Source organism: Cavia porcellus, unplaced genomic scaffold (genome assembly GCF_034190915.1).
Source record: "Cavia porcellus strain 051 isolate PalLab524CR breed Dunkin Hartley unplaced genomic scaffold, mCavPor4.1 scaffold_5, whole genome shotgun sequence".
Classification (NCBI taxonomy): Eukaryota; Metazoa; Chordata; class Mammalia; order Rodentia; family Caviidae; genus Cavia; species Cavia porcellus.
In genome coordinates, this window is record NW_026947488.1 from 59557483 (window position 1) to 59664189 (window position 106707).

The 106707-nt window shown below is 46.4% G+C and overlaps 1 protein-coding gene and 2 long non-coding RNA genes across 4 annotated transcripts; 1 reads left to right on the top strand and 2 right to left on the bottom strand.

The window, feature by feature from the left end:
- Positions 1-11024: 11024 nt before the first annotated feature.
- LOC106029092 (uncharacterized) lies at positions 11025-61926 on the top strand. The gene is made up of 5 exons (XR_002788190.2): positions 11025-11228; positions 38545-38677; positions 38792-39015; positions 60711-60753; positions 61767-61926. It is a non-coding gene; the product is annotated as an uncharacterized LOC106029092 (long non-coding RNA).
- Positions 61927-67178: 5252 nt separating this feature from the next.
- Amotl2 (angiomotin like 2) lies at positions 67179-83800 on the bottom strand. Of its 2 annotated transcripts, none has more exons than XM_003476732.5 (10): positions 83664-83800; positions 80290-81082; positions 77430-77721; positions 76255-76399; positions 75796-75888; positions 72074-72369; positions 71097-71404; positions 70380-70597; positions 69800-69976; positions 67179-68999 (listed from the first exon to the last, which is right to left on the bottom strand). In XM_003476732.5, the coding sequence occupies exons 2-10, from the start codon at positions 81018-81020 to the stop codon at positions 68941-68943; spliced, it is 2319 nt and encodes a 772-aa protein (XP_003476780.2). In that variant the 5' UTR covers positions 81021-81082; positions 83664-83800; the 3' UTR covers positions 67179-68940. The 2 variants fall into 2 exon arrangements, with proteins under 2 accessions (XP_003476780.2, XP_013015342.2); XM_013159888.3 differs by lacking the exon at positions 83664-83800 and adding an exon at positions 82845-83203.
- An 18824-nt stretch (positions 83801-102624) lies between these two features.
- LOC134475890 (uncharacterized) lies at positions 102625-106592 on the bottom strand. Its single transcript, XR_010047218.1, has 3 exons — positions 106521-106592; positions 106331-106416; positions 102625-103021 (listed from the first exon to the last, which is right to left on the bottom strand). It is a non-coding gene; the product is annotated as an uncharacterized LOC134475890 (long non-coding RNA).
- Positions 106593-106707: the final 115 nt, after the last annotated feature.

Consider the following 106707-nt stretch of genomic DNA (forward strand, 5'->3'; position numbering starts at 1 on the left):
CAAGGTCTTGGTATGCAGTTCAGGCTGGCCTTTAACTCACTATGTAGCCCAGGTGGGCCTTGTATTCCCAGCAATCCCTGAGTGCTGGGGTTACAGGGGTGCACCACCACACCCAGCTTAAAATCTGTTGAACTGTGAACAATTGGTATATAGCACCTATTCAAAAATGAAGCTTTAAAACTCCTGTAAGGTAGCTGGGTTTGGTATTACTGCCCCTGTTTTCCATGGGTGGCAAAAGGCCCCAGGAATAAGCGAGAAGCAGGAAGGGCTCCAGGACAGTCCTGTGGCCCCCTCAGCCAATGGGATGCCTGTTGTCACTTAAACTGCTCTTCCAACGGGGTGTGCGCAGGTTGCAGTGAGTACTCAGAGTGGGGACAGTAAAAAAGGGGATCGGGAAGGCTTTTTAGGGGAGGAGAGGCCTGAACTTAGTGTAGGAAGGTGAGAAGTCAGCCAGTCGGGGTTATAGAACTGGGGGATGGCGGCAGGGTAGCAGAAGCCGGAAGAAGGTACTTCAGACAGAAAGTGCTTTGGATCCAAGGGTAACAGGCTTGCAAAAGTGCACACACTATCAAATCTGCAAAACGAGATTGGGAGCTTCCTTAGCAGCCCCACCTGGCCGTGCAGTAGAAAGCCTAGACTTGCCTTGTAACAATAGGCACCTCTCTTCCCTTGAACAACCACCCTGGGTCTCAATATTCAGTGTGTTTAGAGTTGAACTCCCTCATGTGGCTGCTTCCCATAGACTCTTGTAAAAGTCACAGCAGCCTCAAGGCCGAGCTGTGCATTGTGGGTCCACAGGAATTCTGTGCCTCTGGGATGTTGCAGACGCTAAATGCATATATGCAGGTTCATGATGATTGAAGACACAGGTGTCTTACTTTTTCTCAGCCTTGGAGGTTCGCCCTCCAGACTTTTATGTGAGAGAATAAATCTGTTTGTGTCCTGAATTGTGATTAAATTGTAGGCTTTTAGACAACTGTAACTCTATATGACCTAGTACCTTTGTGTCCACTCAGCTGGGTCACGGGAACTTCTGGGTCTTCCTACAAGTCACTTGGAAGCCCAGGGGAGTCAGGAAGATCTCTGGTTCAGTATCTAGCTATCCAGCTGCCTCCAACTGTGATGTGTTTGCCATTCCTAGCACAGCTTTCTGTGGAATTTGACTTAGGTCAGGGTTTTGCCAACTGTGATCTGGGCTTGGTGCTGTCTTCAGCACAGTAACTGGAACACAGTTACTGTCATTTATTCCTTGCTTGTGGCTGCTTTCAAGCTACGACAGCACACTCGAATGATTGACAGATAGTTACTATTTGGCCCTTTAATTAAAAATGTCTTAACATTTTATCAAAGAACTTGATGCCTCCAAGAATGCCTTGAGTTCCCTATAATCCTAGGTACTCCTGTGGGTTTTACCATTTTTTACGACCTTCGCTGTCTCATAATTCTTCAGGCCAAAAGGATTGAATTTCCCAGAGTGAGGCTGGTGCATATTTAACAGCTGGCTGCCTGGAAGGAAGAAGAGCCCCGGTGCAGGCATATGCTCATTTTTGAGGTATCGTACTGCGGTTAATTCCTACTGCGGTTCATTTCAAGAAAACAGGGAAGAGATGAAGACCATGGACTCTAAGGCGGCCTTAGAGACAGCTGCAGTGCTGTCCACAGGACCCCTTCCCCTACGTCTTGGCCCAAGTACTTCCCAAGTGCTGTATCTAACAGAACCCTGAACTCTAACCAACTGGCCTGACTTTTGATATATTATAGTAATTGCAGCTAAAAGAATTTAGAGAATATAGCTGCCTGGCTGTCAGCACTATTTCCCACTTTATTTGTCAAGATTTACAACAGTTTTGTTCTGCTTCATTCAATTTGTTACATGTTTTATCTACAGGCTAATTCAAAGATGTTAACAGCAGTATAACCTTCAAGTATATTATATTGAATAAACATTGTTGATTGCAAAATCAAGGAGTATAACTGAAACTCTTAAACTCTGATCTTAGATTTTATTCAGTATCTAGTGATCAAAGGAGAAGGTCCTAATCATCGCAAGCTAAACTAGATTGGCTCTTTTTTCCCACGTGTAAATTTCCTCTCAACTCAGCTCTCATAAAATCTCACAAATGCAATGATGCATATCTATAATCCCAGGACTCTGGGTGCTGGGGCAAGAGTTGTATCTGTTTGAGATATCCTGCACAACTGTCCCTGGAAATTGATGGAAAAACGAGGTGCTTCCAGGATAAAGAGGAACTGGGGGAATTTGCAACCACCAATTCAACCCTACAGAAAGTATTGCAGGATATTCTAAAAAAAGAAAAATACAAAGAACCCAGAAATAGTGGCGGGGAGGCTACAACGAATGGAGCAGAGAACAAAATGAAGAAGACAAACTGACAGCTACTGACAGAAAAAGAGCTCAACAGAAATGAGACAGAGACGATTGGATGATAGGAACAGCTATTTTGGAGAAAATGACATCTTAATAGGTAATATTGATTTAGTACCATCTTGTTTTGAAGTCTCATCTAGCTTTTGTTCTTCTGTCTCCAATGGTCTAAACAGGTTGTATCTTATTGGATTTTATTATGTATGATAGTATAAGCAAAAACCTTTTAAAGACAAGGAGATTATACAGAAACCATTGTTCATTTTCTGTTAGTCGATTCTAAATACTCTATAATGCTGTCATTCTCTTAAATGGTTTTACATTGTTTTGATATACTTAATGCTACAGTATACGAAGTTGTACTCAAGGACTTCAAGGAAAGAGTCAATATGGTAACTACTTTTGGTTCGGAAATATCTGGTGGTGAAACACTATTCTGCTTAAATGGTTATGTTTTGATCTGCCCTGTTTCGCTGTTATGCCCTCTTTTTTTCTCAATCTCCACTCCATTATTTACTTTTTTATTTTTATCCGTTTAATTAAAGGGAAAAAATAGCAGGATATAACATAGTAACCCACTTTGACTTTCTATTATCTCGATTTGAAGCCCTGTATTACTCTCACCATCTTGTTTTTGACTGAGGTTCCTCTATTCTGTTTTGTTGGATAGCATCAGGTTAGAAAGTTTAGGCATCAGCTGAGAAGATAATGAGATTCATTATAACGCCCATTCTCGTTGACTTTTATCTACTTTTGAAGACCTACAATATCTCCAATGTTTTGGTTTTGTCGGTTTTATTCTTTACTGTTTTGTTCAATTGTATTACAACTAATGATATAGGCAATTCTATTAGAAATAGCGGGAGGCATTATGGTAACCATTGTTGATCATCTTGTATTATGTTTTTATGTTATCTATTATATCCACCCTTTTGACTTGACCGATTCGGTTCTGTTATGTCACATTTGGTTTTACTCTCTTCCAAAAAAGCAATAAGAACTGTGGGAGCAATGAAACCCAAAATGTGTAATAGTCACTGTACAAAAGAGAGGAAAAGAAAGTGCTCTAAACTATATAACTGCATGTATATTTAAATGTATAAGATAGAAAATGGTATCACAGAGTTTTATTGGATCAGTGAACAGAACTGTTTGCAGTATCATTGTTGGAACGTCCACTCTACAAGCTTTAATTTTGTAACTTGAACAATTATTTCTAAGATGGCAATATGTAATCCATTAACTAGTGATTTCCTACTGCACATTTTTTTCTTCTGTAAATCTGTATAACTTGTACCCCTTCACTGCTTTTTTTTTCTTTTCTTTTCTCCTTAAAAAAAAAAAAAAAAAAAAAGAGTTGTATCTGTGAGTCCCCCTGAACAATCTAACAGGACTTTATCTTGAGGCATTAAAAGGGCTGGTGGTGTAACTCAGAGCAAAGACCCCAGGTTCAATCCCTAGTAACACACACACACACACACACACACACACTCTAAACAAAGCAAAGCTCATTTGTTCTTTTAGAAACTACTCTATTTTAGGGATATATCCTTAAATAGAAGGCACAGGGAGTAAATTTTCTGACTCATGTATTTCTCATTTTGGTCTTCACTTTGGATAGTAATTTGGCTAGCTATAGAATTCCAAATATAAGTTTCCTCCAAAATTTGGAAAATGTTGTCTTGTCGTGTCAAGCTGATGTAATAAAATCCGGTGTCAGTCTGAATCTCCTTTCTTTATATTAACCCATTTTTCCCCTTGGAAGCGCTTATGGTTTTCTCCTTTATCTTTTAAGTCCTGAAATTTTACCTAAGTGCATATAAATGTTTTATTTCTTTACTCATCTTCACTGAGCAAAATCTAAACAAAACACTTATTTGAATTAATGCCAAAAATATTCAGAAGAAAACAAAGATGATTCATAAGGTTGCCACTCAGCTAACTCCAGTTAAAAATTTTTAAAAGAATACAAAATAATATGCAAAGAGGGAAATAATTCTGTACAGTATAAAATGAAAAGACCAAAAAACCCCCAAATAAACAACAACAAAAAAAGGAACATCCAATTCTCCTCAGTCCTTATCCATAACAAACCACCTCCCTACAACAAGAGCACCTCATTCACTGGATTATTAGGCATTCAGACAGGAAAAATGTTTATGCTGACACATAATATTCACTTTTTAAAAATACAAGCCCCATACACTTCCTATCTCTTATAGAGCTCTAGAGACCAGCACACAGTCAGCTTTCCCTCGTTCCATGGATGCATCAAAACGGATCATCCCAGTACACTGATGGATGTTTTTTTATTTCAATTGTTTGTTTGTTTAAGACGGGGGTCTCACGATGTAGTTCAGACTGGCCTTAGAGTCACCCACGCTGTCCTGGAACTCACAGCAATCCTCTTGCCTCAGCCTCCCAAGTGATGAGATTATAGGTGTGAGCCAACTGATCATTTCTAGTGTGATGTTCCTACACACTGTGCTGCAGGAAATACACTTTATCATTATGATCTACAAATGCCTTGACATGCTTCGATGAATTTATGCAAAGAATAAGTTACCAGTAGGCACAATGCTAAAATAAAGAGTACTATTATTTGAAATTTAGAATTTTTTGGCCAATTTACCCTGCACTGTTACATTCTCAATGACAAATTATCAGAGACTTATTTATTAATTATTATTTATTTATAATTATTTATTAATACTGGGTATGATAAGCTTTCAAAGTTTTACCAATCTAGATAAGTGAAACTTTGCTTTTCTAAATTTTTGTTTTCTGGTACTGGGGATTAAACTTAGGACTTCATACATGCTAATATGTGCTCTATTACTGAGCCACAGTCACAGCCCCAAAGCTTTAGTTTTTATTTGATAGGAGGATTATTTTGTGGTGCCAGGCATCGGATCCAGATCCTTACACATGGTGGACAAGGGTTCCGCCAGTCAGCCACATCCCGGAGTCTTTGGTGTCTTACTGTGTGTTTCTTTAGCTATATGTGTGGTTTAATCCTGTTTCCTGCATTTACTGACCATCAGTGTTTCTTTTTCCTAACTTCCCTGTTCATCACCTTGCCTTTCTGAATCTGACGCCTGAATTTGCCCTTGAGGTCTTTTATTTCAGTCCCATATTTCCTATCTTTGATCTTTTCACTCTTCCTTAAATGCCACATTTTTTCCATTTAGCTTGTTTTTCTTAAAATTTTGAATTTTTATTTTTGAGAATCAAAGTAGTACGCAGGGGTTGTTCTTATAAGCAAAACTCAGCTCATATGGTTTATAATAAAAATTACACTGGCCACAATTTCTTACTTCTTATTCTCTGCCTTAAACTTGAAAAGTATTTTTTTTCTGATACTTGCTTCAGTATTTCTCAGTCCTCCATGCTATCCTTTAACTTCCTGTCCTGGAAGATGAGAGCTGACACTAACACCACCTCCACATCCACACGACTGTGTTCTTCATCCGGCTACATGAGCTATGTTCCAGCCTTTTGTTACATTATTGATCACTTTATTTTCCTATAAATATGTGAATGTAGTTCATAACTGAATCAAAGAACTCATTATTATGATTAAAATTGCTTTTTATGTTTCCTGGAGTTAACAGTTGTTTAGCTTTTTTCCTTACTTTTCTATTTACCGTCAACTAAAGCCTCCTGAACTTCCAAAAGGAATTCAAAAACACTTACGATGTGAATAGCCCTGGTGCATGGATTTGTTCATTTCTCTGCTTTCTGAGGTGCAAGGACAGAACAAAGAAAGAGGACTGGACCTCAGAGAGATAGCAAAGAGAGACAGAAAAAGGGTGAAATGTTTTTAGGCTTCTAGCTTGGAAAAGGGAAACAGATCCATAACTATCCAGGGTGCTCCAGCTTTAGGGGTCAGTTGTTTGGCTTCAGGTTGTTTCTACAGAAACAATGTTTCCCACAGTGAGTAGTTTCCAACCATCTTCCACTCAAGCCTGCTCCTAAGTTGAACATCAGCACTGGACCTTTCCAAGAAAGTTGTAATACTGTAAGTAGCAATGCTGTTCCCAAGTTAGCAAGAAAGCAAAGGCTTTGAGGCAAAAACAATTTTGCATTTATCTCAAGGGCAGTGCCAGGGACTGAGGGAGTACAGAGGATTTGTTCCTGGTGAAAACAGACACGGGATAGAAACCAGTCCATGAGTGCCTCCTAAGGCTGTGAGGATGGATATCCGTAAGTCATGGATTTGTGATTTAGCCCTCAGTGGGCAGAGCAGCAACAAAAGTACCAGGCATTTTGACCTTTCAGTTTACCTGGGAAAATATGCAAATCCTTCCAGATGGCAGACAGACCTCAGTTTCACAAGGGTCTGACCAGGACTTGGTAGACCCTATGTGCTTCTTTGGGGTACAGACCCTCCACTTTCTCCATCATGAACCATAGGCAAGGTCCCTCTACCAGTCTGCAGGTGGCAGGGGAAAAAGCTGGGAGAACACCCAGAGGTTAGTACCTCGCTAGAGAACTGTATTTCAGTTGCAGTGAAGTTCAGTCGTGGGAAGAGGTGATCACAGAGTCTTTTCTTCATGTCTTGTCACAGATACTGTCATATCACAGATACTCCAGGACGCCGGTGACAAGCCATGTGAGCAGCAGAATCTTTACTCCACCAGGGCCTGGCCTTGTATACTTCCAATTATTCTGTCTTAGTGGCTCATGGGACTCCAACTGTTAGTCCCCAAACTGTCAGTCCACACTAGACACCCAATCCCATTGTGTAAAAATCAGCTCTGTTACTTGGCATTCTCCTCCAGCCCCCTCTGAAAGTGTTCTCTTTTTGAGACAGGGTCTTGCAGTTCAGGCTGGCCTTAACCTGACTTTGTAGCCCAGGCTGGTCTGGAACTTGGAACAATCCTCCTGTCTCAGTCTCCTGAGAGCTGGGATTACAGGCATGCACCACCATGTCTGGCAAAACTGTTGTATGGGTGTTTGTTAAGTTTTGTTAACCCTGCCTGGCACATATTAGGTGAAGAGTAAGTCATTGTGTGAATTAATAAACTCTTCTCCTTTCTCGGAGTTGACATCTATGAAGGGATCAGAGAAGTAAGTGACAGTGGTTTCCAGTAGCCCCCACTTCTCCTTCTTTAATGTGTCCTAAGCCTCCTCGGGAGTGCTCTGAATTTTTACTGTGCGATGCTTCTGTACACGCATACACACCTGCATACACACACCCACACAGGTTCACACTCACCGCACCGGCTCATCTCTGTGTTACCAAGAGTTCCCGCCCACGACCTTTACTCTCCCTCCAGCCTGAGTGCAGAGATGGTTCCCAGGTCCTCTCAGGTGTCTGGGGCGTCAACATCCGTCAGAGCCAGCATCACGGCACACACGTCCTTCCTACAGCTAGCACTGCTTACTGCTCTTCACTCTGTCCTTTACTTCTAGCAACTACTCTAATAGATAGGTCTGTTATCCCATTTTAATACTGAGGACAGGAAGACTCGGATAAGTTAATTTTCCCTGGATCACACAGATGAGCTTAGACACAACCCCAGGTCTAGCCCGGACACAAGACTGTTCAGCAGTCACCGTTCTGGGGCTTCACAGAGAGGGCTCAGCAAACAAAGCTGGAGGGAACTGGGCTGCTGAGGCACCGCGTGTCAGGCCCACCAGGGGTCGCTATTTCTCCACGCTCCGGCCAGCAATTCAGCCCCTCCCGGTCTCCACAGCCCCACCTCAGGAATGCAGCCTGGGGGAGCCGCGCAGACTCAGTGGTGCCCACCCAACCTGAACCCTACAGGATTTTCAGTCCACCTCTCTCTAGCCCACTTCCGGAGCACAGTGAGGCTGGCTGCAGATGCAGGAGTCCAAGCTGGAACATACGATTCTTCTGCTCTGGCAGAATCTGCGTGGAACACGCTCCCTGCTTGGTTTTCTGGGCTTGGCTAACTGCTGGCCCCATTCTTGAGAGAGGGAGATTGGCTTTCAGAGACATGGGCATGGGGTAGAAGGATACTGGTTAGGTTGGTGGTCTCCAAATTGGGGTGATCTTTTTGAGGTACAGAAAGAAGATTCTAGAACACTTATGTATTTCTAGTTTTAGTCTAAATAAGATGTGGTTTCATTAATCTTTAATGTCCAAATTGGTGTGGACTCTCAAAGGGTTGTGTGAGAAGCAGCCCTGTGTCAGCAAAGTGAGGCTGGAGAACTGTGAAAAGTAGTGCCACTATCGGGGAGCAGGACCTCAAACAGCTTCACACTCCTGGTGGACTGCATTTATAGAATGCATTACGTGATTTAACCCAAGTAATTCTTACCAGACAGAAGAAGGGAAGCAATCTTGCCCTTCAGGAACCGGAAGTCTGACGTCTGAAGATGTTATCAGTACCTGAGCACGTGTGTGGACCGTGTAGGACACCTAGCTGTCACTTCCTTCCTGTCTGAACGCTTAGTTACGTTATGACATGAAGCCTGCAGCAGTCTAAACAGAGCTGACAAGGCACCCTCCCAAATTCATACCTGTCAAACTCTGAAATGACAGCTCTTGTGCACAGTGGGGCTCAGTGTCACTGCGCCTTGGTAACAGAAGTAGTTGTCACAGAAGTAACTTCCACAGTACATCCTGGGTGCCAGGAGAAACGTATTTGGGGGCTGATGGTCTGATCAAAAGAGCTCAGAGATCCCCATGTGTGCTGAGGCCAATGGGTCAGCGCTCTGTTCTTAAGAATTCGTGGAGTTTGTGTGGGCTGTGCCCCTGAGCTGATGGGGTTTGTGGGGATCTGGCTTCAGTGCCTGCTGCCGGACAATGACTAGGAAAGCTTTGGTTCTGGTTTGGTTGATGCTCATAAAGCCAGGTAGTTGTTTGTTTTTCTCTCTTTCATGAGTATTTGATTCCTATAACATAAAAAGGAGGAAGAAGAAGACCAGGAAGAGGTGGGTGTTGGCCTTCCATTGTGTGGCTCCCCACAATGCTCACTGGAGTGTGACTGTGGGCTTTGAGAGAATCCCAGGGTCCACCCTAGGTAGACTACACAGTTCCCCATTCTCTGCAATGCAGGGACCTCCCTCTAGACTGCATTCCTCTCATGCTTCCTTGCAGACAGAGGAAAAAAAGATCTCATGGGAAGCAAAGCGTGCTGGCATGTACCTGCAATCCCAGCTACTCAGGAAGCTGAGGCAGGAGAAATGCAAATTCAAACCCAGCCCAGGCAACATACTGAAGCTCTGTTTCAAGATAATAATTTTTTTTTTTAAAGCCAGAGATAGACCTCAGCAGTAGAGCATTTGCCTACGTGTATAAGGCTCTTCTATATACTGGAGGGGGAAAGAAGATAAGATTTGTCCAAATCGGGACAAGGGCAGGGTTCATCCTAACGTAAGGTCACTTGCAGAAATTCTTACAGAATAAGAATTCCTAAGAATGAATTTTAAATATGCAGAGTTCCGGGCCCCACTAAAGACCTCCTGACTCAAAATCTATGGTGGATCTAGGAAAATTCTTTATAGGCCAGCCTTCTCCCATTCCCCTCAAACTTTTGATTCCTAAGCACAGTAACCTTTGAGTAACATTATATGATGACACTTTGGAAAGCTCCAAACTTTCACAGAGATTACTGTCACAACTGGTTTTTTCTAGTATGGAGTAGGTGGAGCCTCGTCTTTTCCTGTTCATTCTAAGTAGAGGGATAGAGTGAGGTGGAGGGAGGGCAGACACCCGCTGAGGTGTTCTCCTGTGACGGTGAGCATCCCTTCCTCTGTTCTGCACGACAGGCACACGCAGGTGTGGTGAGCGAGAGGACCCCATGCGCACCAGTGAGGCTTGACGTAACGCCAAGGAGAACAGGCTGAATTCTCTGTACTTATTCTTACCTGAAACTAGCTCTTTGCCTGGACCCGGTGGGAATTACTTATCCCAGGTATCTTCAGACAGTGACTCTAGAACATAAGGAACAGGAAGTACATGGAGGTTCTTACACTAGAGAGGACTCCAGAGTGCAGGGAAGACAGAAAGCAACCCCTTGCAGAGTCCTGGCCTGCCCTTGCTCTGTCCTGCTCTGGTCTGGCATCTCTCTCAGAATCCCTACCATTTCTGGACTTCCTTTATCTCGGGACTTGTCACATTGCATTAAAATGGCAGAGGACATTGAATCTCTTGGGAGGAGTAGAACCTGGGTTTGATAAATATTTCAAAATGAAATCATGGGGCCTCCCTGGGCTGACTTGGCCACTATCACCTCAAACGCCTCACGCCCTACAGAGACAGCCTTGGCGTGGGATTTGTGAACTGCTGAGCTGCTGTGAAACATGAGAATTTTCCTTTTGGGTTATGGGGAAGAAGCAGACCTTAGCAAAGGCTGCAGCCTCAAAGTAGGCCTGCATGGTTACTTGTCACTCTGGACCTACATCCAGACTTTATAGGCAACGCCTAGGCTAGCTAGGAAGAGGCCATCTTATTTTCCTGCTCCTGGAGGCCAAGAAACCAAGCAAGCTAGGTAAGCCAGCCATGAAGTCTAGCTCTCCTAACTCCTCATCCTTTCTAGAGGCCAGGGTATTGGCCAATGAGAGTTTGGCTTCTGTGTTCCCACCTTTCCTGGCAACAGCCCTTCTGGGTGGTGAGCAATGCAAGTTCCAGGCATGCTTTCTTTATTGCTGGGTTCCGCTGGGTTCCAAGTGTCACTGATCTACAGCCACATCCTCAACAGACCTGTGGCTGATACCCTGCAAATTTCCCTCTGCAAATAGTATCAGGCAGAGAGAGAGATGCATGTCAACAAGCTGGGAAACATGTGTGGCAACCTATGCTTTGCTGGCACTGTCCAACTCTCATGCTGACCAGGAATGTGGGCAAGTTCTCTCCAGCCCAGAACAGGTAAATCAGACACTCCTCAGTCACCCAAATCCCCACAGGATGGCAATGGCATCAGAGGCACTGCCTAGTCCTGGTTTTAGGTAACCATAATCTTCGGTTTGTGTGTGTGTGTGTGTGTGTGTGTGTGTGTGTGTGTGTGTGTGTGGTGGTGGGGGGGGGGTGATGCTTGTGGATTTCTGACCACTGTGGAAAGCCTGAGCCCAGTGGCTCTGGGTTTTCCTAGAACCTCAGCTCTCACTCATTTGTAGCAGTCTTTCCGGGGCAACAGTGCTCTGTCCCGCCAAGGCCCGTGTACCCCTGCGAACCCAGGCCACAGAGGCTGGGAACTCATCTCATCGCATCCCATCGCGCCTCTAAGCCCCCTCAGTGGAGCCCTGGGAAAAGTAGCTCTGCCGGCAACAGGTGCCTGGGCCAGGGTGAGACGTGAGCTCACTCATTTGGGTCTCCGGCTCTGCAGGCGTCGGCAGGAAGTGACACACAAGGGTGGCGATTCAGCCTGGCCCGGGAGAAGGCGGTAGAAAAGGGCAAGGCCGCTCAGAGTACAGGACAGGAAGCCTGGAAAGGAAGCCACCTTGGAATGAGCATTTTGTCATCAGGACCCTGGGGAGCCATTCAGTGTTTTCCCTGATTTGATTGGAAGCAAATCCCCAAAACTAAAATCGACAGAGGACTGGAGTTGAAGAGATGGGAACAACCGTGCCCAGAAGTTGGAGGCTTCCTGGCCCCAGGAGGAGGGAAGTGGACCTAGGATCCAAACAGCAGGCGGGGCTGGCCCTGAGCGCTTGCGCTGGCTGCGGGGCCCGAGGCGCGGTGCCTCGCCGCCCTCGCCGCCAGGGGGCGCCCGCGAGGCTCGCGACCCGCAGCCGGGCTGGGCCGGGGAGGGCCGGGAATGGCCGAGGAATGCGGCCTTTGGCTCGTCCGGGCTGCATTCCGGCCGGCGCAGGAATGTGAACAGGGTGTTCACTGCGCGCCCGGAACGCACAACGTCGCTCTCCTCGCCTGGAGAACGCCGGGCAGCGGCTCGGAGGGCGCCGTGCGTCCCGATGGGGTCGGGGCCCCGAGGGCGTCGGGCCAGGCAGGCTGTGGACTGGGAAAGGAGAAAGCCAGCGCGGCCAGGCTCTGAGGAAGCTGGCCAGTAGCTGGAAGGGGACATGACATTTGCCCTTCTTGGTCGCCAGCCTCAAGGGTGCAAGGGTTCGGTCCCAAGATTTGCATATCTTTGGGGGCATTTCGTGGATTGCAGAGGCTGGGAGAGGAAGAGAGAGAGCGGTTGATCCAATTTGGGATCAGAGCTCTCTGACCAGCCAGCCAGTGACTGACTACACAAGACCATGTATTAAATCCGTTCCGCAAATATTTAGCGCTCCCTGGGTTTAATTCTACCGGCCAGAGGTAAAGTCATCGCTGTCCTCAAGGGACTGACATTCTGATTTTGGCTAAAGTCTCTGAAATGCACTCGTGTATCAGGGAACGCAGAGAATAACTTGAGTGGGGACAGAGATCCAAGAAGGGACCTAGAGGGCCAGAGTGATCTAGAGGAGGAACCCTATGTGTGGTGGCAGGAGAAATGGTCTGGGCAGGCTTGGAGCAGAGGTGGACACCCCAAAGGCCTGCAGAGTTACAGAAAGGCTTGGGCGCCCATGTCAATAGATTCATGTGTTGATTGGTTTATGGAGCCTGTGCTCCGCAGAGCCACAGTGGTGGCTGAAGCTGTGTGGTGAGGACTGGGAGCCCTGTGACACTGAGAGACCATGTCCTGCAGTGCTCGCCTTGTGTACTCCTGGCCAGCTGTTCAGTAAACATTGCCTGGTCTTTCCACACTGTGCGTGGCTTAGGGACTCCTGTTCCCTCTCGAGGGAGCAGTTTCTTCCCTTCCTCCTTGCAGATGAGCCTGGCAGAGGAAGTCTGGCCATAGAATCTTTGGGGTTTTTTGTCCCATCCTACATCTTTGGTTGGGGGTGGTGACATGCAGAGAGACTGTGATTAGAGCCATTGGAAGGGTCGCGGAATACGTCCAGGGCACCGTGAGTGTGGATCTGCACACAGAGTTGACAGGGCCTCTGTGTGTCCCAGGTGTCACTGAGGGATGGAGCAGAAGTGTTTACACCAAGAAATTCCTTGTTGGGCCCCTTCCAGGAATGCATGGGGACCTGAATTCTTGTGTGCAGAGGAAAAGAGCAGGCCTTGGAATGGCCTCCCCAGCATTGTTCCTTTGCAGACACAGGAAGATAGGTTTCCTTCAGCTCTGTGATGCTGACATCTGAATCTGGACCCCTGCCCCAGCATTAGCAGTCAGGTGGGGGAGGGAGGCAGAGCACCCGGTGCTCATGGAAAATAAACACCCACCTCTGCTCGCCTGACTTAGTTCATGTTCTTAGCATTTCCTCTCTTGGAATCTGGGTTTGTTATTTTAACATTCCACGTGTTGGTTGAGGCTGGGAAAATCCCACTGCCATTGCTGTGGGGAGGCAGACACTGGGACGCACTGGGATGCAGAGTCTGGGCACCCAGGAGAAGTGGCCTGGCTAGTAGGCCAGAGCCCAGTCTCCAGAGGGCTCCTGACTCAGCCGTGTGGGGAGGTCTCGGGCTGGCCGTGCATGCCTCTGAGGGAACCTGCACCAGCCCCATGTGGGGACGTGGCAGCGTTTTGGTTCCAGCTGTCTGGGCCAGCTCCAGGCCAGAGTAGTAGTGATTACTCCACTGAGAAATGGCGGAGACATCCCAAGCTGATCTAGGGGGGACTCCTGGAAGTACATCTGGGACTGTACCACATACACCCCAACTCCTCAGGCTGCTACGCACACAGTGTGCTGCTTCCCTTTCCACTGTGGCGTCCCCTTCTCTCCTGACCCTCTCTGCCTCTTCAGAGATTCATACAGACACTTGGCCATAAAACCATCAATGTAGTATTTCCAGGGGCTGGGGATTTAGCTCAGCGGCATAAGCACCTGCCTTGGAAGCAGGCAGTCGTGAGTTCGATCCCTGGTACCGATAAAAAGGAAAAAGACAAAAAAAAAAAAAAATGTAGTATTTCCTTCCCTCACCCATTCATTCATTGATTCTCCCAACCAACAAATATTTAAGGAGTGCCTACCAAGTACCCCGGATGGTGCTGGGTGCTGAAGATACAAACATAAGTAAACTGGAAAGATTGGAAACAATGTAGAGTTCCTAGAGGTTAGTGGCATCCAGCCTGGAATACATGAGTGTTACAGGGCTGGGGAGGGGAAACGGGGGAAGTGGAAGCACCCAAAAGCTCCATCCTCAAGATGGGTTATATTTTAACATGGCACACTTTAAAATGAAAAGTAGTCCATGGCCAGAAAATTTTAATGTAGACAGGACCATCACTACTTGTTATCTGATTTAGTTTATGCTCTTAGCTTGTCCGAAAGTCATATGTGTGTTCATGACGATTTTAACTGGGATAATACAAATATTATTCTTAAAGATGTGTGAAAAAATAAAAAAGAGCATTGTAGCAGAACCTACTGATCTGCTAAATCATGGATGTTCAGACCTGAGCCTGAAGGATGTCCCCAAATCAGTGCCTGCTTGGCATGGAGACAGGGGCAGGGCCAGCCCTGCCTTCCTCACTTAGTCCAGGAGAGGGCTGATGCTGAGGGGGTTGAGGGACCCGTTTGGGATGCAGTAACCCTCAAATGCAGGCCTGTCCTGTCGCCAGGATCCAGTTTCTCCACAAGTCAGCATGCTGGGTCCCTCACTGGCACCTGAAGCAGAGCCCTCTGTCTCTCCCCTCCCACGGCCCTCCAGGAGAGCAGAACTGGAGGGGTGATATGCCTGGCCCCTCTCCGGGCCCTCAGCGAGTGACAGGTAGGCTTGTGAGTGACTGCAAGGGAGACACTGACTCTGGTTGGGAAGCATTTCCAATGTTGTGTTTTTCTGTCTAGCATGGACACGCCCCTTGGACTGGCTGAATCATAAGTAATTCTCTGAAACCCCTATCTGCCTGGAAATGCTGGCTACTCTTTCCCACGGTTCGGAAGCCATCAGCTGTGCCTACCAGCAGGCCCAGCTACCCACACCAGCCACAGGCCTCTTGCCATTCCCTGGGAGGACACTGAGGAGAAAGGAGCTGGAAGCTGCCCTAAGCCTTTGACGGCTTATGCCACAGAGCTGAGGGCCTTTTGAGTGTTCCTCTGTAGCTTCCTATGCCTTCCGTATCCAGCAGTGTGCCTGGTCCCCAGGATCCAGCTGGCCCTTAGCAGTGTATGGTCTCAGCTTCCCTGTTAAATGCCAAGTAGCCAGTTTGTTCTTGGGTGTAAATGTGGACATGAAGATTTCATTTCTCAAAGATGCCTGTGGCAATATTGCAGCTAAGTATTGGCTGTGTAATTAAGTTATGCTAATGACATATGCAAGGGATTATTATGTGGAAACTTTGGGAAAGGTGCCTTCAAAGGAAGATGGAGTACTTTTCCTCCCGCTGACTGCAACGTAGATACGATGGCTAGAGTTCTGGCAGCTTTCTTGGACCATGAAGAAAGCCTTCGCAAATATCAGAAACTCGAAAGTTACAAAGGAAAGGGTAAAATATAGTTGACTAAATTAAAATTTTAACATTCTCATAACAAAAAAATAGCAAAGATGGTAGATAACCAGATATGGAAATTGTATTTATGAATCAGAGGACCAAGGGTATGAAAGGGTTCTTCCCCTCCTTATTTACAAAAGTTTGTTTCCATTTCTTTCTGTTCTTTTTCCTTTTCAGTTCCTCCTTCCCAACCTCTAGTTCTCCTCGTTTGAAAATTTTCTTCCCATTTCACAATATCTACTATTTATATTTTCAGTTTCTCCTCTAGGGAAATCATGTGATATTTGAACGTGTGTGTCTGATTTAATTCACTTAAGAGTATGGCCTCAAGGTGCTTTCATTTACCTGGGAGTGCTTTTTACCTCAAGTTTATCCTTCTGCACGGCAGAAGGAAACTCTCATCTTCTTTATCCATGCATTGGCTGTTAGGCATTTGGACCATTTCCAAGATTTTAGCTATTATAAACTGTGCTGCTATAAACATGGGTGCACATATGTCACTGTGCTATAATGCTTTTAAGTCTTTTTAGGAAGATATAAATAAGGGAAATAATTGGATTGAATGAAACCTCTAGTTTTAGTTTTTTGCATATAGATATCTGATGATTCTAGCTTTTTTTTTTTTTTGTACCGAAAATCAAACTGAGGACCTCACATTTACCAAGCAGACTTTGCCACTGAGCTATATCCCTGATCCTCATTTTAGTTTTTTGAGGACTCTCCACAATGGTTTCCATAGTGGTTGTACTCCCACTCCCTGTGGGGCCCTCCAGGGGCTCCTTTCTCTCCTCAGCCCTGCTAGCATTTGTTGTTGGGTGGGTTGGGCAGGGGTAGGGATAGCTGTGGCTCTTCTTATTTCCCAGCCCTTGCACCAGAAAGGGGCTAGCATTTGCCTCTCCCACAGTGGCCTGCGCATGGTGCCGATTCCCAGGGAGGGCTTTCCTCTCTTCTCCGATAATCTTCGAATGGTGCTGACTCACAGGAAAAGGAAATATTTAGATCTTTGATCTACTTTTACTTTAGTTTAGTACATAACGAGGGAGGTTGGTCTAGTCTTAAGTCTTCAGCATGTGGAGAGTTAGTGTTTCCAGCACCATTTATTAAAGAGGCTGTCTTTTTCCAGTGAATGCACTTGGCGATAAAGCTCCCTAAAATTCCAAATTCCTCAATTCAATTGCCTATCCAGTACCTAAAAAATGTTTCAGTTTTACCATGTTTGAAAAGTGAATTCCTAGCCCAGTGTGATGGGTGTGCCTATAATCTTCATTATTCAGGAAGCTGAGGCAGGATGGTTTTGAATTTAATATCAGCTTGGGCAACATAGCAAGATCATGTGGGAAGACAGGAAGGGAGGGGGGAAAGAGAGAGAGAGAGAGCAGGAGAGAGCGCTTGTTCCCGAGTTTGTCCCCCCACTGCTGAAATCTACATCCTCCCCACTCTGATTGCTGTTTCCCCACGGTTCTCTTTCTGCTGGCCTTTAGATCTTGGCCTCATGTCAGGCATCTGGGCTCTCCCTTCCGCCTGTCTTGCCCGTTTATTGCTCTGGGAACTTGCTGGGCAGTTAGTACCTGTCCTTTGGCTCTGATGAGATCTGATGCCCTCACCCCGATGCAGCCTAGGGACAGCTTTCACCCCTTCTGGGAAAGGTATGCAGAAGGAAGTTGATAGAAGATCTGGCTCCTCAGTGGGCTCATGGGTGCTCCCCCCTGAGTCACCCTCATTATCTCCACTTTTCTGGGGAGGAGGCCTTGCCACCCTGCTGCAGGCAGCACAATGACTCAGACATGAGGTTCCCATTCCGCCTGCCCCCACACTCCAGCCCTGTTTCCCAGGACCACGTTCCCAGGTAGCCTGCTGTGCCCAGGCTAGTGAAGGGGTGCTCAGGCTTTGGAAAGGCCCAGCAGCCAACAAGCACTTAAATGGTATTCGTTTCTTTTTAATAAGTGAAATATCCACCTCGTCTTTAAATACTTGGGTTGAGATACAGTGCCAGTTCTCCTCCTTGACCCCTTTGTTCGAGGCACGCAGCTCTCTTTCACTGGAGACAGCTGGTGCTAATCTTTGCATGTGCTTCAAGAGGTGTCTGGCAAAAAGAAAAACAATTTCATTTGTTTGTTTTCTACAATCTCTTATCTGGTCCCTTAAGGGGCAGGTGTATTTTGGAATTTGGACTTCACGGAGGATAGAAAAGTCATGTGTGTTGTTCATTCCACACTACTTGCAAAGTCTGGAATAAAATGGGCTAATTTGGAGGGGTGCTAGGAATCGAATTTAGGACATTGGTCTTGCCAGGCTGGTGTTTATGCCTCTGAGCTATATCCCCAGACTCCAATATGCTATTATTTCTGCCCTAAGTTGTATAAATAAAGCTATAATAAACCCTGAGGGTTTTAATTTTTGTTTTTTCTGAGACAGGGTCTTACTGTGTAGTTTAGGCTGGCCTTGAGCTCACTATGTAGCCCAGGCTGGCCTCAAACTCATAGGGATCCTGTTTCCCCATCCTCCCAAGGCCTGGGATCACAGGCGTGCATCATGGCTGTTGTCAGCTGAGGTTTTGCTACCAAATTTTTATTGGTTCTTTTTACTTTTTTTGAAGGAAATTTCTGTTTTTCAGAAATTTTTTTTATCATTCTTGTAGATAGGGAATGTAGACCACATTTTTACTACTCTCCTGATATACACGCTTATGCAACATTTTGTGCAAATTGAATCAGTACTACAGATTCTTTGTTATTTCTTTTGCATCCTCAGAGTATATGCTGCATGTGTAGCAATAACTAATTTAGCCTGTGTTTGGCCATTTATTTAGACTGTCTCTAGTCTTCTCAGTTGCAGTGATGCTGCAGTAAATAACACTGTACACTCTTAGCCTATGTGCAAGAATATCTGTAGAAATTCCTACTTGTAGAATTTCTGGGTTAGTTAATAATAATGATAGTTAACATTTGCATGGTATTTACTAAGTGCTGGGAACTGCTGTAAATAGTTAATTAATGTGTTTTAATCCTTATAGTAATCTCTGGGGCCAGGAATGATTATCATCCCATTTTGCAGATGAAAAAAACAAAGGAGGAGAGGTTAAATGACTTGCAGAGTTGCAATTCAAACCAAACGAGTCTGTGCTCTGAGCCATTGCATTCTTTCATCTTTAGAAGGTCCTAGGAATTTGTAGCTTAAAGAAATGTGGTCAAATTGCCCTCTGCACAGCTTTACTGATTCACGTCCTGTCAACAGCCTAAGAGCATGCTTGCTGCCCATCACTGCTGAAGGGAATCAAACTTTTTGATCTTTGCCAATCTGTACCTTGGTGCAGATTTAACTTGACTTTCTTTTTCTACAAGCCAGGTTGAGTATCTTTTTTATTAAGGGTCATTTGTACTTCCTTTTTTACAAACCAAACTGGTATTCTTCAGTCATTCTTCTGCTTGGTTTTGTCTGTGGCTCGTATTGAGCTGTTTGTGTCTTAGGAAGATTAACCCTTGATGATTCATGTGCAGATCTTCGCTTCGTGTACAGCCATTTAGATTTTGGCATGGCTCCTGCTGGGTTTTAGGCAGAGCATGATGGAGAGACAGACAAGGGGAAAAGCTATCAGTGCTGGGAAGGGGAGGGAGAGAGAGGATAGAACAGATGCCTGGGGAGGCACCCTCTGTCTAGTGAAGTGGAAGGAAAGGAAGCTGATGGAAGCTTGAAGTGGGTCCCTTATGGGGACAGTCATAAGGCTCAGCACACCACGTGTGGCCGACAGGGACTGCAGTCCAGGAGGAGGGATGCTACCACAGACCTGAAGACGCATCGCCAGATCCATTGCTCTAACATGCATCCCACAGAAGGATCCCCCTGAGAAAAGATCAGCATTGTGAGGCTGTGGTCAGCTGGGAACCTCCAGCTGTCGGTGCCTCCAAGTTCCACTTGGCTTCTGGACCAAGTTTATTCTCTTCTGGGGGTGGTCCTGGCCAGTGACTAAGCAAGATGGTGGGACAAAGGCTCAGCCATCTCCACATTTTCAGGCAACACAGGAGCCCCCTAATAGATTTCTGAGTTCCCAAAGAACGGCAAAGACCCTCAAGTCAACAGGGTCCAAAGACTCCAATCTTGCTTTCAATTCAAGGTGTTACTCTTCTCTTCCATTCAAGGTGTTTACACTCCCCCTCCCCTGGCATCACGCGTTTCTAACTGCATCTCAGTATCAGCTTCCTGGAGAACCCAAGAAACTGTCTCAAAAGCCTTTGATAAAAAATATTTCATGTTATCTAAGTCTCCCCCCACTGCCACTCTCCTAGTGTATGTGAGGCCCTGAGCTCAATCCCTAGCACACTACCAAAAATTTTTTTTTCTTTTGTATATTCTCTAGTTGGTGATGCCTATAAATATTCTTTTCCTTAGACATAAAGTGAGAACGTTGACCTGTGTGCAGAGGCACCTGAGGGAGGTCCTCTGGATGATGACGATAATTCTGAACTCCGGTCAGAGGTTTAGCATGGAGCTGGAGTAATTGGCCAGGCAGGCCAGGGGCCTCTTAGAAATACGTCTTGGGCAAGGTTGTAAAAGCACCTTCCACAGTGGCCCCCCTGCCCACCAGGCACAGGGCTGTAATGTGTCTCCTTTGGCTGCCAGAAGTGGACTTGATGGCAGCAGCCCTGGTCTCCCAGCCTTGCCTCCCAGCTTCTGCTGTAGCGCCCTCACTGGTCTCCTGCCATTTTCAGTCTCTTTCCAAGTGCGCCCCTCTTTTCCTCCCTACAGTCTACACACAGGACCGTGTATCTGAGAACCAGGGGGCCTTGCGTCCTTCTGTCCCACTCTACCTAGTCTCTTTGCCCAGGAAACCCCGTTCCTCTCAGCCGTCAGAGCCTAGCTGATAGAGCAAGTTTTTTGGAAGAGGGAAGCAAGTAGATATAAATACATGTGTTCAGTGCACTATACTCGAGATTACTCAAGGGATGGCAGCCAAAGTCTGAAGTGCTTTTAATAGGAAACACCCTTCATCCCGCTACCTTGTGGAACCACCATGTCTTTGAAGGTGTTCAAGATACTGGTCCACCTGAGGGTTGAGCTAAGGGCTCACATACATATTTCCAGGAGACAGCCTAAGAAGCATTCCTGCCAGGACACTGCTAAACCCATTCCTGCCATGCATCCACGACCAAGGTCACTGATCACCAATAAAACCACTCCTTTGTAGCAGACCTTATTCTAATTGTTTCATCAGGACTGCTTAAAGTGTTAAAATGTGCTAAGATGAAAGCCAGTCAGAAAGCACTGAGCTTTTAATGTATGGTGGTGGGAGTGAGGCAGGTCAGCAAGTTAAAAGAAAACATAAGGATTCAGGTATAGGAGACACACCTGTAGTTCCAGCACTCTGGGAGTCTGAGGCAGGAAGACAGCAAGTTTAAGGCAGGCTCTCTCTTTCCATCTCTCTCTGTCTTTCTCTCTCCCTCTCTCATACATCTATCCCATCTTCCAGAAAAGAAAGAGGCAGAGAAGAGACAGAAAGAGCAGGTTGGTCAACATGACAGGCAAACACCTGTCAGCTGATGGCTGTGTGTGGAGAGCAGCACAGTTTCTGAGTGACTGGACAGCTTGGAGGAAAGTGTTTGCTGTGGCCAGGCAGCCACCGTGGGCTGCCTCCAGCAGGAGAGGTTGAGGGTTCTGAAGGATGGCAGAGATTTGGAGACACTCTGAAAAAATGAGGGGTGCTCCAGAGAGAAGGAGCCACCTGGAAGAAGCCCTGCTCATTTCATTTGATGAGCCTAGGATGGATCAGATTATTTCTTCAAAGCACTGTTTCTCAAGCCTGGTGGAAAATTGTAATTACTCAAGAAGTTTAAAAACTACAGATCCCTGGGTCCCCCATCCAAAGAACAAATTAGTCCGGCGTACAGCATGGACACCAGGATTCCAAAGTTCTCCCACTGATAGCTGACCTGGGGTGATATCCGCCCAGATCTGAGAACTTCTGCATTACAGGAAACGGGCAGCAAAGGTGCTTTCCCTGAATCAGCCCTTTGGTTCATTCTCTTTTTTCTGGGCCTGGGAGAGGCCTTGAACTCTCCTAATCCCACTCGCCCACCTGCCTCGGCTGCCCAGGATTCCTTCCCAGCCTGATCACGGGCAGGGTCAGCTCCAAGCTGCCTCTCCTCCCCGCTGTCAGTGCCTCTCTTCTGGTGCCTTCCTGGGGTTCTGAAGGCGCAGTGGGCAGGGCCCTGTGGCCTACTGTGGCCATCTCCAGAGGGCCTTGAACGAGCATCCCAGGAGGACAGCTACACACACACACCAGCTGGACAGGAGCCCCAAGCGCTGGCCATAGAGGCGGTGGTGGAAAGGGATTTTTCTCCCCTAGCATTTCCTGGTATTGTGTAAATTCCAATAGGCCCTTTGTGGCTGTCTGTGCAGAGTGGTCTCAGGAATGCAATTCCTCATTTCAGGGAATTCTAATAGGAGTGGCTTTTGGCTATCAGCCAGTGTGACCAAAGGCAACTGTGCACCGTCAAGGTAGAGCCCCCTCTCTGTCTGGCAGGGCATGAATGAAGCTGCGGAGAAGGCTGACGTAAAGATTTTTTGACAGAGCTTGCTGAAGCCAGGTTACTAGGGAGGCAGTCGATAAAATGGTTTGGCTTTGGGCTCTGGGATATGTACTCAGAAGTAACTCCGCTGATTTTGATTTAAAATGACACATACTCTACTGGATGAAAAACAAAGCAGAAGTGACCGAAGTCCCGCTGCTTGAGAAAGCCACTCTCATTGTTCCTTCTGGAGCAGCTGCAGAGGTGTTTCTCCTGGCACTGGGACACCTGCTTCTCTGGGCGCAGCCCTGGGTGACATGACCTTGGGACTCTAAGGCCCGGGCTTGCATAAACAGTGTGGTGACTCTTCCAAAGAGCCCCTCCAGAGATTCTCTGGCTTCTCCGCCCTGCCTGCTTGGAAAGAACATACACCGTGACCCTCCCAGAAGCCGTCCAAAGAGAGAAAATGCCTAGGCCCTGGCTCATCTTCCTCCGTCCTCAGAGGCCTCCGAGCAGTCCACTCTCTGTTGCTCCACAGTCCTCCAACTATGAAGGGAATGTGAACCATTTCCCATGGGGCTGGCAACCGTGAAGCAATTCCCGGCCCAACCTCCCCAAATATCAGCTTTGCAAACACACAGAGCAGAGAAGCATCCTGAAAATGTGATATTCAGCCAGTCACCTTAGGCAGTTAAGCCTGCCTACCAGGAGTGCTTGTGCTTTCACGGTTCAACTTGGGGGTCTGGGGTGGGATGTGAGGAAACAGAACTCTCCGGAAGAGGCTTCTCAAGGGAATGAGGACTGAGCGGTGCCCAGAACCTTTTGTAGGGCTCTGGCTCCCAGCCCAGTGCTGGAATTTCAATGGCCAGCCCTGAGGTCATGGGTGTACCCTTTGTCCTGAGATGTCAGGACCTAGTGCGGCCTTCAGCAGCAGCAAGAATCCCTTCAAACCAGCCTTTGACCACCTCTGCTTTTGTGCTTGACTGGTTAGGGGCAGTGGCAAGGGGAGTCCATGCCAGGTCTGGCAGAGGGCGGGATCCGGAAGGCAGAGGGAAGAACTTTCCGAGCAGCTCTAGCAGCTCTCGAGGGACTCTCAAGTTATATGAAAGCAGGCCCAGTCAGGTCCTAATGACCAACGTTACCTCCCAGACCTGGGGAAGCTGGGAGCCCTGGCAAGGAGCCTGTCTGAGAGAAGATGAGGCATGGGGAGGATTTCTAATCCTGAGACACTGAACCACCTAAATGTTTGGTGATGGGTGAGTGAGTCATGACACGTCCACAAGGTAGAATATCATGTCTGAGGGACTATTATAAAGATTATTTAGCAACATTACAAATGTTTATGATACCACACTGAGTGAAGAAAAAAAAGATACATTTTTTTTTTTTGACATCTGAATGAGACAAGACCAGAAAGTGATTTTTAGAAATAACAGTTGGCCTCGTGTGGTGGTGTGGGCCTATGATCCCAGCACTCCATAAGGTTGAGGCAGGAGGATCACAGATTCAAGCCCAGACTGGCCAATGGAATGATTTAGTGAGATTCTATCTCAAAAAAAAATTTTTTTAAAAGACTGATAAAACTCTGGATTTAATTCCCCGTGCTCACTCCATAAAAAGTTGGGCTGGACAGGTCAAAGGAGATCACCAGAGCTAAGATAGGGACCTGTAGAATAGATCTGCAGATTTGCTGACTGCCATTTTGGCGAAAGAATTTTCAGGACTATCAGTAAGAGGCCCAGGATGGTTTTGCTAGGCATACGTGCTCAAAGAAATAGAATGTAGGTCTGAGAGGGAAAGAGAGAGAGAGAGAGAGAGAGAGAGAGAGAGAGAGAGAGAGAGAGAGAGAGAGAGATGCCTTATTTCCTAGATCTGGGAACATTTATGCTTCTCTTAAAGGGTTGGAATCCCAGGAAAAGGTGACACCCCCCCACACACAAGTGTGCTAACCTATATTATAGGTATGAGCCCAGGTTTTTAAAGATGAATAATTTAAACATTCTTTAGATTCTCTCAACTTGTTCCTTTATCTTATGATCAGGTTTCTGCTCTTTACTTTCTCAACTGAGGCAACGTATAGACTTTCAGTATTCCTGAGGAATTTTGGAAAGAAAGGAACCTAAATTTAACCAAGGGAATGCTGATAGAAATCGCCTTGGATAGCTTTGACTAGATCCCACAATTCTCTTAAAAGGACATTTTAGTCATGATTTCCTTGTCTGCTCTCTATTCGTCTTTTATTTCTTCCATTCTACTTGGCAACCCCGCCTGCATCTGATCTTTTAGTCTTAATCCAAAGGGCTGAGGGTCGGCCTTCTTCTAACACTGCTGGGTGCGGAGGGGCACTGAATTTGCTTAGGCAAGGGTCAAAAGTCTCACTGTGACTGATCCAAAGCAGGCAAAGGAAGATGCCTCAAGTTGTTTGATGAACTATCACATTTTAATAGTCTAGAAAAAAGAACACGAACATTAGCAAATCAATGCTTATGCCTCATTTTACAATGTTCATTTTATAATAAGCAGGAATTAGATATTAAAAATAGAATATTGATGAACAGTGACTCCCAAAACTGGTAGAAATTAGTAAGATTTGGCATAAACTACTATTAAAGTTAATATTAACCTGTATTTATTTTGAGGTATTTACCCAAATATAACAGGTAGAGTTGAAAAGCATGAAAACTCTTTCCTGCTTGTTAACGGAATTGAATTTTTTAATTACAACAATGGTGGAACAAACACACTTAAATAAAGATATCTGTGTTTTTGTGATCAGTGGGTCATTAATTTTTTTTAACATAGGGTTTTGTTTTGTACACACTAAGATTTTTTGCAATGACCGGCTCTAGGTAACACCCTAAAGTCTAAAGTAAAGAACAGAAAGTTACTTTATCCCACAACATAGCCAAGCTTAGTAGCCTATTGCATAGGACACCTATGTAAGAAGGTAACTCTTTACCCGAGAGGCACTTAAAAGTACGTTAAAATAACATCATGGGAATGTAATAAGAGAGAATGTATACATGCATTCTTGGAATAGTTAATGGAACTGAGAATCAAAACTTTTTATGGCTATGAATTATAAATGTAGCTAAAGACTGCCAGGGCTGGCTGGTGCAGTGTGTGGAGTCCTTTTTTTGTATCTAGCCTAGCTTTTGTACTTAATATTATAATTTCTGTATCTGTCTATCTTGGTCTCTCTGTTTCTTTGTCTTTCTGTCTATCTCTGTCTCTGTCTCTATCTGTAACTCTATTCATATTTCTGAGTGTTTAAAAACATGTCAATGTAAGACTTGTATTAATCAAAACTAGTTTATCTCTATATAGAGAGGTCAAGGTCAGTGATTATTTCTGGGGTCATATGTGGAGTTCCTTAGTACCTATGGTTTTCCCCATTAGCAATTTCACCTGCCAGGAGGGTCATAGTGATAGCTGGCCATTTAACCTCCCTAGGAAGCCTGGGGGAAATTTCCCTTTTTGCAAAATGTATACTAGTTTGATTCCTGTCCTCTGGAGTCCAATAATCCCCCTGATCAGGAGGTTGATTAACTCGATTGTCCTGAGTTGCAGGGCCATTTCAGAGGTGGCCCCTCACCCTCTCGATCCTGGCTGAGCTTGGCATGCAAGGGCCAAAATACAGGCTGTCCTTTTATTTTATTTTATTTTATTTTGTCTTTTTCTTTTTTATCGGTGCCAGGGAGCGAATTCACGGCTGCCTGCTTGCAAGGCAGGCGTTTATGCTGCTGAGCTAAATCCCCAGCCTGAGCTGTCCTTTTAGCCCAATTGTTTTCCTTAACATTGGTCTCCAAGCCTTGCATATTGAGCATGTGGAAAATAAATTCCATCAGTATGTTAAGATGCTGGGCCATCACCTACAGTACAGGTAAAGGGTGACGCAGAGTCCTGCTACAAATCCTGACCATGACTAGTGAAGGAGCTAGCTTCTCTCTGGTCATACTTTATATTTCAAAGTGCCCAATATTCGTTTATTTTTTACTTTTTATTTCTTTCCCCAATATTCAGAAAAGACTGTAATAGTTAAGGTTATAAGAGGGAGCAGTAGGTTTTAGTTTTAACTATTATTTTATCTGCGCTGTAGGTGATAGCCTGTCATCTTAACATGCTGCCAAGTTGTCCTTTAGAGGTCCTATTCCTACAGAATGGCAATGGATAACAATGATAGGGTTATATAAGCAAAAATAGAAATAATGAGAGCAGACAGTATTTTATGATAACAGTTGTGATATCATTAATACAATTATGATGTCATTATTATAACAGAACCATTAGGCTCCTTTTATTGTCTCTAAAATACATTTAAACTCCTATTTTAGTTTAGTTAATATCCTTATCCAATTAAATATATTTAATGGTACAAATTCTCATCTAAATTTGCCTTTTTTGAATGCAAGTGCCTGAGCAGAATGTACTTGCTTATAGGTATTCTTTAGACAAAGCTAACATTCAATCTTTAATGTTTAGAATGACATTGTCTGGACTGCTTTTCTCCTTTTTGAGACAGGGTCTTGCTTTGTAGTTCAGTCTTGCCTTGGCCTGGATAGCCCAGGATGGCCTTGAACTCACATTCTCTTGCCTCAGACTCTAAGTCCTGGGATTATGAGCACAAGCCACCTTGCCCAGCTTGCATATTGCTTATGCACATCTAACTATCATAACACAATTATGTAACAGTCACATTAAACATAAGCTTGAAGAAAACCACAAACAATTTTGCCACCGATATGACAAGGTGTCTCCTAAATTTTACATTGTAGAGAGTTTGTACACTGGGAAAATGGAAAAGCATTTAATATACCAAGCAATAACTAGCATCACAGCTATCTAGAAGTCTTTCACGGATACTTAGTTTTTACTCTTAAGGTGAAAGTTAGATTCTTTTTAACAGATATACACGGTGGCACTACACTAAGGAGAATTTAAAACTACTTTTACACATTCTGTTAGTTTAGGAAACAGCATTAATGACCATTGAATAGGCTCCCTATTCACCGTGCTAATGTGTCTGACTTGTGTCATAACAAAATATTCATTTAGTGAAAGCCAGTAGATGCAGATCAAGTTTTAAATCGCAATGTCAAATTTAAAGAGATGTCAGGGGGCTGGGGATTTAGCTCAGCAGCATAGGCACCTGCCTTGCAGGCGGTCGTTAGTTCAATCCCCGGTCATTAGTTCAATCCCCGGTACCAATAAAAATGAAAAAGACAAAAAAAAAAAAAAAAAAAAAAAGAGATGTCGGAAAATTATAGTCACTTTGTAGGGGTAAGGGCCAGACGTAATGCATAATGTATTAAAGAGAACATATATTAATGACTTGATTTGCATTATGCTTACATAGTCTTAACTATAATTTTTTATAATTTTAAAACACCAGCTGAAGCTCAGACTTACAGCATATTCTGTCTTTAGATATATATATACATCTATAATCTCATTTATGTGGCATGTTATAACTTAAATTCAAAGTTGTTCATTTAACCAGTTATAAACTGATTATTGAAGACATTTTGTGAACATTTAAACTTTAATTCTTAAAGGCCATTTTTTAAGTACTCCAAAGCCAAACCCAAAACACAAGAAATTAGCTTGAAGAAACATGAAACCTTTGTTTCTTTACTTTATACAAATGAACCAACAGCATTTTAATGTCTTGTGAAATCTTGTTTCAGACATAGAACACTTTTTAATCTTTTAATTGTGGCCAACTTAATTGCATACCATAGTAATAAATTTTAAATAACTCTGTTGGGGTGTGGCCCAGTAAGACAGGGAGAAGCCGGGGAGGTCACTTCCCAGTGGACAAAGCTGAGTCAAACAGCTCGGCATTGCCCTTTCAGTCACAGGGAGCAGCTTGGTTTGGGAGCTGCCCAGGCCCCCAGTGCGCTCCACTTTTGGGAAAAAGTTTTTTCAAATATTATTTTAATATAGAATTATTGTTAGAAACTCAATTTTTAGTAAACTTAGAAATGTAGTTTTGAATTTTTATATGTATTAATAATTCATAAAAACATTTAATAGGCCAAAATATATTTTTAAAAACTTTAAGAGGGCAATATATGAATTTCTGCTTAGCAACTGATGACCCAGATGTTGTGAACATTTATAAACATTAGTCCTATATATTTATTTATTTTAGTCCTATATATTTATTTATTTTAACAATTACTTTAAATTGCTCATGAGAACCAAAGCATAGTACAGTTAGCATTCTTTTTTTTTTTTTTTTTTTGTCTTTTTTCGTTTTTATCGGTACCAGGGATTGAACTCATGACTGCCTGCTTGCAAGGCAGGCGCTTATGCCGCTGAGCTAAATCCCCAGCCCTATATATTCTATATCTTAGGGATTTAGCTCAGCGGCATAAGCGCCGGCTTTGCAAGCAGGCAGTCGTGAGTTCGATCCCTGGTACTGATAAAAAACGAAAAAGACAAAAAAAAAAAAAAAAAAAAAGATATAGAATATATAATCCTAAAATGTATAGATATAATCTTAAAATATATAAGATATGCAATCCAAATATGCTATATATAATTTTTAATCAAGGAAAACTATTTTAATTTATTGTATATAAAAACAATGGACATTACATTTATAAAACTGATCTTTAAGTTAAATATTACCCTAGTTGGCTAACAACCTGAGTAAAGCTATGTTACCAGCTACAGATATCTTTGCTCTTACCTTACCGCCCAATTTAAATTATTTCACCAGTATGCCATACAAATAAAAAGCATTTGGGCCAATATCACAAGTATCCATTTATCTATAAGCAAATTTACACAGAACTTTTGCAGGATGACTTATATCTTAATGTTAACATAGGTATTAACCTAAATCATGTACCCTTTATATCACCAAAGTTTATGTGGAAATTTTATATGACACTTGAGCCTTACAGTTTTTTGTCTCATTTTGTTTTGTTTTACTTTCTAATATTTATGTGAATTTGATAATCCTTGAGTATGTACTGTATATAACCAGTTTTTGTTTATATGCTTATTTGTTCTACGGAAGGCCCTAAGAGTCAGAAGTCTGAAAGGGCAAAAATAAAAATTGAAATTGATATGAATTCAAAAAGTATTTTTAGGTAATCCCAGCACTTGGGAGGCTGAGGCAGGAGGATTGCTGCGAGTTCGAGGCCAATCTGAAATGTATAGTGAAACTCTCTGCTTCAAAAAGACAAGAAAACAAAACAACAACAACAAAAACATATTTTTAAAATGAAGCATCCTGGTACTGATAAAAACGAAAAAGACAAAAAAAAAATGAAGCATCCACAGGTTTACACAATTATTAAAAACAACTTAACTGGCAGACAGACAAGAAAATGTACATAACACATAAAACAATTATGTTAAATCTGAGTGTGCTTTTAGATATTATCAGCCAGGTTGAATTGTAAAAATTCTTTTCTTAGTTTTAGGTTTGTGTTTTTTTTATACTCTCAGCTACTCTGAGTAACTTTTTACTCTTAGTTAACTCTGTAGACTTATAGTCAATAAGAGTCAGAAAGAGGAAGAGAGAAGGATTGTGAGATTCTTCTTCCCTTCCCCTCCTGATTGCAAACCTGAGTTTGAGCACTTGGCTCTTTGCCCTTTAACTTACCTTAGGAGGAAAATCAAACTTGTAGAATCCTCCATCTTAAAACATGGCCCCAAGTTTGTAAAATACAACCTAAAAGTGACATTTTGGGGACAAACATTGAGTCACCCATAACTATTTAAGATGCAACCCACACATTTAAGATCTTCCTTGTGTACTTTTGGAAAGAGGTACAGAGAAGGGGAAAACAGAGAGAGAGAGAGAGAGAGAGAGAGAGAGAGAGAGAGAGATTGAGAGAGAGAGAGAGAGAGAGAGAGAGAGAGAGAGAGAGAGAGAGAACAGAATTCCAGGGTCAGGGGCTGGGGATTTAGCTCAGCGGCATAAGCGCCTGCCTTGCAAGCAGGCAGTCGTGAGTTCGATCCTCCGTACCGATAAAAAAGAAAAAAAAAAAAAAAAAAAAAAGAAAAAGACAAAAAAAAAAAAAAAAAAAGGGCTCTATAATTCCAGGGTCAGATTTCCTGAACGGAAGCTGAAGCTGCCTGTGAGTGACAGCTCTGTCCTGTCTTCTGTCCTGACCACTCTAGGCATTCCTGCTGGTCACGGAGAAATCAAGAGCTCACGTGCAAGACAAGCATTCTTGTTCCTGGCAGATCAGAAAGGCAGGGGAAAAATAGAAAAGAAAAAATGAAGTTACTCACAACACTTCCGCTTTACTCAAAAATTGTTACCTCTAGAGGCCTGCAACACATGCAAAGAACTCACAGAGGCCTTTAAAAGCTGGAGATTCCACTTAGCAACTGTAAATCACGTATCAATTTAGATAGGGAGAAAAACCTGAGGTGAAAATTACCTTAAGAGCACCAAAACCAAATAAAATAGAGAGAGAGTAGAAGCTAGCATTAGAGAAGTGATCCAAGGAGGTCCCAGAAAAATACCATTAGGCAGAGGTAGATGGGCAGTCCTCAGAACCAGGGAGGTCCTGACCAAAAGCGGCAAAGGGCTCGAGTGGAGTCTGTGCCACCAGTGATGGCGAACCTGGGAGCGCTTTCAGTGATACGGACAGCCTGCTGCAACATGCGTGCCACAGGTTCGCCACACTGCTGTACTCACAGAGTCTGTGTGACAATGACCTGGCCCTCTTTCCTTTCCTTTCCTTTCCTTTCCTTTCCTTTCCTTTCCTTTCCTTTCCTTTCCTTTCCTTTCCTTTCCAACAAATAAAAATTGTTTATGTTTATGAAGTGTACACAATATTTAGAAATATATATATGCACATTGCAACTAAACTGAGTGAATAGGGATTTACTCACAAACTTAGTCATTATTTTGTGGTTAGAACACTTAAAATCTCTCTGAGAGATTTTTATGTAGTGTGATATGTAACACCTAGTGATTAACCCTAGTCACAGGGTTGTACAGCAGGTCCCTTGGACTTATTCCTCCCAGCTGACTTCCATGTCCTTTGGCCAGCATTTTCCCAAGCTCCCCCCACCATCTGGTGCCTTTCTCACTATTAGGATTCTGGGTCCCCAAGCCTGAGTCCACAACACTGGTCAGGGAAAAGTGATTTCCAAGATTAAAAGGACCTGTGTTTTTCCAGAGGATAGCATTTCTGCGTGTATTAGATAAATATGAAGCAAAAGCTTTGCGGGTACAGCAGAAGTGACATGGAGCTTAAAGAATGAACTCGCCTAATGAGAAATGTTAGCTGGGTGGGGCAGTCACATCTGGAATCCCAGCACTCTGGGAGGCTGAAGCTGGGGGTCACAAAAAGCCCAGCTTGGGCATCTCGGTGACTTAGTGAGATCCTGTCACAAAATAAAAAGGGCTAGGGATACAGCTCAGCACCAAGGGCCTGTTCAATCCCGTTGGGGAGGGGAAGACTGGGCACTCCCTGACCGAGGTTGGATCTCTCTCCTTGGCAAAGCCTCAAAGTCCCTCCAGGATGGTTCTGCCAGCTTTCTTTCCTTCTCTTTCCACTTTAGATTCCTACACCTGTTCTTCCAAATACAGCCTATTGATGGGGCTTCTGAGTCTTGGGATGTGCTGTCTTTTATCCCTGTAATGCCCACCCTCCCTCACCTTTCTGAAGGATTCTAACTTACCCTTCAATACCTTTTCAGAAACTTCCTTCTTCTGTGCAACTTTCTCAATTTTGTTTGGCAATGAGCTAGTTACATCTTCCCCTCTATCTTGAAACACACATTTAATTGAATTCCAATTTGGTAACTCATAGCCCAGATCCTCCTATTTCCTTGTCTGTCTCCTTATGTGAAATATATCTTCTCTTTTGGTACCAGGAATCAAACTCATGACCTCACGCTTCCCAGCAGGCACTATGCTGCTGAGCTACATCTCAGGGCCCTGGAATGTACCTTATTTAACTCATGATATCAGAACTTTTTATTGCAATAGTCTCTGTTCAGTACTAATAGAAATACAATAATTATAGTTATTGTTTATGTTCTCATTCAATCCTCACAGCCTCCCTAAGAGAAAGAAACAGCTGACATGCCCATTTTAGACAAGAGGAAACTGAGGCTCACAGAGATTAACTGGTGTATCACACAGTTGGTAAAGGGAGGAGGCAGAATTTGAACCCTGGCTGCTTAACTTTTGCACTAAATCTTTAACTGCCTGTGGCTCGCATTCTTGGAGTATAGAATTGAGCTGTGCTCCTGGTGGGTGGGTAAGGGGACTTGTGCCTAGGATTATGGGCTGTTTTTTCAAGGCCACAAGAATGGAAAAGCAAGAGGAAGGAGAAAATGAGTTCAGTCAAATGCTTTGTGCTTGTGGAATCTCTGGCTTTTTTCAAATTCTGGGGGGAGAGACATGGTAGGGACTGTGTTTATTCCAAGTATGTCAAGACAATTAGGGACTGTACTATTTACATGCAAAAAAACAAAAACAAAAACAAAAAAAACATCCCTGGCAGCCAGCACCTGCAAGCTAGAGGCCAAGAATTTGCGAGATCCAGATGCCGGAGCTGGAGCCCCAGGCTGGGGCCAGCAGTGCTGAGGTGGGGCATACTTCCGCAGGCAGCACTGGACCTGGCCCTGGAATGGGCCTGCCCCTCCTCCCTGGAAAGGGAAGTGTACTGCCTGTCTCCACCCAGACCTCTGCTGAAGCAGCCTTGTGTTTGAGGGTCTTGAGGCTGCACAGAGGAGCTTCTTCCTTGGGGTCCTGTTGGCTCAGAGCTCTGCAGAAACTCGTGGCAGTATGCTCATCCAGGGATCCTAGCTCTCTGGAAAAATGCAGGCAGGGTCTCTTACTCTGGTTAATTCATTTGTTCATCCATTCACCACCCATTCATTCTTTCATCCCCATGAAAGTTTTGAGATCCTGCCAGGCCCTGAGGTAGGCATGGAGCCGGCCTCCTGGGGCTCTGAGCATGGAAGAGGACTGTACCACTCCTTCCCTGGCAGTGCTCCCTACTCATTCTCATGAAACTCTTATCCTCTCAGAGTCTTACCCTGAGTCAGTGACCAGGACCCTCAGCTCATGGCCTCCTCTTCTACTAGCACCCCAGTCCCATCCTGCCAGTCCACAGCCTCTGCTCTAGCTGTTCCCTTAGGGAATGTTCCTTCCAAGGGTCCCAGCTCACTATCCGTGGCTACAACCAGACCCACCCTCCACCCCCAGTTCCACTTTACCCTACTCTTTTTTCTGCCTCGGTTTCCCTGGCATTTACCATCTTCTAAGATTTCCTGTCATTTCCTTACTTATGGTATCTGCTGTTTCCCACTGATCTGTGGGTCCCTTCGTGGAATGCAAGCCTTCGAGAAGGTTCCCAGATGTGCGAGTATGTAGAAGTGTTTGATCAATATTGGTTGAATGAATTAAGCAAATAATAACACAGATAAGGGTAGAATTACCCCATGATAGGTACTGGATTGAGAGAATGAGTAAAATGTATTTGGAGTATGAATAAAATGAAGACTGAGATCCTCCAGCTGAACTCTGTCACTTTGTGTTTGCTTTTCTTTGAAATAGTATTCAGTGTTTATAAGTGTCCTGCCTGGCCAAGATTATTCCTCTCATTTTTGTCATCATCATGTTTTTCCTGTGGCCGTGGCCTCGGAAGAGGAGAGGACTTGGATGGTAGGCCTGTGGCCCAAGGCTCTGTCCCTGGCATTCCCTGGAGGGAAGGCAGTGAGGGATGGTTGGTGTCCAGGCACGTATGTGTCAGGCAACAGGAGCCACTAAACACACCCAGAGGCGGAGATAGTGGGATTTAGAACAATTGTAAAAATACCTGGCATGCCAGCCAGCAGGAAGGCAGACAGTGGATTCATGAGGTTCTCAGGGCTCTGTTCCTTCCTGTGAGCCATGAGAGAGAGAATTCTGGGAAAGGGCACAGTGTGTTGGGTATACAGGAGAAGGGGCTTGTGCAGAAGCAGGACCTGGTAACATAGGAGGGTCTGCTTGTGAATGTCATAAACTGGCCAAACAACTTGATCCCCAGGACCCCACCAGAGATGGAAAAACCCACTTCTCTGAAGCCAGAGGACAATGACATCAGAGGGCTAATGCATCAGAGAAATTACGTGTCAGTCAGAGCCCTGGCAGCAACCAGTACCATCTGGGGTGGGGACGGCGGATCATTTTGTGCTCAGCGGGTCCCCTTTCTTCTGTCCCCCTCCTTGGACATCTTCAGACGAGGATCTAGCATGCCTGCAGTCTTTGGCCTGATTGATGAGCACCTCTTCCAGAGACCAGGGATGGACCTCAGAAGAGCTGCATGGAAGCAGACTGGACCATCTGTGTGCCTTGCAGTACTGGATCACCCGGCAGCATTTTTCTGCTGTCCTAGTAGTGGACCCAGAGCTCAGCTCTTTTTGGTGAGCAGGGAGGTGAAGCGTGCAGATGGAAACGGCCTAGTGCTAGGTCTGTGGCTAGGAAAGTGTGAGGCCATCTGCAGGGGCTGGGCAGGAGCTTTGGTGACCAAGGAATAAGGTGGTAGATGGAGGGACTGGGCAGGTCCTCGGAGCTCACAGGAGAAGGAGTGCCTGGAATCCTGCCAAAAAGGACTCCACTGCCACTGCTACCGGATCTAGTCAAACCAGCCCTATCTCAAGCCAGAAGCTTCGCTAGCCAGTCTTGATGTCTGTGGTTCCAGCAGGAACATTCCCAGGTGAAGGAGCCATTCTGGGCACCAGGGCTTTCGAGGAAGGCCTCCAAGACGTGTTGCCATTTTATCAGGAGGCCCAGGCAGAAGAGCATCGAGCCGGAACTAAGGACAGAGACAGGAGCCACATCTGCAAGAAGACCCAGGAAAAGAGCTGCTATTGGTGGTGACGCCTCAGCGACAACAAGGGATTGGACTCGTTATGATTTAAATCTAAACCGTCCCAGGGGGTTGGGGATTAAAAAAAAAAAAATCTAAACCGTCCCCTGAAGCCACCTCTTCAGAGTGGGGACATTTGGAAGGTGACTGGATCGTGGAAGTTTGGCTCCCTGGTTCTCCTCCGCTCAAACTCTAGCACAGCCTCCCAGTAGAAGACACCCTCACAAATGCAAGGAAAAGCTGGGAAGGGCAACTCTAAAGTGAACACACAAACAGCGTAAAGCCGGGAAGACTGCCTTACAGTCCAGATCAGTAGGTCCTGGAGTGGGTATTTGGAGAGAGCCAACAGTTCCATCAAGGACAAAAGGAGCCAACAGCCAAATGCATTTCTCTGTGCTACACATCTCATGCCCATTGAGCCTACTAAAGGCTCCTGTAGAGAGTGTCTAAGTTCCCCCAACTCAGCACTGCTGAAGTTTACATACGGGGAATCTGTTCCATGTATGGGTGACATATGTGTGACAGCAGCTTACATTGCTCAGAGCTGGGCCACTGGACAGGCTAGGATCTCCTTTCTGCCAGATGGGCCACATGGCTTCAGCCAAATAATTGAGCCACCCTGGATCTCAGACATGACTTGAGAAATAAGTTGCCCCAGCGGTGAGGAAAGCAAAGTGTGCTTTCTGCTGAGAGTCTTTGGACCTGTGTGGCTTCCACATCACCCCTCTGTGGTTCTATATAGTCTAGGGCCATGGGACAGGAGCAGGAGTGAGTCCTTGGGACAGTACTATGCTGGGAAGCACTGCCAAGAGCCCAGCAGGAGCCTTGTCTGCTCTACCCATCCAAAGACCAGCTGACCAAACAGCCTCCTTCCAGGTTGCAGGAATTTTCTGGGGTTCACTTGTCTTGGTGCCCCTCTCTCCAGCCATACTGAATTCCTGCCAGCTCCTACTCTGGCCTCTCACTTTGGTTCAAGTCCTATCCTCAATCCCCTTTCTCCCTGCCCACTCAACCTGTGGTCTCCACTGGATGCTCCTCTGCTGTGCGATTTCAGGGCTCTACCAGATCCCCAGTATCAGCTCTGAGATTCCTACAGAGCCTCTGCCTTCTAGCATGGTCAGCATTTTATGGTCCAGCTGCAGCAGGCTTGGACTCCTCCAGGGCAGAGCTGCAGCACTGTCTGCACCAAGCAAGACTTTAGAGGAGGGGCTGACCATGGTGCCTGGGCATCTGCTTCCTTGTTCTCTTTTGCCCCTCTGGCCCTGCTCCTGATGTTACCCTCTTGCCCTCCTCCTGTGGAGGATTGTAGACTATGTCATCCTTCTGTTGCTGAGAATGGTGACTGTCCTGCTTCAGTCCCCCCATCAGACAACTCTCTCTCTTAGGAACACAGAGAATGCACATAGACTGTGGCTTGGCCCTGGCACAAGGAGCAAGTAAGGAGTGGCAGGGCACTGTACAGGGAGAAGGGCAGGGAGTCCCACTCCTCCTGCCTCATGGGCCTTTTTGGTTTATGCCAGTTAGATGTGTGCAGAGGGTGGTGGTGTAACTCTTGGCTAAGGCAGGCTTGGGAGCCTGCGCATCACTGGCAGATGCTGAGCTAAGTGGTGGCAGGGATAGAGCAGGCCATGGCTCAGAAGCACAGCCAAGACTGCCTGGCAGCAGACGGGCACAGGGGACCTTGGGTTGCTGATGAGAATCCAGGCTCAGGGCGAGCATCCTCCTTAAGCTGGAGGTACGAGTCAGGCTGAAGGATTGAGGCAGATATAGGGAAGAGCAAGGTCCGAAACATGGCCCTGAGGCCTCTAGATTGTCAATACGAGCCCAAGGGGGTGCTAAGCAGGAAGGACCAGGCAGGATGGCAAAGGTACATTGAGAAGCCAATGGGATAGGCCTAAGGTTTGGTGATCATGTGTCTTATATCCTGATATTAAGGATCTGGGTGAGCCTGGATGTGATCCCTCCCATGGTTACTGGCCAGCAGGGAATCTGCTGGAGTGGGTTCCCCGGGAGCAGAGCTGCCCACTACCAAATTTCCGCTTACATCCCTGCTGTTTGGCTAGCTCTCTTGTAGGTCCCCACTGAGAGCCTGAGTTGCTGAAGAAATAGCACAGCACACAGCAGTGTGGGCCTTCAAGTGGGGGTGTAGGTCAGATTGGGTGAGTCTACAACTCTTCCAAAAATGCACCCTGATCTTGCCACTCTCGGCCTGCAACTCTGCCCTAGTGCCCTCCCTGCAGACAGCGGGCAGCGTCAACTCTGGCTTCAACCTACTTGGCCCCCATGACAGTCTCGTTCCCTTTTCAGCCACACTTCTCATTCACTTCCATGTCCCAAGCACTGGAGCATTTGACTGTGGTATTGAAGGTTATCCTAGCGGCCACTAAGTATTGTTCACCCTGCACTTGCTACTCCAAGTACCCTGACCCTCATTCAGCCTGGTATCTCTACCTTGCCCGCAGTTTCACAGCTCCTACCACCTTTTTCCTGCCCACTAGGCTGGCAGAGCCCTGATGTGCCACTGTGACAAGTCACAGGGGTTTGTGGCAACAGTCCCCATCTAGCAATTCCCTGCTCACCTAATCGCAGGGTCCACCTGCTCGGCCAGGTGCCTGCTCACCTGGCTTCCTAAGTGTAGGTGCAGGGTGCTCTGATGGCTTGGTGGGCCTGGATGTGAGGACTTGATCACTGTGGGTTTTGCAGCTGGAGTTGAGACCTTCCATGCTGTTCCCATTAGGCTCTTCTTTGGGGGCCCAGCTTTCTGAGTCCTCATTCACCTGTGGGCTCTTCCTACCCCAGGATCATCACCTCTCGCGTCTCCTTGCTTTGGCCTCCTCTGTTGGATACTCTACTTGGCCTCACCCATCCCTCCCTTCTCCCTGAGCCTGTCTCAGAGCAATATGTCCTGATCTGAGCTTGCTGTGCATCTTGTGGTCCTTTATGTGACTTTGCGTGGGGTAGATCAGGCTACCACACCCACTGCTACCTCTCTCGCAGGTTCTTGTGAAATCTCATGCAAACAGTCATTTGTATACTCACAACTCTTGTTCTCAGGCTCTGCTCCATAGCAGGCCTAGGCTGCAGCTGGGGCTGCAGCATGAACAAGCCAGGCCCTGACCTCAGTACTGTCACATCTGGTGGCAAACAACTTTCAGGGTCTTATATTTATCATTGCCTTTTTTGCAGGAGGCTAAGCAAGGTGCTTTGGGGCTGGTGGGCAAGTGAATTCTTCTGTCCAAGAGGATGAAGCAGAGCCTTTACAGATCCTCTGGCTATTTGACCTCTGCCTTTCACTGCTCACACCCTCCCCGTGGCCTCTGTGGTGTCCATTGACCACTGAACACCTCTTTGGAAGTGTGTCCAGACAGCCCTGTCTAGAGCTAACTTCGGACTCTTTGTCTCATCATGGTTTCTAGATGACTTCCTGGCTGCCCTGGATGGAGGATCCTTCTGTTTGGTGCACTGAGATCCCAAGCTGGTACCTGATGCTCACTGACTGCTTGAGAAAGAAGGGCTCTGACCTCCAGAAGAATACCCCTCTGGTGCCAGGTGACTGGGCTTCCACAGAGGTCCTTCCCATTGAATTCTCTGCCTTTTCCCTGTGTGAACCGAACAGCTAGCTTATAGCCTTTTTCAGTTGTGAGCAGGTATGTTTGTTGCCAGGCAGCCACTCCAGACTCTGGGAGTTGAGACCTGGGAGCAGAGAGCATGGCACCCACAGTGAAGCCAACCTGTCACGTAACTGCCGGCTGGCTGTGACTGCTGCTGAGAGTCGCACTTGGGAAATGTGGGGAACTGATCTTGGCAACAGAGCCCAGGTGTGGATGCTTGAGAAGCTGAGTTGTCTGCATGGCTGAGTTCTCTTTTCACCTGCTGGCCACTTCCAGGTGAGTATCCCAAGGTGTGGAGTGCATGCTATGAGTGAAAACCGGGCTGCCATGCTAGCTTGGTGGAGCAGTTCTGACAGCCCCAGTACCCTTATGTGTCACCTCCTCCAGGAACAGATGGTCCTTACTGCCTCAGCTCCCCAGAAACTGCCTGCTAGTATCATTCTTTCAAGCCTGGACCACAGGCTTTTCTATCTGAATCTTCTTCCTTTTCCCACCTGGGCTCCGGTCCCAGGAAACATCTCTGCTCCCCACCAGGGCAGTGTTCAGACACATCCCATGCCTAACTATCAGCCTTCATACCAATTTGTCTAAAATACTTCTGGTCCTCCGTGATCCCTTCCATACTCCACGCCCCGGGGAGATTTACCTATGGTCCTAAAGCCTGCAGTAGAAGCCTCCACTTTGAGGCCCTGGCTGACCCCTAAACACAGCAGAGCTCTCCTGCTCTGTGCTTCACGGCAGCAACCCCATCACACTGCTTGTGGGTTTCACTCTCATCATGGCTCCTCATAGGAAAGAATGTGGGGCTTCTCTGATATATCTCCGGGGTTCAGCAGATGGAATTCCTCAATAAACTTTCAACAAATCAGCTGTCATTGTCAGGATGCCTTTCATGACAAGGTAAAGATAAAAAGAGTTTCTTTGGGACGAGTCTGATAACTACAGGGAGAGAGGGTTTGGGGTAGACTCAGAGACAGCTGGAACAAAAGCACCTGGACCTCTCACCTCTTCAGCTCTTGTTTCACTTCCTTCTCGAGGTGAAAGACCTGACCAATGACTACAGAACTTTCTACTTACCAATCCAAAGGGAATGGATCCACCTTTCTACATCTGCATTGAAAGACTCAAGAAAGGACTGGCGGTAGAGCCCAGATGCAGAATATTTGCTTAGCATGAATGAGACCCTGGGTTCAATCGTCTGCATGCTGATTGGCCCAGCATGAGCCAGTTGCCCAGCCCCGCACCCACTATGAGGAAGGTAATGAAGAGTATGGCAGTGTCTGTTCGAAAAGCATGCCTAGAGATGGTTGGAGCAGGGTAAAGAAGTATCCTAGGACACAGTGGATTCTCTGGGCAGACAAAAGAATGCTGACCACTTCATGAGTAGTACGTGAATGAATGAGTGAACCAGGGGCTGTGCATGTCCTTACAGACCACGGTCAGCTTCTGGAGTGTCTATGAATTGTTCTCATCGGTTCTTACCAAAGTCCTGTGAGCCCACATTTCACAGATGAGAAACAGACTCAAAGTCATACAGTGAATCAGAGAGCCAGGATTTCACCTTGTGGTCCCTGATGCATGTCTTTGGAGGTTTTCCTCCCACACAGGAGTGGTCAGCCACTGGAGAAAGGGGCAAGTGATTTCCTGGAGAGAAGAAAGGGATACTCTGCTAAGGGATAACTCTCAATGCATTTCTGCACCAATTCTTGGTAAATATTCTCTTGTCTTAGTCAGCACTGCACACAAAAAACCTAGCTGCTGCTTTGGGGATTTGGAATAGTTTTAGTGGTAAACTATGATCCCAGCAATGATTACCTTAGCTTGTGACTGGATCCCTAAGGGACCAGAACATCGGGGTCAGATATATAAGAGACAATCTTGATCGGAAGTTTAACTCAGTTTCTACCTCCCACTCACTGTCATATACACCAAGGAACCCCCTGCTTTTTCCTGAACCTTTACTCTAACTCCTTGCGCCGTTCCCCAGTGCACCCTAATCTGCTGCTATCCTGGTCTGCAATTAATCATTCGTGCTCCAGGACCCAGGGGCTCATGGTGGCTTGAAAAGGTGGCTTCACTGTCTCCTCACTGTCTGCCCCCTTGTACCTGACTGTTACTCCTTCCATGAAGAGGTCAAGTCTGCATCTATAACTCTTGAATTCGGGCTTGCCTGTGACTTGCTCTGACTGGTGGAAGGCAGCAGCCCAGTTTTCAAGAGATCTTGCAGCTTTGCTCTTGTCTCTGCTGAGCCTGCTGAGCTGCAGGTGGCTATGCCTGGGCTAGCCTGCTACAGCAAGGGAGGTCATGTGGGATAGACAAGCGCAGTCCTAGTAGAGGCTCACCAGGCTGACTGATGACAGCCAGCATCAAGAGTCATACACATAAATAAAGAATAAAGCCACCTTGGGCTTTCCAGGCTAAGTCAAGACAGGAGACTGTAGCCACACCTGAGACCAGGAGAAGACCTCCCAGGTGAGCTTCGTGGTGGCCAAGTTGCAGAACTGTGAACAAATAAAACAGTCCCTATTTTAGACAGCTAAGTTTGGAAGTGGTGGGTGCAGGGTAGTCCTTACCTGTAACAAGTTAAAGAAATGTTCAAATTCTGGGCTGGGGGTTTAGCTCAGCAGTGTAAGCACCTGCCTTGGAAGCATGCATTAGTGAGTTTGATCCCCGATATTGATTTTAAAAAAAAGTTCAAATTCTAAGCCTAGCACCAGTCAATGGGACCCTTTTTGGAAATAATAGAATCTTTGCAGATATAATCAATTATGATGAGGTTATATTGGGCTGGGTGTAGTGTTGCACACCAGTAGCGCCAGCACTCTGGAAGACCAAGGAAGGAAGATCACAGTTTAAGACCAGCTTGGGCAATTCAGTGATTTAGTGACTTAGCCCTAGCTACTGGCTTCAGGACTGTGCACACATGGAGCCCAAGTATATTGCTCAGGGTTTTCTTTGAAATGAAGGGGGATGTGTTTATGTGCACATATGTATGTATATGCTTTTTTCTGCACATGAAAGTAGTTTATGAAATTTTAAGCATGCTTTTAAAAAGTATGAATAGTGCTGGGGTTTTAGCTCTGTGGTAGAACACTTTCCTAGCATGCATAACCCTTTGGGTTTAATCCACAGCGGGCGCACACACACACACACACACACACACACACACACAGTATAGCAAAGTGAAAAAAGAAAAGAAAAGTTACCTATATTTTTGTCTTCTAGTCTACTGCCAACATTTTTTTTTCTTTTTTTTTTTCTTTTTTTTATTTTTTAGCACCAGGAAATGAACTCCTGACCTGGTGCTTGCCAGGCAGGTACTTATGCCACTGAGCTAAATCCCAGCCCTAACATTTTGTTTTTAAATCCTTGTATTTAGGGGCTGGGGGTTTAGCTCAGCAGCATAAGTGCTTGCCTTGCAAGCAGGCAGTCGTGAGTTCGATCCCTGGTACCGATAAAAAGGAAAAAGACAAAAAAAAAAAAATCCTTGTATTTAGCTGAGCATGATGTACACTGCGATCTCAAGCATTCCAGAAGGCTGAGGTTGGAGCCTAGTCTGGGCAACTTAATGACTTAACGGGACCTAGTGTAAGCCCGTCTCAAAAATAAATAAAACCCTAAAAATAGAAATTAAAAGGTATAGCTTAGTGTAAAGGCCCTAGATTCAATCCACAGTAACAAAGAGAGAGAGACAGAGTCAGAGAGAGAAGAAAAGAGAGAGAAGAGGAAGGAAGGGAGGGAGAGGAAAGAAAGAATCCTTATTTTTTATGCAAATATTTACATATATTTTTTCAAAGCTACAAATAGGGTCACGCCATGTGTACTGATTGTGCGCTATGCTTTTCACATGGCAAGACATCACGGACACTGTTACACATCTGTAACTATGGATCTGCTCATTTAGTATATACTAGTTGAAAGTTCACTATGTGTCCGCTACTTTACATAATGCCAGGAAGCAGTGAGGAAAAGACAGTGCACTAATAAGTTGTCTTCATGAATCTTGCAGCCTAGCAGAGGAGATAAACATTAAGCCACTAATTACATCACTAGCTTTTTTTTATTTTTTATTTTATTTTATTTTTCTATATTTAGTCACTAGCTTTTTGCTTTGGAAGATTCCGAAACTTTTAGATTTATAGAAGATGTGCAAAATTGAGGCAGAGTTCTCATATAACTTTCACTCAGCTTCCCTGAACATCTCCCTTACTGTAATTTCATCATATTATATTGATGAAACTAAGAAATGCACCCTGGTACTGCACTGTTTAGTCAGCACTCACCCTTCCACTTTTGTATCTGCCCTAGAATGTGATCTCACGTTTCACATTGCATTCGATCGTCATGTTTCTTGAGTCTACTCCCATGTGGGACAATCTTTGCTTTTCTTGTCTCTCATGAACTTAAACTATTTTTTTGTTTGGATGTGCTTGCAATGCATAATTATTATATTCCAAAACTATATTTTCTTTTTGTACCTGGAATCAAACTCAGAACCTTGTGCTTGCTAGGCAGGCGCTGTGCCACTGAGCTATATCCCAGATCAGTTAGTACATTCCTTGTGGAGACTTGGTGTGTGTGTACATATCACATCTTAATCTTTCTTACTGCCCCTTTCTCCCTTCTCTCCTTTCATCTCTTGGTCACCATTTCTTCTGCAAAATATATGTCTCTGTATTATTTCCTGTTATCTATGTTTTGATTTTGATTTGTATTTTTGGTTTCTGATAAAAGAGAAACCACACGATATTCAAGCTTTTGTATCTTATTTATTTCACTTAACATTATGGACTCAAGGTACATCCATTTTCCTACAAATGACCCAAGTTTATCCTATTTAAGGCAGAGTAGCACTCCATTGTATATAAAAACCACATTTTCTATACCTATACATCTGTTAATGGGCATCAGACTGTCTCCAACATGTAACTATTAATAATTATGCTGCTATAAAAATAGGTATGCATGTGTCACTGTAATATGATGCCTTTTACTTTTGGGGGAAGATACCTAAAAAGGAAATAGCTAGGTGGGCTGGAATTTCTAGTTTTAGTTTTTTGAGGACTCTCTATACCAATTTCCATAGTGGTTGTACCAGTTTACATTCCTACTAACAGTGTATATGGCTGCTTTTTACCCTGAAGCCTCACCAGCATTAGTTATTATTTGACTTTTTGGTGATAGCCATCTCAGTGTTCTTTCAATTTGCATTTCTCTAATGGTGAGAGATGTTAAATGTTTTTGCATGAAGACTGGCCAATTGTATTTCTTCTTCTGAGAAGTGTCTATCTCAATTCTCCATTTTTATTGGATCTTTTATTTGGGGAGCTCTATTTTTTTTGAGTTTTTTAAAAATATTGTACATGTTAGTCCTCTGTCTGATGAATAACTGGCAGTTTTTACCATTCTATACATTGTCTCTTCTCTCTGTTGGTTGTTTCCTTTGCTGTACAGCAGCTTTTTAATTTTTACACGATCTCATTTGTTGATTCTTGGTGCTATTTCTTGTGCAATTGGAACCCTGGTTCAGAAAGTCCTTGTCTACACCTGTGTCTTCAAGAATTTTATCTATTTTGGGGCTGGGGATTTAGCTCAGCGGCATAAGCACCTGCCTTGTAAGCAGGCAGTTGTGAGTTCGAACCCTGGTACTGATAAAAACGAAAAAGACCAAAAAAAAATTTTTTTTATCTATTTTGTGTTCTGTAGATTATTTCTGTTTTAACATTTAGATCTTTGACTCATTTTGATTTTAGTTTAGTACATTGTGAGATATGGATCTAGAGTCTGTCTTCTGCACATGGAGAGTCAAATTTCCCAGCACCATTGTTCAAGAGGCTATCTTTCCTAGGGAGTATGTTTTTGACCCTTCAAATCACATAGCTGAATGTGGCTGGAACTGTTTCTGCATCCTCTATTCTGTTACATAAATCCAATTGTCTGTTTTTGTGCCAATGCCACCCTATTTTTATCACTGTAGCTTCGTAGTATAAATGATTCCTGCTTTGTACTTCTTGCTTTTGCTATGCTGTCTATTCTCTTTCCATATATATTTTAGAGTTGTTTTCTCTAGTTCTGTGAGGAACGTTACTGATATTTTCATTGGGATATTTACATGAATTTTGGAGGAATGGTTATTTGGACAATCTTGATTCTGTCTATCCAAGAACAGTGGATGTCTTTCCATTTTACAATTTCCCCTTTGATTGCCTTTCTCAAAGTTCTACAGTTTTCATTGTAGAGAATGTTGACTTCCTTGGTTAACTTAATTCTTAAGTATTTAATTTTGCTTGATGCTATTGTGAATAGTATTGTTTTCTTGATTTCTCGCAGTGACTCCATTATTGTGTACAAGAATGCTATTGATTTTTGTGTGTTGGTTTTTTATCTATTGAATTTGGTTATTAATTCTAGGAGTCTTTTTGGTGGAATTTTTTGGGTCTTGTGTATAATCAACCGTGTCATCTGCAAATAATGATAATTTGACTTCTTCCTTTCCTATACATATCCTTGTTATTTCTTTCTCATGCCTGATTGTTCTAGCTAAGTTTCAAGTACTATATTGAATAGACGGGGTAATTGTGGACATTCTTGTCTTTTCCTGATTTTAGAGTGAAAGCTTTAAGCATTTCCCCCATTTAACACAAAGCTGGCAGTAGATTTGTCATAAATGGTTTTTATCAGATTGAAATAAAGTCCTACATCTCTATTTTCCTCAGGTTTTTGTTTAAATCATGAATGGATGTTTGATCTTTTTCAAAGAATTTTTCTTCATCTATTCATATAATGATGCGATTTTTTCCTTGCTTTTGTTTGAGTGATGTATTATTATATCAGTTGATTTCCATATGTTGAACCATCCCTCCATTCCTGGGATGGAACCTACTTTGTTAGGTGTATGATCTTTATGAGGATTTGTTCCATCCTGTTTGCCAGTATCTTATTGAGGATTTTTATGTCAATGTTCACTAAAGAGTTGGCTTGTAGTTCTTTTTTTTTTGGTTGAGTCTTTCTCTGATTTTGAAATTAGGATAATGTTAGCCTCCAGGAATGAGTTTGAGAGTACTCCTTCCCTTTCAATTTCCTTAGAGTTTGGTAAGTATTGCTGTCAGATCTTTCCTGAAGTTCTCATATAATTCAGTGGTGAATCCATCTGGTCCCGGACTCTTCTTAGTAGCTATTGTTATTATATTTCAGTTTCATTTTCTATTATTGCATTGTTCAAGGTTTTCATAACTTCTTGGTTCAGTTTTGGTAACTGACATGCATCTAGGCATCTATCATTTCTTCTGAAGTCTCCAATTGATGGGAATACAGATTTTCAAAGTAGTTACTAACAATCTTCTAGATTTGGGTGGTGTCTCCATTGTGATTTCTAATTGCATTGATTTGGGTCTTTTCTTTCTTTGTTTTTGTTTTTAGTAAGATTGGTTAAGGATTTTTAAATTTTGCTTAATGTTTTGAAGAACCATCTTTTTTATTTAAGGAGAAAAGAAACAGAAAAAGGGTACAAGTAATACAAAATTTAAAAAATAAACAGTAAGAAATCACTAGTTACTAGATTACATATTCTCATCTTAGACATAGTTGTTCAAGTTACAAAATTGAAGCATATAAAGTGAACTTTCAAACAGTGAGAGTGCAAACAGTTTTGTTCAATGATCCAAAAAACTCAGTAATATGGTTATCTATCTTATACACTTAAACATATATGCAGTTATAATCTGTAGAGCACTTTCTTTTCTTTTCTTTTGTACAATGACAATTATACATTTTGGGTTTATTACTCCCACAGTTCTTATTACTTTTTTTTGAAGAGAGTAAAACCAAATGCAACTTATCAGAACAGAGTCAGTCAAATCAAAAGGATGGACATAATAGATAATGTAAAAACAACATACAAGGAGATCAACAATGGTTACCATACTGCCTCTTGCTATTTTAAGAAGAATTGCCAGTTATAATAAAATTGAACAAAATAGTAAAGAATAAAACCAAAGCATTGGAGACATTACAGGACTTTAAAAGAAGATAATAGTTAACCGGAATAGGCATCATAATGATTCTTATTGTCTTCACAGTTTTGCCTTTACTTTCGAACTTGGTACTATCAAGCAAAGCAGAATAGGGGAAAATCAGTCAAAACAAGATGGTGAGGGCAATACAGGATTTCAAATCAAGTTAATAGGAAATCAAAGTAGGTTACTATAATGTATCCTGCTATTTTTTATTTATTTTTCCCTTAATTAACAAGATAAAAAGAAAAAAGTAAATAATTTTTTAAAAGGTGGGGGGGGATTGAGATAAAAGAGGGCATAACAACAAAACAGCGCAGGTCAAAGCATAACTGTTTAAGCAAAATAGTGTTTCACCACAAGATATCCTGACATAAAAATAGTTACCATAGTGTCTCTTTCTTTGAAATCTTTGAGTATAACTTCGTATACTGTAGCACCAAACATATCAAGACACTATAAAACCATTCAAGAGAATGACATTATTACAGGGTATTTAGAACCAATTAACAGAAAATAAACAATGGTTTTTGTATAATCTCCTTGTCTATAAAAGTTTTTACTTATATTATCATATATAATAAAATCCAATAGGATACAACCTTTTAAGACCGATGGAGACAGAAGAACAAAAGCTTGATGGGACTTCAAAACAAAATGACACTAAATCAGCACTAGCTATTGTGATGTCTTGTTTTCTCCAAAATAGCTGTTCCTACCATCCGATCTTCTCTGCCTCATTTCTGTTGAGCTCTTTTTCTGTCATTTGTTGTCAGTTCGTCTTCTTCATTTCGCTTTCTGCTCCATTCATTGTGGTCTCTCTGCCACTATTTCTGGAATCTTGGTATTTTCCTTTTTTAGAATATCCTGCAGTATTCTCTGTAAAGTTGAATCGGTGGTTGCAAATTCCCCTAGTTCTTCTTTATTCTGGAAGCACCTTGTTTTTCCATCAATTTCTAGGGACAGTTCTGCAGGATATATCAATCTTGGCTGGAGGTTATTATCTTTCAAAGTTTGAATTATTTCCCCCCACGCTCTTCGTGATTTGATGGTTTGTGCCAAGAAGTCTGCTGTAATTCTGATGGGTGTTCCCTTGTAAGTGATCTGTTTCTTGTCTCCCATGGCTTTTAATATGCTGTTCTTATATTGGATTTCTGGAATTTTGATTATTATATGCCTGGGTGTAGCTCTGTTTGGGTTGTAGGTGGCTGGGGTCCTGTATGCCTTGTATATCTGTGTATCTTTACCATTTGCTAAATTAGGGAAATTCTCTTGGATTATTTCTGTGAATAGTTTTTGTATTCCATTTGTTTGTGTCCCTACTTCTTCTTTTATGTTCTTAATTCTTAAGTTATAGATCCTCTTATCATCTTCTAGCCTTTGTATTGTTGCTGTTTGTTTTTTTGTTATTTTTAAGAAGTTTTTCATTTCATGCTCCCATATTACAAATCTGCCCTCCAGTTCAGATAATCTATCTTTAGTTTCTTTCAAGCTGTTATGCCAGTTTTCAATAGAGTTTTTAGTTTCCTGGTAATCTCTTTGAACCTGCTTCACGTATTCTGTTTTCTCTATTTTCTCCATCAAACAATTCTCCCCTTTTTTTCTGTTCTTCCATTCCACCATCTTTTTTTCTTGGGCGGTGTTTAGCATTTCTCTAACTATTCTACTTATATCTTGCTTCAGGTCATTAATAACTTCATTCCTGAACTTGTCTATGAGGCTCTGGAGATAGCACTTTATGTCTATTGGTGCCGTGTCTGATATTGCATGTTTCTCAGGATTGGGGGCCAAGGACCCTTTCTTGTTGCTCCCTCTTCCCATACTTTTTGTTCCTTCCATACAAGTGTATGTAGGAGGCCCAGTTTCTTTCTTTGTCGGTTACAGTTTGTTTGAATTGCGCCGGGTAGGTGTTCCCGCCCACTACAGTGTACTAGGGAGATAGAGACCTGGGCAGCCTATGTTGGGCCTGGCCCTCCAGGTCAATCTACCGAAGGCTTCACTGCTAGCGTGCACCTCCAGGCGCTGGGACCTGGTTTGGGCTAGCCTGCTGGGTTTTAGTCAGCGGCGTCACGCAGGCCAGGCGCTGCCCACGAATCCCGCTTGAGAGGGGAATATGTGACTGAAGTCACTGCAACAACCTGTTCCGGGTAGTCTGCCCAGTCACAGTATGTCCTTTGCTGAAGCCTCCTACTCTATGGAAGGGTCCCAAATCCGCTCACTCACCACAGGTTGATGCAGGGCTCCCGGCCAGTCCCACTCTCAACTCCATTCACCGCTTCCCACTCTCAGAGCTTTCGCGCCTCTCTCCTTGCCACGCTGATTGGGACGCAGCAGCGGCTGCAGGAAATTCAAATCGCAGCTTCCAGTGGCTCAGGGTTAAAGCTTCCACGCTGAGACCTTATCTGTTCCTGTTATATCACCGGGATTGCGTTTCCAGTGGTTTCTCTTAGTTTAGTTCATTCCTGGGTCGGCAAAGTATATCTCCCCTTGCTTAGGATTTCTCATCCGGCACCATTCCTGGATTTTAAGTGCAGTTTCTCAGAGAGCCTCTGAAGCTGCTGCTATCTATCCACCATATTCTCCCGGAAGTCTAGAACCATCTTTTTGATTCTTTGTAGTTTTTTGTTTTGTTTTGTGTCTTTTAGTCTCAATTTCATTAATTTCTGCTCTGATTGTTGGAATTTCCTTCCTTGTAACTAGTTTTAGATTTGGATTGTTTTTTTGTTTTTCACAGACCTTGAAGTGCATCATTATGTTATTTATTTGGAATTGCTCTGTTTTTCTGATGTGGTTATTCACAGCTATAAACTTTCCTCTTAGGACTGCTTTCATTGTGCTCCTTAAGGTTCTGGCATGTTATGCTAGCATTACCATCTGATTCTAGGAACTAATTTCTTCACTAATTTCTTCTGCAGTTCACTGACTATTTAAAAGTTTATTACTTGAGCTGGGGATTTAGTTCAGTGGCTCAAGCGCTTGCCTGGGGAGTGTGATGTTAAAAAAATTATATAGCTTGGTGTCCATGCATTTGCATAGTTTCTATAGCCTTTTTTGTCATTGATTTATAATTTTTCTGAGCTGTGATCTGACAATATGAATGGTTTTATTCTTATTTCTTTGCATTTATTTAAGCATGCTTTATGAATTAGCACATGGTCTATTTTGTAGATAATTCCATGTGCTACTGAGAAGAATGTGATTCTGTTGCTGTTGGGTAGACTACCCTGTAGGTATTTATTAAGTCTACTTGTTTAAAGGTTTGGTTTAACATTGGTATTTCTTTGTTGATTTCATTTTTTTGTCTAGCTGATCTATCTGTTTACAACAGTAGGGTACTGAGGTGCCCTGATATTATTGTGCTGGTATTTATGTAATCTTTTATGTCCAGTAGTGTTTGTTTCATGAAGGTGGGCGTGTTCATTGCATATGTGTTTATAGTTATTATCTCTTCCTGTTGAATTTTGCTTGTTTTTCATTTCCTGTTGCATGGAATATTATTTTCCATGCTTTGATTTTAGCCTATGAGTATCTTTTGGGATTAAATGTGCTGCTTGTATGCAGCATATCTTTGGGTTTTGTTTCTTAATTCATTTGGTCAATGGTTTTTAATTGGGTAATTGAGACCATTCACACTGAGAGTTATGACTGTCATTGCATTATTTTCCTGTTGCTAATTCCATTTTTGTTTTGTTTAGTTTTGGTTTTGGGATTTTGTTATTTTGTTTTGTTCTATTTTGTTTTGCTTAACTGCTCCCTGGTACATTTGTTAACATTGTTGGCTTCATTGTTTCTTTCGGGGTTTATCCTTGAGAATTGTTTATAGTGCTAGTTTGGTGGTCTTGAATTTCTTTTTTTTTTTTTTTTTTTTCTTTTTTTTTCATTTTTATCGGTACCGGGGATCGAATTCATGACTGCCTGCTTGCAAGGCAGGCGCCTATGCCGCTGAGCAAATCTCCAGCCCCCGGTCTTGAATTTCTTAAGGTGCTCCCTGCCATAGAAAGACTTATTTCTTCATCAATTTTGAAAGATAGTCTTTCACGATATATCAGTCTGGGTTAGAAGTTATTTTCTTTTAGTGCTTAAAACATTTCACTCCAAGTTCTCCTGGTCTTTAAGGCTTGTGATGAGAAATTTGCTGTCATTCTAATGGATTTACCTTTCTAGTGATGTGTTGTTTTACTCCAACAGCTTTTAAGATTCTGCCCTTGAGAGAGGGAAAAAAAGTGCTCTAAAGGATACAATAGCAAGTGTGTTTAGCTGACCATATTAATGTTTTTGGTTGGATCATTGAACACAACTGTTTGCAGTCTCACTGTTTGAGTGTCCACTTTGTATGCTTTGATACTGTGACTTGAGCAACTATCTCTAAGATGATAATGTGTAATCTATTAACTGGTGATTTCTTACTGTTTTTTTGTTGTGTTTTTGTTTTTGTTTTTGTTTTTTTGTAGTTCTGTATTACTTGTACCCTTACACCGCTTTGTTTTGTTTTTGTTTTTTCTTTTTCCTTTTAAATAAAATTAAAAAAAAAAAAGAGTCTGCCCTTGCATTGGACTTCTAGATTTTTACTATAAATGTGTCCTGTAGAAGTTCTTTACTGATAGTGGCTATATGAGCTTCTATATGGCTCATTAACCTGCATGTTAAATTCTTTTGCCATAGTTGGAAAAGTGTTTGCTAATTTTTCTGTAAACAAGGTTTTTATGCCCTTTGTCTGTCCTCTGACTTTTCACTAATTCCAGTTAATCTTAGATTAGTCTTCTTTGTGTCTAGCAGCTGTTGAAGGCATTTTTCATCTTCTCTTGTTGTTCTCCAGGTATCTCTAAATAACTGGTCTCCAATATCAGCCTTATCTTCCAGTTGTGACACTCCTCACACTGGTCACTTCTGGATGCCCATAACTTCAACAGTTTTTAAACTCCTGTATTTTCTGTTTGGTACTTTTTCATGGACTCAAATTCTTTGTTAAACTAGTCTTTCATGTTTTGTATCACTTTATTTAGCTCAGCTAGTTTTTTATTGGTGTCTTCTGTAAATTTATTGTTTGTTTTTAATCCACTATCTGTTTATATCTCCTTTGAGTTTACTGAGCCCCTTGTTAAGCTGTTATTTTTATTTCCTCTTTTACCATTTCGAATAGTTCAGCTATGTGGCTTTTGATTTCCTTTCTTTTGATGCCCTAGTATCAACTTTGGGGGAGTTGGGAGATCTTGGAGGTGTGCTGTTGTCTGCTCATGTCTCATTATAGGACTTTGCCTCTGTCCTGAGATCTCCATTAGGGACAGGAGGACACAGTGTATTTGACCCAGCACCCAGTTCTCTGGGAATGGACTACAATTCAGTAAGTCTCTCACTTACAAACATTCAAGGTGCAAACTTTCACAGGTGTACTGTATAAGACTCACTTCTAGGCTTACAAACAAATTTTACTTATGAACAATTCTCCTGGAATGGCACTTACTGTATTGTTAATTATGCAAAGGTAACTTCCAGTTATTGGCATAGAAAGAAAATCAATTAATAACAACAGCTATGCCACTGTTTAAGCCACTGTAAAACAACACATCACTAGAAAGGTAAATCCATTAGAATGACAGCAAATTTCTCATCACAAGCCTTAATCAGGGACCGCTAGGAAGCACAAAACAAGATAAACTACGTACTTATGTCAAAGATGTACAAGGTTTGCTTGTTATTTAGTTGGCAAGGGCAACTAAATCAGAACCGATAACAGCATCAAAGACAAAATGGATACTGGCATAAGAACCAACATTGTACAGCCTTTAACTATAGAAAGCAGGTCTGTTTAAAATTATAGTATAAACACTAAAACAAAGCTAATATTGACATATAGTAAATATCCACTAACAATAGAATTCAATAATCATAGAAGAGATTTAACTAACTGTCTAAAGATGAATAAAACTTAAAGGTTATACTTGTAAAGGTAAGAATGAGACAATGAGAAAAGTAAAATTTGAAAAGTTAAGTAACTGAAGATGAGATAAAAGATCCTATTAAATAGAATTAGATAAATGTAACAGATAAGAACAAATAAGAAAAGCAAAAATAGAAAAAAATTGAAACAAACAAACAAAAAAGAAATAAAAAGAAAAGGAAACTTCCCCCAATGTATATGTGGTAAGGGAGAAATGAGTTTAAAAAAATGTTTCTCCATCTCTGTGAATGAATGATTTCTTCTGAAGATCTCCAGTCTTGGAATATAGCAATTCATGGTTTTCTCTGCCTAGTGTTACAGTCTATGGGTTTGTGAGATAACCCATCCAGAGGTCTCTCTGTCCATCACCTCAGACTGTGGCAACCTGCAAAGCTAAGGTGTGTCCTTGTTCATATTAGTGGAGGGGGATAGCGATTAGACCACTGATCTGTGCTGGAAGTAGATAGCAGGGTGGATGGAAAGCAGGCCACTGGACTTAATGCCATTGTTTTCATACCCAGACCCCACTAAAACCTACACACATCTGGCCTGGCTTTTCATCACAGAGGGCATAGCCCCTGAGTGAACTCAGGGGCTCCATGTGCATCTTGCTCCCAGGTCATACCTGTTTCTCACCCATCACTGTGGCATGGTAACCCTTGAAACTCTGAAATGAAATTGTTTTCCACTTATTCTGTGGCTCAGTCTTAAACAATCAACCCTTTCCCAAAATGGCTTCTGATTAAATACTTGCTGGCAACATGGCTAATGCTGCGCTGGATTTCTCTCCAAATCTATCCTGCAGTGTAGAAAGAGTCACTTGTGGAGTAAAACCTTGCACTGGTTTTGTAATTTACAATAGCCTTGGGCTTTTTCAATGCTGCTGGCCCAGTTTATTGCTTCTACCCTGGGGACTACCTTGTGTCTGGAGCACAGGACCTTAAGACTTTTTTAAGAGTACTGGGCAGTTGTTTGGTAAAATGTTCTCAGTTTGGGTTCCTGTAATATTTTCTCACAATTAGATTGAGATTGTGCCTGAGTGGGCAGGGTACTGCAAATGTGATCTACCTTGCTTAAGGCGTTCAATCCATGGTCCACAATGACAATATGTCTTTTACTAGTGACATTAACCTTGGCTGCTGAAGGCATTACTGGAATTTTCTGTTCTAAAGTTACTATCCCCCACCCCCCGTAATTACAGTAAGTCCTTTGTCGATGTCCGCTCCCGGCCGGCAGGAAGGACACACGACAAAGTCTGGTAGTGGACAACCTTTTCTTTTTATTTTTCTTCTCCGTACAGCCTGCCCTGGGTTCTCCCAGCTGAAGCCTCCTCTGGTCCGCTCCCCGCGGCTCCTTTTGTGCTTCAGTCTGCCCCAAAGCCTCTACCGGTCCGCTCTCCGCGGCTCCTTTTGGGCTTTTACTTCTGGGCTTCTACCTGGCTTCTTCTTCCGCCCAGGGGTGGCACCGGTATATATACGGGTACAGTGTCCAATCATGTTAAAGTAAGCAAGGCAAGCTGATTGGCTAACATCATCAGTTGCCAGGCAGACTATATTGTTGAGCGGGTTGTTTACGCGGTAAGCAGGAAACTAACATATTCGATGGGAGGGGTAATCTACCTCAGGCTTTGCTCTTTACCACAGGCCGCACGTCCGCCGCGCAAGGCGAGCTATCACAGACGCGGCTCCCAACATCTCCCCCTATTTTATTTTTTATGAATGTGCGCATCGTAGCCCTTCCTGGACTGGGTGCAGAGGCTTATGCCCTATGTGTAGGTCCACCGTAGGTCCTTGGCTTAGACCCTGGTTGGCCATGCCATGGTCTGCCAAGGCCCTGAGGCCCTCGTCCTTTTTCTAGGGCCAGGCACAAACTGGACGGAACCTGGATGCACACAAGCTTGCACTCATTTCCTCTCCGTAAAGAAATCCCCTCGGAGAGAAATTTAGACCTGGGCAGCATCTAACAGTCCAGCGGCTTACGTGCAGGATGGGGTAGGGCCTGGCTTAGGTCGAGTCGTGCTGGGGAGGCACGCTCTTACCCGTCATTGACTCACCTACCCTGCTGTGTATTGTCACCTTATGGAGGAGAATGAGGGATGCCCGCCATATCTAGACTCGGTCGTGGGCCAATTGAGCAAGCCATGCATATGCCTGAGGATCTTCTTGTCCATTTCGGGCTACCGCTATTTCTATTCATCTTATTGGTTGGTCTGTGATGGATCTCCAGTAGGGCAGGTCTGATCTTCAGTCGAGGGCTTTGTTGCCCGTGTCAGTCTCTCCGGTATCCACAGTGGTTCTCGTCCCGGTTCCTGTGGGAAAACACAAACCGCGCCTCGGTTCCAGCTGACCACTGGATCCGGGCCCATCCATTGTCCTGTCATAGATAACCGCGCCTTTGGAGGCAGGCCTTGGCTTACTCCCCCTTTTTGTTTTTTATTTTTTATTTTTATCTTTTTCGTTTTTTTTTTTTTTTTATTGGTACCAGGGATCGAACTGGCGATTGCCTGCTTACAAGGCAGGCGCTTATGCCGCTAAGCTAAACCTCCAGCCCCCCTTTCCTCGACCGGCGTTTTTCTCAGCCTGCTCTGCAGAGAACTCTGTGTACCAGGCTCGCCAATCCAGGTAACTGCCCGAGGGCAGACACGCCTTTGCCAGCTGAATCCAGTCCGCGGGGGTGAGGGGCCCAGAAGACAGGTTCTCCAGCATGGCAATGGTGTAAGGCGCAGTCGGCCCAAAGGTTGTAACTGCATTTTTAAGTTCTCTAATCTGCTTTATCTCAAAAGGCTCCCATACATTGCGTCCCTGGCCCATAGCTACTTGTACAGGAAATATCCCGTAGGGGCCACTATCTATCCCAGGTGGATGTACCTCATGAGACAAGCGTCCCCCCTGCCAAAGCCGCCTGTAAAAATACCGACCCGCCGGCGGCGGAGCATAAGACAGCGGCCGTGATTGGGCGGAAAATGGGGGCCCGTGCATCACTTCCTGTTCTGGCGAAAGGGGAGAGAGCTCCCAGGCGGCCGCCTCGTGGCGAGGAATCGCCTCCGGAAACGGCCCCCAAGGTGGGGCGGAAGGCTTCGCCTCCCTCTCGCGCCAGGGAGCGCTCAGGAGCTCTCTACTCCTCCGCAGACCAGGTTGAGCAGAGCGCAATTCGCGGGGCAACGCTGGAAAAGAACCCTGCGACTCCTTATTGAGCGACTTAGGCTCCTGACAGCTGGTCTCTTTGGCCTCCTTGCCATTCAACTTTCCCTCGTCCTCGGAGTCAGACGACTCAGAGGCTAGAGCCCCGTCCTCCTCCTTAGCATCCTTGTTCCCCTTGACGGACCCCTCTCGGGAGCTCCCTGACTGGGCCTGCTCAGATACCCCGCGTACTTTTGTAAGCTCTTGAGAGCTTTCTCCACAACCACCCTCGCTCTTAATGTTGCTACCTAACATGTTTCCCATCTTTTAATATGTTACTCACCGCGTGAGGCCCAAGGAATCCGCCACTTACGCGTGAGCCTGAGGGGAGTCTAAAAGCCCTGTAGGTGCGCGCCACCCAGAGCCCAGGCTTATCCCCAACTCACCTGTCTCGCAGCTCTGTACTGGAGCGTTGTCCACTTCCACGTCTCGGGGGTGATCAGTCCCCGGGCGGGCCTCCAAATGTCGATGTCCGCTCCCGGCCGGCAGGAAGGACACACGACAAAGTCTGGTAGTGGACAACCTTTTCTTTTTATTTTCCTTCTCCGTACAGCCTGCCCTGGGTTCTCCCAACTGAAGCCTCCTCTGGTCCGCTCCCCGCGGCTCCTTTTGTGCTTCAGTCTGCCCCAAAGCCTCTACCGGTCCGCTCTCCGCGGCTCCTTTTGGGCTTTTACTTCTGGGCTTCTACCTGGCTTCTTCTTCCGCCCAGGGGTGGCACCGGTATATATACGGGTACAGTGTCCAATCATGTTAAAGTAAGCAAGGCAAGCTGATTGGCTAACATCATCAGTTGCCAGGCAGACTATATTGTTGAGCGGGTTGTTTACGCGGTAAGCAGGAAACTAACATATTCGATGGGAGGGGTAATCTACCTCAGGCTTTGCTCTTTACCACAGGCCGCACGTCCGCCGCGCAAGGCGAGCTATCACAGACGCGGCTCCCAACAGTCCTTGACTTATAAACATTCAGTGTGAACTTTCACCAATATGAACAGACCTTGCATTATGAACATTCATAGATGTGAAGAAATCATGGAGGTGGCTCATGTGTCTGCCTGACACTGTCACAGTTGTGCTGCTGCTTAATCAGAGCACAGGGGCTCGAGCAGCAGAAGGAAAAGCAGTGGCAGTATGGAGAGGACCGCTAGGAAGCACAAAACAAGATAAACTACGTATTTATGTCAAAGATGTACAAGGTTTGCTTTGTTGAACTTACAGATGAATCTGACTTAAATAAAAATGTTCTCCCAGAGTGAAACTCATTCCTAAATCAAGGACTTACTGAAATAAAAATTTGTTTTGAAGAGCACATATTGACACTATGATGTACCCTGTTCCCTAAACTTTCCCCCACTAAACTTAATATCCATGGGTGGATCCTGCCTTTGGAGATCTGGTATCTTTGTATTTCCTCATTCCTTTTGTGTTTATTAAGTGGAGTTCCCCCGTCAGGGAAAGCTATCACAAATGCTTCTCTAGTGACAACAGTGAAGAATTTTGTAAGGATGAAGCAAGAATATAAAGACAGAGCAAGCTCACTCATTCTGGGATAGTCAGAGAAATTGTCCCTTCAGAGGTAACATTAATGTGACTCCTGGAGGATCAAAAAGATTTATCAGATCACAGGGCGGGAATGAACAGGGACAATGTTCCAAGGACAGGGAGCAGAATGCAGAAAATGTCACACTCATAGCTGCTAGAAATGGATGAAACTGCACAAGTGACTCAGTGGGTTAGAAACCCTGGGTTTCCCCAAAAGGCTTCTGCATTTGAAGAAGGCTGCTGTTCTTGTTCCAGTCAAAGTCACACCAGTGGGGGCAGGAAAATCACAACGTTAAACCCAGCCTGGGAAATTTAGTGACTGAACTAAGTGCTGTCTCAAAATGAAAAATAAAATAAAAATGGGTTAGGGATGAAGCTCTGAGTGAAGACCCTTGGTTCAATCTCCAGGAGTGGGAAAAAAATCACGAAGTGGAAATGAGGGTCTAGTATTCTCAGAGTTTCTGGTGCTCAAGAGAAGCTGGTCATTGGTTTTGGTTTTTTTCCTCCATAAAACTCAATCCATCACCGAGGGCAGCTCATGTTTTGGTTTTATAGCTTGTCACCTGTACTGTCTTTTGGACATGTGTAGTAAACATGTTTTTTATTTTATTAGATTTGGTCACTTACAAATACAAAATTCAATGCCAAAAAGAAAGAAATAAAAAACTTTTCAATCTTTTTAATATTGGAATGTAACCCCATTCTCCCCAAAACCTAAGCAAAGACATCTATATATGGCTAAATCATAATTCTTGTCTGTCTCTCTCAATCTCTTGACTGAACCCAAACTTCCTTTCCTGCTTGTCCTGAAGAAACCCTCATGTATGTCCAGCTAGGAGGTGCAGGTGCAGTCCTGCCAGCTTTTGCTGGGGGGACATGTGATGTTCTTTGGGTCTTGGATTAGCCCAAGTTACACCTACTAGGTGAGACCTTTGGGTTTTAAATTTATGAATAAAATGAAGCTACAAGAGGGTCTGTCAATGACCTTCCATGTGGAATAACTGTAAAAATCACCATAATTAGCATAAAAATAATGTCCTCATTTACTGAACACTTATTCTAGGCCAAGCATCATGCTAAGGGGTTTTCATGTGATATCTCATTTAACCCTTGCATCAGTCCCAGGGTTTGCATTTTGTCCTGTTTTCAGGATAAACTGAAGAAACCTGCTTAGAAGTTGTATGTTCAGGGCCATCATCTATATGGTACCTCACCCCAGTTTCCCTATTATTAACATTTTGCCTTAGTATGATACATTTTTCACAGTGAATGGTCCAGTAATGATGCACTATCATCCACCGCTGTGGTCCGGGATTGAGGAGAACAATTAGAATCAGGACACACAGTTTATATTACTTTATGATGGTCACTCAGAGTAAAAAACAAGAAAGTGCAGGAAATCTATCCACAACACTAAAGACACAAAATATTCAGCCAAGGTCCTGCATAAGTCCATATGAAAACTTAAGAGCCCATGATGATACCTTCCATGATTCCAGCTGGAGGTCTAGAGCCCATGAGAAGGACTCACACCAGTCTCTTTTATTGATCCATTGCTGGGAAGGTCCAAAGGTCAGCGGTGGAAGCTAGAAAATATATGCCAGCGGGGTGAAGGAGCTGTGCTGGTAGGTTGAAGGTTCTACACTGGAGCCAAGAAGTGACACTCATAATAAGGACCAGGGCTGTCCTGAAAAGTACCATAGCCTTCCTCAGCAACATAGAGGCCCTGAGCTCCTCTTACAATAAGAACAGTCCAATACATGCCAGAAAGTCAGCATGATGAGTTTCTCCTGGAGGTTAAGCAGCACATATCTTCCCCCCAGAGTCAGAAAGTGACGTTCGATATAAGGACCAGAGGTCCCCCAAAGTGAACCAAAGCCACTCTCACCAACAAGGTCCCGAGCTCCTCTGATGACAGTGATTGAACTCATACTGAGGAAGCTAGTCTTGACAAATTCCTCCAGGAGAACCAGTGGCTCAAACAGCAACACTTAGAGAAACCCACAATGCCTCACTCTTCTTCTCCAACTCTCTATTTATGCTGACAACTTTCCTCAGGTGGACCATCTACACTCAGAACCATGTTGATTTAATTCAGCTGGCATTAAGTTGCCCACCAGTTTTTAATCCATAATGTCCACTAAACTCCATTCAGTCACCCTGATTTCCCTGTTGCCCTTTTTCTCTTCCAGAATCCCACCCAAGATACTATGTCATATTCTGATGCTGTGTCTCCATGGGCTCCACTTGATAATTTAGAATGCAAATTCTAGGTGTATGTGGCAGTGGACACCAGTGATCCTATTACTCTGGGAGGTTGAGGCAGGAGTATTGCAAGTTCAGCCCAGCCTGGGCAATTTAAAAACTCACAGAGATTCCACCTCTAAAGGAGAAAGAATTTTAAGGAAAGCACTGGGGATATCCCTTAGTGCAAAGGCCCTGGGTTCAAACTCTAGAACTGGTTTGGGGGAGCAAATCTTGCTATGATCATAAAGACGCAGGGGAAATCGTGACTCATCCCAGCTCTGCTTGGATTATCTGGGGACCTAGAGAAAATCACTTACGCCCTCCAAGCTTCAGTTTCCTCTCAATAAAATGGAAGCCATTAAAGTTAACTGGCAGGCTGTGAACCACAAAGAATGCCCAGCCCTGTGCCCAACACACAGCCTTGCTCCCATGCCAAGTCCCAATATCAACGACATGCTCACTCACCTCACCCCTCCTAGGCCGTGGTCTGACTCAGACACACACTCCCAGCTCTAGGTCTGCATAGACCTAACTCACCTGGGACTAGAATGGGAGGCAGCACCTCTGCCTATTGAGCACTGCCACTTCATGACAGCTGGGTTTTCCCCACGTCTTCCCCAGCCAACCTTATGTCCCAGCATGTGGGTCAGTCACACTGACCTCCTTGTCAAGAATGCACAAGGCTGTCTGCTCCTGGCCTTGAGTCAGCACCCTGGAGCTCTGAGTCTGCTCCTGCCCAAACCTGGTCTCACCCTAGCCTTGTCCCTCCAGAGGCCAGTGGAGAGGGGATGGGCCTGCTCTATCATGGCTGTAATGGTAGAGCCCTCTGGACACATGGGTGAACTTTATGCCATGCACTTGTTTGCACTCACTTCAGATGCCGATGTTTGCTTAGAACAGAAACTCTCTTGTAGGGAGATGAGCTTGTTTGGGGGCACGTGTGTGCATGTCTAGGGTGTATGTATATCTGGTGTGGGTGTTCAGACCCTTGCAAACATGCATGTGCATATACGCATATGTGCATATAGTGTGTGTGTTCCCATTGTGTCCCTAGGTCTGTGGAAAGTGTCTGTGCCCGGCCCTTGAACATCTTCCAGGTGTGTGCTTGGTAAGGAGTATATGCATGGGATTGGGTCGCACATATCCAGGTATGGAACATGGGAAGGAATTTCCATCTTGTCACATGTGTCCTGTGGTACCTAACCTAGGATCAGATGTAGAAATTACTCAGACCAATGGATCCTTCTCTACTGTTACAGCCCTGAACCTATGGGGGCACAGGAACGGGGCTCAAACTAACCCCTGAATGAGATGCACCTCCTTGGTTCACAGCAGCAGGGCTTTACAGTGAGCACAGCAAGCAACATCATCTCCCCAAGAGTATGACCAGGGTCTGGTGTTCTGTTTTCCCCCAGCATCGGGTGTTGAGAGCTGGCTTGGGAGTGAAGGTCTCTGAAAAGAGGGAGGAAATGGATAGAAAGTACCTGTGCTCCAATTTAAAATGCCAGTGGCTCGAGGAAGAGCCTGTCTGGGCTTGGAGATGCTGCATCGAAAACCTTAGGGGATCTGGGTCACCCCTGGCTTCCCCAGGGTGCAGGAACCACCTTGGAAGTTGCAAAAGCTATCACTGGAGCCTCCCAGGTCCACCTCTCCTTACCATGTTCCTTCAGTTTCTGTCCTGACCCTGGCTCCCTCCCATGAAAGATCAAGTTTATACATTCTTTTTGCTTTTGTTAAAAGAACTATCTGAGATGTACCATTCCCAGCTACACATAGAGTTCACTCCCTACTTCTTTTAAATTATTGTACAAATATCACCTTCTCAATAACTGCCTTTTAAAACTGCAACTCAGTTGTGTTCCATGGCCTCTCCCTCTAAACCTAGTATACCTGGAGGCTGAGGCAGGAGGATCACAAGTTCAAACCTAGTTTGGGCAGCTTAATGACTTAGCAAGGTTGTCTCAAAATTAACAAGGGCTGGGAATGTAGCTCCATAAGAAGGTCCTAGGCTCAAACCTAGTGGGAACATTAATAAATATTGTAAGTCATCGTCCAACTTTGCCAGTTTGCTTTAAACTCCTGTCTTTTTTGTGCTCCTGCTTTCCCAAAGTTCTCATCTTCTTGTTGGACAGTGTGGCCAGCATCACAAGGACACATGAGAACAGAAGCCAGAAGCATCCATTTGAAAGGTTCCATACCATCGAATTTGTGGACATCGTAGAATCTTCTGGAGCAATTTGGCATGGCCCAGAAGTAGAAAATAAATAAACTGTCTTTTCACCAAGGATCCTTGATCTGATGCTCTCCGTGGAGTTTATTTAATTTCCTGTTATTTGCCCCTTGACCCAACCCCCGCCTGAAAGTGACTTCCACAGAGCCAGCAAGGATTGTGTCTGCTTTATCCCCCACTGTCTTCCCAGTAGCCAGAGTAGTGTCTGATTGTAGAGCAGGTGTTCAGTGAATATTTGTTGAATGAGTGCATGCAGAAGAGACTGAGAGGGAGAAAATCTGCTATGAGACATGGGATGGAGGCAATCAAAGTTCAATCACATGGCACCTGTCCTGACTCCATTGCTCCCTGGATCAAGGCCTTGGGGTACTAGTGTTGGGGCTACAGCAAGTGGCACCGGTCTTGGACACAAGTCTTAACGAGGCTGCCAGTCCAGATATGATGCTAACAGAGGAGAAGCTTGGTTCTTTCTCACAGCACAGGCGGGGTCCTGCTTTCCCAGTGACTTGGGAACAGGAGGGGCAAGGGTTGGGAGATAAACTCTTCCATTGACCCCTAGAAGGCATCGACAGTCTCCTCTCCCTCTGAGGAGTCCTCTCTGACTGTGGAACTTCTGCCTGCTGGGAAGGAGAGGGAGTTTGACACCTGGGCTTAACTGGAGGCTGCAGTGGGTGGAGGTTTGTCCTGTGGAGCTCTGATCCCTGGGCTCTTGGTCTAAACTCCTCTGAGTTATTTTGGGAACCCAAGTGCCACTGGGAACTGCTGCCCTGATAACAAAATGTTCCTTCCCCTGCCCCCGACAAGCACTGGAAGGGCCAGTTCAGGAGTGGCTGTTGGGATGGATAGAGTTCTAGTTCTGCCTTCTGTTCCCAAGCCCGGGCTGGTCCAAACCCACGTGACTGCCAGTGCACGGGCCTGACTCAGGGGCCAGCCATGCCGCAGGGCCAATTCAGAGCTCACACACCAACAGCCACCTGCTTATCCACTTGTCTTCACCTCGACCCAAGCCTGCAGCTCAGCTTCTCCTTCTCTGATCGAAGACTCCACCCAGAATCCCTTTCATCTGTCCTACCTCTGAGGAATGGTGGAGTCTGCCCAAGGAGGAGGGTGTTAGGCCTCTAGTCAAAATACCCTCAAGAGTTACTGTCCAGGTAGTGTTCAGGGCCACCAGAAACTGCAGCATAGGGACAGGAAGTAAATCTCAGTACAATTTAAAAGGTTAGTTATGTCTTACTGATGGCTCCTTTTCAACTAAACAGAGCCTCAGACTAACATTCACATACAAAGCGTCCCTTAGTCAGCAAGCATAATCTTTCTTGCCACTCATGGTCCTCTGGGAACATAAAGGAAGTTGAGGAGATGAGACTGCCAGGAGGAAGAGAACTTCAAGGTGCAGAGAAGCAAGAGGAGAAAGTTATTCTAGAGCAAAGCAATGTCATGCACAAGAACTTGGAGGGGAGCAGGCTTCAGTGTGCTCGGAGCCAACCACCAGTTACTGTGTGGCAGCTCATGTGCAAGAGAATGAGGGGATTTGGAACCAGAAAAAGAGATGGGGACAATAATATTCATTTATTCAATACTTCCCATACTGCCATGCTAGGATTGGCATAGGATGTAAAGATAAAATCTTAGGGGCTGGGGATTTAGCTCAGTGGCATAAGTGCCTGCCTTGCAAGCAGACAGTCTTGAGTTTGATCCTTGGTACCGATAAAAAAAAGATCAAATCATAGGGTCATAAAGATGTTTGGACACATAATTTGCCTTTTTTTTTTTTTTTACCATATCCTTGGTTATTGTCACATGTTGGGTGCATGAAAGACATTCAGTAGGCATCTGTAAAACAGATGAATCAATGAATGAACCAACAAATGAATGAATAAACAAGCAACAGCAAGGCCATTTAGAGAGAGGTTGAAGGAAAGAGAAGCCAAGCTGTACTGAGGCATAGAACTCAAACCTTAGACAACAACTCTTGGGGAAGAGGCTTCTTTCACTTTTTCTTCAAATTAAAAGTTACTGCGTTTCCAGGGCAGCCCTTCACTGTGGCTTGCGCAATTAGTCACTCTGGTAGGAATGCGGATGCTTTTGCCTTTGATGCAATCTGCTAGGAGGCTTTCACAGCACAGCGTGTTGAACAAGCACAGGCTGTGGTGGAGAGTCTAGGTGGGGCTATGGGAGCTAGGGAAGAAGTCCAGACTGATTGCAAGAGGCAGACCTGAGCAGGGAAGTGACGGTGGTATTTCCCAACACTCCTGGGATGTGTCCCCAGGTAGGAGCCTTTGGACTTGTGAGAAGCATTTGATGAGCACAGATCATGGCATTTGGCTTGCTCATAATGGAAAGCTGATGGCTGTTGGGGGAGAGGAGAACCATTCCTACCACAGCCAAGTGATGATGTCCAGGTGCCTCCCGTCCACTCCTGCTGGGGGCTGGAGGTTTGCTTAATCTGTGAAGGCAGGGTGCAGGCATTTACCAGCTGCAGGTCTGGGCCTTCACAAGCTGTGCAGCCTGGCTGTGCAGGCTCCATGGTGACCTCCTCCCACCAGGTGCCCAGAAATAAAACCTTCATTGAACTGCAGCATCAACCTCACCTGGGAAAGGAGGGGGGAAAACCAAGCTATGGTACCTCCTAGAGCTTCATTCCTTTGGCAGCCGTGATGCTCAATACTCAGATGCAAATTTACTGTGAAGCTTAACAGAGCTCATGCCTTGAAGCTCTCCCTTGCACAGCCCTCTCATAAGACTCTAGAACTAATTTCATAGTCAACCTTTTGCATTCTTTCTTTTACGGAAGATGGCGCTTGTTGACTAAGGGACACTTTGTATGTGGATGTTAGTCTGAGGCTTTGCTTAGTTGAAAAGGAGCCATTGGTAAGAAGACATTGCCATGCCCAATTTTTAAGCTTCGGGTCTCACAGAGCTGGACCCCTATGACCTTTGACTCTGGAAAACTGTGAGCAAACAGTAGGCATCTTGAGGTTTAGAGTTCACTGGCCTCCTTTCCAAACTCCTGATCAGGACCCTTGCCTGGCAGCCCTGGACGTTGGGTAGTGGAAGACTTTAGTTCAGAACAGATGTGTTCTCTGCAGCTCAGGAGAGATACAGTTGAGCTGCTAGGCCCAAGGTGGTGGAAGAAGGCTGGAGCTACAGAAAGTTAGCTGCAAGTGTCATCCCAGAAAATGACAGCCCGACAGGTGTGAATGCACCGGGTCAAATATGAATTATATGGACACCACTGAGAATGGTGTCCATATAACTCATCAGGGGGGCATTTGGTGATAACCCATGATTGACCACTGGCTTAAAGTGGTGACGTGGTGTAAAATACCACTTGATCAATCACACACTGGGGAAGAGTAAATCAATAGCATGTGAACCCTCTCATTGTTACTGTGCCCCTTTCTGCAGGTGTTGGATACAGACACAATGGGTCCCGGAAGGCACTGTGTATTGCTGGGGTTTCTGTACTAGCTCCAAAGAGCTCAGCTCCATGCACCAAGGGCTGTTCAGGAACAAGTATTCACGTGTGCTAGGAGAGAAGGCAGCTGCAGTCCTTGGGGGCAGTGAAGTGGCTTTGGTTATCTCTGGATGATTGGGCCCTGATTTGCTGCCCTTATCTTAGCTATTTTTACAAGCTCTATGTGCCCAGGCACTTATGCAAGCCAGGAGACTAATTAACAATTAACCAGGAGGTGAAAGATAGGAAAGGGGCTGGAATAGCCATTCAGAGTTCATGGGCTACCTTGGAACTGGTAGAGCGGCAGGTTAGGCCTCTTTCCCCTTCCCCTAGAGAGGAACTTGGCCTCCGAAGGACCAAGATGAGCCATTCAGGCTCTGGTTTGGGCCCCATTCCTTCACAGGTGTCCAGACACCTGGGACAAACACCTCCCTCGCCAAGCCCTGCCCAGTCCTGCCAGTCTGCAGCTCCCCCCCGGTTCTGGAGTATGGTTAAACTGCACTTTCAAATGCACGGAGCAACCAGCTGTCTTCTGTTGAGATGACCAAGTGGGTACCACGTGGCTGAAGAGCCCCTGTGCCTTGTAGGGACACTGGCTGGAACATATTGGTTCGCCTTGAACCTTTTTCTGGGACACACGATGAGGCAAGTGTACGCACAATGTGAAGCAAGTGTACGCACAAATACGCAAACATGTACACAAGGGAATCAGTTTCTTCACACCCCGTCTGTGCCAAGGAAATATACTGAGATGGCTTGACGGGTAAATGGAACAGAATGCAGACACTTTGAAAGGCGCTGACCTAAAGTGCTGGAGTGGGATGGAGCTCTCGTCAGTTTGCTGCTCCTGTGTCTGTGACACTCCTCTCCCTGGTGGCACTCAGGGTCAGGGGAAGCTCAAGAGGAAGTTCTTTACTTACTGTCAGTGCTTTGGAATCCTCTGCCATAGTCACTGCATTTTGTTTTGGATATCCTAGCAGAGAACCAGTAGGGAATAGGCACAAGAACTTGGGGGTGCGAAGGAAACACACAGGAAACATTTTGCATCTCAGCTGAACCCTCAGCCCAGGGCTCAGTGGGAGCTGCCCAGGCAGCAGGAGGCAAGCTTGGGAGCTGGCTGAGCACTCCATTCAGTAAGACCCACTGCCATGTGCAGAGTTGCTGGAAGTCTTCCATCTGTTAAACCTCCATTTCTATGAATGCTGTCACAGGGGACACCTTCTCTAGAGTACCAGCTTGTTCACTCAGTAACACGGCTGCTGCTCTTAAGATCGTCACCTATGCTCATAGGGCTAATTTGCTAATATTTGCTTCCTAGCCTGCCTCACAGTCAGCTTTGACTGTCCACCCGCATCTTGACTGATATTCAAGATCGAGACTCATTTTCTCCTTTGAATAGCAGCCTTCCTGAGCATCAGGAAAGAGTGGTGATGCTACAGCCCAAGAGACGTGCACAGGAACATGCCTCTGCACCTGTCCAGGCAAAACACGCATGGTGCCCAGTGGCTTGAGAGGTCAGGGGAAAAGCTTGCATGCTGGCGGGGAGGACAGGACAAGGATAATATCACATTTGGACATCCACTCACACTGCGTAGTGGTCAAAGTGTTTGGACAAAGTTGATGAGGCTGGGAGGCTGCTATTTACCATGCCTTTTCTCTCCTAACTTGAGAAATGTTTTCTCAGAAAAGCAACTGTGCCCTCATTCCAACTCTCCTTAAAGTAGCTTCACAGAGGCTGAGGGCTGAGGTGCCTTGGATCCTTGAAGAGACTGGGCAGGACCCTCAGTTCTTTCCTTCTGTCAGTGCAAACAGTCTCACCCATGCAAAGACACCACTCGTAATAATTTTTTTATTAAAATACTGTTATACCCAGTGGAATGCAGCAGCAGTCCTGGTACAGGGTGGCATAACAAAACAGCCATGTTTACATTTTAAATATTTATGATAACTTAAACATATAGACACACATCATGGTCTTTGGCAGAAAACATTCACAGCACAAAAAATACTTTAAAAGAAATACCAAATATTAATCCAAAATATATTAAGTTGTTTTTTTTCACCTTTCACAATATTTTTTTTTGCCTTTTTTTCTTCTTTTTGTTTTGTAAACAATGCACATGAACCAAATGTATTTTTCAGCTTTAAACTGGGGTAAGGGGAATTTAAAAAAAATATGCAATTGTCCAGCAAATGCAAATGTTTAAAGAGGAAATTCAGGGAACCATGAGAATAAAACAACACATAATGAATCTCCAAACAGTGAAGAAAAACACACAACAACGAAGATTGGAGGAAAACTAGAAACCATTAAGGACAAAACTGCTAAAACCCACCCACTTGCTCCTGGGGCTGAATTACAAGACTTTAAGAAGTCAGTCACGGTGGCTGCAGGCTGCCAGGTGGGAGACCTTCATCTTGTTCTGAGTATTTGGCCCGGCTTCAGTACTGGGGCTGGGTAGCTTGAGGAGCCAGCCTCACAGGGGATGTTTTGTTTTGATATAGGCTCCACTCAGAGGATGATATGAGTTACGTCTTGCAGCTAATTGACTAGTTTTGAACAGCAGCGTTCCCTTTCCCTGTCCCTCCAGGTGGGAACAAAGACATGTATGAGAACACAACTTCTCCAGTTTCCTCAGAGAGAAATGGCGCTGGGCAGGGCCAGCCACGTACATGGGCGGGCACGGCAGATGTCTGTGTGTGGTGGCTCATTTCATGTGGCTCAGAGTTTATCATCAAAATGATAGGATGTCCCAGGGACAGAAGCTTCAAAAGGCCAGTGATGGAGATCCTATGAGCATTTAAGACAGGGTCTTCACATACAAAAAGAACCATTATCCCATGAATCAGACTTCATGGACCAAGGACTTGAGAAGGCGGAGTAACTGGGAAGCCAGTCAAAAGTTTCAGAAAGCATGGTAGCACAGAAGTGAGCGTGGCCCATGAAGCCCAACCTGAACCAAGCAAGATGCCACCATCTTCTGTGCCATAAGAAAGGGAATTATATACAAACCACACATTGTCCCCCAATCCACTCGAATAGTCCCAACCCATTCCAAGGGAGGGGTGAAGCTGGGACTTTTCTGAGAGATTCACACCCTCAACAGTCCCTAAAAGATTCAAGTCTTGTGTTCCCAAGAAGGCACTGAGGAGCTGAAGAGTGGATGAGGTTGACAGGAATCACACTTAACCAGAAAAACCATGGCTGGCCTGGTCACCCCACTTGGTGCCCATGGGCAACCATCCTTGGGAATCAGCTCCCCAAGCCAACATATCCCCTTCCCCTCCTTGCCTGAATGTCAACTGGCAAGGCAGAGGGGGCTTCGATACCTTCTGGGCTTTCTGTTGCTACCCCAACGGCAGGGAAAGCGTGAATCTGCATTCTCCATGGGCACAGGTGGAATGTAGCTTTGAGCGGAATCTCCAGGGGTGCTGGTTGCTTTCAGCTCCCCTCTCTCCTGCAGCACTCCTTCCTGAGCTCCTGGGACTGGATGGTCAAAGGTTGGAGAAAGTGGAACCTGCAGTCGGGGGCTGCTGGAATGGCTGGGTGGCAGAGGAGGGGAGAGCATGATCCAGGGTCCACAAAGAACCACCTCCTTAAATCAGTATCTCCACCATATCTGACATATCCTGGACTCTGGATGTAGCTATAGAGTCTGGAGAGAGGGAGAGAGAGAGAGAGAGATAAGAAAGCAGGTACATGCCATGAGTGTCACTAGACTGCTGTTTTTAAAATTCTTGCCCTTTAAAAAATTTTAAAACAAAGATCTTCACGAGCTTTCCGTGCCTTGGCTGCCCAGGTTCCCACAATTTGGTCAACCAAGCATAATGCCCTGCTTCTTCTCAACTCTCGGACCAGACCACCCTCTAGTGTGGATGACGTGTTTGTGATTTTGGACTAGCTAGAGGGCTTAAAAGAAGCCAAGGGGAGCCCAGAGGGAGGGAAGCTGCAGAATTCTTCTCATGCTTGTGGCTTTCTGAGATCATGAGGCCCAGGCAAATATGCAGAAGCTAATGTGAAGGGGGAGCAAAAGAAGAAAGGGCGTCTTCTCAAATTTCTCCTTCTTGGACTCCTTTTAAACAGTCTCCCAACTCACAGGGCCGTGGGGGATGACTCAACAAGCTCCAGTATCTTAGGTATGTAGACTGACAATGAAATACGCAAGAAAAGGATGGAGGAGGAGAGACAGTGCCTTCCACTGGGCCACTGTACTTCTGAATTTGGGATCTATCTTGATTAGGAGTTTCCAACTCATCTACTCATGCACCAACAGCTCTCATGTTCACATTGGGGCCAGCCAGACCTCTCCTCACCTCTCACCATGCAGAAATCCCCATGAAACATGAGCAGTGAACAGGAAGGGTTTGGGGAGAAGGAGCCTCAAATGTCCCGGCTCACATCCCAGCACACCCGCAGACCGCCCAGCACAGAAGTCAGGAAGAAGTGGAGGCTCACCCAGAGAGGCTGCCCTCAGCCCACTGCTGCAGCCTGGAAGGCTGTCGGGCTCCGGTGCCAGGTAAGCAGAGGTGCTCTCCGCAGGGCCATCAGTCTGGGTGCTCCCATCTCTACTCCCGTGTTTGGAGTGCGTAGTGAGGGGGGCTGCAGCCACTGGCTCCTCTGTGGGTGTCCTCTCTGTAGGGAAGGCAGGAGTTTGATTAATGCCTGGCTTACAAGATAGCGCCCGGATGAAGAATACACCAATGAACTGGACCTACTGACACCTCCTGACCTACAACTCTGTTAAGGCTAAATGCTTCTGAACCCTACCCCAGCCCCTTATATTGCCTTTTTCACTTGGATGGTTCAGTGGCGAGGGTCTATGATGACGGAATGCATGGAGATGGGACTAACACTCTTCACCAGGCAAGATATCCTAGGCTGTAGGGCCACTGCGCCAGAGCAAAAGCTAGACTCCTAAGGAGTCAAGTCAGGAAGTTCTGTCTCCCAGGAGCCTTGGTTCTGGGAGGAAAGATCTGGCAATCTGTGCCCACGCCCTAAAGAAACTCCCCTCTCCACACTACCAGCCCCTTCTTACCCATGGTCAGCCGGGCAGGAGCATCTGCTTGCCGTTCACTTGATGAGAGTCCTTGCCAGCCCTGGGTCCCTGCCACTGCAACTGGGAAGATGGATGGCACCGACTTGGCTGGCCGCAGGGAACCCTGAGCAGCCCTGCTAGGGTCCTTCCTGGAACGCTGCTGAAGGACCTTAATCACAGCATCCTTCTCTAGGATCTGGGCGTGGAGCACCTTTAGCCTGAGGAAGGAGACCATGTCCATATGGTCAGCCCCAGAGTCAGTGCCTCTCTCCTCCCCGCTTTGTGGAAGTTGAAAGCCCTCCCTAATGCCCAGTGGGACCTTCTTCCCCTTGCAATGCAGGCCTGGAGTTGAGCTGATGCTCTCAGAGCCAGGGCACATGGGGTGCTAGGCCCTTCTCACATTGCCTAAGCAGGTCAGCAGTGGGTGGGAGCTGAACGAACTGATGACAGATAGCAGAGACATGTCCCTCATCATGGAGGGCTATACTAGGGCTGGGGTGTAGAACCCAGATGCCCCAGTACCTGCACAGCCAGAGTCTATGCTTATAATTCTTGGTGTGCCAAGTAAGCAGGGTCAGCTCAGAAGCAGAGGTGAACAGAGGTGAAGCAGAGACTGCTGAGCTGAGTGGGGACAGGGACTTGTTTACTGGGGATCAAGGACAAGGTAGAAGCTGGACACTGTGTCTTAGGGGCCCAGGCCTGTCTGCCATGCCGAACCTGCTTTCCATCTCCTGATGCCTATGGCCACCAGTCAGTAGTCCCTCATTGAAGCTGCTGCTGGGCGAGGGCTGTGGGGAGTGTCGGATGAGAGTGGTGTCACGCTGGGCAGCTGCAGTGGCAGCTGCATCCATGGCAAACTGTCTCATGGCACGCTCTTCCAAATACTTCTGCTCCCACTTGGTCATGTCGGCCTCCAGTGCCAGGATCTGCTCCTCCTTCTCCCGAAGTTGTTCTGACAGCCGCAGAGCACTGAGCTCTGGGGACCCACTGTTGCTGCTGCCTGCACTGGGGGTGCCCGCCTGTCTCTGCAGATCAAGAAGCATCATGTCAAGATGGAGGCCGGGGTGTTGGGCACACCTCATGTACACAGGAGGCCCTGTAATAAACTCTCTGGACTGGAACAGCAGTGCCTTCCATAATACCCCTGCGGGAAGGGTCAGGGTGGGAGTGGAGACAGAACTATCTGGTTTGTAAACACTGAGAAAGGCTTACATAGAAGCCCAAGCGAGGGGGCTGGGGATTTAGCTCAGCGGCGTAAGGGCTTGCCTTGCAAGCAGGCAGTCGTGAGTTCGATCCTTGGTACCGATAAAAAAGAAAAAGACAAAAAAAAAAAAGAAGCCCAAGCGAACATAGACTAGGGACTAACCTAGTCTATGGAGAGCTAGATGACAACTGGCCAGTCTTTTACACAAAACAGCAGCCTACTGCTTCTACATATCAAGGATGCCAACCTGTGCTACTGCTGAGGACAGGTGACTCCCAAGCCTGGATACAAGCCAAGCAGCAAAGTCCTTGCTGTGACAAGTGGGTGAACAGAAGCAGGCAGCAAAGGTGAGACACAGATCAATCACCTTCGCTTCTCTGGGGGGGAAGGTGCTGCACCTAGGTCTGAGCAGGGGCTCCAAGGGTCCTGAAAGCCGGCCCCTTCGATGCTGCTCCAGTTCTATGTCCCCTCACAGACCTGCCCAGCTCACCTGCTGTGCGCGTAGGGCCTTTAGCTCCTGCTCCAGGCGCGTCCGAAGACGTAGCTCCAGCTGCTCCCGCTTCTCGCAGGCAGCCTGCAGCTGCCCAAGTGCCTGCTGCAGCCGCTCCACCTTCTCCACGTAGGCCTGCTTCTTGCGCAGCTCCTCCTCTGCACGTGCTGCCCGGCCCTGCGCGTTGCCCAGAGCCTGTTCCAGCAGCTCTGCCCGGCGCCGCTGGTCCTCAATGGCCCCACGCAGCAACGCCATCTCGCGCTCCAGCTTCTCCTGTTCCTGTTGCTGCTCATAGCCTGCGGGCAGGAGGAGGCCTCGTCAGTGATGGTGACCACCCTCACTGGCTCCACCTGCCAGGCTGTGCACTGACAACTTCTCACCCGCTAGAAACCTAGGAGTTAGCTACAGTGTTCAACCGTATGTCTCAGGAGAGAAAGAAATGAAGGGGGGGGGGAGCAACAGGACCCTTGAGGTAGCAACTGTGCCACACCACCTCTCTGTGGGGACACTGCTAATTGTGCCAGGTGTCACCATCTCCAAAATACAGCCATTGCTTTCCTTGAGCCTTCGAATGACTAGAAGTCAGGGAGGACTGTGATTCCCATTTATAGATAAGAAAATCATCGAAGCTTAGGTTCACTGTGACGTGGTCAGCGTTCTAGTGGGAGGATAAGGTAGGACGAAAAGAAGCACCTTGTGCTGCCCCACCTCTGATTTCCCCGAATCCTCCAGCCTCTCCAGGTAGAATTTATGCCCTCACCCCACCCCATAGAGGAAGAAACCTAAAAAGAGAATGGATGCTTCTGCCAAAGGCAAGCCCATGTTGGCCCAATTCTGAAGGCTGCCTGACTGCCTACAGCGTGGGACGCCTGCCCCTACAGGCCTCCCTCCCAGTACATGCTCCAGGGTTTCTTCTGTAAACCCAGGCTATTCCCGTTAAGTGCCACACTTCTGTTCAATCAACCTCATGAAGGAATGTAAGTAAACTCTACAACACAGTATGAGAAAGACTCTGGTCCAAAGATTAGTGTCTGAGATTCCAGCTATCCTGACTTTTAAATCTTATTAATGGCCCAGCGGCAAACTGGATATGGGAGTACATGTCCTATAATCTCAGCACTGAGGAGGAGGCCGAGGCAGGAGAATCCTGATGAATTTGAGGCCAGCCTGGGCTACATAGCGAGTTCAAGATCACTGTGAATTACAGTATTGAGAGCTTGTCTCAAAAAATAAAAAAGGCCCAAAGAACCCTACTTAGAGACTCTCCAAATCACAAGGTTCTTCAGCTCAAGCTCTAAGCTAAGTTCACCTCCAAGCCCTGCCTTCTACAAGTCTCAGACTGGTCCCCTGAGGAGTGGCTGACTGCTCTGCTGGAGAGAAGGAAAGGAACAGGCTGTGGGGTCCCCCTCATGGACCTGTGTCTGAGCAGTACTCCGATCCTGCAGACTTTTCTGTTACAGAGAAATCATTCTGTACTGTGCCACCCAAACAGTACTCACTGGCTATTGCAACCTTGGCCTGTGGCAAGCTGAGGAACTGGATGTTAATTATTTTAATCTTCAGGCCTTGTGTGAACCTGTCATACTCAACAGTCCCCTTAGCAGGCAGAAAGGGGATTCATTGTCTCAGGGCAAGAAAGGGAGGTCACAGAGATAACCCTGACTTACTCTGGAACTCTGCAGGCTGGCTGGCTTTGTTCTTTGGCATGGAGGGAAAAGATGTGAAAGGGTAATGATAAAGAAATGGACCCTTAATATTCAGTCAATGGGAGGTGGGAGCAGGCAATTTTGGACTCAGAATCTGTGCGTTAGCATAACCAGGAAGCAGAACACTGTCCCTAGACTGTAGTCCAGGAACCTGAGGCACCAAGTGAGAAAACAAGGGAGGAGAGGGAGTAATCAGCCTTCAGAATCCCCACTTGCACTCAAAGTACTGGTGCTGCCTGACATCAAGAACAAAAAAGGTCAACCAGACATCCTGAGAATTCCTGGAGCTCCCTTAGCCTTCGACGGTGGAGCTAGCAGGGGGACCCAGCCTTCTGCTAGCAGAAGCTTCCTGTAGCTTCCTACAACCTCTAAGGTGCCCCGTGAGAGCTGGGAGGCTGAGCTGGGGGCCACGATTCTGCTGCCACTAGGCCGGTAGGCCGCTTGAGAGCGGCGCGTAAGAAGACAGCCAGTCCCTGTCTGCCGTAGTGCTTGCCCTGCCTCCTCCCAAAGCCCGGCGGGCCGAAGGGCGCCTTTCGGGGGCGGGAGCAGCGGGGGGCCGGCCGGGAGCGGAACAGCCGGGCGGCTCAGGAATGCCAGGCATCCAGGTCACCCGCCGCTGCCTGCGAGATTAATGGCCCCAGCGAGAAGCCAAGAACAGCCTGGCGCTTGCTCGCTCCCCAGGGAGCGGAAACGCCTCCCGGACAGCCTCCTCCCATTCCCCTTCACCCTCCTCTCCCCTTCGCTGGCTTCCAGAAACCGCCCCCCCTTCACTTCCTTTCTTTGGCATTCAGGCCCTAAAAGCCCTGCCCCCCCCCCCCGCAGAGCAACCCCCCCAAATGCCTAGCAGACCAGCTGCAGCTTTCAGATCCCTAAGGTAACTTCCAGAGCTGCACTGGCCCTCCATCGTCCCTTTCAGGGACTCTTGGTGAGAGGAGGGAGGGGGGGGAGCACCTTATTCAGCCAGGCCAGGCTAGCCTACCTCTTCCTGCCAACCTTGTCAATCTCCCTTGGTCTTTGTTGCCCCATCGCCAACCCCTGCAGGTACTGAGGGGGTTGAGTCCTCTTGGAAGGAAGAAGGGGTGATGCCAGTCAGACTGGGCCATCACGCTGCTTCTGGGCACTCAGTACCACTCACAATAGGTTTTCTGATGGGTTCCTTCCTAAAGCCATCTTACCCAGAAACCAACCATTCCCACCCTGTGGGACTCTTCTTGCTGCTGAGCTCAGGATCCCGTCTGTGCCCCCAGCCCCTCCATGCCCCTCCACTGGAGCCATCTAATTGCTCTCAATCCCCCTAGCCCCACAGGTCTCCCAGGCCACCAAAGACCTCCTCATTACTAGTCTCTGGGGTCACGGAACACTCTTGATGGCATGCTTCTGTTTCATGCTCCTCCCTGTTTTCTTGACCTTCTTTGCATTTCCTGGGCCTGTTTTCTCCCTCTGCTAAAATGCTTGCCAGGTGCTTAGCCCAAGTCTAAAGAACAAATGGATGAGAGAAGGAGGGAGGAGTGGACCAGACAGTGAACTCATCTGTCCTTCAAGAATGACCTTGAATCCCCCTTTAGAGAAGCCTCCTGAGCCCCTTCTTTGGATTGTTGGTAGCTTTGCTATAGCCCAGCACCACTAGGTTTCCCAGCATCTCATATTACCATTTCCAGCCTTTCTGTGGCCTGGACTCCCCAGGAAACTCTGATTCTTCATTCTCCCAGTTTCCAGCCCCGCCCCCACCTGCATTCACTCTACAGCAGACAACCCTGCACTGATGGTCAGCATCACAGCTCAGCCAATCACCACCTCTCAGCTCTCCAGCATGTATCAACTGCTTTTCCAACAAATACAGAACCAGATCTTACTCCCTTTTGGAAGCCACACCCCAACCCCCAGGTCTAGTTTGGTGTTGGGCATGAAGTAGCCATTCAGTAAACCTCTGTCTATAGCTCTGCTTCCAAGGGAGAGGACCACCCCATTGTCCAGAGGGACCACTGAGGTCTCCTTCTTAGCAGGACCCTTACTCACTCTGAGCAAGCAGCTTGGCCACCGTATCTTGACTACCCGCCTGGGCCTCCTGTGTCTTGCTTGCCAGGCGGCGGTTTGCAGATTCCAATCTCTCTGTTTCAAATGAAGGATAGATATTTTATTTAGTGTCTGATGATGTTACCTGCCTGGAGTTTTCCCTGGGGCACCGTTGATGGGGCTGCATCCTCCAAGCTGGAGGTAGGCTCATAGGAAGGCCCAACTTAGCCAACCAGGAGGAAACACCCTTTGTTGGGACATGCTGGGGACTCCTTGAGGTGCTCCAAGGCCCAGGACACAGAGACAAGCATCTCTGTATCATGGTGTCCCCCAGAGAGACTCAGCCCAGCCTTGCAGTCAATGTGCACTTAAGTTTGCAGAGAACAGAGATTTGAGATTTTCCCCTCCAACAGCAAAGCTCTGCAGATGGTCACAGCCTTCACCTGAGTGCCCAGTTCTCACCTCTAAGATCGCGGTTGAAGTCCTGCAACCGCCTCATCTCACTGTCCATCTTATTCCGCATGGTCTTCTCCAGGGCTTCACGCTTAGAAGAGGCTCTGGTGAGGCTCTCATGAGCTTCAGAGAGCCGCTGGATTTCACTCTCCAGCTGCAAGAAGCACAAGCAGAGCTGAAGGAGGGACAGGGCTCCTAGGGAGTGATCCCAGGTGGATCTGCCACTCCATACCAAAAAAAAGGGAGAAGAGAGGAAAAACAAGGGAGCATGAAACCTAAGTGGATCTAGTGGGATGGTCAGGAGCCTGCAGCCTCCTGAGAAAGGCCAGATTGCTGAGACCAGGCAGGGGTCCCATTTGCTGCCCCATGGACCAGATGCTGACTGTACCCTGGCCAGGAACTCAGCAAGAGGCTGCCTCCAGGGCAACTGCACACAGCTTTTCTGTGGCCGCTGTCCAGAGAGCAGCAGTTTACTTTTGGCTGGTGTTTGCTGAGAAATCTGAGCCCAAGAGGGCCAGCGTGGTCATGTTCTGGGTGGTCTGACCCATACCCAGCATGATGGGCAGGCCCTGAGTCTACCTGCTAAAAGCTTAAACTCAGCTCACAACTGTAAGCCTGCACCAAAGAAGGGAGCCCCAGACCTAAGCCCAAGTAGCTGTCTGGAGTCTCTGTTTCCCCATCTGCCACTGTCCACGATGAGGGCCACCCTGGTCCCAACTGCCCCTCCCACTTGGCTGCTGCAGGTCCCACACGTGCTCCTAGCTGGCTTGCCATGCCAACAAGTCACTTTTTTTTCCCCCCAAGAGGAGGGACTTTCTCTTTGGCCTGGAACAGACGGGCTGTTGTGTGGGGGACACAAAGAGCTCTCTGTGGGAGGTGTCCAAGGGAGGGGCCATGTGCAGGGCCAGGGTGTGAGTGAGCAGGGACCTGGTGAATGAGTTCTTTCTAACTGCCACTGGCCAGCAACTGCTCATGCTCCAGGCCTGTTCTGGCGGCCTTTCGGCTGTTCCCCAGCTGTCTGGAGTCAGCTGGGGAGGTGCAGGAGGAATGATGGGGGATGGAGGTGATCAAGAAAGAGAAATCCAGCAAGATGCTGGCTCTCACACTCCTCTGCCTCCCCACTCTTCCATCAGCCCCTGGAGGGCCCTGCTCTCCCACCCCATCTGGGATCCCGGAAAGCCTACCTTTTCAATGCGGCTCCCTTTTTCTGCAGAGCTCTCCAGCTCCTTCTGCAGCCTCTCATTCTCCCTCTGCAGCCTAGCATTCTCCCTCAACACAGTCTCCATATGGGCCAGGTGGGCGCTCCCTGATGTGGCTGAGGAGGCCTGGGCACTTGCTGGGCCCTCCAACGCCAGTGGGCCATGACTGAGAACAGCCGAATGTGGGGGTGTAGTGTGCTCTTGGGGGTGCTGCAGGTACTGGTACTGTTGCTGCTGCTGCTGGAGAAACACAGGAGGTACCTGGGCCTGCAGGATCCTGGGGAATAGAAGACAAGACACTCAGAGAGCTCACAGACCCCCACAGCTAATATTAACACACTGTTCACTCCGGTTTCTGCCTCTCCAGTGTTACTGACCAGTGGAAAGGTCCCTTCCCAAATGGTGGCTGCCCAAGGCTCCCCAAGATTCAAGGGCCAGATAGCTGGGCTGCAGGGGACAAATGTCAAGATGTCATGCCCTGCGTCACCAGGGTTAAGGCCTTGGGAATCACCCTAAGCCAGCGTGGGTAGGCTTCACAGGAACCACTGCTCCAATAAGACATTTTAAAACACGCACCCTTGAGCTTTCTAAACAACAGAAGTTTCTTTTTGGTCCTAGAAGCTAACCAAGAGCCTAAACTAAACCCATAACTAAATCAAGAGCCTTCCAAAGTTCCAGGACAGCTGGGTGGATGCACCCAGCAGCTACTTTGTGTCTGTTACAGGTCCAGTGAAGCAGCACACTCGTTTTTGCCCACTCTCCAGGTCTGATACCCATCCCCCCAACTCCCAAAATGTTCTTAAAGGGCTGTGGTTAAGGTGACAGCAGTAAGACAGATGTCAGGTTAACAGCGTGCTGCATAAAGGTTCAAATCCCAGCTCCAGCTGTTAGACCTACAGCAAGGGTCTCACACCCAGTGTGGCCATCCGGCCGCTGTATCAAGGGGGTCTCCAGCCTCACAAGTAAGAGCTGGGGAATGCAGGGCAGCTCAGCTCTTCAAGGACCTGGGTGGACTCCAAGTGTGAAGTATGAGACCACCTTTGGGGTAGCACACTGCAGAGTTCAAGTGGATCCTGGCACAGGTATAACAGGTAGGCTCTGGGTTGAAGGAAGGAGCAAAGACAGAGACACGGGAAGTCACAGGGCCTTTGAAGGGTCTTATGACTCTAAACGTCACCACTGCTTTCATTTCATAAAGAAGTTTTCTTTTTTGGAAGCCCGTACAAACTGAGTGCCACTCCTGGGCCCATCTGCTCGGCACCCACACCACTCTTACAGCCTAGGGCTCCCTCTGTTCTCATTAAGACCCTAGGCTCACGTCCCTGTCCCTGACACCCAACAGTCTTCATTTGTCAGCCAAAAGGGAAAGCAGCAGGTGCATTTCCCTGCCACCTAAAGTAAGGCTCTGGGTGACAGCTGGGCAGAGCCCCGTGGAATGTCCAAACTGCCTTCTCAGCTAATGTGGCCATTCTCAGGGTAGCTTCTGAAACCTGCTGCCCCTGCATGGGGCCAGGCAGACACAGCAACATTCTTTGAGGATGACTTAGCTGCAAGGAAGAATAGCATCTCCTTTCCTGCCACAGTTGCTTTCCCTTTCCCTGGCTCCCCCGGCTTCCCTGTTTGTTCTGCATTGAAGTCTACTTCCCTGCCATATTATCACTTCCTGACAGGGTTCACCAGGGCTGGTCCAAAAGAAGAAACTACAACTCGGCTTCCACAACTGTTCCTGACCACTCCTGAAAAGAGAGATGAAGTGGGAATCTGGAGGGCTTGGAGCTGGACCAAGCCCATGAGGCCTCACCCCCGGGCTCCTCCACACTGACGCTGTCACACTACTTACTCATTTCTTGAGAGCAAGGAAAGGCATCTTCCTCAGAAGAGGCCAAACGGTGGGAAGGTGAATGACTAAATGAAGACTCAGGAAGGGTGAAGAGAATCAGACCCTGAGCCGCAGCAGGGAGTTCAAGGAATCCACGGCCCCTCTTGTGGGGGCCCCTGGATGCCCCCAAGGGAAGATGCAACCGTGATGGATGCATCAGCCTCTCTGTAGAAGGTGCTGAGCCTGAGTGAGGGGTGATGGAGGCAGAGTCTCATCCGGGAACCCACAGTTCTGCAATATTATGGTTTCCTCCTTCCCAGTCCCTTTCTTCTATTCAGGCCTTCCGATCCCTTTCTCTACAGGCAGCCACTATCAGCCTTGTCATCCTCTCATGGCTTCCCTTCGTACTCAAAGAATCACACTAACAATCTCTCCTGAGCCTCCACAGAAAGGAGTTCACCTGGACCCAGCCTCTTCTTGTACTACTAGCTACAGGCACATGGAAAAACATAAAAGAAAATGAACAGTAGCTACAGGACAGCTCTGACAAAGAGTGGTCTCTAGGGCAGGCACCTGGTTCTTCAGTCTACTGAATCAAAACCAAAATCTCCAGGGAGGTCACACATCTTCTTTCTACCTGGGAGCAGTAAGGTAACAGCTCTCATTCTTTGTCTTTTGAAAGTTCCTTCTGCAATCTGACCTCCAATCCTTGCTACAAATCCTATCTCCTAGGACCCTAGTTACTTGACACTCCTCCTAAGCAGGCAGTAGTGTCTACTGCTGAACCAAAGCGATGATGCTGACTTCTTTGTGATCTAGGTTAAGCCCCCCTTTCTGCCAGCCTTCAGCTCTCCTTTCAAGGAAAGAGGGGGTTAGGTTTTATTAGACAGCCTCTGAAGTTAGGAGGGATGGAGAACCATAGAGATCTTGTTGGCTTGGATTCCTTGCCAGGAGAGGAGACTGAGGCTTCCCTCTCCAGGACACTACACTGCAGGAAAGCTTGAAGGCCACAGTGGATGTAGTTACCTGACTTCAGCATGCTGGAAGTGCGGGCTGCCTCGAGCACGGTACCGTGGGTCAATGACAGCAGTAGTCTCATGAGGGAGTACAACGTGTGGGTACTGCGATGGGGGTCCACGGGGCTCCTGGGCCTCAGCGGGAGGACCCCGGGCTGGCGGGCCCTGCTGGCTTCGAGCCAGCTGGGGGAAGCTGTGAGAAGAGCTCATGTGGTTGGGTACTCGAGCACCGTTCCTCTCCAGGGACAGCTGCAGGAGCCGTTCACTCAGCGAGCGCACATGGCCGTGCCTCAGCTCCCGAAGGGCCTCGTCCTGCCGGCGGCTACCTCCTGGGGCCCCACGAGGATCCCGTTCTGCGACGTGTGGCCGGGGCCCTGCCTGCTGGGCTGCATAGTACTGCGAGTGGGCTTTGGCCTCCTCATAGGTAGGCAGCTCCTCACCCTTGTTGGGCTGCGGGCACAGCCGGTAGAGGGTGTTCTCTGCCAGGTGTGTCTCACCACCCTGGTGCTCCTGGCCCTGGGGCTCCTGCCTGGTGGCCTGTTGTAGCACCTGACCATCCTCAGGTGCCAAGATTTCCAGGGAGGCCTGTGGGCTCCCAGTGCCCCCAGCTCCAGCCCCACCCCGCAGGGCCTGCTGCTGTATGGCCAGCAGCGTGCGTGTCTCTGTCAGGTTGCCATAGCGTAGCTGCTCCTGGATGAGGCGGTGTAGGACTGTCCCAGAAGAGTCTTCCAGCGTCCTCATGCTTCTTTGGCTTACAGACACCTTCCTAGGCAATGGCCAGCAGGCACCTGAACCCAGAGCACCTGTAGGGAGAAAGAGAGACAGAAAAAGAGGAAGAGAAATCAATGGAAGCACATGAGAAAGGGGACAATCTTCCATAACAGTCCAGGTGCAAGCATCAGTGGTCCAGAGGAAGGCTGGGATAGTGGGTTTCACACAATCGAGGGTTCAACTACCAATGCTGCCCCCATTAATTAAATTACTTAACCTCCAAGTCTCAGTTTCTCCATTTTAAAAAAGCATGCTACTTCTTGTCACAAGATCGGGCTTTAAAAGACACAATAACTGTTGAGCTCCTGATAAACTGTAAATCCTTGGCAGGTGATTATCATTGTAATGACATTCATGGAGACTTACTAATCCTAGAGAATTATGACAGCAAACCAGAAAGTAATCTAACAGAAACCACAGCCCCTTGAAGTCAGCCACCCAGCAAACATCTTCATGGATGACTCCATGACCAGCTTAGCTCAGATCTAACCACTCAGCTGTCCAGACCAGAAATCATCAGGGTCCCCATTTAAAGAATGAACTAACCTCGAGATAAATGAACTAATCTCATAGGAGCATGGGCAGACAGCTCCCAGACAGAATGAAGATGCCTTGTGGCCAGCCTTGATACAGTGTACTTCCCTCTGTTCCCACGAGCAGTCTACTGGCTCCTCTTGCTCTTTCTGACCCAGAGGACTCCTGGAGGATAGCCCCCTCGGCATCGCTTAATCAAAGGTTGCTTATAAAATGAGCCTGGCACTCCCTGTTGTGGGTGACCTTGCCAGTTCTTGTGCAAAGTGAACGAGAAGAGGTAGAAACTGCATCTGAATTGGTGAAAAGGGATGAAAAGAAGCAAAGTCGCATACAATAGGACAATGATTTTGTGAGTTGAGGCAAAGGGCTAGCAAGCCAGCATCTAGAGTGCTCACAGAAACAGCACATAAGCCAGGAGAAAGAAGGGCATGTCGTTCTAATTATGATTATCCCCACTCTGCACACACTTGCTACCTGGAAAAGCCCACTAGCAACATGCAGGATGGACGCTCAGTATCTTTCTTAACATCAGTAACAACCTTACAGGTCTGAAGCATAAGAACTGTGAGCCTAAGATTTGGGGAGACCATATCCAAGGAAGTGGCTCCCTTCTACGCCTGGGCTCCCAATGGCTCGTGGCCTGGGAAACTGCCCACCTCCCTCAGCTAGCTTCATTTCCATAGCTTCCGCCAACATAACGCTCTAAACCAGAGATCCAGGGAAGAACAAAGCAAAATCCACGCTGCCATAGACCCTGTGTGTATAAAGGTGTAGGGAGCGGGGAATGTGGCCTCTTCTCTGCCACAGAACTAGCCCTGGTGCTCTGCCTGCATTTGGGCTTGGCATGTTGGCATAGCAGCCATGCCCAATCCACTCTGCCACTCCCAGGCCTCCAGCTGCCCAGATGGGGTGGGGGGTGGGGACGAGCCTGCACGCGATCATCGCCCCCCCCCCATACTCCAGTACCAGGGGCAAAACAAACAACCAGGAGTCAACTCGCACGGAGTTTCATCTGCGGGGCATTTCCTAAGTTAATCACTGTCTGAGCTGACTCCTGCTGAGGAGGATACGCGAGCGGCGAGAAAGAATGCAGAACCTTCCGGAGAGATTCCAGGCGCGCCAACAGTGTGCCAGGACTGGCGGATAGATAGGCAAGTCCCCAAGGCCTCTCGTCGCAAATCTGTCTAAGTCAAGTCCCTGAAATCCACAATCTTTCAGATACCGGAGGTCTGAGCCGTTATTAAACTCGGTTTCCCTTACCAGAGCAGTGCGCCTCTACCGAGGGAGCGCGCTGCGCCCTCTGAAAACCACCTTGCCAAGCAAGCGCGGACCTCCAGGCTCGCCTGTGCTCGCGCTCGCCGAAGGAACCACAGATAGTGTCCAAATCAGATCACACCGGCCAAGGGTCCCGCCCTGCCTCGATCTGGGGCGGCTCGGAGCCCCGGCAGACGCCAGTACACATCGGGCGAGCTAGGGAGGGTAGTCCGCGGCCGGGAGAGGTCTTTAAGCGTCGCGGGTCCACCTCCCTCGCTCCCTCCCAGCTCTCTTTGTTTTCCAAATACTCCAGCGCTGACGTCACCGGACTGGACAGCAGGCTGCATTCTTTCTAAGTGAGAGCCAGTTCGTGGCTCCAGAGAGGATTTTCCGAGGAAGACAAAGAGGAATTCTTGGACCAGTGGGGGACACAAGACACCTGTACCCCACCCCCGCCTAGCCAAATTAGTTACGAGGGCCCTGGCCCTACGGCCTGAACCCCACGAGGCGCCTGCAGCCGCGTTCCACGCCCCCCAAGCGCGACCCACAGTCCGAAACCTCCCTGCGCTCTCTGAATCTGCCCCCTCCGAGGGGGCTCTCCAGCCCCGGGGGACCTGCGAGCCTTCCAGACTCCAGCCCCAAGCGCACCGCACGGTACTCCCTAGGAAAGCGGCCCTCGCTTGCCGCGGCAGCCACCTCGAAAGCGCACAATGCACCCAGAGGACGAGTGCTCAGCGCCGAGCTCTGGCTTCTAGACAGGCCAGGCGCGGGTTCCCGGGCACTCGCAGGCAGCGACCCTGTGGAGTGCGAAGCGGCCCTGCTTACCGCTGCGGGCCGCGGGTGCCTGGCTCGCTCAGCCTGGACGTCCCAGCCCTGCTCGCCCAGCTCGGCTCAGCGGCGGAGGTGCGCACTCCGCAGCAGCGCCGACGCTCTGGCTGCTCGCGCCCCAGCGCGCAGCCCCAGGGTCGGTCCGCGGTGGAGGCGGCAGCTATGCCAGGAATGTGAGAGTTTCAGGTTCCCCCTCGGGATCAAAGCGAACCACAAATAACCTCTCGGCGCGCCGCCCTCCTCCGCCCTCCGCCTCCTCTCACTCCCCCTCTGGCCCCCGCCTTTCTCCGAGAGGCGGCGCTGGTGGCACTGGATCGGCCCAGATCTCGGTCCCGGCGGCCCGGGGCTCAGGGTCGCGCGGTACCCCCTCCCCCAGCCTCACTGTCGGAGCCGCCGGGGACGATTTAATCCTACACGGCCCAAGACTGCCATCCATCCTCATTCCTGCGTCGCTTTCACCTGTCACCCCTAAAACTAGGGGGCACGGCTCCTACTGGACGACCGCAAAAACTTCATTCACATTCGTTGGCCTGCGACCTTTCCGGCGGTGAGGGCCTCAGGACCTCCTCCTTAAACCCTGACGTTTTCACCCCCAGCGGCAACCTTTGAATTGCACTTTTATTGTTTACAAACACCTTCGCCAGTCCTTTAAAGAGCTGTTCCCGCAGGAAATGTGAATCTGGGTTCGAAAAAATCTGCAGAATTTCCCCCATCTACTCAACCGAATCGCCCTCCATTGGGCGCTCTGACTCTTGCCAAGTGGATGCCCGGTGTGATCCACCCCACCACCACCACCACCACCACGCCGTCCTCACAGATCTCTTTCCCTCCTGAGACCTGGTTGTACCCGGCCTCAGCGCAGATCCTGGGGCAGTAGTTTAGGAGGGGCTGCTCAGGTTCCTGCCACCCGGAGAGTAGGGGCTGATTTCTGCCCCAGGCTGTACTCTTTCTTGGAGTTTGCAATTCTTAAATTTGCTGGAGGCAACTAGGGACAAGGTAATTGCAAACTCAATGGCCAAGGACTTTGTTAATTTTTAATAAAGGCCTCCTAAAAGTGTGTGAGTGTGTGCATGTGGTTTACTTGGAAATCAAATATTGCATTTCAAATAGTAATTGGATCTGATACAAATGAGAAAATGTGTCATCTGGGCCAAGCAAAGAGGCCACTTGACAAGGGGAAACTGTGGCCAGGATACCAGTGTCCTAACCCGACGTGGTTGGTAGGAATCTTATGAATGAAAAGGAAGAGAGAAGTTCCCAGATGGCCTCACCTCACAGACAGCATTCTTCTTGGAAACACTTGGTAGAGGTATGAGAGTGGGTGTAGGTTTGTGCACTCTGTGGTTGCAAAATCAGGGGAAAGGCCACATGGCACAGTCCTGTTTTGCAGGGGCCTTTAGAGGGACCTAAGAAAATGTTTGACAGACATTCTTGGGATGGTTTCAGAGCCGGGTCTATTCAAGGCAGCCAGGGTCAAAGATGTGCATCTTGGGGTAGTCAACTTGCTGCAGGCCAAGTCAGGCCCCTTGACTGCTCTTCTCTGCATCCCAGAGAGGCAGAACAGGGAGTGTATTTCAGAGCCAGAATGGGAAATTTACACACAGTTTTCTTCTTTTTTCTTTTTTTTTCCCATCTGTAAAAGAATGGGAGCAAAGTCGGGCCACCCCAGCTGCAGCCACACCTGGCCTACAGGGTGGCAGGGTGAGACAACAGTGAAATGTGCTGGAGGGAAATGTATGCAGCTGGGCACTGGCTAGCCTGCTAGCCTGTAATTCTTCATGGACAGCAGGGTAAGAGACTGGCCTGGTGAGCCAGGGATTTCTCTCTCTTACCTTTGCCTTTCTCAGCCAGTCTTGCGCCCTGTGGCTATCTACTCCCCTCCCCCACAGGTAAGGCTCCTTCCCAGATGACAGTGTGGCTGACTGTTTCTGGAATCCTGCCCAGGAAAGATGCAGAGGTGACCCAGTTCTCAGACTAAGCCGGGCTCCAGGCTTTTGCTCTGGAGTGTGCAGCTCACAAGGGTGGGGCTGCATCATAGGTGCGTACAGAGTTTAGCAAGAGATAGGCACCCACACCCTCAGACCGCCTTAGCCTGTGTGTAAGCCTGTGCCTGTGCTCCGGCTTCAGCCTGACCCTGCAGCTACATCTCAGACTGGAATATAGGGGCTGATAGTGGATCCCTCCCTTCTACAGCCCTAGGAATGGTCCTCCTCACCTTCCAAATGGTTGATGGGAGGAGGAGGGGCCCCAAGGCCCCAGGTGGCAGCATCAAAGGACGATTGTTTTTTAGTTGTGAAATTCCACCCCAGCCTCCTCTTTGACTGCTTATGGGGGCAGGAAGCCTGCCAAAATGTGGAGCCGGAAGTAAATCACAGGAAGAGTCCACATATTGGGAAAGAAGAGCCCATGCTCCAGTTTTAAGAGTGGAATAGAGCCCAGAGAAGAATGCCTTCATATCTTTGTCCTGCAAAAAACCCTGTTCTCTGTTCACCCTCTTCTCTAACCCTCCCTTCACAAGTGTCTCCAGTTTTTGTTGTTATTGTTGTCATTTTGTTTTTGGAAACAGGATCTCACTATGTAGTTCAGCTGACCTTGAACTCACTCATGTAGCCCAGGCTGGCCTCAAACTCACAGCAGTCCTCCTGCCTCAGCCGCTCCCGTGTTGGATTCACAGGCATGTGCCACCGCCATCAGACTCAACTGTGTCTAGTTTTAATCTCCCAAACCGTTGCTTCCACCGCTGCTCCCTTTCCCTTTCACTCCCAGGGCTCAAGCCTGGAATCTCCATCAGGCACAAATTGCCTCATAGGATCTGTGTCTTTGAAACTTAAGTGCTCTAAAGTTAGAGCATTTGTAAATTGAGGCGCCACAGTGGTTGAGGCAAGAGGGTGCTTTTTGTAAAAATGAAAGAAACTGAAAATACCCCTTGAGCCTCCAGCCTTTTTCTGTAGTCCTTTGCTTCTAGTGCCCATGCAGGCCCAGGATGATTCTTGCATATGGTGAGGTCACAGAATATAGAGAAGGTCAAGCTTGTCCCTATTTCCTCTCTTTTTTTCTGCGGTCTCTGAGTACTCAGAATGTCCATAACTCAGTCCTGCATGGAACACATGTCTCAGTCTTGCACGGACAGTGGCAAGTGAATGGAGAAAAGGCAAGAGGCCACCCTTCAGTTTATTCTTGGACAGACATCACGCTGGGGAAGGGGCTGGGCAGGGGTGGGGGATCTAAGACCTGATAGCTCTGGACTGATGGATGAAGGAAGATCATTTGGAAACATCAGCTCAGTCCCTGGTACCTGCCTTTTCTGCAAAACTGCCTTGTACGTGGGCGCACATTGACTTACTGAATGTGCCACTGCTGCCTTGAAAGATTCTGGGCTCGGGGCTGGGGATTTAACTCAGCTGCATAAGCGCCTGCCTTGCAAGCAGGCAGTCGTGAGTTTGATCCCCGGTGCCAAAAAAAAAAAAAAAAAAGGGTTCTGGGCTCTGGTTAAAGACTACAGGGAATATGTGGCAGCCCTGGGGTTGCAATCTGGTAGGAAAGAGCCCAGGGAAGGATTTTGTGCCTAGGGAAGGGCCAGTGTGATGGAAGAAAGCCCACTAGTGAACTTCGTCCCCATCTGCTGAGGTCAGCTCAGTTTGGGGCTCCCTGGGTGGGTCCTTGGTCAGGGGTTGGAAATACAGATGGGAAGGGGAAAGGATAGGGAAGAATGAGGTGTTTGGAAAAAGGTTTTATCCCAGAACACATCTATCCCAGGCCCCTCCAAGGGGTGTTTCTGAGTTTTCCTCCCACTTTAGCTTCCTGGTCTTTAAAGAGACACCCTCTTCCCCACAACAGCATTATGTCACTGACACTAGGCAACATTTTGTATTCACCCCATTTACCTTCATGTGTCTCTTATGTCATATATTTCATCCATTCATTCATCACAAACATTTCCGGAGGCCGCACTCTGAGCCAGCCCCTGGGAGTCCAAGGGGATCTCCACCCTGATGGGGCAAGGGTGAAGGACACAAGCACACTACAGAGTGAAGGGGGCACAGGCACAGAGAGGGAGCCACAGCAGCCTTCCTGGAGGAGGTGCTTCTCAAAGGCCCTGTTGGACTGCAAGGAGGCTTCCCCAGGCTGCTGTTTGTAGAACTCACTATAGTAGCACAATTCCTTAGCACACTAAAACCAAAGTAGGAAATACTGACTATTTTCTGGGAGTCTATTGACTTTCAGTCACCCATAGGTCCTTTCCCAGGAGTAATCCTGAGAAAGAAGGATCCAAAGCGTAGGAAAAATCTTAGGCGTACAATTTACAAAACAGTAAATTGATACATTTACTGTTTTGATTGTGGTGTTCATATAACTAAACTTGTCAAGTTACACTCTCTAAGTAGGTATGATTTGTTATATATTAAGTAAACCTTAAAAGAAACATTTTAAAAAATCAGATAGTACTATGTGAGAAAAAAAAAATCACCCCACTCTTCCCCTTCCACTGAGCTCTGCTCAGTAAGACAATCACATTAAATTCTTTTAAATAGCCTGCATTAAAAAAAATAAATACAATGAATGGCCTGTATTTACACCTAGATTTTATTTTCTTCTTTTGCACGGTCTCTATTTTAAGTACTATTTACCCACTTCCCACCACAAAAGATTAAGATCTCACACACACACACACACACACACACACACACACACACACACACCAAAAAAAAAAATCACACACACATACTTTTCCATTCTCTTGACATGGCTAAATGACATCTTTTGTTAAATTACACTCCAATGTTTACACTCGCAGTGTTTATTGTGACTATGTAAATATTGTTCATAGCTGACTCACATTACTTTGCTAGGACTACAGTTCCTTTCTTATCCAACTTTTGTTTTTATTGGAATTAGGTTTTGCCTCGTTTTCCATTTTTTCCTCATTTTCCATTTGCTTGGTGCTCTTTGCACTTAGCATTTTGTGTCCAAATACACAGAACTCTAATAAAATTCCCCTCCATGAATGTAGACCTATTAGTATTCCATGGGCTCCATCCATCTCAGTCTTGATGGTAACCCTCCTGCAGAGAAGGACCAGTGGCTGTTGTTTGGTCCTGGGAAAAAACTTTCCTCCTGAGGTCTCCTTTCCTGTTCATTGTGGAGCTTCTCCTCCATTCCCTTCTGTTCAGTTTTTTACTTACTGAATTCTTTGGCTCCTTCTTTTTGGGTTAACTATTTCTCATCTTCCCAATATGGAAGGCAGATTAAAAAATATATATATATATATAAATATATATATATATATATATATATATATATATATATAATATGTATTGTTTGTGTCTCAAAATGTCATTATTATACCTTTATGCCACTGCAATAGGAGTTGGCTAGGTTTAAAGTTCTAAGTTAATAATTTTCCCTTTGTATATTGAAAGAGTGGGTTCACTGTCTTTTTGCCTCTTATTCTGTTACTAGGAAAAAATTTTGCAATTATGAGTGCTGATCTTTACTTATAAACTGTTTTCCTCTGGAGACTGCTAGGATTTCCTCTGCATCCTGATGTCCTAGAATACATATAATGTGTTTTCATGTTTTCGTCCTTTGTTCTGAGCCCTTGATGGGCCTTTTCATCTGGCACCTCATGCTTTCAAGCTCTGGGGTTTTCTCGTGAGATTTTGTTGTTGCTTTTCTCCAGTTTGTCTGTTCACTCTTTTGGAATTTCAATTATTTGGATATTAAAACTCCCAAAATGATTCTCTGATTTTTAAGGTTTTTTTTTTTTTTCCTATGAGTACAATATTTTATTTTTCCTGGGCAATTTGCTCCTTGTTTTATTTCAACTTTTGTATTTTTTTCCCATCATTAATTTTCAAGAGTTGCCTCTTGCTCAGAGTTCTTTTCCTATCATCATCTTGTTTCATGAATTACCTTCTGTCATTCCTCTGGGAGAAGTAATTCAAATGAAAGTTGTTTTCTTGTTCTGATCTCCACATTATCTGTTTTCTTGGAGTTCGTTTTTTTTCCTCTTTGTTTTGTTCCACTGTTTTTCATGGTTACTGCTTCCCTCAAATGACTGGTTACTGGCAGTTTGCTCCCATTTAACAGCGAGGTGTTTGGCAGCCAGTAGCCAATGAAAGTCCCCTGACGGGCACAATTGACTTCTTGGTGGGTGTTACAGGGAAAGGATAGGATGGGGTTTTCTGGAGACCCCAAATAGTAGCATATGTAGGCTATTTCCTTGGGCTGAGCCTTTGACTTCCTTCTGAAATCCTGACTACCCAGTTGAAGAAGCTGTCAAGCAAAGAAGATGCCAGGGTTGGCAGCTGACCCCTATGCCACCTTAAGCCTCTCCAGATAGCAGTGTGGGATGCTGACCACAATGCCTACCTTCCCTTAATGTAGGGCGGAGTGCATAAGCCTTCCCGGTCCCAAAGGAATTTCCTGAGATTATCTTAGGGTCTGCTGAGTTTGCGTCTTCCTCTCCTTCAAATCTTCAGTGGTGGGAGAAAGTGAAAACCTCATCAGTTTGCTTTGCACTTCCCAGAACTGCACTGCCACCACCGCAGTCCAGCGCTGCAGCCAGGGTCCAGGCACTGGGGCCCCGGCCTTTTACTTCCGGTGGGCGGGGCTTGGGCGGAACCAGGCGAAGGTGTTGTGTTTGCCTGCCTCCTCTTTCTTTTTCCCATTGTGGTGGCTCATTCAAGGCCTTGTCAGGGTTGGGGCAGGAAGCTGACAAGCTCAGGGTTGCTCTGCTGGTTCTGCCACTTCAGTGCTTGCTTTCCATGGTTGTTCCCGTCCATCTGCCAAGGATTAGCCTGGGGGCGGGGCACTTGGCGTGGTGCTCGCTCTCCCAATCCAGAACTCCAGGGCCAAAGCCAAGATCTTGGAAAGATACCTGGTGAGATCAAAATATGCGATGAGTGTGTACATTTAAAGATTTATTACAGGAGACACACTGCCATGAATCTCCCTCAAAATACTCTCCCTGGCATTGAACACACTTATCTCATGTTCCTGGCAGTTTCTGAAGTCCTTTTTCATGAGTGTCTTTCTGAAGCGTGATCAAAAACACAGTGAATGCTGCTGCCCAATACTATTCAATGGAAAAGCAGGCTCATAAAAACGTTAGTGTGTCTTTATCGACTCTATCCACCGGATCTGCCAACATGTGATAATCTGCAATCACATCTGACCATTTGAGTACAGAGTTTGATGAATTTTGGTAATTATATACAGTTGCACAACCACAATCCTAACAAAGATTTAGATAATTTCCATCTATTTAAAACACTTCCAGGGGCTGGGGATTTAGCTCACCCTATAGACCTAAGGCTTGAGGTTTTACAGGCCCAGGGCTAATCCTGCAATTCAGATGACTCCTGGTACTCCTTTCAGACAACTCTCGTCTCCCCCAAATCTGGTGGTGATGCAGTAGCAAGCTGGCCAGTGAGCCTCTGCTCTGTGTCCTGCCCCTTCCCTCGTGGGAGCAGGCAGAGAGGTGGGGAAAGAGAGCTCTGCCAGGCAAGACCTCAGCTGGAGGGACTCTTGGGAGACATGCAATACTCAACTTCTGCGCAGAGGCTGTCAGGGTGTGTGGTGTGTGTGCTGGTGAGATATTACAGGGAATCATCAGCGGAGGGCCTTTAGGAACTAACACCACCAGCGATCTGTTCTCTGTTTGAGGAGACTGCAAACACCCACAGGGAAAAGGCAGTTCAAGTCAATCACATAAGTGAGGACAGCTGGAAAGAAATTAGACTGACCTCAGAGTTATCAGGGGGGAGACAAATTAGACTACAGACTGTATCATCCCAGTGCAGAGTTTAATATGGCTCCAGCGTTGGAGACGGTGAGTAACACAGCCCATATGTAGGCTGGTCCTTGGATAAACTCTGTCAGTGGTCTGGGGGGGCCCTGCCTCCGCAGCCTGCTTTGGCAGACTCTTTTGGCAGGTCTTTACCCAACCTCAGCCTGGATCCCGAGTGGCTGGTCCTTGAGAGACTGTGGAATCTGGCCCTGGGACAACGGCGTGAACCCCAGAGAGGCACAGGGTTGGGAAGAAATGAGAGGACAGAAGTTGGGGTTACTAAGAGCCAGGAGTCAGATAGATCAGTTATTATGACCTTTGGACAATGTCAAACCTAGATTTTAAGTAAGATATAATTTAATATGAATGTACATTATGTTAGATAATATGCAATCACATCTGACCATTTGAGTACAGAGTTTGATGAATTTTGGTAATTACATACAGTTGCACAACCACAATCCTAACAAAGATTTAGATAATTTCCATCTATTTAAAACACTTCCAGGGGCTGGGGATTTAGCTCAGTGGCATAAACACTTGCCTTGCAAGCGCATGGTCGTGAGTTCAATCCCTGGTACCTATAAAGAAAAAAAAGAGAAAAAAACATTTCCCTGAGTTCCTTGTAGCCATGTTTTTGTTTTGTTTTTGTTGTTGTTGGTACCAGGGATCAAACTCACAACCGCACACTTGCAAGGTAGGTGCTTATGCTGCTGAGCTAAATCCCCAGCCCCTTGACTCCCACTCTTGGTAACCACTAATTTGCTTTCTATCACTACAATCTAGAATTTTGTGTGAGTAGAATTATTACTACATGTAATTTGTTTGTTTGTTTGTTTTTGTTTTCGCACTGTGGACTGGACCTAGAGCTTTCATACATCTCCAGCCCTTTTTTACTCTTTACTTTGAGACAGAGTCTCCCTAAGTGGCTAGACTGTTGTTTAGACTGAATTTGAACTCACAATTCTGCCTCAACTCCTGAGTGCTAGAATTTTATGAGTGCGTCAAATATGTGCTCTTGTATGTACACTGATTGCTTCCACATAGTGTTAATCTTCTTAGATTTATTCCAGTTATTATCTGTATTAAAATTTCATTATCTTTGTATCACTGAGTACTACTCCATAGTATAGATATGCTGCAATTTGTCCTCTTGCTAGCTGATAGGTATTTGGACTGTTTCTAGTTTGTGGGAATTATAAGCAAAGCTTTTATGAGCATTCATATACAAGTCTTTGTGCAGACATTATTTTAATTTCTCCTGGGTAAATAGCTAGAAATAAAACTGCCAGCAAGTGGTAAATGTATGTTTGACATTGTAACAATTCAAGATAGTATAGAAGAAACAAAGATAGGTAAAAAAAGGAGACAAGAAAACTCAATTTTTGTCTCCTTTATGACTTTAAAACTGTGGGTCACATCCCTGCTCTACTCTATACACAGCCATGTTAATCATTTATGTACTAATTACAAGGTTTATTGGCTCGAAATTTACCTAATTTACCTCATTCCCCTTTAAGACTGAGGACAAAAAGATAAGAGTAGCTAACCGTCAGCTTTGTAAGAATATCAAATCATAACCTTTTACAATGTCAATACTTGACCTTCTCCCTTCAAGAAATGCCTAGGAGGGGGCTGGGGATTTAGCTCAGTGGCATAAGCGCCTGCCTTGCAAGCAGGCAGTCGTGAGTTCGATCCCTGGTACCGATAAAAAGGAAAAAGACCAAAAAAAAAAAAAAAAAAAAGAAAGAAAAAAAGAAAAGAAAAGAAATGCCTAGGAATCTTCAAATCCACAGTCACTTCAGAGTCCAGGAAATCAGCGTCTTGCAGGCTACACCAAGATCAGATCAACTCCCCACCCCAAGCAAGAGCAATCATCCTATGGGAACTAAATTATATCTCAAGCCATAAGGATTTCTCTGCAACTAGGAGACCATAACTGAGACGATGACTTATTTGATGCTGGCACATAGCAATTCCTTCGTTCCTGCCTGCCTTCCTTCCTTTCCAAGCACCCCGCCCCCCTTTACTGGAACTTAAACCTAGGGTCTTTACTGAGCTACCTCCCTAGCCCTTTTCCATTTTTTATTTTGAGACAAAGTCTCACGAACCTGCCCAGACTAAGCTTTCACTTGCAGTCCTCCTACTTCAGTCTCCCAAAGTACCTGGGATTACAGGCATGCACTGCCGTGGTGCCTGGCTGATATTTTCTTTACTGTCAGTTACTCCCATTTGAGTGTGAACTGAGTGGAGCCCAGCATGGAGTCAAAGGATAAAACAGTTGATATTTATTGAGTTAACCACTATAAAGAGGAAAGGAAAAGAAGACTAGAAAGGGAGGAAACAGAAGAGGAATAAAAGAACAGAAAGAGAAACGCAGAGAGAGATAAAGGAAAGAGGAAGATTGCACCACAGTGAGGAGCAGCTAGGATTGTGATCTCAGTTGTGGTCACTTAATTTCCTCACCTCAAAGAAAGCGCTAGAAGATGGATTTCCTCTCACAGGGCTATTGTGAAGATTAAAAGGGCTAGCATGATGCCCAGCACTGGAAAAGCACATGATAGGCAGAAAGATTTCTTCCTTGCACACTTAATGGGGAGTTCATTTGCTCCTCCTTCCTTCCTGCCATTCAGGGGAGTGGAGCCCTGACAAGGATCCGAAACCTGGGTCTTTTGTGTTCACATCCCAACCCATGCTGAGGTCTAGTCCCTGTCCATGTCCTGGTGGCCGGGTGTCTTGTTTATAGCCGGCAGACTGGGAGAGCTGATGAGCTCTGACTCCTACTGGGTTCCCTGGGAAATCTACCATCCCCAGTGTATTCCAGCCCACTTTTGGAGATGCCATCAAGAAAGCATGTGAGCTATCCAAGAAGCAAAGGAGGAAGGGGCCAGGAAGAGAGTCAGCATTGGCTGGGGGAAGGCGAGAGCCCCTGATCTCTGCAGCTGCAGACCTCTTAATCCTGTGGCCTGGTTGGCCCTTTGCCCTGATACCTGCAGCTGCCACCAGCAGGTGGACCTCCAAAGTCCCTCTCAGTACCCTAGAGGAGGAGGGAAAATCTCAGGCCGAATTTTAAGAGGAGCCAAATCTTCCTTGGGGTCCTGTCTTCCTGTCTGTGAGCTGAGTACTTCTCCAGCTTCTGATGTTCCTGCACAGGGGGCAGTTGCTAGAGACAGGCAGGATGGCTGTGCGAGGTGCTGAGGGCACCTGCCACAAGAGCTTTCCACCTTGCTTACTGGTTTTGCTACTTTGGAAGAAAAGATAAGGTTCACTTTCTTTTTTTTTTTTGGTCTTTTTTGTTTTTACTGGTACCAGGGATCGAACTCACGACTACTTGCTTGCAAGGCAGGCACTTATGCCACTGAGCTAAATCCCCAGCCCCTAAGGTTCACTTTCGTCATGAGTAGATGAGCAGAGTATCATGATAGTACCAATTTTGAGGTATGCATAAGAGAAAGCAGCAGAGGAAGATCCCTTTTATAATAATTTGCTCTTATGATAACTAACCCAACCCTGCAATAATGATGCTAATCAATTCACAAAGGCTCCACCCTCATGACTCAGTCTGCTGGCATTAGGCATCCTCTTTCAATGCCACACTGCACTGGGGATGACACTTCTAATGCATGGATTTGAGAGATTCATCCAAGCCACAGCAACCTTCTCCTAAGCTCCTGTAGTGTGGGCAGGATTTAGGCTTCTTACAGGCTGTTGAAATGAGGCCTCGGCTCCTCACTAATTGAGCTGGAATCTATGCTCAGTCCATGAGCACAGAGGCCTCTTCATGGAGCGGCTCACAGCATGACAGCCTTCATCGGAGCCAGTGAGCAAGAACCAGAGGAAAAAGGCAGCAGGAAGGACATTGCCATCCTTTGTACCAGAGTTGGCCATAGTATCCCATCACTTTCCCTGTCTCTTGTTCATGAGACGCCATAGAAGACCAGGACACACTCAGAGGAAGAGGATTGCACAAGGTCTAAGTCCCAAGAAATGGAGAATAACTGGGAGCCAGTAGAGAAGCTGCCAGTCACAACTGACATTCAGTTAATGTTTGCTGAATGAATGAATGAATGAACTTAAGTAGATGGGGAGGAAGAATAGAGACAGGGAGGGCATACTGCTGTCCAAAAAATGGTTTCTTTTGTACAGTGAAAAACCAGAAGCATTGAAGAGTTTGTCACTTTTTACTTGTCACATGCTTCATGGTCAAGATTGGTTAACACCCACTGTAATTCCAGCCCCCTCCTTTGCCCACGAATGTGTGCACACACACAACATGCAAACAGGAGGCCCAGTCATTCCTCTGAGAGATGAAGAAACTGGCGAGCTTACACACTGGACTGGGAGATTTATGAATTGCTTTCAGAAGAAAGGCTGGGGAATTTTTAAATTTTTGGAAAAACACATTTTTTCCCACTGGTACAACTCAAATAGGACTGAACACTCCCATGCTGGAATTTTCCAAACCTTTTCCACGTCTCAAGTGAAAAGGAGACCATCTGGACAAAGCGGGACCTTGTTCTAGGGGAGGAATGAGCTGTAGCTATGGGGCAGCTTTTGCAGGCTCAGCATGGACTTTGTTTCAAGGGCACAGAAGAAATAAAGTCAGCGGGAAGAGCAGAGATGGATGGCAGGATCAGAGCCCAACAGATGGGAGGGCAAAAGATGCTGCCACTTCATTATGAGGTGTAGATGGGGAGATCAAGAAGAGGGATTCTGCGGGCAGATGTGGGCAGGGAGAAATTCTGGAAATCAATAGGTTTCGCCTCCTTTGAGTCTGAGGAGGACACGTTAGGTGAGGAACAGTACAGAAGGGACAACAGAAATTGGGACCAGAGGGAATTCAGAACTGTCGCAACACGAGCAGGGTGAAGCAACCAACCTGAATAAATGGCAAGAGTGTGCCAGTGGCTCACAAAATAGACCAGGGGGCAGGACCTTTTGAAGTGTAGGAAGTGACATTAGTGGGACTTGTCTTGGGAAGGGAGATGAGGAATTTGCTCAAGTCTGGGGGGCAATGAACTCATCCTTGCAAGAAGCCCATCGCTTTGGCTCTGATGGAGCAATGGTGGGGCTGACAGGATGCTTCCCCTTGTCTGGGAGGAACTGCTGCCAGGGGAACAAAGAAGCTCACCTTGATTCTTTGTGATCTGCTGGAGGATCAGGGGAAAAACCATCACAGGCAACCAGAAAGCAGGGTCGCATTAGTGCTATGTGACTCCATTTTCTCTTCTTTCCAGCTCTACTCACAACCCTTCTTTTTTCCCTGTCCTCTGTCCCTGTTGTTTTTCTCCACTCCATTAACCAACATCAAACACGGTGTATGTTCATATATTTGTCCTGTGTATGATCTGTTTCTCCAGCGGAACACAAGACCAGGATTCCCAGAGACTGCAAGAGTGCTGAGCAGACAACAAGCACTCCATATCTGCTGTATGGAAGAAGGTGTAAATAACGTGATCAAGACCAAAGGTACAGATTGACAAGCTATGCGAATCAAGTTTCATCTGCTCAAGAGAATTGTGATAGTTGATCTTGCCCAAACCAGGGTGGCTGCATAGGTTATGTGTGTGTTACTTGCAGAACGGTGTTCGCTCCTGCTAGGAATACCTCTTACCTTGTCTGGGCACCAGGAAAAACTACAGTGGCAAAGGCTTCCTGTAGGCTACATAAGTGCCTCTGCTTGCATTCCTTCTAACACGTTAACTTCTCACGTCTTTGCATTTGGGGCTTGTGCCAGCCTAGAGCCCTGGGCCAGGCTTCCTTGAATGTCTGCATCTCTCTTCCTCTCCTGCCAGCCTTGTTGCGCACCACGTGCACACCTGGATGAGACCCTTGCAGAAAATGGCAGGCAGGATGGGCCTTTCCTCTTCTCAGTACCCATATCAACCCCAATGCCAACAAAGATGTGATGTTTCAGAGGCTCCCAGGACCCCACAAAACATACTTCCATCTTCTCAGAAAAAGCACCACTGTTTCCCTCTTGCATCTTCATATGTTGCCTAGAATCCCCTGGATTTCCTGGACTTTGTATGAATTCCAGCTATTTTTGCCATAATTTTCCTATGTGTATTCTTGCCAACAGTCTTTGTTCATCTAGTAGTGATGTGAGCTTGGGCTCCAAAGCCCTGGAGATTTGGTACGAGCCATTTTCCATCTGGTCCCTTGGGTGCTCTTGGGTATTTTGTAAAAGTAATTTTATTAAGATACGGTTGACATATAGTGAGCTACACTTAACGAGCTAAGATTTTTTAATTTTTTAAAAAAGGGAAAACAGCTGAGCATGGTGGCTCATGCCTGTAATCCCAGCACTCAGGAGGTTGAGACAGGAGGATTGTTGCAAGTTCAATACCATCCTGGGCTACAAAGTGAGCTTAAGGCCAGCCTGAACTGCATAGAGAGACCCTGTCTCAAAAAGACATTTAAAAAAAAAAAAAAGGGAAAACAAAAAAAGGATAGAAATGATACAGAATTTCAAAAAAAGTAGGAATCTGCCACTACTTAATATATTGCATGTTGTTGTCTTAGAAAGTGTTGTTCAGGTTACAAAATCTAGGCACAAAATTGATCAGTCAAACAGTGACAACGCAATCTGTACTTTTTGATGAACTAACAGAGATTAGTAGTATAGTTATCATGTACATACATACATTTATATGTGATTACCAACAACATATAATCTTTTCCTTTCAACGATCTAAGTTTTGACTTAATGTGCAAGATGAAATCATCATCACAGTCTCTATAGTTTGGATCCGGAATTGCCTCAAAGGCCCACGGAAGACCTGGTCCCCAAGGAATGCTCTTGGGAGGTGGTGGAACCTTTAAGAGGTGGAGGTCTACTTGGGGAGCCTGGAGGCCACTGGAGTTGTGCAGGGACTGATGGGCTCACCTCCTTACTCTCTTTTACTTCATGGTCATGAGGCAAGTGGTTTTTCTCCACCACTTGCTCCTGCAATAATGTTCTGACTTTCCTCCCCAAAGCAATGGCCCTAAACAGTGGCAAAACAAAATTTTCCTAAATTGATTGTCTTGGGTATTTTTTACAGCAATGGAAAGTCAACATGGCCATGGAAGCAATGAGGGTATCCACCACTCCATTTCTCTTGTGCCCCATGTAACCTTGCCTTCAAGCCTTCCTACCTCATCCCAGCACCCATCCCAGGCAGCTTCTTCCTGCTTTCCATTTCTAGATTACTTTATCCTTGCTAAATTTTATATAAATGGAACCATCCAGGAGGTGATTTCTGTGGGGTTTCCCCACCCACTTAGCAAAAATCCCTTGAGATCCACCCACAATAGTTTATTCATTTTATTGCTGGGTGGCATCCCACTGTATGGATGTACTACTATTTCTTTATCCATTATCCATTCTTTAACAAATACAGCTTCTATGAATATTCATGTATGAGCATTTTCATGGACATGTATTTCCTTTTCTCTTGGAACTTAAGCGGGAGAAACAGCTGGTTAAGTGTTAGATATAAGGCTGACTTTTAAAGAAATTGCCAGTTTTCCAAAGTGGTTTGTACACTGTCACCCACATGATGTGGGTGTACCACTTCCATACTGCATGGAGCTTAGAGTGGTCAAGTTTGTTTCAACCGTTCTAAATGGCATGCAGTAATATATTATTGTGGTTTTAATTTGAATTTCCTTAGTGGTGGAAAAGGCTGTCCAGCTTTTGATAGGTCTGTGGCTTTTAGGTATTTTACATCACTGTCTTCCTGGACTTCAGTCTCCTTCTCTGTACTGTGGAGATGTGAATTGCTGGGCTGTGATGCAAAGCATCCGGGAAGGCCAACTGGGCTGGCTCTGGAAGCTTCTGACACAATGCCTCAGCGTAGGAGAAACTAAAAGAAACGCTGGTTCTTTTATGTCTTGGCACACTGCAGGTTTTTACCTCTTTTACCTTCACTTTCCCTACAGATTTCCCTGCGTGAGTTTTGGAAATTTCACCGTCCCACACTGGTCAGCAGTGGATGTGATCTATTCTGCATTCTCACTTTTAAGTGGTCCCCAAATTTAATATCTTAGGACTGTTTAGATTCAGTTGCCACACTCAAGGTATCTGGGCTCAAGGGCTAGTCATCATCCTGTTGGACTTCAGAGACACACTCTTTAGCTTAGAGTCCTAGTTTAGGTTTGATTCTCTTTAAAATTATCTGAATCTCATTCTATAGATTTGAAATGTGTTTTGCTGCTAATGACAGAATATTTGGCTAATGATAGTTTAAACAAATAGTCACATATTTCATTCATGTATCAAAAAGATTAGAGCTAAGTGGTCACTGATGTAGCTGCTTAACAGTGTGGCCAGAATACCAAAGTGCTTCTCTCTTTCTGGCTTGTCATGCTTAGTCAGAGGACTTTCACCCTCGGGTTTGTTTTTCATGGTCACAAGAAGGCTGCCACCACTCCAGACAGAATATAACTTCAAGGCAGGAAGAAGGAGTAAGACAGCAGAAGCTTTCTCAAAATACTTCCTCCCTCAACAACCTCCACTTAGCTCACATTGTCTGGGAAAGGCTCTCCTAGCCTCTCTTAGCTGCAAAGGAATCTGGGAATACAGAGACTATGATCATTGTGATCCATCACCTAGTAGGCTTGCACGTTCTCACCCTACGCAAAGCATGGATCCTATTAGCGAGGAAAATGTGGAGAATATGGAGATGTGGAAGATGTAAAGTAGTCAACAGATGGTGTTATTCACATTTAGTTTTATTATCTGCTAGTGATAACAGTAAGAAGGTATCAGGAGGATTAAATGAGGCGATGTATAGAGAGCTTAGCAGCATGCTGGGCCACATTAAAAGGGCCACATTATGATTAGCATCTCCCTTGACAATAGCCAAGAAAGTGCCTTCATTGGTCAACAGCCCATTTGGTGCATGTTGAAATTTGCTCCTCTCTGTGCATGAAGTCTTTCCAATTTTCCCTCTTCTTTTCCTGACCACAAAACACAGCCTTAGCAGACACTGAAGGACACCCATTAATTCTAGATGGAGGTGTGTGGTGTGATTATGGGCAACAAGTGACAAGCATACAAACAGGAGTAATTACACATAGTGCTGAGTGACAGGGCATGTTAAGGAGGCAAAGGGTGGGAGTGCCTGGAGAGTCTCTCTGGTCGGGCTTACTGGGAAGGCCTTTTCTGAGGGCGCTGACCTAAGACTGGAAGACAAGCAGGCACCTCGAAGGGAAGCCAAGCAAACAGTACCCACAAAGGTGAGATATAGAAAGGTCAGGTGCACTTGAGGAGGCTGGAAGAAAGCCAGACTGCCCAAAGCCCAGTGAGTGGAGGGAAAAAGAGGTACGTTTCCCCTCCTTTGGAGGTAGAGCAGGAAGGGGCCATAAAGGGCAGGTTTCAGAGGCTGTGGTCAGGAGTTTGGATTTTAAGTACAGTGTGGAGTTATGGGGGGAAAAAGTATAGGAGAAAGATGGCTTGATTTACATTTTTAGATAATTACTCAAATTGTTCATTTATTCATTCAAACATCATTTAAATGTTGATTGTGTGTCATGCAATGCACTAAGCACCAGGAATAGATACAGAATAGTGAAGAAAACAGAGAAATATCTCTGCCCTCATGGGTGAGCAACCATCTGAGTTTTTTCAGGGATATGATAATTTCCTTGTTTTATAAAACAGGACCCAGGTTTGGGATATGGTCAGCAGCACAGTGCCTGCCTGGCAAGCACAAGGTCATGAGTTCAACTCCCAGGACCAAAGCAAAACAAAACAAATCATAGGCTGGGGGTTTAGCTCAATGGCTCAAGTGCTTGCCTGGTAAGTGCAAGATCATGAGTTCGATCCTTGGTACAAAAAAAAATTTTTTTGAAGTTAAAACAAATCATAATAACCACCTTAGGCAAATTGATATGATTACTATACACAGAGTATACGTCATCCCCCCTGGAGACAAAAAATATACAGAATAAACCAGTAAATTGTATTATGTGTTTGATGGTGGTAAAAAACGGGATCCTAGTCAGTTTTACATTGCTGGACAAGATACTTGATACCCACCTCTTAAAGGAAGTTGATATCACAATTTCAAGGCATGGTCAGCTGGTTCCAAGTCAGAGACAGGATAGTAGATGGATATAGCAGAGAAAAAGTTGCTCAACCTCTGGCAGCAGGAAAAAAAGCAGAGAGAAAAGGAGAAGCTAGGGAGAGATATACCCTTTCAGGTCACACCCCAGTGGCCTGCCTCTCCTGACCAGTCTCACCTGGTAACCAGCAAGGATCCCCTCACTGATGAGAACAGTGCTCCATGATCCAGTCCCCTTCCAAAGCCTCACCTCTGAATATGTGGGACTTTAGGGGAATATTCATGTCTAAATTGTAACAAAAGAGGATCCAGAAGTTTGAGTCAGGAGCGAAGTTTTAGATAAGATGTCAAGGAAAAGTTTTCTTGAGATGGTGGAGCAAGATGTTTGGGGAAAGCATGCCACGGAGAGGGAAGAGTTAATGCAAAGGCCCTGATGCCACGCGTGCCTGATGGAGTTTGCAGAATAGTAAGGAGGGCATCATGATGTGGACAGAATAGGTGAGGTCTGAGTATTAGGGAATGAAGGCAGTGAGGAAAGGGAGCCGGAGGTTGGGGTAGGTCATGTGCGGTCTTGTAGAACATTACAAAAAATATGGCTTTTTTCTGAGGTGGAGCCATCAGAGAGGTTTGGAGCAAAGGAGGAAGTGATTTGTCCTATAATTTATGAATATCACCCTGGCCATGTAGGGAAGAGATGAAAGGGAACAGGGCACGCACAAACAGAGGGCAAGGATATGAAAATATGGCCATTACCCAGCTTGGTCTGGGGTGAGGCATCACGTTGATGGGCTGAATGTGGTGGTGGGGTGGGGGTGGGGTAAACAGAGAACTCTCCTTCTGTTTTGAACAAGAAGTTAGGAGAGACCAATGCTGAAACTAGGCTTGGGGTAGGGACAGAGAACCAAGACTTCTATCTGGAGAGGTGTCTGAGATAAACGCTTGGAGATATGGGGTGTGGAGGTGGTAGGAACATGGGGATATTCAGAATCTAGGCCACAAGGTACTCTAATATAAGGTAGGCAATCCTTAGCACACACTCAGTTGTATTAGCCAGTTTTCTACCACTGTTAACAAAATACCTGAGGTAATTAACTGATAAGGTGAAAGGGTTTATTTGGACTCACAGTTTTAGAGGACCCAGTCCATGCTTGGGTTGTTAGGCAGGTCATGAGGAGGCACATTGTGCCAGCAGTGCATGGCAGAGCTACACTGCTCACATCAGCATCAGGAACCAAAAAAGAGTAAGAGAAGGGCCTGGGTTCCACAATGCCCTTCACGGTCATACTGCATTGTTCTCATGACCTTCCTTTAGGTCACATCTCTCCAGTTCCTCCACTTCCCATGGGCCCACCCTGGGAACCAAGCCTTTGCACGTGTGGCTTTGAGGGACAGTCAAGATCCAAGCTGCAGCAGTGGCTTTTAAGGATGTAGAAGAAGGGGCTGGAGATTTAGCTCAGCAGGCATAAGGGCCTGCCTTGCAAGCGGGCAGTCGTGAGTTCGATCCCCAGTACCTATAAAAAGGAAAATGACAAAAATAAATAAATAAATAAATAAATAAATAAAAGGATGTAGAAGAGAATATAAGCAGAAGAGATTGAAATACCTTTCCCAATTCTTTACTCTCCGGTAATTCATGGCCGGTAAACACTACCCCTTCAACATTGTGACTCCTTTGACCAATAGAAGCTTGGCAGATACTGTGCTTATACAGTGTGCTCTGCCATTGCCAGAAACTTTCCTAAGGGAATAGGGCCCTCATTTAGACCAGTTTATGAAAAAGACATGTGCCACAAAATGGCCCTAGCCTTCTCCCAGCCTTCTTCAGGCTGTGGCTGCAAATAGCTTGCAAGTGCAGGACAGGAACGATGTTCTTAGTGTGCATGCGTTTTGGCTGTTTGTCATCAGCATAGCCTGCCTCATCTCCCCCTCCCTTAGCCACATGTTTCCTCCTTTATTTTTTTTTGTCTTTTTCCTTTTTATGGGTACCGGGGATCGAACTCACAACTGCCTGCTTTCAAGGCAGGCGCTTATGCCGCTGAGCTAAACCCCCAGCCCCTCCACATGTTTCCTCCTTAACTCCATGTCCCTCTACTTTGTGACAGTGGTCATCTGTCACCTGCCAAACCTTTCTTTTCCTCATCTAGGATCTTCCCCTCCAAACTCCTTAGACTTTACTAGAAGAGGTGAGGGGAATGAGAATGGAGCTTTGTCTCCAAAAGGGGCAATGTAACTGTGCTCAGCCCCTCGGAGCACTTTCTTATTTGTTCCTGAAGCCATAGTAGTAGATTTTCTTATCCTGGTTTCGTTGAGGAGACAGACCAGGTTGGAAGAGAAAGAGTATCTTGGAACTCCACAGATGGAGGCGAGACAGGAACTTAGAGACAGAGGCAGAAGCAGAGGCCTTTTCAGGGCTACCCAGGAGTAGAAAAGCAAACATTGCAAACATTGCCATTTTTGCAACAGGGCTGGAGGGAGGCTTTTTGCTCCCTGAATGGCTGCTTGTATTCCTTCTGAATTCTGTGTCAGGTGTATGTGTTATCTGTGTGCACAAACACTTAAACCCACACACCCCAGGAGTAATACACTTAGTGAAAACTCAATCTGTGAAATGAGGAGGAGAAGAGATTCCAAGGTGTATTTAAAAATATATTTTTTTAAATTTTTTGTTTTAAAGAGAATAAAACAGAACAAAGCAAAAAAAAAAAAAAAGAATAAAGCAGAGCACAGTAAAACAATGCAATAACACAGGATTTCAGAAAAAGCAGGAAATCAACAATGGCTACCATAATGTCTCTTGTTTTCTTCAAAATAGTTTTTCATACCTTCACACACAATAAGCTTTCTGAGGTGTATTTGTTTCCCCTTCTGTCCTGCCCAAGAGGGAGATTTGTGGGGGCTCCAGGCTTCTGCATTCTCAGTTCTGAGTTCTAGGTCCAAGTTCTCACTCCCAGGGCCAAAGTTCTAGAAGGGAAGACCTCAGACCGCCCGGGAGTCAGTCTGGTCTGTGCAAGTAGGTTTAGGGGATGCAGGGTGGAACCTCTGTGGTGCTAGCACTCCCCTCTCTTAGCAGCCAAATACAGAGGAGAAAGAGCCAGATGTAGTGGGACACACCTATAATGCCAGCACTCTGAGAGGCCGAGGCAGGAGATAGTAAATTCAAGTTTGGCCTGGGCAAACAGTGACTTAGTGAGACCTTGTTTTTAAACATAAAAAGGGCACTGGGCACGGTGGTGCATGCCAATAATCCTAGCACTTGGGAGGTTGAGGCAGGAGGATTGTTGGGAGTTCGAGCCTAGCTGGGTTACAAAGTGCGCTCAAGGCTAACCTGAGCTGCATAGTTCAGACCCTGTCTCAAAAAGACAATCAATCAATCAATCAATCAATCAATATGGTTGAAGATGGAGCATGATGTAAAGTCCCTAGGTACAATCTTCAGGTAAAAAAATAAAAATAAAAAGGAAGAGGGAAAGCGAGGGAGGAGCAGTTGGGGGGCTACTGCCTCAGGGAGGCATCAGCCTGTAGAAATTAGCTTTCAGTATCCCTGCTTGAGCCTTGATTTCTCTCTTCACTCGCAAGTTCCTGTTAGTAACAGAGTCCACCTTGGGTGTGGGTCCCCTTTGTCCTACACGGTTCGATAAGCAAAGCGCACAGCTGTGATAACTCCTCCTGTCTCTTGGGCTTCTTTTCCCAGTCTAAGGAGAGGGTAACCTGCTTGTCGTACCTGTGGTGGTGGGGGGAGGCAGGGGAGTGTTAGATTCCTAAACTGGTGTGTGGAGATGTACAGGAGCGAGAGGACAAGTTATAGTTTCAAAAGGAAATTTCACCATCCCCAGGGCCCACAGCTTTGTTTTGTTTTGGTTGTGTGCGTTCTTTTTGATCAGGCTACGGTAAGACATTTGAATTCTCCACTAACAGTAAGAGGATGAGATAATAAAAAGAAGGGGGTGTAAAGTAAGATTGTGGCGGGGTGGGGGAGGGGCGGGCAGGCTGGGGGACTTGAAAGGCTGCATTTGGTGGTGCAGAAAAGAAGCTGTTCTTTCAACCCAGAATCCTAATAGCAGCGGACAGTGGGGATCAAACCTGGAGGATCAGACGCGCAGGCCGACAAAGCCCCCATCTGCATTTGAAACGCCCCCCTGGGGCTCTCCTCAAGGGGTGCAGCGCAATCTGCCCCAGGACTCCTTCAGGCGAGGGTGGCATCCCAGGGAACCTAAGCAGGAGGATCTGGCTTAGACTGCGGACTCACTGCTCTGGGGTCCAAGAAAGGCCCCCAAAGAGAAAACTGCATCACAAGCTTGAGCATTGGAGAGGGCGGACGCCCCGGAGCCTCACTATGTTTGTTGCTCAAGGTCACCAACAAACGCCGCTGGAATAAGCCCTCCTTGTTTGCCTCTCGCCGGCCCAGGCCCCGCGTCCCCTTGGGTGTCGTCCAGGACGCCAGGCGCGACGCTGACAATGGCGCTCAGACGACAGATGGCGGGCGGAGGGTGGGGGCGCGGGCAGGTGCGCGGGGGAGACACGCAGCCAGCAGTGGCGCAGGACGCCAGGCTGCCGGTGAATAGACTGCAGCCCGCTCGCTGCAGGCGGCGAGCGCCTCGCCTCGCCAACAATGAGGGACTTCTCCAAAGCAGCCGACCCCCGGCCCCCAGGCTCGGCCACGCGCCAGCCCCAGAGAGCAGCCCATTGTGCACGCTGGCTGAGCCTGGCCCCCCGAGGCGCCCGGCCTCCCCCATGAGCCCTGGGCTTGCGTGTGGGCCAGAGCCTAGTGTGCGCTGGGGTATATGCACCCGCGCACACGCGTACACTCAATGCGCACTCACCTCGGGCTTCGAGTCCTTGAAAAGGTCCCAGATATGGTGATCCCAAGCACACGTGGAAATGGTTTGCTTTCCTGGCCCACAGTACCCTGCAGAAAGAAATGATGTTTGATTTTGAGTGGCGAGTTCTATGTCATAAGCCACAGGAGACTGCGAGCCTAGGGCAGGTTAGGGACAAAGAGAGAACCCTGACCAGAGTTGGGGTGCTGCAGCTCCTGCCATGGTTCTGCCCCCGCTAGCTGGGGGCGACCACTTGCTAGGCTCCCTTCCCTACCACTAGGGTGGGCTCTGTCCCCACCTGGCGCTTTCTCTTCCATGTAAAACTAAATGGCTGCAAATGACAAGGCAGGCGACCTAAAAGCAGTGCTTTCTGACCAGGC

What these genes read in the sequence shown, in the direction of transcription:
- Amotl2 (XM_003476732.5), bottom strand. Translation starts at nt 81,020, where the DNA reads ATGAGGACGCTGGAAGACTCTTCTGGGACAGTCCTACACCGCCTCATC. An exon ending in AAGGGAGCCGCATTGAAAAG is followed by an intron (nt 76,400 to 77,429) that starts GTAGGCTTTCCG and finishes TGCTTCTTGCAG; the next exon opens with CTGGAGAGTGAAATCCAGCG. An exon ending in TCCTGCCCGGCTGACCATGG is followed by an intron (nt 69,977 to 70,379) that starts GTAAGAAGGGGC and finishes CCTTCCCTACAG; the next exon opens with AGAGGACACCCACAGAGGAG.